This window comes from Brachyhypopomus gauderio, chromosome 14, assembly GCF_052324685.1.
Source record: "Brachyhypopomus gauderio isolate BG-103 chromosome 14, BGAUD_0.2, whole genome shotgun sequence".
Classification (NCBI taxonomy): domain Eukaryota; kingdom Metazoa; phylum Chordata; class Actinopteri; order Gymnotiformes; family Hypopomidae; genus Brachyhypopomus; species Brachyhypopomus gauderio.
Window position 1 is genome coordinate 12,819,431 of NC_135224.1, and position 143,244 is coordinate 12,962,674.

General features: G+C 45.4%; 3 protein-coding genes and 1 long non-coding RNA gene across 7 annotated transcripts in view; 2 read left to right on the forward strand and 2 right to left on the reverse strand.

Moving 5' to 3' along the window:
* Window positions 1-3,856: 3,856 nt before the first annotated feature.
* LOC143475699 (protein phosphatase 3 catalytic subunit alpha) lies at window positions 3,857-58,703 on the reverse strand. Of its 4 annotated transcripts, XM_076973614.1 has the most exons (15): window positions 58,428-58,703; window positions 28,956-29,156; window positions 20,442-20,566; window positions 19,871-19,982; window positions 19,299-19,444; window positions 17,744-17,883; window positions 15,411-15,488; window positions 14,633-14,727; window positions 11,475-11,600; window positions 11,267-11,338; window positions 10,164-10,190; window positions 8,865-8,949; window positions 8,511-8,608; window positions 6,093-6,122; window positions 3,857-4,371 (listed from the first exon to the last, which is right to left on the reverse strand). In XM_076973614.1, exons 1-15 carry the CDS (start codon window positions 58,486-58,488, stop codon window positions 4,172-4,174), a joined length of 1,596 nt encoding a protein of 531 aa, XP_076829729.1. In that variant the 5' UTR covers window positions 58,489-58,703; the 3' UTR covers window positions 3,857-4,171. The 4 variants fall into 4 exon arrangements, with proteins under 4 accessions (XP_076829729.1, XP_076829730.1, XP_076829731.1 ...); XM_076973615.1 differs by lacking the exon at window positions 10,164-10,190; XM_076973616.1 differs by lacking the exon at window positions 6,093-6,122.
* An 11,081-nt stretch (window positions 58,704-69,784) lies between these two features.
* Window positions 69,785-96,039, forward strand: LOC143475698 (B-cell scaffold protein with ankyrin repeats-like). The gene is made up of 16 exons (XM_076973613.1): window positions 69,785-69,871; window positions 70,511-70,915; window positions 74,059-74,183; window positions 74,923-75,061; window positions 76,223-76,365; window positions 78,006-78,120; window positions 81,151-81,347; window positions 90,012-90,075; window positions 90,199-90,441; window positions 93,656-93,718; window positions 94,049-94,230; window positions 94,443-94,506; window positions 95,077-95,106; window positions 95,350-95,429; window positions 95,612-95,649; window positions 95,795-96,039. Exons 1-15 carry the CDS (start codon window positions 69,859-69,861, stop codon window positions 95,642-95,644), a joined length of 1,896 nt encoding a protein of 631 aa, XP_076829728.1. The 5' UTR covers window positions 69,785-69,858; the 3' UTR covers window positions 95,645-95,649; window positions 95,795-96,039.
* Window positions 96,040-122,841: 26,802 nt separating this feature from the next.
* Window positions 122,842-135,577, forward strand: LOC143475604 (uncharacterized). The gene is made up of 2 exons (XR_013121059.1): window positions 122,842-123,624; window positions 134,143-135,577. It is a non-coding gene; the product is annotated as an uncharacterized LOC143475604 (long non-coding RNA).
* Window positions 135,578-135,912: 335 nt separating this feature from the next.
* LOC143475603 (nuclear factor 1 B-type-like) overlaps window positions 135,913-143,244 on the reverse strand; it is a 22,153-nt gene continuing 14,821 nt past the window's right edge. Inside the window, 1 exon segment of the mRNA XM_076973483.1 lies at window positions 135,913-142,573. Coding sequence (XP_076829598.1) covers window positions 142,444-142,573 — 130 coding nt within the window. The 3' untranslated portion in view covers window positions 135,913-142,443.

Consider the following 143,244-nt stretch of genomic DNA (forward strand, 5'->3'; position numbering starts at 1 on the left):
ATCTGTGCCTTGCCACAATTCTGTGTCTGAGCTCCTTGGGCAGTTCTCATTGTCATTTGCTCCGACATGCACTGTGAGCTGTGAGGTCTTATATAGACAGGTATGTGCCTTTCCTAATCAAGTCCAGTCACTTTAATTAAACACAGCTGGACTCCAATGAAGGAACAGAACCATCTCAAGGAGGATCAGAAGAAATGGAGCTGAGTCTGAATACTTATGACCAGTGTTGCGAATAACACCGTTAAAAATAACGGCGTTAGGTAACGACGTCATTTTGTCAGTAATGGGATAATATAATTCATTACTTTTCCTGTCGTTACAACGCCGTTGACGTTACTGGTCATTAAAAGCGGTGCGTTACTACATATTGATATACTAACAGTAATGTGAGCGGACCCCTGCCCAGGCTAGTGAGGAGTAACAGATCTCGATAGGTCACAGTTCTCGGTGTAACACCTGTTTGACTGTCTAACAAGTCAGTAAGCGATTGGCTAAGGCAGCGTTGTGGTAGCCAATCATAGCCAGTGTTGTTACACGCGCGCCGAAGCGCACCAGTGACACAAAGACACAAACGGAGAAGAGGCAGAAATGGCGAGTCAGGAGCAAGCCGAGGAAAAATTAGCATTTTCAAGGTGGCGATATAAACATTATTTAAGAAAATACTTGAAGTTCCTGAATGTCTACCAGACTGGATATTTGATTTATTTAATTAAGAATAGAGGTTTTATTGTTAAATTTACTGTTGTGAACAAACCAGTTGTTGCAGGTTGAGAGAATTTAATTTGATAGATGTAAATGCACTTTATATAGTGTAACTGTTTACTTTTATTTTGCTTTTTTTTGTTTGTTTTTTTTTTGTTTTTTTTTTACAAAGATTTGGGATTTTAAAGGATTTTATCCTGCAGTGGTCTGTTGATGTGCAATAAATATCAAAAGGTAAACACCTTTCTGATCTACTCATGTCAACTGACTGTGAAAACGGCTTTTTCAAAAAATCCTTATTCATTGGCATATAACTTTTTTTTTTTTACTGTAATGCAAATAGTTACTTTCCCTGGTAACGAGTTACTTTTATTTAATTACTTTTTTAAAGTAACATTCCCAACACTGCTTATGACCATGTGATAAATTGGAAAAATTTCTACATATGTAGTTTTTCTGTCAAGATGGGGTGCTGAGTGTACATTAATGAAAAATAAAATGAACTTTTTGATTTTAGCAAATGGCTGCAATGAAACAGAGTGAAAAATGTAAAGGGGTCTGAATACTTTCCATACCCACTGTACATTGAATGGGACTGAGTAAGATAATTGGACATGTCTGCTAGACTTTCTTTTTTTGACAGTTGGTAAGGTGATATAATCAACATAGTCTTTCCCTATTGCTTTACACACTATACATAATAGCCCTTCAATTAAAATGAAGATTAGGCTAAATGTATTTCTGAAAAACCAGCTAACAAGCTCAGACTCCAGTGATCATTTTCAAAACCGGCCTCGGTAGGTTCATACATGCAGGGATAATTAGTTCTGATTCTCTCTGCTTGTGCCGTGAGGTTTAGTCATAGTTGTGTGCTATTTTTTTTAGAGTTTGAGAGTCTTGCACAGAGAGGGGTCATGCGATGGTCCTGTAATAAGTCGGTTAAGCACAATCATATTTTCTTTGGAAGGCAAATATTTAAAAACATAATTCACGCTATGTTCTCTCAGACAGTGTTGAAATAGGAACTGCTGCAGAGGAAATGTTGTCTTCACTGTGGGGAAGCGGTGAAATGCAGCAGGGATGCAGATTTCAGAGATTTGGCTTGCATTTCAAAATCGCAGCAAATGCAAATATTCCTGGAAATGGCATTTGCATATTTCAGGAAATGAAACCTCATTGCATTACACTGTGTATGAAGATCATAAAACCAGTTTTATATATTTAACTAATGTGAAAACACATAATTTGTTGTGCTGTCTCGTTGGTGCCTTTACAGGATGAGGGCCTACAGGGAGGGCCAACTGAAACAAACACTATTTCCACACATTGACCAGAAGTGCTTTCATAATACATTTAGAACAGATCCACAAGCCCCTGCTTTTTTTCTATAATCAATTTCCTCATGTGTTGCAAAGGAAACACCTTTTTGTCTGGGGACTGCCAAATGGCTTGTTCCTTTATTTCCAGTGGTATAACCCTCTTCAACACCGAGATGATCCAGAGCCAAATTCTCAAGACATCAGCACATGTTTAAATAATTCACAAGTGAAAACAACTAGTCCGTGTGCTACGTGATCGATGTGGGTGTGGCGTTAAATTCGATTGCTTTTTGCGCCACACTAGGACGTGTTTCATTCTACATGATCTGTGCTAGCAGAGTTGAAGCAAAGGCTGAGAAGACCAGAGCTTAGTCTGGGTTATCTCCAGCCTTTAAGATAAGCAGTAACCAAAGAAACAAGCTCACCATGCAAAATGTTCTCATGGCGACAGAGTTCCACCTTCGCTTGCTTTCTCAGTACTATTGTACAGGACCCATTCCAACACACACAAACAGGAGGCTTATTGTCATGCACATTTTTATTGAACGGTAATATAAAATACTCTTTGATAGTTGTGAGTGCATGCTTCATCTGCCAACAGTTTGGAAGGTAAATTACAAAAGCAAGGCTTAACGTTGTGTAGTGAATTACTAGGGCACTTAAGCAGTTGTTAAAAAAATTGATGGAGTACTTTGTTTCCTTAAAGTATTGAGCAGTAACAAACTGATATACAAAGCAATATTCCTAATAATAGTAATAATAATAATAATAATCAAATTACTTTTTTTCTGTGGCACGTTTACAAAACAGAACAAAAAGGTCTAAATGTCTTGTATGACATTAACAGCTATCATGCATTTTGAGTTCCACATGTAACCACAGACTTGTGTCACGAGAACAGCTCAACATGCTAAATTGGACTACATGTGTACTTACAAGCATAAAAACCATGACTCCTCATCCAATATTCAATAGTTTGATGCTTTCATTACAAAAGTTGAAGGCCTGAAGCTTTGTCTCCGGGCGTATACATTTCCAGTATATATCGACTAAGCACACTACAGATCAAAACTGGCCTCAGTGGCCAAGGTAATTCATTCATATTTCATTTGATAAATCTTATAAAACATGCATAGGCAGATGCTTGTAGTTTTTTTGTCTTTTTTGTACAGAATATAGGTGCTTTATATATATATTTTTTGTTTGTTCGCAATACTTAAAAAGAAAAATGAACACTCACAGAAATTCCAGCAAGCCACAATAAATCTACCCCTCCCCCCATCTTTAATAAAACAAAATGTATTTCGCAAATGACAGGTGTAATTTCCAGTTTTAAACTCCAAGAAAATGGGTACTTGCCATCAAGCAAATTAGCCATTATACAGAAAATAGAATCAAAGCACACACACCAAAGAAACCTGAGGTAAGCGTAATCTGTACAAAACACCATAAAACGTTTCATTTTTGGCATTTCAACAATGTTGCAACATTCTTTTAAGACTGCCTAATTTACTTTAGAGCTAGTTTATAAGAGTAGCAAAAAAGGTATCAATAAATAGTCCTTATTTAGTTTGTACACCCTTTTTATGTTAAAAACATTTTATGTTCTGTCCATTTTTAGTGCTGTATTTTTGTAAACGTACAATAATTAGTAAGAAGTTACACACACACACAAAAAAAAAAAAAAAAACAAAAACAAACAAAACAAACAAAAAAAAACTTTTCTCCAGTAATGAGTAAAGGCGTTTTCACATAAGATATCTCAGTCTGCTTGCTGCAATCTCTAGACCACACCCACAGGCGATCTCCAGACCACACCCACAGGCACCTACCACTTATTCATTCAGAAAAAGAGTGAATTAGCAAGCACTTTTCATGGTTTCTACAAGCAAAATATTTCTTTTTTTTTTTTTTTAAAGGCATATCCAAAGACAAGAGAGTGTCGTTCTGAATCACGTTTGCAAACTCTGCTCTCCCCTTCACATCCCCTCTCTCCTCACCCTCTTCCCTCCGCTCCTTCCCTCTGACGCGCAGGGCCTCGCATGACGCACTCCTTCGCCTGCCATCCGGAGCGTGGAGAAAGAGAGGGGGAGGAGCCTCGTCGCCACGGCGATACGGCGGGGCGGGGCAGGGGGTTTGGCGCCGCCACGTCACTGGATGTTGCCGCTGCCGCTGCCGGCCTTGCCCTCGGTGCCGTTGGCCTCGGAGCACAGCGCCTTGTTGAGCGAGTTGAGGCTAGCGTCGCAGGGCAGGGTGTCGCGGCGCGGAGGCATGCGCTCGTTGATGCGGTCCAGGCCCTTCGCCTCCTCGAAGCTAGTGATCTTGTGCTGGGGCGAGAAGCCTTTGATGGCTGGGGTGGGGATCAGGGAGGAGGATCAATGTTAGAACAGGAACATCCTGACAACCCGTCCCCGCCCATGATTATTTGTTTTACCTTGCTGGTCATTTGCTAGCATGTATGCTAATTTCATGTTCTTATTATTGAAAACCATGAAAAAAGGAACTTTAGTTTAACATTCAAAACATATATTAATATCTTGAAAAAAAATACTGGAAAAACCAAACTTCATATTTCAGTTTTATGAAATACACAATACCTCATGATACTCCAAATGGAAACCAAAACCTTTAAGAGAATTCAAAGTCTTCCTGGGAATTATGATATGTTAAAGGAAACACCACAATATCCATACTCGTCATAATTTTTGTGTTGTGAAATGTCACTGGAGTGTTTCCGGGCAGGCTCAGTTCTGGAAGGCCGTGAGGTGGTTTCCACAGGACTCCCTCCCTTTCTCCCAGTCAGAGGCTTACCATTTTTCACACTGCCCAGTGGAAACCAGCAAACCAAGCCACCAAGAACGGAGTCTCCCACCACACTCAGAAACAAACACTACGGAGGCTTGGGGTGGGGAAGATGGGGATTAGGTGGTGTAATAACACGGGGAAGCGGAAAGGTAGCCTAAAAAACTTCCACCAACAGGATAGAAGTAGAGCCAAAAAATAAACGTATGCATAAAAAAGGTGGTCTCACACGAGGAACTTTGGCCAATTAAAACAAACAACAACAGCAACAATGACAACAACTACAAAAAAACCAAAACAAAAAAAAAAAAAAAAAAACGGAGGAAGTTGCTTGCTAACCACGTTATGCCTGTTTGAAGCATGCAGCAAACTGGGGAGGAAAGGATAGGACTGTTCAGACTACGTGACCGCAGGGTCCCTAGCTTGCTAGACCCGCCATTTTGGTCTTGGGTGGGGCGGGGAAGGGGGGGCCGTGTTGACGGATACGTTTTGCATTGCTGCATAGCACAGGTCAGACACAGGTTATTAGCAGCGGAGGAGGAAAACGAGGCGACGTTGCACACTCACAGATGACCCACATAGAAGAAGAAGCAAAATGATCAAAGGAAATTGGAGGGGGAACATGGAACAGTAGTAATAAAAAGAGAAAACCACTACTGACACAGTGCGCGCCTCTTTGTCTGAGAAAAACGCTTAACAGTTACATCGTAAATAGCAGCCAAAGCTGCTATTTAAAGTGCAGTTGAGGTCGTTCTTGCAATGGTGACTTTGCGATGGCTAACACGGGACGTTTAGCCAAAACCAAAGCCCAACTGCATCAGCGCCTTTGTTTTAAAGGGGACTGTCTTGCAGAACCGCTGCCTTCTAACGACTTACTGTACAATCGGCATCAAAGGCAATCGAGAAAATCATACTCCGAAATCGGGATATCCTGGCAGCTCAGTTTTGTTAGTTCTGTAACTCCTCTAAACAGAGGCATGTTACGTACAATTTGTGCCTGTGAGTTACACAAGCTCTCCAAGTCTGCCTTTGTGTTGACTAAGCTGCTGTTCCCCTTTAAAGCAAGCGGGGCCTGTTTGAGTATTTGCTTCTCATGTCTGCTTTTGCTGAACACTACGGCACAATCGGTTCGCCCGAACAACCGGCACACTCTACACAAGCTACAGTGAAATGGATGAGGCCATTGGAAACCCTTTGCCTGTTGCAAGAAGCAACAGAAAGGGGAAGGCGTGGTGGAGGGGGGGGAGGGAGGGGCATTGGCCTATTTACCTTCATCGGCCTCTATAGCCTCAATAGTAGCTGAAGAGAAAAGGGGGGAGGGGTTGCAGAACGAGTGAGAGAGGTGAGCAGAGCAGGTTATATTTGTCCAGGAACAAGTCAAGAGCAGCAATACGAGCCCAAAATGGACACACAACCGCACCAGAGCCCGGCAGCACCCCGCTCCAGGGGCCGGGCGGACGCAGCGGTTAGAGAGAGGGGGGAAAGGGAGGGGGGCGATACAGGAATACATGGAGTGATGGGAGTCTGGGGGGCAGCTTATGAGGATGCACACACACGTGCGCATACGCACATGCACGCACACTCACACACGCACAAAGTGATGGAGGTTTAGGGTGGGGTGGTCAGGTAGGGTGGGGTGGTCAGGCGTGACTCACAGAAAGATAGAGCTGCTTTAGAACACCACACAGAAAGAAGGAAAGACTAGCTCATGCTGCCATTGCTCTGACGTTTAGGCTTTCTAGGCTATGAAGAGACAATATGTTCAGAAAAACATTAATTTTGATGGTTCAGCATGAACTGGAGTTTTTCAAGAAAAGGGTGAGTTAGTCTGTGATATTCAGATAATACCTGAATAATATTTTAAATGAATATATATATATAGAGAGAGAATTGGTTTTAATTGGAATTGGTTGTTTGCCACATTTTGTGAAAATCTATAGAGGCCTGTCAGCAAGGGAACATCAATCCTTGGTGTGACACGCTGGGATTTCCACTTACCGTACATTGTTTCAGTTAACTCCAGTTAAGTTTCTCATTGATAAGAACGAATCCCCAACCAACAAAGATCGAACAGTTCTATACATCACAGAAATTCCAGAAAAGACACAGAGGAATGTGTGTCACAGAAAAAGTTGGAGAACAATGCCAACTGAAAGGATTTTGGAAGAGAGAACAAAGGAAAGACTTTGCTGCTAAGCCTGAGGAAAGTTAGCAGGCGCTAATTTAGCGGGCGGAAAGTGCCATACAGCACACTCATGTAATTCAATGCAGTCCTATGCTGAGGGGAGGAGCACACGTATGACGCTGCTGGAGGAGGCGGAGCCTGTACATGGGTGTGCGAATGTGTGTACGAGACGCTGCGGTCATCTTTGTGTCGAAGCAGAAATTCATCCCGACTTCCCTCTCTTTCAAGTGGCTTGAGTCACAGGCCCCAACTTAACCAGCTGGCAGAGGCCTGCTGCCCATCGATTGTGTGTGTATGTGTGTGGCTGAGTTTTAAATGTACACCAGCCTCTATTTTAAGTAAGAACATTAGGCCACACTTATCAGAGAGTGAAGCTGTTTCAATTTCTGCCGTTGGTTTATGAATGATAAAGTAGATATCAGTAATCCCTTTTAAATACAGCATGTGACAATTCCAAGCCCTATTAAGGTGGGTTGATATGTTAGTGGAACCACTTGGAAATTTGACTCATGTATCTTGTTGATACCAAAATGTCTTCTAAAAGTGCTTTCAGGGCATTTAAATAATAAGGGGAAAAAAAAAACAACTCTTCAACATTATGATGTCAGCGTTATGATGTCAGCAAATGTGTGGAAGCATCAGAAGCACAAAAGCCTCGTCCTGTGCTTCCTACCGCCTGTTCACACGAAACACAGACTTGCAGCACCCACAGAACAAATGCAGCACCCTGACACCGATAATGCAACTGTGATGCTGAAAACCCAAGCGCTGATTCTTTAACGCTGCATCTAGCACCGGTCATACTATCGGTGATGATATAGGTGATGATATAGGTCATGGGGGTAACGTGTGGAGTTTGGCAACGTAGAGTGAATTCTGTTTCCCGCACATAAATATGTTCAACAGACACACCTGTGCTAGAGATTATACCTGCAGTTTCTAGGAAGAGAAAGAGAAAAGAAAAGACAATGTTTGAGGTACCAAAATATTACAGAGTGAGAGAGTGAGTGAAGTGTGTGTGTGTGAGAGAGAGAGAGAGAGAGAGAGAGAACATGTTTGTTTATTCTACACAGGATCAGTAGAGGGTGTATATTACAAATCTAAATGCTTAAAACAAAACAATAAAATGTGACTTTAAACTCCACGTTTCTTTAATTACTGGTCCACTTCCTGACATTGATGTGTGTCACTTTGTGTTTGCGTGTTTTTTTTATTTTTCTTTTTTTAACATTTTTATATTATACAATTGTAAAAAAAATGTATCAACTGAAAAGCAAAACTACCTGCAGGGAAAGTTCCCTCGCACTAGTACTGACCTGCACTAGTACTGACCTGCACTAGTACTGACCCCCTCTTCCACTGAACCCTTTCCTGCTCTCCCTGCACTTCTGCTCCCACTTAAAAACCGTCTCGAGAGTCCACGGATCAGCACACACGCGGCAGCCGAGCGTGAAGCAGACGCCCGTGATGCAGGTTTGTGTGAAGGGGTCCGTGAGCCGTACCGTTCTGGAGTTTTTCTCTGCCTCCCGACAGCACACCGCTGGGCAGCATGCCGGTGGGGGTGAGGCCCTTCAGAGTGAGCACGCTCTCACTCTCCTCTCTGGAACACACAGATGCAGGTTCACTCACACAGAAAGTCACACACACACACACACACACACACACACACACACACACACACACACACACACACACACACACACACACACACACACACACACGTCCACCCACCCACAACATATAGAACTCTCAATACAGAACACACTCATGCACACGCACTATGAAACACACTCATGCGAACACTCTCGTACCACACAACACTCTGCACACGCAGGCACTGCTCAGTGCCGTCCTACCGTAGGACCGAGAACACTCTGGCCATCTTCCCGATGGCGCGGATCTTGTTCCGGATCACCTCCTTGCGGGCGGAGGCCGTGGCACCTACACCCCAAAACAAGAACGCAGTAGGTCAGCACGAGGCCTCAGCGAGTCCAAACCCTCCTACACCCGGACACCACCCTCCCCAACCCAAAAACCGCCCGTTCGACTGCACCCGGGACACGGCTTCGAGTATTTAACACGCTCAAAAAACGAGACAAACAGCTGCATTAACCACAAAAAAATGCCCTGACAAACAATTACCGAACAGAACAGACGAGGCTTAGTTCGGGGAGGGGTGGGGTGGGGTGTGGAGGTGGTGGTGGTGCTGTAGAGGGGAGCGCTTATTTGCAGCCTCAGCAAAGTCAAGTCAGATCGATAAAGTAGTCCCCTACAGCAGATTACGCCTCCGGCCTTCAAAAGTGAAATGCATGCTAAGCATTCAGTTAGCCCGCTATCGATTCCTGCAGCCAGGGTTACAGCGAGGCTCAGCACAGCACGCCGCTCCACCCACCCGCAAATGACCAATGCCGCGCGCTCTAATTAAGACGCCTGCTCCAGGGAGACTCCCGAGGGGACGGGTGGAGGGACCGCCCTGCAAACACGCCACGCCCTCGACCGTTTCATCGACGCGGCAGGACTCGAGTAGCGCACCTGTTGTGCGACAGGGTTGTTGCATAGTCAGGCCTAGGCTCAGAAGACTCTTAAGTCAACAGATCCAGTTCTGGAGCAGGCTTGACCTTTAACAGACCATTCCTGGAGGACTCAGAACGTTTGCAGTACGGTTCAGGAGAAACAGGCTGTGATGATACAACAAACATTCGGTATGTATTCGGGAGAGACACACTTCAGTATAAAGACATCTTGCTTCCGTTGAAGCAAAGAATACTAGATTTGAACATACATTGATGTGGATTTATTCGAGCTTCTATCGATGAAAATCCTGGAGTCAATATCGACCCCACCAGGTCATGTTTTCACCTGAAAATACGCCACCTCATACATTTCAATCCATGCCACAATCTCGATATCATTCCAGTCATAGAACTGCCGACTGTGTTGGCAACCAATGCAGGCACTCCACACACACACCTTATACACGTTTACCTTGAGATTACTCCGAAGTGCTAAAAAGCTAACTACTTTTAGTGGACAGTAAGTGAGCAGCATTAGTACCGACCCTTATGGGTGTGAGGGCCGGTGGTGTTAAGAGGAGGCAGCGGGAGGAGGTGAGGGGGTGGTGCACACACAGGACATAGGCATGTGGGAGGAGGTACCTTTCTTGGGGGCATATATTAGCTGTCCTTCTCAAGTACACCCCCAGAAGAGAACAAAAAAGAGTAGAGTGATCAGTGGATGGCTGAGGAATGGGAGTGGGAGGAGAGAGATAGAGAGAGAGAGAGACAGAGAAAGAGAGAGAATATGAGAGGGACACACAAAAGAGAGAGTGTGGAGAGAAAGCACCACCCATGAAGCAAAAAGAAAGGAAATGCCTGACACAACAACTGTGGGGGAAAAAAGAGATTGATTAGATAAAGCAAGGACAAAGAAGTGACAGAATGAAGAGAGGGAACAGGAGAGGACTGGAAAGAACGAGAGGACAAAAAACTAAGTTTGAAATAGAAATGTTAAAATCAGAACAATGGCTATGAAACCAATTCTGTCAGAGAGGAGGTTGAAACGTGAGAGCCCATGAAATGCTAGTGTTAGGAGCAGGAATTAGCCTTCAGTTTAGCTTGCTAGCCTGGAAGCTAAGCAGGTATGTGGTGTTAAGATTCCACTGTTCCTCTGGTTTTCATATAAAATGTGACACGGGGGGGTGGCGTCGTCATCCCACAATACCCAGGAAGCACATGTGTATGTCATTTCCTGTTAACACATAATCGAGGGGCAGTGTGTACTGTGGGCAGCTAGGAGAGTTCCACCTTTCCTGTCAATGGGCCTCCCACCACATAACACAAACATGGAAAACAGTGTAAAACAGATGAGCACATAGGGGTCTAGACAGGGCTGGATATGTGTAAGGAGTAGATTGGGGGGGGGGGGGGTGTCTCGTCAACATACCAGGTCTAGACAATAAACTAAAGTCCAATAATTATTAACTGTTAGTTCCTTTGTTGTATAATCAATGTGATGATTTTGGTAGGGAGACTGTGATACAGATGGACTGCTGGTAAGATCAAACTCACGCCTGAAGTGCTTGTTCAGAGGATGTGTGGAGATGTCGTGACAGAAGGTGGGGCTTATGGCCATCTGAGAAGGGCCTTAATTCAAACTCATTTTGAGTACAGCTGCATTCAGATGAAGAAAGTGTGCATGTGTGTGTGTGTGTGTGTGTGTGCGCACGCAAGCACTCACACTCGCACTTCCACCCTCTTACCATCAATCTCCTCGTCTGTGGTCAATTCATCATTGGAGCAGATGCTCAATACATTTACCAGCATCTCAGTGACTGTGGACAAGATGACAGAGGCAGAGACAGTTTTCAAGAAATACAGTGGACTGTACAATGAAAAGCCCTGAAGTGGTGTTGTGTGTGTGTGTGTGTGTGTGTGTGTGTGTGTAAACCAGCCGATGTCTAGACTGACCTTTCTCACCAACGAATGGCAGCGACCAGGTAAAGACGTCCATGAAGTTGGGCAGCCAGTAGGGGTGTGGGGAGCAGTTGAACTGCCGAATGTTCATCACATTATTCTCGTATTTGAGCACAGCAGCTGTAATCACAGAGAGGACGTGGGGTGACACAATTGCTACCTGTGCACCTGCTTCCAAAAGGCCCACATTAACCAGCCTCGCCCTCTCTCTCTCTCTCTCTCTCTCTCGCTCACACACACCTCAGTCAAAAACAGTGTGGCACTGACTATCAGGGGACGGGGGTTGTGGGAGAGTCCTGCCAGACTCTTTCTGCAAAGCATCCTTCTGCTTCCTCAGAGAGAGCTGAGAGCATCAGTAATACCCAGAGCTGGCCCCTGGCCAAATACCTCCGTCTACTTTGGGAAATTAAGTTTTCAAGAAACCGCTAAACTCACAAATCACAGGCATCTTTTCAAAACCCTATCTGGAGGGGTTAAGGTCACCGCTGTCCTGTTCCTGCGCGAGCTGTCCTGTCCCTCCGTAACCTGCCCTGTGTCTTAGTGGCCTGTCCTGTGTCTCCTGCTGCGGCCTGGCGCTCTGAAAGTGGACACTGCTCTCTCGGGATGACCCAGAGGGACTTTCCCCACCGGTAAGGCTCACTCTCCATTCAGAATAGCAGCTCGTCATGTGGTGCGGAACCGGGCCAGCTGTCATGCACCAGCCAGACAGAAAGACCCAAGGGCACGCACTCGCCAAACCTCAAACTTTAGCCGCGTAACACTGCCAAATGTAACGCTATAAATATTACAGCATCTAAAAAGTGGGATATTGATTGTAAACAGTGAGGATTTGCTCATGTGTGATACAATGTCCCAGGTTTGTAAAGACCTACTAAAAAAATGTTTGTGGTGAAAATAATGCAGTTCAGAATATAACCACAAGGTGGTTCCAGTGGCCACTGGTACAGCTGAAGTGAAAAAAAGAACAGCTTAATCCCACTGACAATACATTAGGTATCATTTGAATTTGCATAAATATTAATATACTTATTTACACATGGACAGAACATCACACTTATCCCCTGCTATTAAATTAATGACATTTTACTCCACATTAATTAAACATATTACGAAATCATGTTAAAAAAAAATTATTAATAGCTAAATGAATAGGTAGATAGATAAATAAATAAATAAACAATCACCATACAATTAGACAATTAAAATGGTTTCCTGACTTCCAGGAAACAGGCACTCAGAGTGAAATCTAATGTACGCATTTATGTTCGCTTGATAAATTATTACTGATGTACTTCTAACTAAATTCAAAAGTCACAATGCAAACACAGTTACCCATCAAATAAAGATTTAGGTGAGCATGTGTGTGAGATTCCTAGAAGAGGGTTTGTCTATCCCAGCAAGCTCCAGCTCACTATTCTGGAGCCGTCTTCCTGACTAACCTGGCCAATCCAATTCAAATACCAGTGTGAGGAGGTAATGCAGGCTGACCTTATGACCTCCAGCCTGCAGTCAGAGCACACCCCCATCACCCCGGGTCACTGTGTGAACATGCCTTGCGTCGACCAATGAGCCGGCATTTCGTCAGCCTCGCGAAAGACCGGCTCCCTGCTTTTGCCCCACCGAACGCCTGCTCGGACTGACTGTTCGTGAATCAGCCGGTCCTCGGCGGGCGCTGGCGCGGCCTTCCTGGCGTCGGAGGAAGAAGCTGATCCTGAGTCAGCGCGCGAGGCGAGTCTTCTCAGGAATCCCCCACTGCTGCGCCGCTGACAGATGGAGGAGCCCTCCGCGCTTTAATCAGTGCCTGGCAGGGGCTCGGCGTGCTGGCAGAGCCGGCGGCCATTACCCCTGCTGATTCCTGCTACGCCGCTCTGCTCCGAGACCAAAACACGGGCGTCCGTTAGCTCCGGGCGGGCCGGGCCGCTGCCACGCCCCTCTCTGACTTCTCTGTCGCAGGATCCGCTCCCTGCTGTTTGTTGGTGGTGGGGGTGAAGGCGGAGGGGGTGGGGGCGGTCGCGGCGTCTCTAGGCGGAGGCTGACGGAGACGGACGGGTGGAAGCCCCAGAGGGTGATGGATGGTGTGGCTGTCTGCTGGATTTACAGCAGCGGTCGATGGGCCATCAATCTGAACTCATGTCACCGACTTCACTGGGAGCAGAGCAGATCGATGCCTGCCCCCTCCTCCCTGTCCCCGAGTGGCTGGCACAGCCTTTAATGTGTGCGTGGGTGCAGTGTTATATGCTGTGGTGGGGGACTGGGGGTGGGGGGGGTGTTTGCGGAGGCGGAGCCAGCGAGGCCACCGGGGGCATCTGGCCAATGGTGGATCGTGACACAGCAGGGCGGGGCTATGTTTGGCGCCTCCCGGTGACAGCGGCCTCGCGTAAACACTGCAGCAGAACGCAGGGACCAGTGCTGCGACGTGAAGGACCGGACAAAAACACGACACTAATACAACAGCGTCACCGCAGCACACTCAAGCCCACAATGACATTAATGTATTCTCATCCATCCACCAACACTCCGGCCAGTAATTGCTTTCTTTCTCCTCTGTAATGCAAGGCAAAGCTATTTTAAGCTCATTACCTTCGCCACAGCAAAAAAAAAAAAACTCAGATCAGAGTCTGGAGCTGGAGAAAGATTACACAACAGCAAAGCAAACAACTTCTAAAGAAGCACACAATAAGCAGACATGTTGAAACAAGAAAGGGACGTGTCCATGCCAGAAAGCCTCGCTGCTACCATGTGCTTTTTCGGATAGCTTAGAGTTTACACTTAGTTTAAGTGTGACATTTCTTAAAGTATGTTTATGTTTAGTGCTGCATTCTGTCATGACATGGAATTTTAACATCGGTCTCTCTGTGTCTATTTGTCTGAAAGTGCTGACTAACTAAGCATGGGTCTGTCCATCTTGCAACTCTGCGGGACCACCACATGCCAACCCTGGACTACCGCCCACACACACACACACACATACACACACATACACACACACACACACACACACACACACACACACACACACACACACACACACACACACACACACACACAACGCGTACGCATGCGTCAACGTGGGCGAGACTGTGCAAGCGTGGATGGGTGTGTGTGTGCAGGGTGTGTTGCGTGTGACGGTAACAGACGTGTGATCACCTTACCTTTATTATTGTAGACGTCTAAGTAGTTAGGGGCCGAGAAGATGGTGATGAGGGAGGGGAAGCCCGTGGTCTGGCTCTTCCTGTACATCCGATACCTGATGAAGACAACGGTCCTACGGTCAGCGCCACCATCCAGCCCTGTGCTCCTTCACCCACCCTCCTCTTCCTCCTGCATTATACCCTGTTCTACATGCCTAACGGGCTACACTCGTTTACCCGACGTGGTGTCTCCACTTAGGTCTCAGCCCCCCGACTGCAGTAATCTATCAGACCAGGAGACCCAGGGGGAGGCCGGGCAGTTTGAACAATGACTCGGCAATAATCGATGACGCTCTAGCTGGGCGAAGAGCTCAAATGAACTCAACAGGAGCAGGGCAATTCCAGTTAGGCCCGCAGGGAGAGAGCAAAGCCTCAAACACGAGATGACCTCTGCCTGCAAAATCTTGGTGGACTTAGATTGCCGTAATGTATTGCTGATACTAATTCAGGTGGGCGCTCGGCTCAGGAGTCACCATAAAACCCCTTCTGCACGAAAATCTATTTTTTCCAAATATGAGCATATTTGAGAAAGTTTGAGTTGTAGACGAAAAAGCCTTTCATCCAAATGGAATATCAATCTTTACTAGACGTCACTGCAATAACAATATTATCTACATTGTAGTGCTATATACACAGAGCGATAAACAAAAGACAACACAAAAAGGCAATTGAAGATGATGAATATTTCTTTAGTATGTGCTTCTTGAAGCAGATGAGGAGTTTTACAAGAGACAATTACCCAGCGTCCTGTGCTTCGTGGGCCCGGATGACAGATAATAAGTTGTTGTGTTGTAGGAAGTCACACACGGCAGGATAACTAGGGAAGGAAAGAGACAACACTTGGTCACCTGGGACTGGGACACATGATGCAAAATGATCCAACAGTGCCATATACTACATACTGACCTTCAGGGAAGACACCTATTGCTTGAAAAACATTTAGTGTGAGTGCTGACAGTGTGTGTGTGCTAACAGAATGTGCTTTGGGGAGGGGACTGGTGAGAGAAGCCAAAGCAAGCAATGTCAGCCATCCTGAAAGCCTAGAAGTAAGTTTCCGGAGTTTTCCGTGCCACAGCCCTCTCCCCTAACTGGCAGGGCGCGCAATGGAACGTTCCCGTGTTTACGGCGGGCTTGACTGACGAGTCTCCCCCACACCTCCTTCTGACGGTCAGATAAGTCGACAAGACCGAAACAACTTAAACAAGCACCTTCCTTTGGAGGCGGGGCCTGGACAAACACCCGCTGAAGAACAGCCTCCAGAGGAAGTACATCCTCAGACTGCCCATGCACACGGGCTGGACGCAGGAAACGCTGTCTATCTGAAGAAGGTCAGGTGAACTAAGAACTCGCCACAGTACGGTTGCTGGGAGATACAAATTCAAACATTGGAAAGGCCACAATGCATAAATGTTCTGTGCTGCAGAAATATATACCTTCCTTTGAAAATTCTGTGAATAAACGCTTCAGGGGACATGTGCGATTTAGTGTGATTTGCTGTAAAGTAGCTCCTAGTTTTGTGCAAAAGACCAAACTCAAATAACTTCTGGGGAACAGTGATGATTACAGTGTCTCCTTCCATGTAGCAATCAAATTGCTTAAATTACTTTAATCTGGAATTTCATTCATAGTACAAAAAGAAAAAAACATCTTAGAAAAATCCTAAATAAGTCACAGCATGGATCATTTTTCAGCAGGCACTAATCTGAAGTGCTGTGTGGTCCTTAGACCAGCAGGTTAGGGTGAGGAAACAAGGGTCCAAAATTGCCTAAAGATCAACAGCACCTTCCCAGACCTGCTAATCCACCCCTTCTGTCTCTGTGGGCGGCACTCGCTAACTGCTCGTTCTGTCCGTGCATCTCATCGCGAGCTGAAGTGCCCCTCCCCCGAGAGAGGGGGGCCAAGCCCTGAGAACATGTTGGGTGCAAATTTGAATCGTGTGCAATTACATGGCCGGCTACGTGTGTAAAAGGGTTACGAGGGCTCTCGGGGAGATGAGACGAAGCGTCTGGGAGAAGAGGCACGAACCGGTCTGCTGTGTGGCGTCTGCATCACTCGGACAGACTCATAAAACCAGCTAGACGGTGTGTTTTCAATTACGTCCTACTTACTGAGAGGGAGGGAGAAACTGAGAAATAGAGACAAAGGTTGATACAGAAGAACATTACTGCCTACAACTACAGATATTAAACACAGGGCCTCAAGTCTCTTGTCCCTGGTTTCCTCCATTCTGTTCATTCTGTTCAGGATGGAGATATATTGACAAGAGCTCTGGAAGCATCCGGAAGCATTCTCTTGATGCCCTTTTGGGATCTCCGAGAGACCTGAAGCAACTACAGAGCTTTGCTTCCTTCAGCATGGGCTCGATGTTATCAATTAATTATTATAGTAGGATCAGATTAGGGGAGTGTCTCTACTGTCATCCTAGATCCAGTAGGATAGATCAACCAGCATACTTAGTTCATATTGATTTTGCAGTGCTGGATATGATTCTGTTCTTCAGCAGTACTTCTGTACACCATTATTATGCTACTGTGCTACTGATACGTGTAATCGGACTATCATATCGTACTGGAACAAAATAAGAATCACGTCATATTAATTTGTTATTTATTTATTTATGCAAAGAATGCACCAGTGGTAACCATCAAACATGAGTGCCGGTCTGATAGATTCACTTCATGAGTACGGTGCCATGCACCATCCAACATTAACAAGTGAAAGAAACGTATTTTAGATAAACTAGTTCAGAGCTTGCCTTGTTCTTTTCGTTCTGCGGTTTCAGTTCTGGACTGGTATTTCTGTGGAGATTCAACGCTAGCAGCACAGGACATGTGGCGTGTAAAACCTCCCACTCTTCACAATTTTCGTTGCTGTTATAAGCTCCCAGAGTTCTAAAGAAATCTGGAGGCAGTTTGGGGGTATTAAACTAGAACGCTGCCTCATGGTGCGAATCGCGGAAGCGTCTGGCAGCGCGGGGATTTGCAGGTCGCGCAATTTCAAAAGAAGGGGGAGCGTGAAAGCGAGCCTGTGTGTGCCGGGCGTTTGCGGTTTTTTGCACAGACGGCGAGGTACCTGTAGAAGTAGGAGCAGCCCCGCACCGTGTTGTGCGAAAAGTGTTCCTGACTCTTCTCATTGCCGAAGTCCTCCAGCGGGTCCGACCACAGCAGGTCACACATCGGTCCGTAGGCGGGGGGCTCCTTGAATCTGTCTAACTGAAGGTGGTGGACACAAACGCTCAGCTCGCGGTGTTATATCACGCCGCCGGGCATCATGACATCCTCAGACCGTTGAAGGACAGCCGTTACCAAACCCGGACGCCGAGGTCAGGCGAGTCAGTTCACGTTAGCACTGCCTCAGGCGAGTTGGGCTGGAGGAGTCCCGGCTATCGTGACATCTTCAACAAGCTCTAGATTCTGCACTGAGCTACGGGGCAGACTAAATCTGATGGCACATGGCAGAGAAGGCAGCGCACGGCCGTGTTTCGTCTCTATCATTATGTGATTCACTAGCAGAAAATGTATTTGAAACTCACCCTTCTGAAATTTCATTTTCACTAACTGCTTTTGAGCAAAAGCATGATTATTTCACGGAATATCAATATACACCATGACTCAGTAAAGAGCTCGGAATCCTCAATCGCCTTGATTGCGGTCACGGCTGCATTTTGTCTAAACCTCATCTTTTCAGAATTCTCCGTTAATGAGTTTCTGCAGAAGGGTGTGTGTGTGTGTGTGTGTGTGTGTGTGTGTGTGTGTGTGTGTGTGTGTGTGTGATGGGAGGGGCAGCAGAGAGGTGAAAAACAGTTCAACTCCTCAGCCCTGACATAAGCCTTTTAAAGTAAAGCACATAGTTTGCCAAAAGATGTGTATATAATATACTTTATATGTAATACATTGAAATTGTAAAAGATGGCCCCTTTTATTAATAGGGGTAATAATTGCAAATGGTGATTTGTACATTTTAATAATTCAGGTCACTGGCCCGGGGTCATGTCCTCAGACTGTCGGAGAGGAGGAGACAGGAGCTGTCCCCAGCAGTATTAACAGGGTGAGGCACAAACAAAAGGGCACTAATATGGGAAGCACCTTGGACAAAGCCACGGACACTCTCACGTGTGTGTTCGAGTTCTCCGTTTCATTTGGGCATCTTTTGCCATGGGACTAAACATGGGAGTGGTGACCCTTCTGAGTATTGCTATGCTTGGACTGTCCATAAACAGTAAAGTCCATTTTCAAGTGAGAGTGCTTCTGCTCACACAAATGAAGCAATACAAGAGCTTCATACTAAAAGCACCATGTGATTTTGGTTTAAATGGCTATATCTGAATGGGCCCATGCAAAGTCTTCCTTGCATATTCATTAATTATATTAAACACAATCAAAATTAGCACAAATTAATATTAACATCACAAAGCAAGACAGCATTATGTATTTATTATCATACTACTACCTGAACCAGGTGTTACTTTATTATTACATTTACTGTAATAATAAATGATACTGTAATAATAAATAATAATACTGTACTGTTACTAGTTATTACCCTAACTACTAAACTGAACTGCATTAATGAGCTTCAAAGCATCTGGATGAGACTGAGGGCGTTCACGTCGATGCGGATCACATACTTTCCTGATGTCGTCGAGGTTCGTGATTTCAGGGGAGAGTCCTCCATGCACACACAGGAACTGCTGGTTCATGAGCGCGGCCAGGGGCAGGCAGTCGAACGCATCCATGCATGCGTCGTACACTCGCTCCGAGTACTTAATCCGACCTGGAGGGGTCAGAAGCAAGGACCGAGCTACTGCGGGGAGCAAAGGGGGCGTGGGCTGGCACAACAGACGTCAACACACACGGACACGCCGCCCTGCTGTGTCAGATGGAGCGGACAGGGCTTTAAAGGCCAAACGCTTCCGTCAGACGTAGAAAAGGAGCAGCTTCAACCTGGCGGGTCCTTTGTTGGACCAATGGGTCTGGTCTAAGTGCAAACATCAAAGTGAACGGCTAAAGAACGTGACCTCATACCCTGAAGAGGAAGTGTTTTAGGGTTTCTCTGGAGACTTCAAGGAAGGAGGTGGCGGTGTGAGAAGAGAACTGTCACTAGTATAAACACTGCCTGTTTTAGTTTTCCAAATGTTGTGTGGTGCAACATTGTAAGGCTGAACTCCAGTTTTGTGCCATAGGCGGATGCTGTACTTACATTCCTGCTTAAAGGTGAAATATTCTGTTAAATGTCTACATTCATGGTTCCCACGCAGCAAGAACAGTGTTTTGGGGTAAAGGATTTTTAAGGCCCATAAGTACAGCACACACTGAAAGAAGAGAGAGAGTACAGAGAAATGACATGATACTGCTCACAAGTCCTCTAATACACTGAAAACATTTTCAATTTAGTCTGGAAAAAATCTTATAAGCAAAGAAGACAGTTTAGACTTTGTAAAGCTGACTTAATATTACCAAAATTAAAAATAAACACAAAACTTTGGCAATGTTGAGCTCACCAATAAGTTTTTGAGGCAAGTAATTAAAACTGATCTCAAAACAGCCATTTTCTAATGTTTGGCTTGAAACAGAGAGCAATTTGTTGGCAACATTGTGAATCTGCAGTGTTTGACTGCAACTGCATATATTACATTACAAGCAATTTATTAGTTCTTTTCAATCTAACCCATGACAGAAATGCAGAAGATTTTGTGATTATTCTGTCGCTTGTGAAAATCAAGACACTGATGATGCATTAAATGAAACGTTAAATGCAGCCAGGAACATACCTCAATACTGAAATATCCTCTGTCTACATAGTCGCCCAGGAAAAGGTAGCGTGTGTTGGCTGGCGAACCTCCCACCTCAAACAGCTTCATCAAATCGAAGAATTGCCCATGGATATCCCCACAAACTGCAAAAGAACAAACACAGATATATGACAAGGTGCCCCAGCCTCTGAAACGAGGGCGTTTCATTAAAGACATTTTTTCCCATCAAAGACCCCGCAACAACAGCGACCACCATCGCGATGGCCTTCATACCCCGCCTCCGTGTTCATGGCCGGGCCGGGCGTTTCAAGCGTCGTGGTCACGTAGCGCTTTCCTTCCACCTCGTCGCCAGGCGACGGCGCTTAAGGCCTTTCCAAATAAAGGGTGTCACCTGGCCTCTTGTTTAATGAATAATAAATGCGTCGGTGCTGCGGGATGAAACGCGCCTTTGTGCTATAAACAATGCTCTCTGGCAAAGGCTAGTTTTCATGGAGTGCGGAGCAGAGGCCCAGAGTTGTGGGCATGATGGCAAGTAGTCCTGGTGTTCAACGGCCGCCTCGGAGAGTCTGGTGCCGTAATAAACGGAATGAGCGCACTGTCAGGGTCTGCCTCGACTTCTGCTTCTGCCTACCGCCCTAACCTCCCTCCCTAACCAGGCCGTGCGGTGAGCCTCGAGCGCAATAAATAAACAAACAGAACCATTCAGCAGCGTTATGGCCTCCACTCGTAATCTGGTGGTATTGCGTAACGGTGCGGGTCAAAAACGGCCCGTCTGTATTTGAGGTTAATTAGGCTTCTGAGGCTTGCGTGCTTATGTCGGTCGGTATTTTGCTGGAGAGCAGAGCCGAGTGGAACACGACTGGATGTGGTGCAGGCCAATCGCAAGACAAAATCTGAATGACAAGCATGCAAAAGATTTAAATCACTTCAGTTAAAGTACTTACACATTTAAGGAGCATGTAACCCTCCAGCTAACAAGCACTGAACCCATTTTCTTGGGTGGAAGTTGGGGGTCAGAAGTTGTGATTTTGTTATCCGGTCTCCATGGTTTACATAGCTGTAATGCATTGGAGACTAGGCCATTATAATTTGTTTTGCCCATAATTCTAAACACCTGAGCACAACGCAGATGATAGTCAGAGGGCCGCGTGCTTCAATATCCGAAATATTCCTGTTTGAAACTCGTACATTATACTTTAAATGTCTCTAACGGAGAAAGCAGTTAGGCTAGAGAAACTGCAATACAATGACATTTAACACAGTCGCAGCCCACTCCTATGTAATCATCTTTCCTTTACTCCTTTTAAAAGGTTACAATTTCGAGCCCGTCCGGACCGCTCTTTGACCTTCTGTCCCGTCACACCTGTCCCGAGGCATAACGTCACATAAATCTCCGGAAATTACGTTAACGAAGCGCTGCCATAATAACGAAGGATGCAAACACTGCATTCAAATGGTGCGCCAACTACCGGGGGTTAAACGGTAGGTAGGTCAAATCCTAAAGTGCTTTTGTCGGATGAACTATTTAGAAATGGCAAGTCGAAGCCTGTGTTTGGCTACCAGAAGCGTGCAGCCGAAGGGTATGTTGGGGAGACTTCATGTGTAACTTGCCAGTCTTACATAAGAGAGCAGCTCGTAATTTAGACCGCTCCAGATCTCGGCGGCAGCTGCGGACGTCTGGCGGTGTGTTCACGTAATGAATAAATAAATAAAAGAACAAATCTGAGAAACAGCCAAAATATTAGGCGCTTAGACTGTCTCTGGCTACAAAGAATAGAGGAGGATGCCACTGGTTAGCTAAACAATTCTCATCACCTAACATGCTTTTAACGCACGAGCTTAGATATGCTGAATTAAGAACGACTTCTTTCGAAGAATGCGAATGCTGTTTTGCATGTTTTGTATTGCAAATGTTCAATACACTTCGTCTGCGACGTTGCACAGTGCAGGCGGACACGAGATTACAGACTCTGACCACGTTCTCCCTAACGGAGCATGTCCGACCCTGGAGGGAAGCGAGCATTGCAGGATAAGACTGTCTGCCTTCTCCTAGGTGCACGCGGAGTCATACATTTCCATGGTTACGGCGAATTGCGGGCTCAGTTACAGCGTCAATTTGAAATGCAAATGCTAGCTGGAGCCCATCAATATTTTCAGCGTTCCTGTCATGAGCGTGTGAAATAAATCACCCGGTCTCCACTCGGTGGTGCAGGGCTCTGTAACGCGGCGCCCCGTCTCTCCTCCTTTCGCCCGTGTCCGTGTTTACGGCCTTTTGTTTGTCTGTCAATCTGACGACAGCAGTCAGCCACATTAGTCATTTCCCCTTTATTTCTTATTCATGGGATTAGAATGAATTCTATAAAGAGAGCTTCCCCCATTACGCGTAGAGTGCGGTTTGCTCAGACTTATTAAGTCATAATTCATCCTCGGGGTTTCTCGCATTTAAACTGTGTGACACCAGCCGAACACTGTAGTCTTCGCAATTCATAATAATTAGAAGACCATTTCACATGCCAGAATCATTATAAATGAGCAACCTTTTTCTAACTCCTTTATTGTTAATATTTTCTGTTTCCCCCTTTTCTTAGGCACTAGGTTAAGGAACCTATCGGTCTCCAAGTCGTAGGAGAGTCATTCAATCTTAAATTTCTTTGATAGTCCCCCCCCTTGGGTCCATGACTGAGATATTCAGGCCCAGGACTGTCAGAATCCTAGCCAGTTCAGCTTTGCCCCCACCCAAGGCCAGCTGAATCAACCCATTAGCTAATTATCAGGTACTTGATGGGTAAGATTAGGTGTGTTAGAAAAGGACAAAGGACTTATCTTGCCTGGAAACAGACACTCAATACTGTAGCACACTAGCAATTAGAGAGTCATCATACCTTGCAGGCTTTCCAGTATCATATTATTCTTTTACTTATCAAAGTGACGTTGTGCCAGGATTGCTAAAAGCAGCAAAATTCACAATCAGTGTCAGTGAATCAGTGAATCCACTGACAGAATTCTGTACTAATTAGCAGGAAAATATCTTGAAAATCCTGTTTCTCCATTTCTCTAACAAAAATGACAAATCTCCATATGCTGTCTTCCATACTTTTATGCACAAAAAGAGAGAAAGGAGAGAGTGAAAGAAAGAAAAGAAGTGAGAGAATGAGAGAGAGAGAAGGAGGGAGTCAGCATGACTTATGTTGTCATTTGGACAAAAATCAGTATCTTGGCCATGATTTACAAACACTGATCTGCAGCTGCATTTATCTGTGTGTGTTTTTGTGTGTGTGTGTGTGTGTGTGTGTGTGTGTGAGAGAGAGTGTGTGTGTGTGCGTGCATGCGTGCGCCAAAGAGCTATGCTGTCACAATGTCCTTTAAAATCACCCAATTAGAACTGGAGGGACTGTAACGGGAAGCAATTAGGTCGAGATTTGACTCTTGTGACGACAAGCACACACACGCACACGTGCACTCACACACGTACACGCATATACGCACGCGTGCGCACACACACACACAGAGCGGCAAACGGATTTCTGCCAACAAGCTTTGTTGCATAGTTTCACTTCACAAAAATGTTCTATGGAGAGCATGGGTGTTTGTAAACAGCAGACTTGCACGCATGCCTGGACGTGTGCATGGCCTGGTTTGCTAACCCAGACGTGCTTCGTTGCAGTGCCCTGTTGTTTCTGATACAGCCTGGGGACATGTGAACTAACACGCTTCTCACATCTCCCCTCTTGTTAATGGTGCAATCATTCTGAAATTGATGCAGGACTGCAGGAAACCCCAAATATATCCGTCTTACATGTTAACAGAAAACTGCTCTGTCTTCCCAAATAAAGGCCTGACTGTCTAGTTGCCCTTAGGCAACAAATTAGAAGTCTTCAGTCCGATTGGGCCGGTGGTATAAATATGGCCCCAGAATGCTCTATCCAAATATATCAAATTAAAGAGGTTAGAATACATTTCATGTGTTTAAATGCATCAGAGAAACACTTAACTACATAAGCACAATCATGGTCACCTGCCTCATTTCTTAGCCCTCAGTGGTCAAACCATTGTATAACATCACTATGGAAACCTCCCTTATTGGCATGGAAACAACTCAGTGATGGCAAGTCCCCCCCCCCATCCACAGTAGCATAACTCCACTAAGTTCTTTCTATCTTCACTAAGTTGTACATTAAGGGACTTGAAGGCTTTTTGGTAGAGGGCTACAGGACTGACCGTTGGGCACGTGTCAATTATTCCCGACTGGCATGTGTACACATATATGTATGCCCTATGGAGTGTAAGCTGCCTCCATCTAAAGTGCGGGGTGAATGGGTCTGAAAGGGGAGGACTGGTGGCAGGGTGGAACAGTGAGGGGTCTGGTGGGAGGACTGGTGGCAGGGTGGAACAGTGAGGGGTCAGGTGGGAGGACTGGTGGCAGGGTGGAACAGTGAGGGGTCAGGTGGGAGGACTGGTGGCAGGGTGGAACAGCGAAGGGTCAGGTGGGAGGACTGGTGGCAGGGTGGAACAGCGAGGGGTCAGGTGGGAGGACTGGTGGCAGGGTGGAACAGCGAGGGGTCAGGTGGGAGGACTGGTGGCAGGGTGGAACAGCGATGGGTCAGGTGGGAGGACTGGTGGCAGGGTGGAACAGCGAGGGGTCAGGTGGGAGGACTGGTGGCAGGGTGGAACAGCGAGGGGTCAGGTGGGAGGACTGGTGGCAGGGTGGAACAGCGAGGGGTCAGGTGGGAGGACTGGTGGCAGGGTGGAACAGCGAGGGGTCAGGTGGGAGGACTGGTGGCAGGGTGGAACAGCGAGGGGTCAGGTGGGAGGACTGGTGGCAGGGTGGAACAGCGATGGGTCAGGTGGGAGGACTGGTGGCAGGGTGGAACAGCGAGGGGTCAGGTGGGAGGACTGGTGGCAGGGTGGAACAGCGAGGGGTCAGGTGGGAGGACTGGTGGCAGGGTGGAACAGCGAGGGGTCAGGTGGGAGGACTGGTGGCAGGGTGGAACAGTGAGGGGTCAGGTGGGAGGACTGGTGGCAGGGTGGAACAGCGAGGGGTCAGGTGGGAGGACTGGTGGCAGGGTGGAACAGCGAGAGGGCAGGTGGGAGGACTGGTGGCAGGGTGGAACAGCGAGAGGGCAGGTGGGCACGGCCCGGGACTGTCTGTGCCATCTCTGCAGACTCAGGGTGTGTGTGTGCATTAAAGTGCTCCATTCAGGCGACGGCAACAAGTGAGCTGATGCCCATGTCAGCAGTCTGCACAGTAACACTGTCTGATCACGCCAGCTTTCAAATGATGATCGCATGAGTGTTGTTTTGCCTGCAGTAAAACTACAATGTTTCATCTGAGAAGCACAATTAAAAATAAACTAAACTGAAACGAGACACACTGTGACTTTATGCCATTATGAAATAACCCCAAATTTCCCCTAGTGTCAATAATTATTGGAATTATTATGCATAAAGCCATTATGGTTCAGATAATGGAAAAGACACATTACATGTACAGGCCACATTCAAGTATAGACAAACAGAAAAGCAAGTGTCAAGTACAATGCATTTGCTCTCATTCTCCCTCCCTGTGTCTCTCACACACACAGGCGGTGAGGGAGTCACGACGTTGGGAGGTGTGGGAGGACGGTGTGTGGAGTGTTAGGGGGGCGGCAGGCTGGACGCCGCTGTGCTGCAGTGGAGTGATCTTCACCGGCGCGCAGCCATCAGCAGCTGCAGCGTGGGTGAAGCACGTTACACAACTCCCCTCGCAGGGCCTACGCGGCGCAGCGGGAGGGGCTTCGCTCGCACGGGGGCAAAATATGCATGAGACGCGTAGAAACGTTACGCCTAGACAACTCTCTCTTTCTCTCTCTCTCCCTTTCTGCCTCGCACACCCACGCACGCCCACACGCTGCCCGTTTAACGCCAGAGCGTGCGGTGCTGGAGAAGGTAGGAGGGTAGGAAGGTAGGAGGTACCCCCCCCCCCCCCCCCCACGCTGCAGACGGGCGAGGCCTTTCCGCTTAACGGGATTACGGGGCGAACGGGGCTTTTTCCGGATAAAACATTTGTGGCAAACGAGCCTTCCGGCTCTTCCGTCGAGGAAATTTGTAGAGACAGCAAGAGGGTCTGGATGCAGCTGAGGGTGTTGGTGCAGGGTGGGAAGGCGGGCGGTGCGGGCCGCTGGCCCACCGTGTGGGGATGTGATGGGGGTTGGTGCGGGCTGGGAGGTGGGGGTGTTGGGTGGAGGCGTTACATGCTGTCTATGAGTGCTGGCTGGGCTGTATGGTAGTCAGGGGATAGGATGACACACAAATGGTCGAAATGCATACGCACACGCACATACAATCCATAATGTACTGTTAGGGAGTTTCATAATGACTGAAGTCATTTACTGCTAATGGAGGCATGGAATTGAGATTGCGTGTGTATGTGTATTTGTGTGTTTGTGTCTGTCTAACACTGCTTTCTGCTAGGGTTCGATTATGCATGCAGAAAGGAAGAGAGAAAGAAAGACAGAGAGATGAAAGTGTGTGTGGAGTATGAGTGGGAGTGATGAACAGCCCTGTTCCAACAAATATGTGTGCCTCCCAACCCCTTGATGTATGAGAGTGTGTGTGTGAGAGTGTGTGAGTGTGTGTGTGTGTGTATGAGGTGCAGTCCCACGTCCTGCCTCTACAGACCCCTCGGGCCAACATGCTGGTGAGCAAATAAACCATGCCAAACTCATACAAACGCAGAGTGCAGGGTGTAAACACTCCCTGGCGTGAAGCACGCCTCCCCCACGGGGCCGTGCCAGGCTCATGTGTCGCCCGCCGGGTCCCGCTACGCTCTCGCAGCCGAGAGCTGTCCGAGCTGCTACAGTCGGCCAAGAGGAGAGTCTCCCAGACTCGTGGTCCGATGACGGTCCGTAGGGCCGCGTGATAAAGGCCACGCGGAGAAAGCTGTAAACAGCTGTGAATGACTTGTGGGTTTGAACGTTCACAGGTGCAGAAGGCTCGTGGTGTGGGGTCAGGGGTCGCACCGTGGGCATGAGCAGTATGCCTTCGCTGGGAAGTGTCAATGTGAAGGGAGTCAACTGTGGATGGGGTGTTATTAAAGTCACACACACGCACAAACATACACGCCTCCCCCATATACACACAGAACCAACCGCACGTACCTATCCACATTAGAAAATGGTATTGCTTTGGATCTGATTTTATTATCATGTGGGCATGTCTCATGTAACAGATACGATGACAAACCCAAATTGTTTCCTACACACATGAGCAAATAAGCAAACAATCCCTGTGTTGCCAAGGATGATTGTGTGTGTGTGTGTGTGTGTGTGTGTGTGTGTGTGGGGGGGGGGGGGGGGGGGGGGGGGGGGGGTGTTTGCGCACACACACTCATCCCCTTCAACCAGAACAGCATTCCACTCCCACATGCTGTTCAGTAGAGCTCTTTGTAACCACCAAACCCTTAAACTTGTCAGTTTGGGGCATTTATAGATGAAATCCCAAGAAGTACAGCAAAGGACAAAGGTTTTTCGTTAATGCTTGAAATGGCATTTAATTGGCTCTTGAATGGCGAGTGGGTGGGACTATGGGCCAGCAGGATTCACCAGAGGACAAAGTGAGGGGGAAACATGAGAGGCTCAAGAGGACAGATATTTCTCACAGCCAATCCAATCCAGTGCTCGAGCTGGCCAAACTCCCTCTATAACAACAGCTGTGTAAAAAAAGGCTGCCAGCCAATAGGAACGGGTTGAGGGAGTGGATTAAAACCCAAACGTAGAGGATGTGCCATAAAGAAAGGCAGGCAGAATGTTTGTACCCCCCCACCCTCCAACGAATCATCTTTTTATGGGTGGAAGTTGCTTTTGCTGCCTGACGTTCCCATTTATGAACATAACTGTGACGGAGGGGTCGTCCACCTGCTCCATGTTAATGGAGTCATCACAAAGCCTCATCAGACAGCGTAATGTAGCTGCGCCAAAGTAGAGCCGGAGGCGGTCTGGGTGGGGGTGGGGTGTGTGGAGGTGGAGAGAGGAAGTCAGTGTGTGGGCTCATGGTGTTTCACCCCCTGAACGAATAGTACAAAAGAAATAAATAAATAAGTAAAACCCCACACATGATGAGTCTCAGGTTACTAGGTAATTGGATGAGGGCCAGAATGCGGGCAGCGATGTCGAGACTGCAGGCAGCGGCGTGTGTGACACAATCAAAAGCCTGAGGCCGTGCTTGCCCTTTTTGTTTCCCAGGAGGGAATTTCTGTCTGTTCGAAGCACCCACACACACTTATCCACTAAAGCGGGCAGCGCGGCGTGGGGGAGGTGGCGGAGGGAGGGGCAGTCGATGGCAACACGAAGGCTCGAATAACGGGAGAGAACAGCAGAAGAGAGAGCGGAGGTGTCATGACCCGGCCTTTTCCCCGTCGAGGCCCCGCCCCTCCCACTGTCGCGCTCGGGGGGGGGGGGGGGGGCTGCTTGTCAGAAAGGGGGCGGAGGTGTGCTGGTGAGTCACCAGGCACTGCGAGGGAAAGACCATCGGGGAGGGGGAGGTGGGGGTTCTGACCTGTGACGGGAGCCTCGATGTCCAAGAGGTTCTTCTCAGCGCGGAGGATGGCGGCGCCCTCACTGATGAGCCTCAGGGCCACGCTCTCCTCCACACGGCCCTCCTTGGTGAGGTGGCCCTTCAGCACGTCCACTTTGGGTTTGCCATCGCTGTCGAACACCTCCTTTACAGTCAGCCGGTGGCTGGGGGGAAAGGGTACAGCTAGAGAGAGAGAGAGAGAGAAAGTGAGTCTTACTGTTACTAATGTACACATATTAATGTGTTATACTTCAAGAGCTAAACACAGAACACATGCCCAGTTACTAACTGAACAGCTTCTTATGACGTTCAATTGGACAAATGATCAAAGCCAAACAGTAAATTGCCTCTCTGTCCCTCACAGGACTTCAATAGCTTGTCTAATGGCTCCAAGATTACAGGAGCCACTCAAAGCTCCCTGCCCTGCAGTAAAGAGTCATATTGGTCAAATCTATTCAAATAATATAATAAAAGCGTAATATCAGACAGAACATCTTAAGTTTGGGCTTAATTAGCTAAGGCAGTCATCACAGCACCATCCCAAAGGTGATTACAAAATGTGTAATGAGACGAGTCCGACTTCCATAAGCTTGAGAGCGAGGGCGACCACCTGCAAAATCGTGAGAGGTGAGGAACTCCGCCTGTCTTACTCACACGCTGGCACCACGCCCATAGCGGACAGTCATGGCTACTGCGGCTTTAAAACCGCCAGTGAGGAGGGTGTCTGGAGTCGTGCCGCCTCCGAGACGAGGGAGAGCGCGTCTGCAGAGACCCGGCGTTAAGGCTCGACTGGTGCACGCGGACGACGCCATTCCAGCCCGATGAACGTGCGTACATCAGAGTGGTGCAGAGGCTGGCAATAGCGCCCGACCTTCCGCTAGACTACAGAGTGCAGCCAAGCGGTGATTTACAGCTGCTGTTCAGAATACAGCATACTATGAAAAAAGACAGAGCTGCACTGTGAAAGAACATCAGAGCCGGGTTTTAATTCAAGCTTTTTGCCAGTGCAGCAAGACTGTTACAATGCTTAAAGTCTTCTTCCTTAAAATTATCCAAGATCTGCTTTTTTTCTGGAATGTTACACTCCTGCTATTCTGAGAGGGATCACACCTGCCTAACACTACCACACTATCACACTGACACTAGCACTACCACAACTTCCCCAGCATCAACGTGACTTGCCACTTCTTCCTCAAACGCCAATACTACGAACCACACCTTCTTCTGTTGTCATTACCACTAGCTACACCTTTCTCTAACACCCACGACCACTAGCGACACTAGGGTTAGCTACACCCCATCACTGATGCAACTACCATTAGCCAAAGCCGTCAAGAAGAAGAACGCTCGTTCTCCGTGTCCTGAAGCAGTGGTGTCCATTACGCCGATGTGCGGCTGATGGTATGGTCTCATTAGGAGGGTGGATCACGAGAGCGCAAGCAGAAGGAGAACTCTTGCGTGATCGCTGACTGTATGGGGGACCATCCGCCAGTGTATGTGAAAGGGACCCTGGAGACTGAGACGTTACACTTGCTGACCAAGTGTTTACAAAGATGCCAAAAAGAAATTAAAGCAAAACAAAATAGTGCAGTGTCCCTGTAGGGTTTACAGTGTTTTTACTTTGCAGTATCAAGCATAGGTATATGCAGTATTCTGCATAGGTAGTCCAATAATGAAGACACACACATGCGCACACACACAGCACACACATGGACAAGAGTGTGACCCGTCCACCTCGTTCACCAGGTCAAACGCAGCCCTACCTCCCAGCACTGATGAACGGCAAAAAAGGGAATGTGGGAAATGCACATTAAGAATTTAAAGAATAATATAGAAGGGCAAAGATTTTTTTAAACAGTAATGCACATTTTATTAGAGCATTTTAAATACATGTTCAGAAGTCTGTAGCAATGGGCTAAAATGATTTTTAAAGAGCATTTGCACCAATGTTCTATAAAGGTACTACTGAGCGAAAACTAATAAAGATACAGAATGCCATAAAAAAGCTTTTCAGTATATTCCAGCATATCCAGGCTGTGGCTGTCCTTATCCCTGTGCCTTAATCAGTTTGGAGTATTTAGCCAAGATGGTGGCGCTAGGCTACAACAGAAGCCAACGGGAGCAACTGTCCACATGCAAACACGTATGATGTCAAACGTGCATTTCAGAGCCACACTTAAAATGGCACAGTTATAAAATAATGGTTTACTTGAGGATATTTCACAATAGCACACTCCAAGACACTGGTCTTGAGTATAACTAAGAATTGAGTCTCTTGAGCACTTTCCTTCTTTTCCGACACAAGTGTGCCATCTTAAACCATTTCCAAAGTGAACCAAGCTTCGAACGTCTGAAGACCAACTAGTTTCTCAAATATCAGTAAAATCTGAACATGGAAAATCGCTTGGAATCACGCGCTTCAAAGGGTGTGAGAAATCTTTTAAAGCCGCTCGTAAATTTAGACATTTGTAGCTATGTCAAATAACTGCCACGGGACACGGCTCTAGTTATGTCAAATAAATGCCACGGGCAAGTTGGAGTGTATTGTGACATACATTTACCACCCAGCGCAGTGGAGGGAGAGAGGTCCTTCCACCGTGTGTATAGCTCAAGGTAACGGCAAAAAGAAAGGAAAAAAATCTCGATATGATTAATATCTTCATATCGTATAGACCACAGCAGAGTCACTAACAATACAGTGACGGTCAGACAATAGACACAGTAAAACCATGTGTGCTAAGAAGCAGTATGAACCAATAATAATACGAGTAAGGTTTTGGTGTGTCTGTAAGCTTCCTGGTGTCTGTAGGATCAGTGAAAGTAGCTTTGGATCCTGCTGCAGTATTACTATAGCATCACCAGTCTCTTACTCTCTGATTCCATCACTGCTGGGGGAGTACTGGACATGCCTGTGGTGGAGCTGACCCTTTGGACCTAAACTGGGTTTCGATTTTCTTGGGTTTGTGGTATTAATGCATTATACATTTTTATATTAGCTGGTCTCGATGGCATGATGATGTAAACTGAATTACTGTCATGATTTATTCTGGCTGAATTATTGAGAAACCTTTTTTATCTATAAAATGACCAACAGATTTCAACATTACAGAATTACAGGACACAAGCATCTCCATTATTACCACTCTTTTCTTATGGGCTGGGCTGATCAAAACGCTTCAGATAGTGCGAGGCATTCGCCCAGATGACCTCTGTAGCCCAACCACCGGACGCAATGGGAACACGCCTTCTAGAGGCGAACAAACCGCAGCTCCGAAGCACTTAGGCGCGGGGGCGTTTACTGTCGCTGGTAGACGGGATTTCCCAACAGCTGCTGGTGCTGGAGAGGCAAGCGGCTCCTCCGCTTATAGGCGGCAGTTGTCTGTGCAAAAGCGCAACGCGAGCCTGTGCGACGAACATGTTAAGTGTTTTACACCTGAAAAGATGAACGCTAACGAGTTAAAACATCAAAGCTAAACCACATAACAGGGGCGCCGGTTTCCCTAACGGTTTCCCCATGCTGTTATCTCATTTTTTTCCTTTAAAAGTAAACTTAGAATACAATTTAAGGAATATTAGCCAGCAGTAAAAACCTCTATATCTCAGTGCTAATCGTGGGAAGCACCAACCTCGCACCTCCACAACAAACTCAGAGGCCCCCATCAAGCGCGCGTTTGTGGACTTCTAGCGTTAATTGCGCCTGCATGTTTGCAGCACTGAAATATAGAGGGAGTTTTAGACACACGTGTGAGGTATTTGGCACAAGGCCTTGTGTTTTCCCATGGGTAAGGGGGGCACCCATGAGATGAAACGTAATGACCTCTCTGGCTGATGAAGGGGAGGGGGGATGTTTGTGAACATATTCTACTACAGTGACAGAAGAGCTTTCGATGTGGGCTTGAGGTAGGCGTTCTCCCAGCACTTTTAGTCAAAACGTGATGCAAGTTGAGCAGACCCCCCCCCCCCCCCCAATCCCCTCAAAAAATAATTCAGCAGTAAAACGGACAGATTTAAATTGAGAAAACACTGTCCCGCCTTTCCTCCAGATCAGCCAATTATCATGCATAATGCAAACGGATCATCTTGCTCTTAGCATGGCAGCGCAATCAGAGCCTCATGCATAATTCCAGGTCCCCCTGGGAGCGGGACTCATTTCTACCACAGATAAGGAATCTGACACAATGCCCTGATTATGCCCAACAACACTGGCCATGGCTCAGGTCAGCACTTCCAATAGAGATGTTAGATAATCATTCTAGCAATTTCTGTCGGGCAAAAAAAAAAAAAGTATCGCCATGGTGACTGTTGCTGAGCCACTTTACTAAAGCTAAAAACAGTGTCCAGCGGCCATTTTAAATAAATAAAGGTAGAAATTCTGCTGATTTCAGTGTTCCCAAAACATTCCAAATGACTCATTTGCTCTCTAAACCAAATGTCTTTTGTGTATTATACTTCCTGACCACACAACAACAGAATGAACTCTTGGCAGAAGTAGCATTACCACAATGGCCAAATGCATTTTTACGATCAGTGATAGAATTAAACTCAGATCTCTTCTACTTCCTTATAATTGAAGAGGGGGGGAGGGGGGGGGGGCACTGTTTTACAAGCACTTCTTGAAGCTCGATTGCTGAATTACTTGCAGAGATACAAAACATCAAAACATTCCCTTTTAAGTTCTGTGGAGAGGCAGCAGCTCTCCTGAGACCTTTAGCTCGTCTGGAGGGTCCATTAGCTTCAGTGCGAGACTGCTGCGCCCCTTCAGACAGCTCGGAGTGCCGCAGGTGTCGATCTCTTGAAAGTGTTCACGGCGGCGAAGCGCACACGCTGAACTTTACAGGTACACGATCGCAACGCGGCAGGTGAAGATATCGAGAAGTAGGCCCCATAAAAAAGGCTTTTAGCCAAAGGCCTTTAAAATTCACCCGAGTCACTGATTTTCATTATGGCATGGATGCTGAATGTGAGGGGCTTCCAGATTTGTTAAAATACCTCAAAAAGGAAATAGCTTACATTTTTTAAATACAAAAGACAAATCTAATAGTACCAGTTCGTTCAATTCAGCATTTCTACACAGCTTGATACTAATAGTAAGAAAAAGAACAGAAAGCCTCTTTTTTTCTGACTTCAGGTCAGTTCCATTAGCTCAACGTCACCTCATGTTGTTCTGACCACAAATGTGCCACAGAGCTCAGATCAGAGGCCGGGAGCAGAGGCCCGCCTGCCCTGAGCCACCCGTCAGGCAGATAGACGGCCGGGCCTACACACCCCGCTGGCACTGCTGTGTTTTAGTCAGCATCTGTCTTACAAACCAGCACACCTGCTCTCTGGAGACTTGGCAGAAGCTTGCTTGAATCAGAGCCCAAGAGAAGCTCTCGGCCCCAACTCCCCTAACCCCCTAACCCCCTACCTGAGTCAACTCATTTCTCAAAACCACTGGAGGGAGAGGTTTCTGTGCTCTGCATCCAGCCTTAAGCCAACATTTATTTTGGGAAGACAGTAATTTATGCACAGTGTCTTTGCTGTATTTGCTTTATGTTTAAATAGAATGTCACCGCAGCTGTGACACACTACCGATGCTGGCTGATTATACCCAAGCTTATACGTGAGAGTTTGCCATTAGCCTTCGTGTTAATCTAAGACAGTAGACTGAAAAGTACCGTCTTGTGACAGTGATTATATCACGCTTCAAGGTATGGCTTAACAATGTTTTAAACTGGCGTCATTTAGGACTTAAAGGTATGGGCAAAGGATAGTGACATAGAGTGTTATCCGACCTCAAACATGGGAATGAAAACTGTCATGTAAAACGAGCCGTTTGAAGCGTGCCAAGCTGTCAATTTAGAACGATTTTTTTTATTAGCAGAGACTGTGAACCAGTCGTTTAACCTTTGGGGTTTTTCCCTTGCAGTCTGTCTGCCAGCCATACACTCTAGAGTTAGTATTCCCCTGGCTCATTAGATGTGATGCTCCCAGTCATTTTAATGGCACAGAACATGACCACTCAGCATAGTTAGGGTCTTCACAGAAACAAATGTAGTGAGTACAATAACAGGGGGACCTGTGTCTTTGTGTGTGTATGTGTGTGTGTGTGTTTGTATGTGTGAGGGACTGGCTGTGGCCTAATGTATGCGAGCATGGCTCTGCGTGACAGCTTCTGGCACTGCTGAAAGTGCGGAGGTGGCACGAGCCGACCGGCGCCCCCCGGGGGGCGGGGTCTGAGTGGGCGAGGGGGGCCGACCTGGCCACACGCCGCCTCCTGCCAGAACTTCCACCCTGCCGCCCCCTCACTCGCAGCGGCAGCGGGGGGCAGGCAGCGGGGGGCAAGGGTGAAAGAGCATCAGAGACAGGGAGAGGAAAAACAGTGAGTGAGAGATGGAATGAGAAAGAGGGATAAAGACAGAGAAGGGAAGGGAGAGAGAGAGAGAGAGAGAGAGAGATAAAGAGAGAGGAAAATGCGGTTAGGCAAGAGTGTAAGAGACGCGCCGAAGCCTGATCCAGCCCGAGATTAGAAAGAGTGGTGCAGACACTTGTCTCCAGCTACCCGGCCACTCCTGCAGTTCGGGCAAACTTTAGTGAGCCTGCAGGGGGAGAGATGGAGCATCATGGGCAAGCGCACAGCTTCTGAACATAACACTACTGCAGCAGAGATGAGCGCCCCAACACAATGGGCATAATAGCACTGTGCAACTGTAAATTACTAACCAGTCAACAGGGGTCTAGGCAAAGGATTGCCTCTTTAAGAGCCCACCTCGCTTAAATGAACCACTACCCAGCATCTCAAGCACAATGGCAGACTAAGCAGTGGAGGTCACCGTATCCGAGTTTTAGATATAAATGACATCGGAGAAAATGGCAGCAGGATATGTTCCTTCTTCATAAATGTTTAACGGCTACCCGGAGGAGCTGAAACATCGGTATAACCCTCCGGTTATAACAGCCCCATTACCAGTGTAGAGGTCTCCTCAAACAAGACCCTGTTGGAGTGTTGTTGCTCATAAACACTGCAGATTTGACAAGGCCTCGATACTTTCGCCTTCGCTTCATACTCCGTCGCCGGCAGTCTGCGAATCTCCAAGAATGGCAGCTAAAGGTAATTTTGTGACTGTTGTCCTTAGTTTTGAATTGGTCCCTCAACGTTCAGTATTGCAGACTGAGGGATTTTGCTACTGTGTGGTGGCTAGCGTCTGCCTGAGAGGATCCCATTATTAACCTGTATTAGTGCCACAAGCAAATTAGACGCAAGTGTGCTGGGCACAACCCTCCCGTAGCCCGAGCCCTCAATCAGGCAAGGCCCACATGCCTTGTAAAACAGGTGTTTTGAAAGGGAAACACTGAATGATGTGTGCAAACATCTCTCACCAAACTGTTATTAAACTTTTGACTGGAAGCAACTGGCTTTCATTGAAAAAGGTGCCAGTATTTGTTTAACTGAATTGCTTGGTGTTGAAGACAATGAGACTCCAAGCAGAACGATCAAGTTGGGGAGGGGGGGGGTTGCATTTTGGGCATTTTCCATAAATAAGTACCGGTAAACAAAACAAATGGAACTTATACATGCAGTCCTAGTCATTAAAGTGCATTCCAGAGGCATGAACTGCTGCCCATATGGTCACCCATTAAAACTGTGACTGTGACCAATGTGACTTCAGAGCAAAATTAATGGTTTTAAGTGTTCTAACTCATAAGCATAAACCAAATGCAACCACACTAAACGATGAAATCCTGGGTAAAAGTAATCATGGCTACAAAATATGACATTTAGTTACAGCTGAAAACAGACTGTTTTGTTTACATTTTATTTTGGTGGAACTGCATTCCTTTTGGAACCAAGCAGCCAATGTGATTGGATTGGTCAGATATCTGAATCTGTCCCGCCTCATTTCACTCAGATATCCAATCGTTATTCCCCCTGAAGTTCAATCAGGGGCAGGCCTGGTTTCCTTATGCTCACCCCTCATTCCTCCTGAGAGGTCTCTGAAAGTGCATGTGACATGAATAATGTGTAGGGAGATTAGCGAAACACTTAAAGCCATGATTGCGGCTGCCAGTTTTCATTTAGCCACAGTTCAAAAGAAAGAAAAGCCAGAGCACAAATGAGCAGTAATCCTTTTAAATCCCAGTCTAGCAATAAACACTAGCTAGCTCCTCTTAACTTACCAGTTAAATTACTTCTCACTGAAATATCTGGGTTTACTTTGCTGTTTCTGCCCATCGCTCCGCAGGGCAGAAAACTAATGGCAAAGTACAGTATCTTGCACTAGCATACAGTCTCTTTTGAACTTAAATGTTTTTTTCTTCTTTTTATGATTCCAGAAGATGCCGGTTATCGACAGCATGCCTTCAAATACCTGTAGATTGTGATATTAGGTTTAATCCCTTCCAAATGGACAAAAATGGGGGAAACAGTGATTAAGTAAGCTGCAATCAGGAGATTGTGTGAGTAATGAAAGAAAAGCTCGAAAAGATATGGCCATTCAATGACCCTTCTGCATTCCGGGAAATGCTTAACGTTAATCTACATAAGTACAGATGAAAAATGCTCCACGCACATACCGAATCACGCACCCACGCGACTGTGTGCACACGCGCACAAACATTCAGGCACACTCACACATCAAAAATACATCCAGAGCCACAGAATCACAGTACACGGTCAACATGAAAAACGCCTGGTGCGATACAGATCACGCTGTACCTTGCTCATAGCGCCGTTCGGGTTTTTTGAAAGCGTGAACTGGAGACAGATTGCTAGCGCTACGCGGCCACCGAGCCTTAAAATGTAATAACCCCCGAAAGGAAGACATCACACCCTAAAAAGAAGGACTTCCGAGGAACAAGAACAAGCATCCAAACCATAACCTGTAGCTAGCTAACAGAGCGGACTAATTTGATTTAGAAATCTGTAAGGTAAATTAATGTTTTACTGACCAAACTTGGCATGTACTTGCATATTTAAGTCTGGCATAGTGAACAGAAGGCATGATATTAATCTTCCCTACTCTTCGAAAGGAGCTGCTGACTACTGAGAATTAAAGTCATTTTTCTTTTTGGTATTTTCACACCGTTGCAATTTAGAGTGCGGACCTTTCGCAGTTACGTACGAGGTGATCTGTTAAACAAACAAAATAAAGATATTTGCTTTGACATATATGCCATCCAGTGATATGCTAAGATAACACTGATCAGTAGAAAGAATACCAGTTCGCCCCCAGATGAGGACAAAAAGGTGTCAAGTCCACACCGAAAAACCAGGCTGTCCAGCTAAAGACCACCTTTACGAGACAGGCACTGTAGTTACATTTAGATGTCAGCCTGGGTCTTTTTAGCAAGCACTGATGATGGGGTAAGGGACTTTGGGGGGGGGGGGGGGGGGGGGGGGCAAACTGTATAGCTGATGAAAGGCCTTCGAGCTAAGCTAATGTTCAAACTGACCATGCTGCAAAAGAGGGGTGGAAACGAACTGGGGGCAAAGAGCGCGAGAGGTAGAGAGATCGGGCGAGAGGTAGAAAAAAAAAGTTGGGGGGGGGGTAGAGAGAGAGAAAGGAGAGCGAGGACACGGGGCTGTGTGCAAGCTGGCAGATTTGGAGGCACAGGGACGGAAGCTGAAGCAGAGCCAGGCGACACCCACACGCATGGCGGTTGGTGCCCCTGGCACACGCGGGTTAGAAGGAAGTGGAGGATTCGAACGGAAGGAGAGAGAAAGCAAGAGAATGGAAAGTGTCCAGCTGGACTGCAGCTCAAAACCCTGCTATATGGGTAAACATCCCACACTCAGGGCGTCTACACAACACCTATCCCCGACGAGGCTTCACAGTAGCGTTGCACTACTGCCAATCACATTACCAAAATAATTAGTGTCCGCATAAACACCCCTTCTTTTGGGGCTTCTCGTCTATGCAGATCAAATGAAAGGCCTAACCCTGAAGTTTCTAAGCTACTTTCAAACTACATTCTGTCATGCCGTGAGAACCCAGACCAGTTTCTAATTTCTTCGCAGTCATTTCTTTTCACATTCGCTGCACACATATGCCTTTGGAGTTGTTGGCCATGGTAACAGGAACATTACATATAAACAAGTGTCGTGTTTCACTTGATGCGCACTAGGCCAGTGAGGAATTCAGGAACCTTGCGCAACGTTCTTGCCTGCGCGCCTGTCGCGCCGTCCTCACCCAGAACCTGAGGACGAGCAGCCTTTCGGCCCGGGTGCAGTGTGTCCCGCTTCGGAACCAGCTCTCGTGAAGGTGCGGGGTCAAACATCACACACAAACGGTGAATTACGAAGGCCAATATGCGCCCGACACGTTGCCGAGATCCAGCTGGTGTCTGCAGGGCTCTCGCACCAGCTGTTCCCAGCGCGCTCGGAGGGTGCCGGTTGTCCTCTCCTCGCATGCACGACTACGTTACGTTACTACTGGTCTTTCATTTTCAAACGCCATTTCCCACTCTCCCCGCCCATTTTACAAATCGTGATAGGCTTTTTTAAATTGCAAGTCACGCCATTAAATATATGATTAGATTCCAAACGCCATTTACACGTGCGACAGTGGAGTATATGATGAGGAATCAAACAAACAAATAAAAAAACTCATGCGAACTCTTGCCTCGCTGCACCCGTGACATCTTACAATAAATGAATGAGTAAACAAACAACAGAAATATTTGCCCCGTAACGGCCGTACTGTAGCGTACAGGGAATGTAACAGAGATGGTTGCCAGGGAAACTGAATGGTGTCAAACCATACTGATAAAATCTGATAAAAACAATGGTTATACTAATAAATAAATAACATAACATAACATGGAGCAAAGGTTTCAGCGGTATCGTGGTATCACGGTGGAACAGCGAATTCTTTGGGAGATGAGTGAGTGTTTTTGTGTCGTCTGGACTTCAGTTGTGAAAGGAATGGATGACAGAAAGCGAGAGGGCATTTGCTGTCAACACTGAGGACAGGAACGTGAGCTTCACCAAGCAGTCACCGTAACACGTCTGCTCTGTATATGCCAGAGTAAACAAATGAATGTGAATTATTGAAAAGTAATATCTGAGTAAACAGACTAATGGATAAATGAACCTTTTGGTATGCAGTATTTCTTCTCACGACACTGGTTTGACCACCCTTGTATGTTATAACTAGTGGTGAGCTTGACATTCGTAGTTATATTTGATTTTGATTGAAAGGTTGTATTTGACTGACTTCCTCTGGTAGGTTAGACTCACAAAGCAAGGTCTACATGCCAGTTGTAAAGTGTGAAAGATGTAGCCAAGGCGCGCACGCACACACACTTGGAAGTGTAGAACATCCTCAGTAACAAGCACTGAAACAACCTGACAACCCACTCCTCACTTTTCTCAGACGCCATGGGTTCCGGGTCATACAAGACGCTAACAAGCACCACCATGTCTCCTGCTGGGTGTCTGTGCGTGTGTCTCGACTGCAGTAAAACGACACGTTTGCCCAGCTAGCAGTGTTTCAGCAAAGAAATTGAGTGTGCTTTTGAACTTTCATCCCAGAAAATCTGGAAGATAAAATAAAAGCCCACAGAACTTTTGCATGTGTGTGTGTGTGTGTGTGTGCGCGCTGCACTGTGCTGAAAGATGGGTGATGAGTGTGACTTCGTGACAAGTCCAAAGACCTTCCAGCCTCTTTACCTGCCCCCTGCAGATATGTGACACAGGACTGGGAGGGGTGAGGAGATATAGCTGTAATATGCTTTACTGTAGAAACAGCCTCGGTGGGGTGAATCTGGGGACAGTTTGAGTTTGAGAAGGAGGGCGAAAGCAAATTGAAATCTGAATAGAAGTGAAATTAGACAAAGTGAGCATTTAGCCAACTGCTAACGGAAGTAGTGCATAATAGCCATATTACAGTGACACATTACCAGGACACAGCTGCCCAGCTGGGAGCTTGTGTTTAGTCCTGACTTACAGCCTGTTACTATGCATTTAGCTACATTAGTCTTTGTGTGCAACAGCAACAGGACATGCTGTGAACAGCAGAGATGTTCCAGTTCCACATCCAGGTAACGTGTGCACGCCAAAACGCCCTTGATAACCACCATCACATCAAGGTGCGGTGGTGATACAGCAGAGCCCAATCACTCTTTTCTGTCAGGGAGCACAGTGGCACCTCCAATGAAACAGTCATGCCTAATAACATGCACGACTGCAGCCACTGGCCTGTGCTTAAACTTTTAGTGATTTGAAAGAAGGAGCAGTAATGATTCTGGAAGTGTCTGAATGGTTCTGCATCAGTGTTTCCTAAAATGTTTTCTAATCTTCATTCATGTCTCAATCAGTAGAATTGCATTTAACAAGTGACATTTTAATGACATTAAAATGCTGAGAAATACAGATATTCCCCTTAGTGTATGCAGCTAAACATTTCTATGTAATTAAATCTGAACTTTCCAACTATATATACAAACACATTACATTTGCCAGCAGTAGAAGTGTGTGTGTGTGTGTGTGTGTGTGTGTGTGTGTGTGTGTACATGGCACTTTCACTTTTCTCACAATCCAGACAGACCTCTTGACTTTCAACAAGGTCGTCTAGGAAGGAATCAGGTGAGAATGTTTGGCTGTCTGATGGAAAGAGCTGTATCTGGCCCATGTGCTCACACACACACACACACACACACACACACACACACACACACACTGATTCTCACTCATGTGTATACACACACACATGTGCACACAGCCTTTGTGGAAGCCAGACCAATCAATCTCACCATCAGCCTAAGTCATTACCACAGGAAAGCCTGGCATCAGCCTCCCCATGGCCACACACAGACCAAACAATCAGGCCACACCCCCTTCAAGGACACACCTTTGAAGTGGGCAGGCCTTGAGCCTGCCAACATCCGAATTGTTGAGCAGGTGGCCATCGCAAGAGGCCCCTCTTCTCTGCCTTCTGGGCCTGCTGGTGGCTGGAACTTCAAATCAAATCAAAATGTGAAGCTGTGATACTGTCGTGCTCTCGGGGATGCCCCACCGAGTGTGCACTCCCAACGCCAGGGGCCCTCGCGGCCACGGGCCGGCAACACCTAAAACAGCCGCTGCCCCTCACGCTCGCAGCTGGCTTGGGCAGGGCTGCTGGCAGAACTGGGTCTCGGCAGGTGGGTTCAACTCTATACCTCAGCTCAGGGACAGAATGACTGCTGTTTCACAGGCTGTAGCACTAGCAACATGCTAAGGAGACACAACGTTAAACAGTCGAGGGGCTTGACAGACAAGGAGCACATACTAAACAAGCATGAGCAAAAAACCCAGCCAAAAGCAGAGCCTAGTCAGAGCCTAGTGACATAAATACCACATGTGTAGCATTCTCACACTAGTTTTCCCTGTCAGTGACAGCTTGGTGCTGAGCGGATCCTACTGAGGGAGTTCAGGGAAAGGAAGGGATACAGAGAGAGAGAGAGAGAGAGAGAGAGAGAGAGGCACAGAAGAAAGCTCCTAAGGAGCGGGGGAGGGGGGAGGGGGAGGCTCTCTCCTGCCTGCAGTCTCCTGTGGCATGTGTGAAATGCAATGACTCGGCGGATAGCACGAGGATGAGGCCACTCTATTTTAGCCTCGCCCACTTAGCGCCCGCCACGGAGCCCGCCGAGCGCCTGACCCACATTAGGCGGAGGCTGGGGCGGGCGTGCGTCCGCGGCGGCAGCTGGAGTAATTACAGCTCACGCTGCCCCCACCATAGCGGGCTCCCGGAGGGGCAGGCATGCAGAGCGAGGCCTCTAACTGCTGCGAAAATGCTCCGTGCTTGGGTTGCCCAGGTGTGAGGTGTGTGTGCGTGCGTACACGTCGACGTGTGTTTGTGTGCGCAAGACAGGATGTTGGTCTCTGAAAGTCTGAGCTCTGGTGTGAAGCATTATGAGGACACCTCTTATACTCAGGGGAGGTGGAAGATAGACAGAGACAAGAGACCGCTGACTACGAGGAGGAGATGTCCCATGTCCTGGGCCTTTGGTGGGATGTGGCAGACGGGCTTGTTGGTAGATTCCTGACAGGCCTCAGGAGGCAACAGCCATCATTGTATAGCCTCTCAGCTAAAACACAGCACTACAAATGCTGTGTTTACGATGTCTCACAGCCTTGACGCATATTAATAGACATTACCCAAGCACCCATGAATGTTCTCAAGATCAACAGGCATGGGACACAACACAGAGGGAGAGAGAGAAAGAGAGAGGGAGAGAGAGAGAGAGAGAGAGGGAAAATGAGACAAGGCTTATTCCTTTGGGTCACATGTATTTCACTCACTTGATGACTCTATGACTGCTGGCACACATTACGTCAGGACAGTTACCAAGGATTTATGGCAACATTTATGGAGTTCCCATTTAAGGACCAGGCAGGCAGTGACTGGCTCACATAAAAAAACAACAACAACGTAGGAAGGCTGGGAAAATTTGATTGGTTGAAACTGAGAGCTGGTTTCCCAGACCAAGATTAGTTCTTGTCCTAGACCAAGAAGAATTTTCAGTGTTTAAATTGCAACTAACAATAACATTTAGTCCACAAATGTAGGCTCATTTAATGCCCCTGAAACCAGCCCCTCTGTGTTACTGTGACATGACAGCACAGGGAAGCAGATTTGGATTTGGAAAGACAAGATGGCTGACCAGGGACTGAAGCTGAGACGGCTAAAGACGAGGCAGGGAGTTCATAGAAGCAGGTCTTCAGTCAAAACTCTCGCTTGCGGGAAGAGCAGTTCACCTTTGTGTTTACTTTCCCCCCGCCCCTGCCCGTGTCACTTGGGTGGGGTTCCTTCAGCGCAACTCTAGTGTGACTTGTGGAGGCAGTCACAAGGGCCCAAGAACTTCACCGCTGATGCAGCATTCCAGTGGGTCCTTCCATGCGCCCTCCCCACCCACGGCTCCGTGCCCTATGAATACGCAGCCAGAGGGGGGTGTCCTCCGATCGGCTGTGTGTGTGTGTGTGTGTTTTGTCCAAGTGCAGTCTTACACGTACGCGAGCTCTTGTGCAGAGTGGGGACATTCAATCCGCCAGTGCAGAGGCCAGCGTGGAGCTGGATTTGGCTATCCCGTTTGCCCTACACATTCCAGCTTTAGCTCAGGTTACTGGCTATACCGGGCAGTATCAGAGCAGCTTAAGCTTTGGTCAACCCCAAACCTGACGGAACCGCCACGAGATCATTTAGCACAGGAAGCAGCAGTGTCGACTGCAAGGTTTCTATCTTCATCAGGAAACCAGACTACTGGCCTGAATGACAACAGCTGAAACGAGAAAAGTGAAAATAGATCTGATATTGCTAGCAACTGGTCGCAGGCCTTTAGAGACTTTCTTTCAGTGAAGGAAAGCCACTGTACTGCTTCTTATTGTGTATAATCCAAGTAAAGGAGCGAGAACCGTGGATTGTCTTCTGCTTACAACGGGTCCTACCGCGGTTGTACATGAAGGGTAATCGGAATGGCGTGTCGGAATGACATGGATTGGGATTAGCTCATGCCTAAATACAAGCTCCCAGCTAGCCAACGTAGGTCCCATGGTGCCTTCGGTCTCTGATGTATCATGCAGTGTGGCAAACAAGGGGTGGGGGGGTGGGGTGGGGGTGCGATCCCGTGACTCCTGTGCTAAAGGTGTGCTCATGCCCATGGGTGGTGCAGCAGGGTGGGGCCATGCAGGGCACGTCACTCCGTTCCATCTTCCCACAAATCCTGCCACGGCAGCTGCAATGGCTCAAGAGTATCCTGGGAGGAATCTTGGAAGGACGCTAGGAATGAACTGAAGTCACTAATGTATGCTAACACAAGGCTACCCACTCACACACAGCAGATAGGACAGAAGGAAATGTAAGTACTTTAGAGAAAGAACAGGAGAACTGGCATGAGCCCTCGGTGATAGATTAATAGATAACCAGTGATAGATTGGGGAAATTTGCTAATGCAAAGTACTGGCCCCAACTTTTATAACACACTTTGCAGTTCTGTCACTAGCGTTTGTCTCTCCCTCTTCTCTCAGTCCTCTAGAGGGTAGAGCCATTGCCAATACTAAATGCCTTAAAACCCCCAGCCTTTTTTCTTAATGATTCTTTATAGAGAGCCTTATAGTTTACGGCCCAATGCAGATTGCTTGTTCGTTATGTATTACTCCCAATTGGACCACACACGGGGGTGGGGTTAGGGGTTCAATCATGGCGATTGGACAAGCTGACTCTGATTTCCATACTGATATAGCTGCAGGCATTTGTGTACTGAAACTGCATAAACTAGGTCTAAGGTTCCAAAGTCTCTTGATTTTCTGGTCACTTTCAGACGGTGTCCTGGCTGGAGATGCCTGAAGTGTGCTGCTGCGTTGAAGCGTCCGTCCCAGACTTCACCGACTGCCCTCACATCACTGGGCCACGGGGACAGATTTGGTTATTTGGTTATTTTCTCCTCACTTGGGCCATGTTCAAATATGTCCTCCCATGTGTTTAACCCCATTGTAGCCTTATTCCCTCATTCAAAATCTGTTCCCAAAGATCAACAATTAATTCACTGTAGGAACTCAAACGGAGGAGGGATTAATGTTTGGGAAATGGTTTGTATTCTTCGGAGGGTTTGTTTTGAGGATTCTGGGAAACCATGCTTTCTGGAAAACACTTCTTGTGTTTTTGGAAAACAAGTACTTCACACAAGTTTGTAATGCTAAACAGTGAGATAAGTTGCTCCTGAAGTGTGCCACCATGTTACCACATATTTCCCAAAAGGCTCCCACCTCGCTCACCACGTTGCACTCTATAAAGTCCCAACGGTTTTAAAAAAGAGCACTAGAAAGGTCTTGATGGATGTTGTACACACGGGGCCGGGGCTTTCCCCCCTGGAGCCACATGGGAGCCGAAAACCTCTACTAGCAGCAATGCAAATTCCCTAGAAGAAACGCTGAGAGAGGCGAGAACTGTCAGGTGAAATCATTCAACAGGATGCCACTGGTCTTGGATTTCACATACTTGTACATGTCTGAAAGGAGACACCACCACAGTAAACCTACACAGCAAACTCCTTCCTAACAGAACTGTCCCGCCAGTGCAAAGCTCCCGCCCACACAATGCGGGTGCCTAGTCGCTTTGACAAGTTTTACTATTGAATTGTGGTGGTTGCAGCGCTGTGTGAGGGATTCTTCTGTGTCCCCTGCAATAAACTGGCCTTTCGATTAAATATTCTGAACTGATTTACAATGCATGTGGTCTGCACAGTTCTTCTGGATTTAGGTGTCACAAATCTAAATGCCGGGTAATCAGTTAGGGGTCAGCCCAGGTCATAGACAGGTTGTTGCGTGCCTCAGCTATGGAGGCCTTGGCATCCCTGTATGGTTAGCACTGCCACCACAGAAGTCTGAAATAGTGAAGAACAGTGAAGTAGTTCCTGGCCTTTGAGCTGCAAAACTTTAGAGAAACCAAAAAAGCTATCACATGACCACTACTGTTACTGTTCGGCAGTAATTTCATTGACCCTGACCTTAACATTCTAATTGGATTTGCTCAGCATTCACCCATATGCTGGCACAGAACTGAGCATGCACACAAATTGAGCTTTATTGACGTTGCCAAATAAAACTGCACGTTAAAGTAACCGAAGCGTCCCATTAAAAATGAAAGGCATAAGATAGCATGGAGTCACAATTAAACATGTAAGCTCTGGCAGACGTGTGTGGTGAATGCAAAAAGCACTCATGCAGGAGAGTAAAGCCCGCTTGGGCTGTCTGGAGCGATCTACACAAGACCAGTTAATTCACCACGCTATGCCTGTTCCAGTCAGGTGAATCCTTTCTTTCATTATTCACTGTCAGCTCAACTCAGACACATTTAAAGTCCCTGTGGGAGTGTTTTACTGCAGAATGAGAACACAAATGAAGGTTTGGAGCACCAAAACCAAATTCAAGGAAAGAAAAGTAGACGTGTAGTCACACAGCTGTGTGGTCAGGTCATCTTTTCCTTCTTTATCATTGCTTGTTAGGATCATTGGTGTTTTAATAGGTGGGGAAAGGCCGTGTGTACAGGACGTGAGGTAGAGCACAGCAGTTAAATAGTAAAGAAATAGGACGGATCTTCCTCCATTTGGGAAAAGGCTGAGAAACTGGCATCCAATTGTACCCGCTTAACTAATTAATTAATCGAGAGGTAGAAAAATGGATAGACAAACAGAAAGGAAGAAACTCTCATGGAGACATCAGCAGCTTGTGAGTCATGAAACATGTACGACGGCCAAGCTGAATCCTCCCGGGGACGGGACAAATGCTCGGCAGAGGTTGAGAGCGTTTTCACGGCACTGATAGTCATATTCTAATAGCTCGTTAAGGGACGTCTCAAAGGAATCAGGAGGCTGCAGCATGATATTCAAACAAAGGAAGAATGCAAGCCGTCAACGTCTACACTGCTACTACACATGTAGAAGTATATGCACATGCCCATACACACAGGTACCATGTATATGCATATGCAGGAGACGCTTTATATGCCTTAATGAATTCCAGCACATATTTAGAATGGTATTCTGTCTATAATAGTCAGAGTCACAGAAGATGAAAGATTCTAGACTCAGCAATGATAAGCTCTGGGTAAATCACCTACTTCAAGAGGGTAAAAAAAAATCTTGCACAATCCAACCAGGCCCACTATTAACCCAGGGTGAACCCCTGATATATTCAGTATGCAGTAACCATACCATGGACATTCCACACACACCCCCCCCCAGTCTCTCTCTCTCTTTCGCCCTCCCTCTCTCTCTCTCCCTCTCTTCGCATTCCAAAGATGTACTGTCATTGCTGTGCACCATAACAAGCAACCCCCTCAATCTCTACCCCCACCACCACTGACATGTTATCTACACCCCTCCCCTCAGGGCTTTCCCTCTGCCCACTAATCCAGGGTTCACTGCACACAGCTCGGCTTTTCACATCTAGCTCCCTTCTGAATAGAGCCGTTGCTCATGCCCAAGTTTGGGTTCCAGGGGAACAGAGGACAGGTCTGTGCCTGCCCTCACCCCACCCTATGCAGCCCTCACGGTGAACTCCTGCCAGCCACTGAAAAGCACTCATGACCCACTCGCACACAGAGAAATAAGCGTGGCGCGAGCCCTCGTAGGTGGAAACATTCACAATCCCGCAAACCTGGAACGGAACTCTGACATTAGGAATAACCCACTATGCCACCGAAGCTGACATCAAAGAGGCAGGCTGTGCTTGGAGATCTCAGAGCTTAGCAAAGAAATGATTTCCAGGGAAGCCCACAGGAGTGTGAGAAGGCGAGGTTGGCGTTTATGTGTTAGGCGCGAGGGGGCTCCTTTCGAGGGGCTTCAGCATCTTCTGCTTGCTAGGCGCGAATGAGAGCGCATATTCATTTCCACGCGCAACACAAGACGGAAACACAGTCCGCCAAGTGCACCGAAGACCAAGGCCCCACTGGTGTTCCTCGGAACGCTGGCATTCTGCGCTTTGCGCCACAGCAAAGTGAGAGGCCAAAGCATTGGAACGATCTCTTTTTACTTTCACTTTGAAGCCGCCAGTATTCTCGGGAGGCCAGCGACTCTGGGCTGAGCCTCTTTGCTCATTTGGCAGACAAAGACTTTCATTTTCAAGCGTTAAACACCCGCCCCACTTTAGGCGTTAAAAGCCATGATTCATTGTGCCGGGCCTCTTGTTTAGCCTCAACAACATCCAGGAGCATTTATGCTAGGCTGTACACAGAATGATGGGGCGCTATTGATGCTGCCAGGAGGTTCTTTCTTCTACTGGCTCACCCACGCTGCAAAAGGCTCTGGCTAGTCACTAAAAACACAAGCCCTGAACACCGTTCCGTAAAATAAAACAAAAAAGTAAACAAATAAATAACCTTAGTGACTTCCTCATAGGTAAAAATCAAAAGACTGCATCTTCAATCTTCCCATAACATGCTCTTTCATAGCTTACTGCTGCGTGTGATTCATGCTCATATTTTGAATTACAGAGCTGAGCTGTGAACGTGATTCAAGGATTCTAAGTTCCATGAACAGTGACCTGTTCAAGCCCATTTCTGTTATTTCTGTCTTTCTCTTTAAAATCGCGCCCCTTAGCTTCAAGTACGAAAGCTCCCGGGTAAACAGCCCTACCTGCATGGTTTTGTTTATGCTGGTGCCTGCCCCTATCAACTGTGATTTGTTGAAAACATCTTAGGCTTATATTAAAACTAAAAGAAAGGAAAGGGTCAGATATGCATAGGTGTTGTCACACTGAGTATGTGACATGAATAAGTTTTAGATTAATGAAGTCAGAATAAGAAAATGTCTACAAATTGCAATTCGTTGAGTTCTCTTGATGTAGCTCAGATATTCCTAAAAAACAAAAAAAATTAATAAACAGTTCACGCCCTTTAAAAAAATAATTCATAAAACCGCACTGATCTCCCTTAAGTTGGCATCTGGGGCGAGCTACATCACTTACGAACAGGAAAACGCCATGAAGGCATGCCAGCCAGAAAGCAGGAGAGCCCCGGTAGCTGCTAGCTGCTGGCGAGCCGAGTTCCTGAGCGTAGGGGAACGTGGGTGCTGTCTGGCTGAGCACACGAGGGGGATTCCCTCTGCTCCTCCTGACCAACAACAACGATGCAGACAGCCGCTGGCTTAATAAACAACACCGGCGGAAGGCAGACGAGCGGACGGACGTATCATCTCCATCCCTCCCGAGTTGCTTTGATGGGGAGCTGCGCAGAGGGGGATGGACACCATTTCCCTCCTGCTTCTAACCCCGTACGCCTATTTCCAGCGGTGAGCGCTCAAGGGACACGTTTGACATCAGCATCCCAGGCTGTCTGATGGATACATGAAACCTGTGAATACGAGCAAGTCAGGTCTTTGAGGCCCGAGTACGGCACGACCAAATCCAGTCAGTAATGTGTAATAAAAAGGTCTCGCCTCTCCTGCATCGTCTGTAATACGGCCAATAAAAAAGGGACTACATGAAATGGCAGCTGCAAAACAGACATGTCAACAAACCTCTGTGAAAGAGAGACTTTTTAAAATTACTTGTCCAATATGAGCTTACAGCATTGAAGCTATGATGGGTATACACAAGAGAATTACCACTGAACGTAAAAATGTAATATTTAACTAAAAAAGGGCTACGGTTCTCTGCCTCTAGAACTACTAAATACACAAACACAGAGGAAAACAGTCTGTTTCTAAAAGTAGCACAGCTTTTTATCTACAAATCATATTGCTGGCTTGTGTCTGTAGCCTTTTTTTTGCTCCGTATGAAGTCTGGATAAGGACTGCCAATGAAAGCAGTTGGTATGCAATCCGAGCAAGGTAAGAAAGCAGTTGTGCTCATGTGCGTTCTTCTTTCTCAACGTCTTGCAGATGCCAAGGTGCAAGGTGCAACAGCAATTTGCACCAGCAGTAATGGCTCGGTAAATCTGGATGCAAGTGTAACTTGAACAAACAGTGGTAATGCAGTCCACTGGTGGCATGGCAACGAAAAGAGGGGAGGGGGGAGCAAAGGGGGCCTCGGATGGGGGAGGGGGTGACGAAAGCACCTCTGATAGGAGCCTGAACTGCACAAAGGCAAGAGTCCATTTACCCGCACACGAAGGCGTATTTGACCCAATCGGTATTGAGCCGGGCTTCCTCCTGAATCATTTGCATGAGGCCGAGCTCATGTGCGGCCTAGCGCGCACTTTTAAAAGGGGCTGGTCTCTCGCCAGCCGACCACACAGGGGCCGGCTTCCTCTCGAGACATTTGCATGTGGCGCTGTTCCGCCCGATATTAGCATGCAGCGCTGCAGGCAAGCGTGCCGGCGTAGGGCTGCGAAGCAGATTCCATTACTCTCCCTGAAGCCGAGCTCTCCTGATCTGTTTATATGGGGCATACGCTGAGCAGGATAGCCACTTTCCTTTGGCCCGAATCTGCAACCTGTGCTAAGCTAATGCGGCAGTAATCTAATAAGAGTTCATGGAGTCTGCGGCTTCTCCCGCTAATGCACTAATATAGTATTAGCGAGCGGGTGTGCGTAACGTGTACAAGTGTTAGCATGTGTCTGTGTGTGTGTGTGTCTGTGGGTTATGAGCTTTGCAATACAAAGGCAACTGATCCCAAGGCAGAGGTGATATCACATGCACTACAGCCCAGTCCAAGCTGCAACACATACACTGGTGCTCAGTGTACAAACACCCACAGTGAAAACCCCACACTCTGCTCCTGCACACATCCTTGCCCCTACAAGGCTAACCACACTAATGTTATGACACCAGCTAAGGTATGCATGTGAGTAAACCTGCAGTAAATCTACTGCAGTCCCACGCCTATGAAATTAGTTGACGGATATATATTAAAAAAGCCCCTATGTAGCCTGGGAACTGGATTATAGGCATGTTGACTTACACTGGTCCTTAGCATCACATGACTGTATGTTTAGTGAGCAGCTGTCCTTGTAGCATCCCAACCATTGTTTATGCCATGCTGTCATACACACGCACACTCTCTCTCTCTCTCTCTCTCAAGGCTAAGGCTGGACAGAAATGGTTGTACATGAAATGTTAACCCTTCACCTCATGTAACTCAATGCCAGGCCTTCTTCAATGCTCTCTGGTTGTGGCCATCAATTAGTGGGCCCTCGGGGCCCTCAGGGGTCTCCAGGGCTCATTCATATTTTGGAAAACTACCTGTTACATAATGACTGACAACTGAATGTGAAGGATGGCTAATGGAGTCTACATCTAACGCTGCACGCTAGCAGGTCGGATTACATTTAAACGGGCAAAATCAGCAAGTGCATTTCTTAATGCAGTTATGTAATGAGTCACTGGGAATTAAGAGGGATCCACAGGTATTCATAAGCACATCACTAATAGCCTGCAGCAATGGAGGTAGCCTATACATCAGCACAGGAAGGCAGTTCATCACGATCAATGTCAGGCTACAGACGTTGTTAAAAGCCTCGTGAAGCCTGCAGCCTGCTAGTAAGTGGCTCGTGGTCTCTTACATGTTATCAAACTGAAGTCACATTCAATTTTAAAGCCAACGTTATTCTCCACATCTCCCATCAGTACTGCAGTGATAGATTCCATCAAAATGTTTATCAGTCCAAAACACATGTGCGAGCACATGTCCAGAGGTGTCAATTCCAGGTTCAGAAAGTAAAAGTCCTCACCAGGATTTTGCTCAAGCTTGCTAGATTTTCTAATTAGTGCAATCCAGGTAAAATTAGTTGAATCAACACAATCCAGGAAGCCTGAGCAAAATCCTGGTGAGGACTTTTACTTTCTGAACCTGGAATTGACACCTCTGCACACGTCACTAGTCCTGTCCGATAAATCGTAACTATTTATCATCATTGTGATATGAACATGCATAATAAAAATCGCAAAATGTGCGATGAATTTTTTAAAAATCACGTTCATGACGAGTGTAAATAAAATTTTTATACTTATTATCTATAAATATCATCATTTGGCCAATCAAATACCGAGGGTAGCATGATGGCTGAGGAAGGAGAGAAAATTGAGGGGAATGGTTAACGAAGGCCTTCCTGGTGAAAAAGAAGTGATTGTGCGGAGATGGTGGCCTGTAATTATTAAAAACTGCTATTTATATTCATTATACAAACTAAGTTGTTTCCCGTCCTAGATATTTTTCCAATATTTATTTTATGTTACCAGTGGGTGGTTCTACTCTTTAGAAGCGCTTTTTCTATGACCGTTATTGACCACTGAACGTTAAGTTGCCGTTCTTTTGTTCTCGTTAGTGAACGTTTATGTCGTTTTCATGACATTATGTTAATTGGAGTCTCGCCTTTGCGTCATTTTTCCTGTACATTCTACAATTCCCCTCTGTGACCGGTGGAATCCCTTGCAGGTCGTTTCTATCCTCCACGTCTTTCCTGAGTTCCACGTGCTCCTCGTTAGCCTGTGTACATATACCCAGTGAGTGTACTCAAGTTTGTTCGTTTTGCCTTCTCTCGTTGTATCGCGTTTGTAGCCTGTTCCGTATGGGTTTTCTCGGATAGCCTGTTCGTTTAGTGTTCTTTTAATTGTCGTGTTTGCTTTCTGTTTGTAGTAATGTGTTCTGGTTATGTCTCTTTGTTGTATATGGCATATACCGTGGACTACATTCCTGACTGTGATTATGGGTGTGCCCCTAATAAATTTCGCTCTACTCAGCTTTTGCTTCCGCCCCATTTTCTTCATGCATGTAGTTAACCTGCCTTATTAAACAAATTTTTCATTGATTTGATATTCATGTGCATTTGGCTCAATAAGTGTTTGAAATATTTATTTATTCAGTGAGCACGTTAGCAAAATCCCCTAAAATGACATTTCAAGAATATATATGCATGCATGTGCAGGAAACTTCGTAAGGCCAGCAAAAAACTTTATTTTTTGCATTTTGGTCTTTGACTCTCACACTCAAAACACAGACACAGACACACCCAGCACTCGTTTACATTTGACTGGCTCTCTTGGTAGCAACCTTGAAACAGAAGGTTGTGCTTGGAGTGGGGGTGGGGGTGTTGTTAAAAAACCAGCAACACTGGGAGGGTTTTCTCCCTTTCTGGCAGCCTGCATGCTCTTTGACTGTGTGCTGCTCGAATGTGTACACGTGTATTTCTGCCACACCCTGACCCTCCCTAGCGTTAGCTCGAACAGATGGACTCTACCTCCTCACACTGAGCCACCCCCCACCCCCCATCCCCCATCCCCTCCCCCCCCGAACGGGCGAGGCAGCGCCTCCGGGAAAGTCCTCCCAAATTCCATTCGAGGTCAAGAACGGGATGAAAGCTGGTCCGGTGGAGTGCTTGTGAGGGAAACGTCGGCTGGAGCACGAGAAGACAAAGAAATACTGTGTGTGCATGCGTGCGCGTGTTCGCGCGTGTTCCACTTGGTGTCCTGTGGTTGAGCTGACAGAATGCTGTTGGGGTGGGGACTGCTACTATGTAGATAGAGTCAGTAGGAGTGCAGCTTGGAAGTAAGCGAGAAGGCCGTATTGAGGCGGAGATGCTGCCTTCTCCCTCTCCTGCCCTCTACCTCTTCTGAGCCTTCATTTCATTCTGCTCCTCTCCCCTGGATTCCCAGACGCGGCTCAGCTCTGAGCCTCTGGCGGGGAGGCAGCCTCGCTCGTCTCGTGTTCGCCCTCGGCTTTTGACAGACGTGTCGGTGTTACAAACCTGCGCCGGCTCCGCTCCCGCCTGCTCTCCACACCCAAAATGTGCCGTGACGCGTCGTGTTTGAGAGATGGGGCCTGACACTGAGCGCAAAGCGGCTGGCGGCGTCGGCCCGGATGCCTGGCCGCCGCGTGCGTGAGTCAGCCCCGCCACACACACACACACACACACACACGGCAGCCCTGTCACTCGCAAGCTGCGGATGCCGCAGGGGAAAAAAAAAAAACATTCTTGCAAGGACCACCATAAGGATTATGAAACATCTACTGTGTCGCTTTGGGGAATGAAGCCACTTTCATTCATCTGTCTCTAGTGTATAGTTACGCTAATTGCACACTGCAAAAATGCCTTAACTAAAACCCTGGAATACAAAAATTGTTTAGAACTAGGGAATGAAAAATAGCCTTAATTTCATCAAAAAACTGTTTTAAATATCCCAATTGAAAGCTGAATGAAAATATTTTTATCTAAACTGTAATCACAGAGCCATAAAAGAGATTGCAGTTTTGGCCGTCGAGCCCCTGTTAAGCCCACTGTAAATGCAATTTCTCCTGTGAGCTCTCAGGGTGCCTTATGCACACATCATAAACAGGAAGGGCCTCCATCAACAGGTGCTTGAGGGATGCTAAGGTCAAAGTAGCATTACTTAAAAGTTATTTCTAAAAATAATTTTTCAGGGATCGGATGCCAACGTGTCCACCGCCCCTGGACACAGCGTTGCGGGGGTCTCCTCATCAAGTCAAATATCACAGTCTGTAGTTGCAGAATGATATATAAAGGCAATGGCTCTCTGGGGCCTTCCAGCATAGCTCATGATGAGGTCAAGAAAAGTAGGCCACCTGGTCCATTTGAGGTTAGCTATAAAGTAACTGGGCAGTATAATTATGTAGAATTATTTGGGCTGTGGTACCAGGATGAGAGGGTGACCCAGTCCTACTGAGAGCTTGGCTCAGGAGACATGCGATTAAGACGTTTGTGTCTTTTGTTAAGTAATTTAATTATTTCTTTATCCAATTTACATCTTCATTTAATGGCTTCCCAAGAGTCAGGCACTCCCCTATTCAATGGCAACAGCACCAGTGTGGGAGGGCAAAGGTTGAGCAAATACCTGCTGGTACACTCTGATCAGGCAGCATATGGCACAGCTGGGATTCAGATCTCTAGAGGTCAGATGGTGCTATTACTGCACCTCTCGTGAGCTCATAAATGCAAGAAGGGAGCGACATGCCAGAGAGACATGGCAGCTCTTGGTAAAATGGCTTCAATGAGTTAAAACACCTATTGGGCTGAGCACAGACTGTGCTCATATCAGTGATATCTCTGACATCATAAGCAAAATCAACATGTTTATTGTCTAGTTGTAGTATGTTTGCACTTATTGGCTTTGCAATGTACAGGAAACTTGAGATTACCCTAGTCACACAGTGTTTATTGACTTTGATCATGTTCAGCAGAGCAACGTTGCATTCAGCAGAAATGAAACCACATTAATAAAAAAAAATGCCCTTTTCCTATGCTGCGCTTTCTACAGCAGACATCTCAGTCCTTCTGCAGCCCAGTCAGTCTGAACCCTAATCCGTTTGCATTGCCACTCAATGATAAATCAAACCCACCGTATCCAGTGGGACCTGGCTGGCCCGTGAGAACCTCCACCCTTCCACAGAGTGCAAACACGTTACATCTGAGTGAGCGGCAGGCTCGTTGAATGCAATTCAGATGTTAGTTGGCCACACCTGAAAACTGAGCCGAAGTGCTCATTCACAGCCTGCGTGTCTGTCTGCCCCTCCATCCATGTCTGGGTCCGGTTCTTTTTTTTTTTGTCCCCCCCCCCCCCCCCCCCCCCATCTGATTGTCCCACCCACACCAACCAGAAGCATACATTGCATGTTTTTTTTTTTCTTCGAAAGGAAGACTGGAAAAACTCACCGAGCGTGCCATTACGCAACGTTACTGCCCTGCTAGGATCACCGCAAAACAAAGAACGGCCTGCTGACGACTACAGCCCTACGCTGTGCTGCCAGATCGACAGATAATCGAGTGGCGGGAGTCACCCGTACACCAGGACGACACCAGGACCAGAGGAAAGCGCACAGGCACTCGTGCAGGGCAGTGCAGCCCAAACGTGGACTCCTGCACAGAAGAGCGAAGCTTCCTCTACAGCCCTGCTGTAACGGAGCACCTTACTGCATATGCAATGAAAGAAAGGGCGAAAAGGTTCACCGGCTGCTACATTCACCTGCATATATTGGCTGGGGTCTGTGCACGGCATGCGGGTGGACAAGTCAGACATCAGACCACCATCAGGAGAGAGAGAGAGAGAGAGAGAGAGAGAGAGAGAGAGAGAGACAGAGAGACAGAGAGAGAGGGACAGGGGGAGAGAGAGAGAGTGGGAGAGTGAGAGAGATAGTGTTGTAGGTACAGGAGACGAGGCGGGTAAACAAGTGAGAGGCTTCTCTGGCAGCTGAATAAACCATGCATTACAATGTACCCACAGTGACGCAGCATTTTAGGAAATGAATCTGCATTTTCCTGATTAACCCCACATACTGGGCCCAGATCAGTAAAATAATGCCATCTTTGCATGGGAAGATCAGGCAAGGTGTGTTATGCATAGTATACACTATGCGTCATGTAATATGCATGTATCGCATGGGTCTCCCCAAGACTGGAAAGACCAGTGGTGGTATGCATGTGCATGCACCACCAACATACAACATACAAGTGATTTTTTTTTTTCACCAAGCAGCACTTTTCCTAAAAGCAAAATGGCTTCCACATATGCTTCACGGCAGCAGATCATTACACCAATGCTGGCTAATGAGGTGAGAAAGAAAACACGGCATTTCTCATCCTCCTCCCCCTCTGCGAACCGGCGAGCACGGCTAAGCACCCGGGGCCAGTGGAGCCCCGCGCCCATTATGCCGATTTCCCCCCATCGAGATGATACATCGCACCACGATCTCGTGAAATATTTAAGCTCAGACTCCTTCCGATGGCATGCCTCGCCTTCTCGTCCCCTGATCAGCTGGAGGAAATTGCTCTTCACAGTGCTCTGCTAAGAGATGTCACTAATGGGATGAGTGATGGTGGGTAACTTGTTAAAGCTCAGAGAGCTTCTGTATGGCAGGAGGGCACACTTATAGAACATGTTGCAAAGCTGTTTGATGAGCTCGTCTGTGAAGAAGACTGTGATTTAGGATGTCCTGAGGGGGAGGGTGGGTTGAAATGGGTCTTGTGGAAAACGGTCACTGCTGTGAAACCTATAAGCTTTATGTGTCCTGAACAGACAAGTTCATTAAATCTCGTGCTGCCCCTACAAGGGACAACCACAAAATCAACCTTTTTTTTACAGGTCTAAGTGGAATTGAAGGCAGTAAAGGGACTAGAAGTCGAATAATAAGTACAGGCCGCCGAACTACAGCTTTGTGTTAGCGCTGTGACAGCTCGGGCATAGCTCGGCTTCAGCATGGCAACAATCCCGTCGGCCGGCACCAATATGCATTTGTGTACCAAAAAACCCCAAACCTTCGAGTGAAGTACATTCCAAATGATGTTACTGCCTCAATTCTCGACTATTTGGTAATCCCGAAAAGGTTATTGCTCAATTCGGGCTCACAGGAAAGAACAAAGAATTGGCACGGCTAGGCCACTTAATTCCAGCGTAAATTCGCCCAAAAGTGTGTGCAGGCGGAGGGAGTGTCTCCACGACTAGGGACCCTCTCCAAACAATAAGGGACACTACCTGTCATACGCTGCAAGATGTCCAAAGTGTCGAAATCTACAACGACGCGAAATGCTGCTAAAATGAACGTAATTAGTTTATATTAATCACCGGTTCACCAAACCAGGATACGTGCAGTAACGTGTTGTGCAAGAACTGCATACATTTACTTAATAGTTTTTTTTTTGCTACGCTCCGCGTTGTGTTAAATAACGGCGAATAGCGCAAACTAAACAGACATATGACAACTGGAAGGTTACATTCCGACATCAAATTCACAGTACTGAGATGCAGGGCTACATTATGTACTGAGAACACAGAAATATATGGAATTATACGTCGTAATTGTGGATAAATTGGGCATGCAGCTAACTCGGTAATAACTACATTTACTTCCTACTTGTACCACTACACCCGGCTAACACCCTTTTTTCTCAATAGACAGACACTCGTAGTAGCAGACCATTACCAAACGAGCCAACGACTTTCTACTGAAGACTGCAACGTGAAGACACGATTACTTGAACATTTACGTGTTTCTGCACTTTAGAACAGCGCAGAAGCCCGTCCTGTTTGGAATGACGCGCGCCTTATACTTACATTTAATAACTCTATCCGTCGTAGATAACTTCGGGTCATCATTCGGTTTGTTTTCAGACATTTCCAGTCAAATATGTTCGAATCTCTTTTAACTGTGCCTGAAAACGATCCGGTGTAGTCCTCGCTTAACAACTCAACTCTTCCCCAAACGGGAGACTGCAATGATATCACTTGCTCCTATCACTCGCCAAAAATACTTGCAACAGGGTAACAAATTTCAACGCTGTTACTGTAGGTCCGTCTGATTTACAGCTACACTGTATCGAGTCTCTCATCTCCCCCCTACCCCCGCCCCCCCACGACGGGCGCAACCAAACACACGGTTCAAACAGACACGCCCTCTGTCAGAATAACGCTCCCCATTGGAGGAGAACAGCATCGCGCTCTAAATGTCAAGCTCCGCTATGGTCCTGCGCCGTGTCAATCTCCCACTTTGTGTACAATTTAGGGTTAGTCTTTAACGGCGCTCAACGAGGAGGGAGTATGATTATAGTTCAGTGCTGTGCTGTACATTTCTGCAGATCCCCGACCACCAAAACACACCGTGAAGATGAGCTACATCGCACAATTTGGCAGCTTTTGACGAAGACACAGACAAGTGTTTGTATACAGGCGTTATTCCGCTCTATTCTTGCCTCTGCGTAATTTTAACAATGAAAATAGAGACTTAAAAATAAAGCAACAGCAAATTAACACCACCGTGATTTCTTCCCATGACGCACTAAGACTGGGTAAAACACTTTGAATTTGTCAGCTGTGAATAACGAGAATGTGCATAGTGGGTCAATATTCATTCCAGTTTAAAAGAGTCACGTAAAATAACTATTTTGTTCAAATGATGAGCCCAAACGCACCATTAATCAGCAGATAATGTGTTGAAATAGTCTGTTATGATTCTCTCAAGAGGACCGATATAGTACACTTCTCCTGCTGCCTGTGAGAACAAATTGCATTTTATCACTCCTTGTTCATAAAGGTACACAATAGCACATCTATTAGTCCTCATCATCTGTGTTGTCAGTGTTGTATAAGGGTGGAGGAAATATCAGATACAGAAATTAAGAGTCTAACTCCCTCCCCCACAGTATTGGAGGACTGTGATTCATACTTGATTGGTAGCACTGATACAATTTTTTTTAATAACACATGGGTTCACACTTTTTGGTACAGCAGACTAAGTGTAATATGAATGGTGGTCCAAAAGGCATGCCATGTTCCACGAGTAGTGTCTACAAAATGCAGCATGATGTTTAAGATTTGGTGACAGAAGGAAGGCAATAATGTTTGCGTCCAAAGGCCCGTGGTCATCCGTGTTCCTGTCACCAATGTAACGCCGTCATGCTCAGAGCCTTTCCGTACTGCCTACAAAGGGATTTACAGTAGGCGTGTGTGTCAAATGCAAGACATTTATTTGCTTCTAGCCCACCCAGCCATTCTAAAGCTCAGCAGAGGCAGGGCACGCGCCTTTCTCTATCTTGTGTGCGCTTCATGCAACTACTCAGACTAACTCTGCTCAGTTTGTGCTGAATACAGAATAAAACTTAGAAACGTATGTACGTTCTACGATACATGTGCAGACTGAACGCTCAAGTGATCAGTTTTCCCATGCTCTCAATGGCTGAATTTTAAATGTTTCTGAAATACACAACAGCCTGTAAGAATTACATTACACAATATATTTTGAGCTATGTGCGCTTGTCTCTGCAAGGCAAGGTGCATCTTGGGTAATTTCAAAAGAGCTCGTGGCCCTTTAAGCTCGGCAAGATGAAGTACATCCACAACAAACCCCTTATGATCATGTCCCATTTTATTTTCTATTAATACCCAGATCAGGAACCTTAAGTACATTTCATTAAGCTAGGCCTATAGAATTTCCCAGACTGATGGGGACAAAGAGATGAACTCTGAGTTATTGCGGCCTTCTAGTTGAGCTTTCATCAAACAATACTTTGAAGTCGCAGCGGACCAATTACTCACCTGACATTTGAGCGGGGATAAATATTTGCAAGCGAACAGCGGGGGTGCATTATCGGTTCTGCTTTTGGCTTGGCGCGAGACTTGTCTGCAGCGGCTGTACACGGCGCGAGCCTCGCGTGCTGTCAAGATATGCAGATGTTGCTCACGCGGCGGCGAGAGCTCGGGCCGTTACCGTGGCACCGTGAATCGACAAGCAGGACCTCCTTGTCATTAGGGCCCCTAATGTAATCGGGATGCGAGTTTCCGACGTGTTCTTGGTAAACAAAGATGTCAAAAGGAAATATCTAGGCTTGCGCCAGACTTGGAATAAGAATGAGCAAGAGTTTCTAGTGTTTAACTAAACGTTTAGATGTAGCCTTTAAATGTATTTATATACTAGGTTTTTGGATACCATTTGATGTAAGAAGGTTGAAGGGCTGGCCCAAGCTTTGCAACCTTATTATGTATATGATTAAGTAGCCTATATCTTACAGTAATCACCTGATGTATCTTTGTGAGTACTACGGGAATGCAATATTTGACTCAAGCAGCACATATATAAATAATGTAATTTTAATAGTAAAATATAATAGTTCATATCACGAACTGCAAGATCAACCAACTGTAAATAAATCCTTGTATGAACCCCACCTTCATTGTTTCAAATGCTGATTAACTAATCAATTAATTAATTTTGCTGCCATGCTTTAGTTCCTTTATGACCGTACATCTCCTTCCCCACAGTGGCATAAACGTCTTGGCTGTGTTTGAGTGGCCCTGAGATTGATCTCCTGTTGAGTCAGCGCTCCACGGCAACAGTAAATATTTCAGCTTGGTATATTGAGTGAACCTGTTGATGGAGGAGCTGATGAGATTCAGAGGTGGGGTAAAGGAGGGGGGTGCAGCACCGAAAGGCAGGCACTGTATTTACTGTGCAGAAAATCTGCTGCATATTACAGTACACACACACACACACACAATTTTATTGTATTAGCTTGCATTCCAACTTCAGTGACCTTGCCCTGGTTAAACTCATTGTCAAAGGTGCATAGTAAACTCAATTTTCTCTCTTACTGCCATCTTGCTGATCTTAAGATGTGACTAAAGGATTTCAGCTCGCCTTGCATATGGAACTCCCGTCACGTAAGAGACTGATTTAAAAGCCATGTGTCCTATTACTCAGCATATTCGGAGTGCCTGATGGAGATCCTCACCTGCAGGCAAGGTAGTAAACCATACCAAGTGCTCCCTTCTTTGCTATATATGACTTTGGGAGGCCAGGCCAGCAAAGTGGAAGATGTGAGAATCTATGGCTTATGTATTCCAAAGCTATTTTCTCATATGCTGATGGAGAGCATAACGAGAACACAAATTGCTGCCATGCTGAAGAAGCAAAAAATGAAGATTAAATAAAGATTCACTTATGTGCATGGTATTCTTTATGCCACCGATAGAGCTGAGATATTAGTGGTCAAGGGAAATTGAGAGGAAAGACGATGCTAACCAAAACTGATCTAGGCCCATGAGGTTTTAAATTCCTATTGTTCCTTTATTGTTTTATGTGTGCTGAAGGAAGCCTTTCATACATATTTCATAAATCTATTTGTTTCTATTCCAGAATAGAACTTATTCACACACAGAGGAAATTGAATTGTACACAGACTGTACTCTTTCTTTCTCAGAGTCACGGACGTAATTTGGGGGGGGGGACGGGGGGGACATGTCCCCCCCACTTTTTCAAAAGCCGGCTTTGGTCCCCACCAGTTTTTACGGTTAAAACCAAATATTTAAATAGCGACGAATCCATGTCCCCCCCACTTTTGAAATCAAAATTACGTCCATGCTCAGAGTCGATTGAGTTCTATTGCTGTGCTGCTACAACTGTCACATAGCTTGAGGCAGAGCTTTGAGGCCTTGGCAACAGTATCTTTCTAGTGGTGAGGACTCCCAGGGGATTCTGGGTAAACTTGTTGTTTTTTTTGTTTTTTTTTTTTAAGACCATGTCTTTTAGGGTCTCCAGAAGTTATTTTGCAACAACTCCCACAAACCAGGGCACCATGATACCTCTAGAGGTTCCAATTAGTAACACATACACAGAAATGGTTTCATGTGCTGAAATAGGCTTCTATGTTTTAAGAGCTACCGAGCACAAGCGACCACAACCACACTTCAAACAAGGAGTCACACAAAAATGGCCTTCAGCCATAATGTGAGGATGAAAGGAGTGCAGTTTATTTTTATGCTAACTCTTCTACAAGTGTCAAGAAGCACTTTGGCTGCTGTCAAGGTTCCTCGGTTGATCACTTCTTCAACGTTAAGCTATTCAGTGGTTCTTTATAAAAAGAAGGTGAACGCAAAGCATTTTTCGGTGTTGTTACACTTCAGTTTGTCACTTCATGATGTTTCATTCCAGCTGAGAGGATAGGCCGTGATCTAAGCCAGTCTACAGGGAGCCACAACAATAGTTATAGAATTTTTCAGGCTAATTTATGTACTAGGCTACAAACAACATTTCTCTACACATTTCTGTGACATTTGTGAGTGCACTGATTATGATTTGCAAGACTAACGCTGTTTTTTTCCCTTTGTTTTACTGTCAGTCCTATAGATCTGTTAATGAAAAGTATACTTATGGATCTTAATATATCGATACAGATAAATATCACCACTACAATATTTTTATTTACAAAGATCTTGTTTTTCATTTTTAATTTCCATTTTATAGCCAATTGTATTATTGATAATAAGTGGCTGTACCAACACATATCAGACTCGAACCAGATTTGCACTAAAGCTGAGGCTGAACTGAGATCAGTAAAGGAATGCTTTCTAAACATTGCAGAAAACTCATTTCACAATGGACTATTTGTGTCACTTCAGTTTCAGTAAATGTTGCTGTGCAGATTTACACAGTAATGAATGAAATGGTCCCTCATAGCAGTTTCACACATTTGACAGTCTTACAGTGCTCTTGTACATGAAAGCTGTCATAAATTTCAGGCGATAAGTAGTATGCAGAAGTGAAACTATTAGCCTGTTACAGTCAACAGAAAGTATAACCATTTCCATAACACGCCTATGATGAAGTCGCTCCAGACAGAATCATTAAACAGGCTCGACAAAGTCAATTTACTCATCTCTCTTTTATCTTTCTTCTTATTGTTCCTCCTCCCATAGAAAGCTATTGATTAAATTACTTCTTGTATTTTCCAGCTACAAGCACCAAATCCTGGTTTAGGTCTTGATGCGAAGCACAAGATCGCATTTCAAACTAATAGTGCACGTCTATTTAAGCCCTTTCAATTTCCTTCACACCCCACCCCATATCTTTTCCTTTATCCCCCCATAGAAGCCAATTGATTTTCCTACTCTGTCAGTTTTCGACTGTAGCCAGCCCAGACCTTACAGAACACCACAACTCATGATTCAAAGAAGGCGACTCCAGTTCATCCGGATTGCACTCACGTAACTAAGCTCCTTTTTGTTAATCTCTCATTCAGCTCTTAGAAGCATGCTGATTTTCAAGTTAAATTATCAAGCTGCAGCCAAACAGAATGATTCAACTTTTAATGCAAAACACATGTTTGCGTTCTGAACTGATAGCACAACAGACAAACTCCTAGAATCGTCATGCCAGACATCTCCTGTGTTCTCACGCACCATACTCATGCAATTGGTTTTCCGCAAGCTACCTTAAAGATTGTTAAGACTTTAATACTGCACTTGAATATATATATCGTGCATTCAAATAGATGAATGGAAGCCACAGTGTACATCTGTGCACATCTAAAATCTAAATACCCAGTCTTCAGCCCTGGATAATGAAGACATAAATTTCTGTACTTCAAGTTAGTTAGGTTCAGTATGATCTATACACAGTACTTCATGTACTGCAGACTTTTAACCGAGTGAGTTTTTCGATTGCTTATTTATCTGCTCGTCTGATTGCTCAGACAATTTAATTTTTTCTGGTTGTGTAGTTCTGATTGGATTGGGGGCATAACTTTTTTTTGCAAAGGATTTAGATGGTAGAATGTTTTTAGCCATTTGAACACTACTGGCACCTTTTTTTCCTGCTTGCAGATTCAGCTTCCTACACATTCTCTGAGGGACATTAAGATTTTATATAGAAACATGACTGCATTAGAGTACCCCACGAACCTGTACGGAACATCTCTATACCTTTAGTGCTCTCCAAATTGCTGGTAATCGTTTCATTTGTAATATTCTATCATTATTAATATGACCTACTAAACACACACACAAACACATATATACGTACTGTACATGACCACCATTAGATTTGTTTCAGCAGTGCTATAATGACTATATATAATTATTTCTCAGTCCTAGTCATTTATTACAACCAAAAATACAGGAAATTTGTATGAAGTATTTAGTGTGTACAAGCTGTTTTTAGGCACATATACTATATTGCCAAAAAGTATTCGATCACCTTCCTTGTGTTGCTGCTGCATGTAGAGAGGATCCAGTTGAGGTGGTTCAGGCATCTAATGCCCCCTGGGCACCTCCCTGGGCACCTCCTTGGTGAGGTGTTCCGGCTTGTCAAACTGGGAGGAGAACCTGGGGAAGACCAAGGACATGCTGGAGAGATTATATCTTTCGGCTGTCCTGAAAACACCTCAATATCCCCCCAGAAGAGCTGTAAGAGGTGGCTGAGGGAAACCTGGGCCTCTTTGCTTAGGTTACTGCCCCCGCAACCCAAATCTGGATAAGCAGATGTAAATTGTTGGAACATTGTTTCATTTTGTATTTTTTCTTTCATTTTATTTTTCAGTACTGGAGGTTTTACACACACACACGCACACTTTATTAGGTCCACCTGTCCAACTGCTCATTAACGCAAATGTTGAACCAGCCAATCACATGGCAGCAACTCAATGCATTTAGGCATGTAGACATGGCCAAGATGATCTGCTGCAGTTCACACTGATGATCAGAATGGGTAAGAAAGGTGATTTAAGTGATTTTGAACGTGGCATGGTTGTTGGTGTCAGAGGGGCTGGTCTGAGTATTTCAGAAACTGCTGATCTACTGGGATTTTCATGCATTTCTAGGGTTTACAGGGAACGGTTCGAAAAAGAGAAAATATCCAGTGAGCAGCAGTTCTGTGGCCGCAAATGCCTTGTTGACGCCAGATGTCGGACGAGAATGGCCAGACTGCTTCAAGTTGATAGAACGGCAACAGTAACTCAAATAACATTTACAACCAAGGCATGCAGAAGAGCATCTCTGAACGCACAACACATCAAACCTTGAGGCAGACACCTCACCAAAATTGCCTGGTCTGATGAGCCTCGATTTTTGCTACAACATTCATATGGTAGGGTTCTGCTTTGTATCAACAGTTCAGACTGGTGGTGGTGGGACAATGGAGTGGGGGATATTTTCCTGGCACGCTTTGGGTCCAGTACCAATTCAGAATCATGTCAACGCCACAGCCTACCTGAGTATTGTTTCTGACCCTGTCCATCCCTTTATGATCACAGTGTACGAATCATATCGGACTGGTTTCTTGAACACTACAATGAATTCACCGTACTCGCCTCCACAGTCATCAGATCTCCATCCAGGTGAGCATCTTTGGGATGTGGTGGAACGGGATTTTCACATCATGAATGTGCAGCCAAAAAATCGGCAATATGGACAAATATATATAAAATGAAATATACTGTATGAATAGATTTAAAGATTTTAAAATATGTATATTAATAATATTTGTACTTTGCAATTACCCTGCTTCACCTACTGATTTGCATATAGTGACTGCTAATGCTGCCATCTGTAGTTATATCCACTAATATATATACACACACGCTGATATCTACATAATCGTACTTGCACTGTTTGACATAATGTCAATCAAACCATCCACATACCAGCTATTTAGACTGTCCTTAAAACATTGCTAAAGATCTTCTTCCAAGGGCAGGCCATGCATTGTTACTCCCAAACCTCCCCTCCTTCCTGATTGGCTGCGGCGGTGAGCAGGGTCTGTAGTGACTGTGACTGGGCCTTGATGGCACATGACTGACAACTTGACGTGATGAGTCTGCCCTTCCCTGCAGTCTGACTCATCCACGTGACATCACTGGCAGGCCAGCCTTGTTACCACGGCAATCTCCTCTGTGTCCTAACATCTGGCCTCCCCATACTGTTTTTCATCGTTTGGCCCTGTGAACTGGGAAACACCAGATACAGTTTCTCCTCCAGTGCTGGGAAGCAGAGCATCGAGTTTTATTCGGTTGTTGTTTTTGTTTGTTTGTTTGTAGTATAGAGAGGAAGGCATATTGCTTGTTACTAAAAAAACGAGTGTCATAAATCAAATCAAAGAACTAAAAAATGAAGCCATCCATCCATTGTCCTCCGCTTATCAGAGTCCAGGTCGGGGGGGGGGGGCAGATAACACCACAGCTACAATAGCTATCTAACTGCCTTAAGAGCAGTCACACTGCTTCCTACTGGCAATGATATAAACATTTCTACAGACGCGTCTGGCAAAATTTGAAAATTAATCATCAATTTAAATAAGTAAAATGAGGAACGCATGTAATCACAAATGTGACTACACTTGGTGTCGCACGTTAACCGGTGAAACATATACGGAACATCGCTCCGTCACCTGATATCATCCAGCCTTTGTAAACAGTAACAAAATGGTGTCAGAATAATATCTGGTAAATAATTAATGAAACAATTCCAAACTACATTTTGACAGGGTTAGTATTCAGTATGTCGCAAGCAAATGAATACGCGGAGGACTGTTAAAAAGCTAATTAGCCACCTGCAGTAATTTTAATACCGACAGAACACAAGACAGATTTTGTTCTTGGATATTGTTCGGTGGCGTTAAAAACCGATATAACCCATTACGGTAATTAGCCATACAAGCTGAATTTGACGTTCATGACACGTTCGTCAAATTAAAAAGAACTAACCAGCATGCAAATAATAATGAAATACTACTTCAAGATGTTTCACATCTGCGGCCCAGAGAATCTCAGCTCTTCTCATCTCTATTTATAATGCTCTCAAACCTAGAGGCCCGAGTGCTGTAATGCTTTCAAGTGAAAAATTAATGCTCAGGTCTGACATCAAAGCCTGACTTCGTCAAAGCGGATTTGTCTTTGTTGTTCCCTTGCGTCACACGTTGCAGCCTGTGTTCCCACGTGCGTTCAACTTTTACGAGACCCCGTTTTGTAGGGCCGTAGGACGCGAGTTCCCACAGACGCGCTGATTTAAAGGAAGCGAACGTGAACGTGGCATCCCCAGACCCAACGGCACCTATGGAGCTCCGCTAGCTGCCAATCGAACTGGCGTGTCGTATATAGGACTGAAAATACCAGGGTTACAAAGCTCTTTCGCCTCTGTCCTACTAGAGGTTGGCCTTCTGACAAAAAGCTTCCTTAAAAAGAGTCGTGAAAGTGATTACATAAAAACAGACCCTGTTTAGACTAATGAGGCTAGAGGGTAGGCAGGTGTGTCTGTGAGACAAAGGAGGAGGTGTAGAACAGATCTCAGAACGCTCACTAATTACACTCGACGTGGAGCCATGGGAGGAGAGAATGTTTAAATATATGTTAGGCCTATACCAGTTGTTGGGTAAATTTGCAGATTTAAAATACGTCTGTTTTTGTACAACGTGAACATACAACTCTAAAATCTTGCCTCAGAAGCCCACATTTTTAGACATACTCAAATAATATAATGATATAGTGTTTATTGCAATGGGAAAAAATGTTACACACACATTCTGACTAAGTATAATATTACAGTTGATGTTAAGTCAAATATCCAATTCTGCACCATCATCACAATATCAAAATAATGTTTCTTATAATATCACACATCAATTATCACACAGAATATTTCCAATAAAAGAATTTTGTACTCAGATTAAATTTAAATGTGGTAATATGAATGGATGACCTATAGTGATCATAAAAATTTGTGTATAATGTTTTAAGGGCTGTCATTTTCCTTGCCTAGGAGATTCAATGGGATACCGATAACCTTTGCAAAGAACTCATTTATTTAAAAAGGCTCTTGACTTGGCATAAAACATCATGATAATTTAAGCAATCTTCTCACAGCCATTGTAAAAGTAGGGAAAAGAATCATATGGCAGTATTCATATCCATATAAGGCAAACCTTGCATTTCAAGAACCAAGGCCAGGCTAAAACCAGGCTGAAGTGGAAGATTCACTTTGAAGCATTCCCTTTTACCCTCGATGGAGAAAATGACAACGCTGCCTTCAAATGAGATGGTTACTTGAAAGGAAACAGTCTGTGAAATAGAAAAGGCATACCTAAGCTACAATCAAATGTACAAAAAAGAAAGAAAAAGAAAGAAAGAACGGTACTAAAGGCATATTGGGAGCTTTTAGAAGCAGGACAGGTATGCACTGTGTGTAGCTTAAGTGCTGCTTATTGGCCAGTGCAGACTGATGGGGCATGGTGAACTGATTGTTCCATCTGTCACCATAACATAGAAGAACTCAGTCAGTCTGCAGTGCAGCGCTGAGAAGGTTGCGTGCACACAGAAAGGAAACAAAAAGTAGCTGCACACTGTAACATCAGGACACAGCAAAGATACAACCAAGATTAATTTCAATGGATTTTAATGTACAGGTGAAACCTGTTTTGAATTGATTTTCATAGTGTCGGTAATTGCAAGGAAATGGTGACAGGGTTCTAATACTGCTGTGAGCAACCTCGGTCTCGATAAACAAATGTTTCACATTGGTTCACGTGTGTTCTGTTGATATATTTATTTATATACAATTTTAATTATGCTTTACATCACTGCATACAATTATAAAATGCTTTGTAAATTCACTTGTGTAATTAATTCAGTGCAAGTGCAATTTGGCTGAGTATCTGTGCATGAATGTGTGTGTGCTTGTATGTGGTGGATGGTGCTCTGTCACTAGGGTCTGTCTTCTCTCCCCTTCCTGCACCCAATTCAGTCCCCCAGGGGGCTGTGGATCCCGGTTGGCTGCCGCTTCTCGCCAGTGTTTGGTCGTGTAAGACTTGAACCTGTGTTCAAAGACATGTAAGACTTGAACCTGTGTTCAAAGACGTGTAAGACTTGAACCTGTGTTCAAAGACGTGTAAGACTTGAACCTCTGTGTAAAGCGACCTTGGGTATCTTAAAAGGTGCTATTTAAATCGAACATTAATTTAAATTCGAATTCAAATTGTTACGTGTGCGTGTGCACCGGCGTGTGTTTGTGTGCCAGAATCAAGATCACAACCGTAAAGGTGAAAGATTCCCTCACCTGTCACAGATCACATACCTGTCTGTCCCACCTCCGCATGAGGGCAACTCCCTCTGACTGGATATGAGCACAAAGAGACCTGTGTGTGTGTGTGTGTGTGTGTGTGTGTGTGTGTGTGTGTTCAAACTCACCTTGCACTCGTCTGTGCGCACCGCCACTTGCGTTTGGAAAGATGAGCAAAACGCGTGAGTTATGACTCTTTTATCCCTTTTCCATTCAGCAGATTTTATCATAACAACCCTTATGTTTGTACATTGGACAGGATTCCAAGCTCATTACACGTATTTAACATTAAATACATGTCATACAGATGTTATTGACCAGCACTGGATTAGCAAATTAACAAGTTAAGCAACAATTTGAGACTATTCAAACTGTTAAAATATATCAGTGTTGGCTGATGTATTTCACAGGAGTACTACCTATAATAAAGGATCAGGAAATTGATTTTCCATATGCCATAAGTGTTAAATTCTTTCAAAGGTTTGATACGATAGCAGCTAACTGTTCAACTTTAGAGTAGCACTCAATCTTGTTAATGGACATCCCGTGTTGATTTACTTCCCAATGGTGTGTTAATCATCACTTTCAGATAAATTGATGTTTTAGATTTAGTTTTAATGATGTATAATCAGTTTTATATTGATTTTTGTTATTCAGAAAGTTCATACTGTTCATACTTATCAAATTTTCATTACCTCTGGAACAAAAAATGTGCTCGCTAGGTGATTAAACCAAATCCAAAATAATTATGTACAAAACCAGGAGGGCGTTTCAAGAGTGAATCAATGCTCTTCTGCATCCCCACAACCCACAACCCTCAGCCCCTCCAGCTGAAGACCTTCTCATCATCTACGAGTCAGAGGCTGAGCAATGGGCATGGTACCTGCGCTCGCTCCTGGCTGGCTCCATCCCGGAGACGGGCGTGTGCTGCTATGACATTGCCACGGTGACCAGTCGGCAGGACGACATCCTGATTCTGAGCGGCTACAGGTGCAAGCTGCTGATCCTGTCCCGGGGCCTCTTGGAGGGCCTGTGCCATCTGCGTCGCACCTTCCTGGCCCGTGTTCTGCGGCCCGAGGCCCGGGTGGTGGTGCTCCTGTGTGGCGTGGAGAACATCAAGCCCCTGCTGGCGCTTGTGCCCCTGAGAGGCGAGGAGTGCTTGCAGATCTCCAGCGAGCAGGACGCCCAGGAATACTGCTCGGCTGTGGCCGAGATCGTCTGCAGAGGTGAGAGTTAGGCACGCTGCACGAGAGAACAGTGGGAAGGGAGAGAATAGGTGAGTTAATCTCTGAGGATTAGCTGGATGTCACAAAGGGCCAAAGTGCAAGTCACATTAGAAATACACATTAGACAGTTAAAAGGCCAAGGAGGGAAAGCTCTGCTTAATATATAAAAATCCCAGCTGAATTACTAAAGGCAGACATTAAATTACATTTCCAGCCAGTTGAAGAAAGTATAGGCCCCCTGATGCAGAAGTCTTACTGTGCTAAATAACTCAGCACAGCAGGTTAAGCGATGCTGGAGGAACTTAATCAGGTTTACATTCCGCCAGTGTGATTGGTGATCCCAAGGCCTGTAATTACAGAGCTGTAAGAGTGGAGAGAGGACCGGAGAGAGACCCATTTTCCACACGCTTGAATCTTCTTTATCTACCACCCCTCCTACCACCCCAAGGCTTGGCAAGCCAATTTACATCACTATCTAACATAATGTTTACCTGAATAAACAAACAAACAAACAAATCCAACCAAACAAAACACAGAGAAAGATTAGCAAATGTCATTTGTGTACTTGCACCACAGTTTATGATGCATGGTTCAAGCATTTTATATACTTACCAGCCCCCTAATATATCTTACCATAAAATATTAGTGTCATAAAAATGTGGCTTTTATTCTAAATAGAACCTTCGGTATGATCCAGGATCTACCTAGAAATCTCACAATAAAAAAAAAATGATTTATATATTTTTAATATCTAGTTTTGTGAAAACTATTTAAATAATTTGAATATGTCATTCTGATACCTTTCAGTTTTTACCTAGGCACATTACCTGCAACAACACCAGAGTGCTCTTAAAGTTTTAACTGTCATACCACTTCATAATCTGCATACCATGTTATTATTTTTGTAGCACAGTAGGAGAATATCAATTATTTGAAAATTACCCAGTCTAGAGAAGCAAATATTGCTTCACTGTCCCAGCACTTATTGTACATTTTCAAAAGAGAGTCAGATCTGTTTGACCACCTACCATTTGACTTTACGAGGGGCAGCATACAGCAAGATTTTATACAGCAAAATGTAAACACACCCTGACATGTTTTTCTTGTGGCATGGCTAATGAGGGCTGGTACATACTAAAATGTCATGTACTAATGACATTAATATGTGTTATTTCATACATATTAAAATGTAATACATTTCAAATGTGCTATTATTCACATTTTCAATGGCTTGGATGGCACAGAAGTCATTTCTTGTCAAATAACCCTTCTCCTAATTAACACACAGAATACCGTGACTAAGCTTTTGAGAAAGTAAATAAGATGTCCCTCATATGTTATATGCAGCCTACCATAATTAACAGCTGATTAGACTTAATGAGACTACAGAGTGTTATTTTGCCCTTTGAGGTGCAGTAATTGCTTAAGCATTATCACAACTCCCCCTGGCAGCTTTTGTGCACAGTGGGTCTGCCTCTCAGGAACAAGTTAGGACAGAGCCACTGTCTTTAACATTTCCATTCTCTCCCACACACACACACACATACACACACACACACACACACAAACATGTACATGCGCATGCACACACATGCACGCACACATATTTGGCGACATACGTGCAATACACATTTCTGTACTACACTTATACCACTCTCAGTCTTACATTCAGGTGCTGGGACATCAGAGTTGAGCTATTTTTTCTGCGGTATGGCCTGAAAATTCAGATACTTTCAAAGACTTTTTTGTATTTCTGGTAATAAATGCTTTCTCGTTTAATAATAGCAGATTTTTAAAATTCCCTGACCATAATCTGAGGGTTGGGACGTATGTATTTACAATGATCACAAGCAGAAAAGCTACCGTTGGTGGCATAGGGAGCTAGGAAATGAATGGTGAAAAGGCATGGCACTATAGCTCAAAGACGCCTGTGGGAGTACGGGGGTATCAGGACATCGGGGGCCTGTTGTGGCTCTTGAGTGCTGGGTTGAACTCATCCTCTCGGCACTTATCGTGCTCGTTTAAGAGTGAAAAGATCAACATGATTACTCCATAGCATTAAAACACATAAACCCAGAGAAATATTAAAGTGTTCTGTCCGACACTTCCTTGCCACAGTATTAAGTTCAACATATTAGTTTACCTTTAAATATATATTTTGTTTTGTGAAACTGGCAATTTCGCACAAAAAAAAGATGACGATGTAATTTTTCGCTATCGTTGTGTGGTACTTCTGTTGCACCTCAAGTCATGTTCGTGCAAGAGCTGTCTCGCGGTGTGGAAATCACATTTGTTTGGCAGTAGATATGTCCAAGTAGCCTGTATCCTGAACAATGAGACGGACTGCGTAGGCCGCCATTCTGTACGGGAGCTTTACAGCTCAGCCTCCCGGTAGCGAGACAGCTCTAATTCACCATGATAAAGCCTACTTAGTCTGTCACCTGTTTCCATGAGAACACCGCGTCCTACTTTGATGCCGGTGGAAGCGCCACTGACGGCTCACGCGGCGTATCTCCACCGAAACTCACATTTCCTTCAGAGGACAATTTGAACACTGTCGCAGTCCATTAAGTCGAACTTAAAGGACATAAGTGAATGCGGCTAAAAGTGCTAATCCTTGCTGTTTTGTTTGAAATTCTATGACCTGGTGATCAGTACTCCGATTATGATTATATGATTTGATACTCCTCAGGTACTTTTTTGTATTGACGCAATCGATGTCAAGATACGACTGACATTCTTTATTTATTACCCGAAAAAGCACTTTACTTTTGATCTACAATGTTGTTTAACATGGCCAAGAATGCCTTCAGGTTTATACTATTTCTTGGTTAATATTTTGCAGATGTGCTACCGACACCTGTGCCAGTATATTCAAAGCTGGTGCTGCCTGGGGGCGTGGCCTGTTGCATCCGTTCAGCCCGCAGCAGATCCCATGCAAATACACCGCAGTCCTCCCACGTCACAGCGGACTCTTATCACTCGCTATGCAAATCTCCCGATCTCCCTTAATGCAGGCCTTTACTAGCGACAAACGGACACTCTTTCAAGCACTCGGTGGCAATCTGTGTTTCTAGCGCAGACACTTATCGTTCAGTAGTCAGAACGAATGACCTGATGTAGTCTGGTTTGTTTGGCCACAGGTGCGCAGACATCAGCAGTGGATACCAGAGAAGCGCAGGACGTGGCGCTGGACAGGGAGCAGATGGACAGCGCCCCGCGTGCTAAATCCACTCTCCTGCTCCTGCCATGCCGCGTTTCTTGTGAGGTGAGAGCATAGCTCAGGTGCCATTGAAAAAATAACACTGAATAGAATCGTATTACACTGCTGTACAGCCAACGTTGCAGTTCCTCTCACTGGATTTGTGTGAGTTAAATGAGTCTGAAATATAAATGATTACACTGAAATAATAGGAGCCTAGGAAAAAGAACAGATACGGTGAATTCTGAGCTTTTATCTTTAAATGGCATCTGTCCTGTTGTGAGCAGAACTCGGGTCTCGCACCCAGAGCCTGGAGTTAGCTTTTTGTATCTCAGCTATCAGATCTTATCCTGTTCTGTGTCTTTACCAATGTGGTACCAAAGCATCAATATGAATGAGTAGGTGTGTGTGTGTGTGTGTGTCAGTGGGTGTGTGCATGCATGTGCAGATGCGTGCGTGTGTTTGGCAGGGGGTGGAGGTTATTAATCATTAAAGAGTAGTGCACATTATATGGCCAAAAATAACCAAACTTGCTTCTGCATACATAATATATTCCAAAGATGTCAAATAACTCAGGAGATGTTGCTGAATGATTGGAGGGGTGCTGCCACCGTTCTAATAGGAAATACCAAAGCCTTATTTCGGTTGCACTCAGACTATAAACAAACACAAAAGCACATTTTTTCAGGGCCTCTCTGCCATTACTTCCAAGCTGTTGATTGAAAAACACAAGACCTACTTCCTGTGATTCATCTGCTGTAAGCCTAGATGATACTGCTGCTACAGTGATCCATCCTCTCTGCAGAATCCAGGCCAGGTTTTCCTTCTCCTGAGGGAGGCAGTGACCAGTGAAGACCCAGAAGTGGACTTCAGTGGGACCAATCAGAGAGTGAGAGTGAAGGCGGCGAAGTGGAATGAGTGCACGCTCTGTGTCCCTGCACCAGGTGATGGACCTACACTAGGGATATATATCTTCACCACTAAGCTAGATTCGATACACATCTCAATACACTGCCACCGATGCGATATAACTGCGATACTCTGAAACCCCTTGTCAATACGATGCGATACAAATCACTCCTGTTCACGATATGATGCGATTAAAAAATGATTGGTAACGATATGACTTATTATATGAGGAGTCGGTTTGATAAGTGATCATTCGATACAGTTAGTTGAGGTTTGAGGATGTATTGGCCTAACCCATCAGTTTTCTTAACTCAATAGCACAATTCTACTTTACTCTCTATTAACATAGTGAATATTATGATCTGCAACACTACTGTGTGCTAGACTTACGAGGGGGTAGCGGCTGCAGAGATGTCCACACCGTGCCATCTTTTCATGTGTGTCGCCAGGTTCCTTGTGCTACTAACGTATTTGATAGCCCCACGGCATTGTTTGCAGATTGCGTGCGTCTTGTCAAGTTTACCACATCGCTTAAAAAACCCGAAATATTGCCAAACGTTTGATTTGTGTGTCTTTTTTGGTGCCTTAAATATCTTTGTTGTTGCTAATGCTCTCGTTTCCCTCCATCTTTGTTGTGTACGTCTGCGTGTTTGCGTCAGTACCTGAGGACACGATGGTGCATTCATGTTGCCTCGAAAAAAAAAAAAAAAGAAATCAATAAAAATAAAAAATATGTTGCCTCTGAAAATGTTAAAATAAGGAATAGATACTGGAAAACAAAACACCCGATTTAATCATGGTATTTGCCGATGCAAAAAGGCTAGAGGCGATGCATCGTGAATTCGCCCGCAAATTAAACCCGATGCACATTGAATCTACCGGTGCAGTCGAATCGCAGACATCTCTGCATCCGCGATGTGAATCGGTGAATCTCCACCGAGGCTTGTTGTATTTTAAGTCAAATTTAAAGGACATTGATAAAGCAAACAATTCATATGGAAATAATGCCCGCTGTTCAACTGAATAAATTCAGTGGATTTCACTTATTTATTATTTATTTATTTATGTTTGTGAATATTAAACCCTAGGAGGATTAGCACTATTGAACAAAGACCAAAAAAATAAAGCTGCTAAAACAGCTTTTAGAGGCATTACAATATTGTTTTGGCAATGATAATACTAATTGCATGTTGCAGGTTTTCCTACTGGCAGTGTGGGTGTGACCCTCTACTGTGGGGGCGTGGTCATGGGCAAGGCACGCCTACAGTACTATAGTACTATGGGAGAAATTTCCTGCCTCCTTCGGCAGGCTGCAGACCCTGTGAACTTCATGTGCCAGGTAAACAAACAGCTGGAAACCCATAGGCTGGCTAGATTAAGCCTCAGTGACATAATCAATGCCAGATCAAAACCAAATTACAAACACATCATAAGTAACATGACATCTTGATTCCATGTGTCATGTAGATGCAGATGTAGTTGAAGGAGTAGGTTGACCTGGTAAATCAAAAAATAATTTCAGACGGGTCTCTAAAGCCTTAGCAAAACGGTACTGTAGTTTACACTTACGGCAAAGACACTTGTTTTGTTTTGTTAGGTATAGTTAGGTATAGTTCACATGCCCTGTTCCACAGTTAAATACATTTTTAATATATATAATATATACCCCATATATAAAATGAAAGACTGCATAGTTTTAAATGATTCAGTAGGTCTTTCCATTCTCCAAAATATGTAAAATATATATTGATGGTGTCTTTTACTGTAGCTACCTAGTGTGAGCAACTCTTTGTCTTTGCCGGAAACAGATACCCAATCCAAGTTTTCATATGCCAAAAAGTAGTTGTTAAAAGCAATTCACTGAAACTTCACAAATCATACCAAGAACATTTGCTTCTGACTGCCTACACATGAGATATAGTGCACCTCCTATAGACACGAAGGCATTAAATATATAGATGAAAATAAGCATTGTCAGTTGTTGCATCATTCTTAGCAAAATTCAAATATTCAGTAAGAATTCCTTTGTGGTCGTTCTGCAATCATAAGGCGAAGCAACTTTTAGCTTTTTTTGGTGTGTCGGAGCTATTTTACTGCTTTTCGAGATTCAAATGGAAGTCGTCATGGAGCGAAGAGCTAAACGTCTCGCACATTCTCCCCCTGCTGAGCATGCATGCTTCTGCAGCGCTTCCGTCATAGTCCATTTGCCAAATGTGAGCCTTTAGGTAAAAGAAACAAAAATGAAACCCAGTGACAGCAGTTGGCTGATCCACTGCTAGATTTACGCACTAACTATCATAACACTATATGGCTTGGGAGATTGCGAAAGGCCGTTCAACAGAAGAATGTTCTTGTCAAATGAATTTCCATCTCCTGGAGATAGAGTCACATTTGAACAGTGACAAAGAAAATGATTCATGCTCAGGTAAGTCTGGATGATCGGAGTCTTCTGAGGGCTATGCAGCACGAACCCTACGGCCATGATCTAACTGAACAATGAAACCCATGACTGAAGAGTTGCTCTTACACTCATGCCAGAACTCCTCTTTATCCTTTAGCTGTCAGAGCTGTGAGGACATTACGAGCTCGGCCAGCCATGGACTGATTTGCTTCCATGCCGACTTAACCCACCTAATTGAATTTACATGCTTTTAGAGGCAGAACAAGCAACCTCAGTAGTGTTTTGGTCAGGACAATGACACAGTGGAAACGTATTCATGTAATCAGCTGCTTCAAAAGCATTCTTGATGTTGGTGAAGTGTGTTGGTCTCTTAGCGTTTTCAAATAAATTGCAGTCAAACATTAAAGCCGTAATTCCAGGCCACTTTCATCTGCAGAATTTGTAGGGTATGCTGCAGCGTTAACAGGTTTCATATGTATACATGTGTTTGTTGTTGTTGTTGTTGTTGTTGTTGTTGTTCATCATGGGTGTTTGACTCTGGATCCTGGTTTTAATGGCATTTTGCCCACTTTCTACAGGCTTTTCAGGTGTCCTCTACAGAGCAGGTGGACCACATACTGGCTTCAAGTCTGATGCAGAAAATGCCTACTGGAGGTTTTCAGGGGTTGCGGAGCGATCAGATTAATCCTGGAGGTAAGCAACTCTCAGCACCAGTGTTGCCCTTTTATAGCTGAAGCGTATACTGAACTTCGAAGCCTAGTAGTGCGTTTCACTGATCCCAGACCTGTTTGCTTAATTCTTGCACCTGTTAAGAATACATGATGAAGGAGAGGTGGTTACGCCCACGTGAGAGCGTCACTGCAGGCTTGTATTACCGATGTGCCTTCCTTCCCTCAGCAATACCAAACGATCCAGATCTGGATCACTTAAACACACACTAACACTAATGATAATGTTGCATATAAAAATATATATTAAAAAAAATACGTTTTGTGCATCATAATAGGGCTCGGTAAAGGAGTCTTTATCTCCTTATGTCCGTATCTCTGTAATAATTGAAATTAAATTGCATTATGACTCAGAAAACAGGCTGAGGCCCACTGTCAGAAGCCACACGTGGCTGTACTCATTGGTGTGCCAGACTGGCCTCAAATGGGATGAAGTAGGTTTGAGATTTAGTACTGTGGAGGGTAATATCCTATTTCTTGCAATGTGCTTCCACTATATAAGTGACAACCCACTGGAGGTGGTGAGGATGACAGTTAATCGTTTGGCATTTCTCCATTGCAGGAGAAAAAAAATCTAGATTAAAAGACTTTTTTTTGAGGCTTCTCTATACTACATCAGGTGCCTTCTGCCAAATCCATCCATCTTGAAGCAAACGCATAGGCAGCAGTGCATGAGGCCAGACCAGTGTCATTTTCAAAAATGACTCGAAACTCTCGCCAAGCCCTTGCTCACTTTGTTGAGAACTAATAATTGTGGCCATGTCTGGTGTGCGCTGCCATATATTAACGCTGATTGCTCCGACGTCATTCGTACTCTCGTGTCAGATCCGTTTCTAGTAGAGGGGCACCGGAGATAAATGAGTCCGTGCAGACCGGATCACTATCCTCTTCCTTCTTTACATTTTGCTTTCATCTTTTTTGCTAAGCACATTTACTCACTCTCCATCCGTATTTCTCCTGCCCAGCTCATTCTTTTTAACCGATCGTGTCCTGTCTGTATCTCGATCAATCGCACTGTCTTTCTCTCAGTCTCCATGAATATTCAGCATTCTCTAGATTTTCCTCACATGCTAGCGGCATCAGCCTGGTCTTTATGCCTGTTTTAATTTGACCTCATGCTCCACTTGACTCGTGTTTGCGTTGCGGCGGCTCACAGAATGCTGGCTAAGGTCCTCTGCATATTCAGATCTTCAGTGGGGCTACGGGTCTTTTGATGTATTGTTCCTGACCCCTGTGTCATGGTAACAAATGGAAATTTTTTATCAAAGGGTATGTTTAACAAAGAACACAGTCAAGGTTAGTTTATAACAATAATTGCGATGTGGGATAGTGTGCTGTATATTTCCAATCCTCTCCTGTTTGTCAGCGTTCTGCTCTTTGATTTGCTAAATTCAAAATATATGAGAAATGGCTTCTGTAGTATTTGGCTTTCAAAGCAAGAAGTTATTAAACTGGATAAAGTAGTAATAATTCTGATTGCCACTCAAGACACCTGTGACCAGGTGTCTAGCTAGCCTACCCAGTAGTGCTCAGTTTAATAATGCTGACTGGTCTGTGCTTCCGCAGCCTGTGAATTAAGCCTAATTCATGTAGCAACATTACTGTGCAGACCACAGTTTGGAATAAAGTCAGGGGACAGTTTGTACTAAAGTCATTCAAAGAGCATCATGGGAAACCTTTCCTTTCAAAGGTGTTTGTAGTCACAACAAAAGAGCCCCGGATGACCCAGCCTGAACCGCTGTGCCAATTCAAGGGTGGCTATTCTAAATAGGCGTGGGTGGGCGGGTCCGGGGGCGGGGGTAATGGCAGTTTCCACCTGATTGATGGTGTAATCAGTGCATCAGTACCTGCATATTGATCCTGTGTCTGACAAATGATTGGCGATACAAACCTCAGAGACATCCTTTGCAAGCACTGGCAGTCAACACTCATTTTACAGGCTGGCTGGAGGCCTGTACGGTGACTTTCATTGCTGTTCAGCATTTCACTTAGAAAGAATTTCAACACAGTCAGTATTGTTTTGCTCTAACCAGAGCTGCCATTCGGTACAATGGAGCCCACTCTAAGAGCTACATGAACTGAAGCACGGTGCCCACTCACGAGTGCTGCATTGTCTTTTTTTAACACCTACACATTCAGTTAGAGTTTGGACTCCGAAGCGAAGGCCACAGAGTAAGCTAACCCCCGCTGCTTCCTCCACAGCCCCCGGCGTCCGCCACTTTTGAGTGGGTCTGTTCGGTTCTGAGGGTCGCGTTTGGGTTTGCTTGAATGCGCTTGCTCCGAGAAGCAAACTACTACTTGAACACCATACGAGGAGAGCCAGCCGGTTTTATAAGGGCTGAAGGAAGGACCGTACTCGATACAACAGGCTATGGTCAAAAGAACAAACAGAAGGGGAGCTGTAAGTCATACCCAGGAATCCAGCCACAGACAGGAAAGAAAACAACAGAAATTGAAAAGCAACAAGAGGATAGGAAGTAAAGGGGAACTAGGAATCACAGAAACATTACAGGCATGGAGGAAATGACTCAGCAAATTGGGTCTTCTACGGCCACAAAGACAACAGATCCTTTTAGTTTACATATGGATATTTAAACCCAGGGGCCTAACACTGCAGGGATGAGGCATGGATGTGCATTATCATGTCACATGGTGTGATATGAAAATCAGGGTGAAGTTGAAAACCAAAACTCAACCAATGGCACATGGCATGGTCACCTTGGCAACCTCAAGGCAAATTTGCTAAGGGGAGGTGGTAATATTGGTTTTGAGATAAAACGGATGCAGTCAGATACTATCCAGTATAGAAAGACCTATATTCCTAAGGGTGAGAACCTTTTAAATTGCTCGAGTTCAGAGGTTTTTGAAACTAGTGTATCTTAGCCATGGTTCTACACACACATGCTTGATCAAGTCAAGGAAATACTTGAGGGGAAAAAAACAACACTTACTGGTAACGTTCCAGCATTGATCCCCCATCCGCTGTTGTCTGCAGACTCGTGTGCCGAGGACATCCCCACGCTCCTGCACTTTGCAGCTGAGCACGGGCTGAGAGACCTGGCCAGCGTCCTGCTGCAGTGTCCCGGAGCCCCGCAGGCCCTCCGGACCGCCAACCGCCTTGGGCACACCCCCCTGGTGCTGGCGCATGTGCGCGGACACGCCCGGCTACACACCCTCCTGCAAGAGTCCCTGGTGAGTGCGTCTGTCGCCGCTTCGCGGGGAGGCATGGGTCCAGCGGGTCAGCAGCCCGGAGGCGGAGCCACCGCCTTCGTGACCGTCTAGGTCGGAGCCGCGGGAAAGGGGTGGTCTCCCGAGAGCTCTCCTGAGCGGTCTCCCGAGAGGTCTCCCGGGCGGTTTCCAAAACAGTCTCCCGAGCCGTCTCCCGAGAGATTCAAGAGACACATAACAGCACATAACAGGGCGTCAGACAGTTTTAGCCGTGATCAGTTACCATGTTAATGACTTCCTGTGCCCTGTGCTCACAGCATCTCTTTTCATGGTTATGATCCTGGGGAAAAGGCTAGATCCTCATACCACAGACATGGACAAAGTTGAGCTAATAAGCGACCCAACCGTGGCTGCTGTAGCCAACAACAGTCCACACAAGTTGGGTCTTTACAATCACCAAGGGGCTTTGAGGTTGGGGTCACACAGCCCATAAATTAGGTCTGGAGACTTAGCAAGGCCAGCTTTAAGCTGGCAGGTGCAACACTCCCTGGACGTCAGGAAGGTTTTATAGTGTTTGCCTGTTGTTGGTCTCACGTCCTCTCTGCTGCTGGCTTTCACACTTGTCTTTGCTTTCAAAACACAAATACTAACAGATGTTTTTTTTTTTTTTTTTTTAAAGAAGAGATATAAAACGTGACTGTGCTGGCTTGTTCAGGCCTGGCTGCAGTGGTGTTGTGTGGTGAGATGTGGGAGGGCCTGAGATGGACTTGGTGGAAGTGGAGATCGGGCCTTTTTTGTTTGATCTCAAGGCCAATAAGGAGCGAACTTGGTTGTCAGTAAACCACCTCAAGCCAGATGAACATGCACAAGAGCACGCCCTCATGTCATAGCTCTGAACTCTGATGTATGCATCGGTGAGTGCATTAGCTGAGCCTGGAGGGGGATCCAGCATTCTGCTGGCTTTCTCAGTAATCTCATTAAAAACACCACATTTATAAATTACCTCACTGAAAATGATGGCCAATGCCCACATACCTTAAAGATTACAAATATAACTGCACCTCCCTCACATTGAATGATGTACTAACAAATGTGTAAGTTCAGGGCCAGAGGAGACAAAAGAGGAGAGACGAGGAGACAAAAGAGGAGACGAGGAGACAAAGTAAAAATATATGTGAGGGTTTTATGAGGATCCTTCTCATCCAAGAAAAAAAGTAGCGTTTTAGGCATGTAAATGAGGTCAGAAGAGTCTCCTCCCACATATCGTTCCCAACACAAGCATTCCCAACACAGCTATTATCTACAGGACACTCTAAAGTGAACAAAGTTACATATCACAGAGGTAATTATCTTTTGACCCAGTGACTCTTTGAAAGAGACTGAAATGGAACAAGCGTTTTTGAAACACTGAATACATCTGTCCCGCACGTGTCTGAAATCTCCCATAGCTGATTTTAACATTGTAAATCTGATAATGAAGGTATTTTTTTCCAACATTACTTTGGACTGCTGCAAATTTTAAGGCAATTTCTTGACTGGCCTTGACTGGGGTTTTACATGGTTATCTGACTATTTTACCATTTAAGTAATCCAGAGATAAACAAAAACAGATGTAGACAGCAGTCTAATGGTAAGTGCTGAAATCCTGTGTGCTCACAGAGAGCTGGTGCTGGAATCAAACTTCCACTGCCCAGCAAAATGTCAACATTAACTTGATGTTTTAGCAGTTACGTCAAGAATTACGGATTAAGCCTCATCTTGGACTGAACGTTTGGTTCAAGTTTTGCTCAAGTTTAACTTGGTTTCCCAGAAGCCCCTCTGAGGGCCGTTTGCTTTTGTACAACACCCCTGGCAGCTGCACCCCATGGGCTGAGTCCCTGGTACACACTGCTGTCTCTTGGAGGGACGTTACGCGATGATGTCTCTCTGCTTGGTCTTGGTTGCTTCACAGGAAAACTTCCTCAGTGAGCCCGCGACAGGCCAGCATCTGTGCTAGACTTACTCAACTGCAGACTTTGTTAATTATAAAAGACTGCAGATGGAGGGTGATTTGGTTGCCTTTCTCGGGTGATTTGAAATGCACCATCTGCCTTCCAGTCTTTGTGTGGAACAGTGTTTAAATCGAAATGACTGAACTTTCAGCAGAGAATCACTGGTTTGTTGAGACCAAACAGTATGTTGTGGCAAGGGAGAAAGCTAGCAGTTCACTTCACAGCTTTTTAATTAGGGAGTAGGGGATGAAAAAGGCAATTAGGACCTTGATAATCGCTCTAAATAAAAACAACTTTAATAACACTCTCTCATAACATTTCCATAGCCATTGTTGTCATTTGACACTTTGCGGCAACCATTTGGGAAAATGTATGAAAAAAGTTCAGTGTGACCATATCCAGAATATCCAAAAGAAGTATATGATGTGTGTTTTTATTTTATTAGCATATTAATGCAGTATATCCTCCCCCCACCCCATCTCTCCCACACACGTACAGTCTTCTGACCACCTATTACTCACTGTGTGATTATCACGTCAAAGGAGGGCGTGTCCAAATATCCCACGGCCAATGCCAGGTGCTACTGCGGCAGGGCATTCATTTTCAGAGCAACATTCCCCACCCAGGGAATACCCAACCCCAGGGGAATGAAAATGAGGTGACTTAATCTAATCCCCCCTCAGATGTGGTTGTTAGGGGATTGCTGTAATTATGACTGTGAAATTGGATTAAAATAGAATGACTGGCGTTGCATACTTCTGCATCTCGCTTTATAATGAGATGAGAGAAAAATGCAGCAAAGGATTTTGCATTATTGGATCAGATTTCTTTGGTGGGAGGAAAAATAAACTAAAAGCCATTGACTGATGTCTTCAAGAGCTTAATTTTGGAAGTTAGATATATGATCTAGATATAATATATTACCATGTGAGAAAATTCTAATCAGAGGTGATGAATGGCCATGCTAAAGCAGGTCAATGCCTATAAACCTCACATTGCCCTAAATAATTTGGCGTCATATTTTATTCAAACAATAACATGCTCAAAAATTGCAATGAATCTTTAATGAAAGTATCAATAAATGTTCACAGCAGGCCTGGCTGTTTCCAAGAGCGCCTTTTCCAAAGTCTTAAGGCGGAGATGGAGGTGAGGGACAGTGACCTCACCCCGCCCTTGTCTGCCGGCCTACCCACATCTAATTAAGCTTGATACGTTTCACAAAAACTAGGGGCCTAGCAGAGTTAATTAGGGAAGTTTTTTACTTTATTTGTCTTCTCTGGTTTCACTATTATATCATCAGCACCCCCCCCCCCCCCCCAAACCGTACTTTATCCCTTTCCTCATTATTCCATCACAGTTTCTGGTTTCAGGCAACATTATGAAACGCTTTATGTATTCCAGATACAGGGCCGTTATTTTTAAAGTTTGAGAGCCAGTGATTTTGCCTTTAATTGTTCGATGAGAGAAGAGAAAGTCAAAGGCTTTCAATCTGTTACTTTATGGTAACATGCAGTCACACTAAAAAAAAAACAAAACGATATGTATGGTAGTGTATTGTGAAGTTCTGGTTGAAGAACTCACATATACTTTTCACATCCACACATGCAGTTTTCACATCCACAAATGCTCTTAACTTCTATGCATATTAATGCGTACATGCTGTATCTCCAAACAATAGAGCATAAAACACAGTACATAGTAATCCGTAATGACTATGCAATCATTGCTCAGGCCATATTCTGAACACCCAAGTCAGACAACATGATCAAACTTGGTATGTGCTAACATCATGTGGGTCATATCTCTGCTGGACCATGGAAAGGCATGGAAGTTAGAGAGCACGCCCAGTTACGTGTAAATGATTAGATGAAAAGAAAAAGAAGCAAAACTACTAATAGTTTCATTACATGCCCATGGTTTATATTAAACTGCTTTGATTTTATCTAATGGTCTTAACAAAAGTCAGCCTATCATCACACTGCCCAACAGAAAACAATGAAACCCTGGCCCGTGTTAAGACGGTTCTGTCGGTGAGTGGAACTGCCTCTGTTCAAGTTTCCATCCGAGTTTGCTGTTCGACGATTCCGATGCTTCGTGTGAAAACACGGTTAAAGCACGGCCGTGCTGTCAGCATGATGCACAGTTCACTCATGGCCAGCCGAGAACTGTGTTTGGCCCAGAACCATACACACTGCTCCAGGGGTCCCACCTCTTTCACCCCGTTCCCTTCCTCTCAGGGCTTGTAACTGACAACATGTTCCGTGGTAAAATTAAGAACACCACACCTCCCTCCCCTGCCCAAATAAAAGCGGGGCCCATTCTCAAGATTTCAGTCCTGCTGAAAGGGATACCATTCTCAGTGCTGTTAACACACAAGGCAAATCAAAGACTCCCACTTGTAAAGGTCAGAGAGCCTTCATAAGGGGATTCTATTGTGAGCAGCCTACATCTGGTCCAGAGTCTTATTTCAGCTTACACTCATAAACATGTCATCTCTGTGCACTGGATGAGGCTGTCTGAGACACAACAACCTTCAGACACTATGAATTGGCTGGTGACAAAACAAGGGTTATGGTTATGCAAGGAAATACGAGGCCCTGACGTGCTTTTCTCGAAATTCAATCATTCGATTTGTTCAATCATGCTTGCTAATGACAGACTGGCAGCTCTGGTGAAGAGATGGCATGATCAATCACAGGGTTTATAAAAAGATCAACTCGGACATCAGGAGTTGTTTTGCCCAGCCAAATAGTAGACCAGAGGCACCCTCATGCCAGTGGAACAGCTCTAAACAGCTCCTAGGTGACAGCAGGTCAGCAGTTGCTGCCTATAAGAGTCTGATGAAACCAGGCGCAACAGCAACTAAGCATAGCGTCCATTCCGTGCCTCTGACAGAAGGTAGCCATGCCCTTTTTGTGGCCATGTCTGTGCTTTATTTTATGTAACAGTTTTCCTTTGATGTTTTTTTTAAATTGCTGCTCATCTGCGTCTCTCGTTAGAAGAGATTTAACAACCTACCCAAATTCATCTCGCTGCCACCTGTTCTGTCATAGAAAATCCAAACATTTGTTGCAAATGACTGAACGTTTGGCCAGTCATGCTTGCAGTATTGGAACACACCACAGCGAGGGGCTTCCTCTGCTGCACTGCACACTGCTGTCAGTCAGGATATGCCCACGCTTCCTAACGCGTCTCTCGCAAACCACATTTACCTTCGTAACACTCTTTCGGCTGTACCTTCGTCTCGGCCCGGCATCAATACCGGATGAAGACGGATTGGAAGCCAAAGCACCCGTGACCTGAGCTCTCCCGGAATGCTCCGCCCACAACCCTCCCCCCCCCCCCCCCCCGCCCATCCCCTCCTGGTGGGCCTTGTGGCCCGCCAAACATTGTAACCACAGCAACATCAACCCTCCCTGAATGTGCTGAGATTGCACTGAACCGGAGCGAGCCGGAACAAACCGGGGTTCTGGAGGAGTGCAGATCAGGTGCTGAGCTTGGGGATCCTTTTCTGGCATGCTCTCTCTCTCTCTCTCTCTCTCTTTCTCGTCCTAGCAAGGAGGTGTCCCTACATGATCTCGGCTCTGGATCTCGTGCCATTTCACTCTCCCGGACAGATGTTCGGCGTGCTTTTCCCTGTACATTCACATCCAATCTTCCTGTGCACCTGATCCTTCCCCTTTATTTACGTTAGAAGCTAATCAGACTACCATATGGGTCAAATGAGATTACAAATTTGTGCACGGCCTTCTGCTCCGTGGGATAGCCAAGCTTCAAGTACAGGCTGTACAGAAGTGATCTTCCATCACTTCTAGTTTCCGATTCCTCATGATGACATGCTTTGCAAGCCGTTGTAAAATGCACTGAAATACTTTTAAGAAACAGTTACCTGCCCCTTAATGAACTTCATACACAACCTTACTGATGTATTGAGGCAAACTCAAGAATGGAGTTTAGTCCTGAGTCAAAAGGAGATGAATTGCACAGTGATTGTATCGACTGGACTAATTAACGTATTGCTGAAGCGTTGGCTTTTAAAAGATAGACTCACCCTGCAGACTGTGGGGAGATGGCAAACAGAGCACTTAAGATCCCATTCAACATAGTGGCTTATTTCTGCCAATCAAAATGCTGAACAGGAGTCCTGCTTGAAATGTCAGGGAAGAGCACAGGAATGAGCATTTTCTGGGTATGGGAATGATCTGGGATTGAATGTGTTCCCTGTGATGCTTTCTGTTGTGCGTAGCCATAAAACAACAGTCCTGACAAAAAGACCTGAGCAAAACTGTTTCCTGCCTCTTTGACGGCAACCACCATGATTACGAAGCAGATGCGTGAAAACTGAACTGTGTCAAACTTCCAGCTTCAACACTGACGGAAACGTGAATCTCCATAAACCGCCTTGAATGATTATCCACTGACTGCAGGCACCAGCTCTCGGATTTGTTTGAGATTTGAATGCGAGCGTTCCTCGTCCAAGGTGATCGCTCGTGTCACAAGCTCTTTCCGTGCCTGCACGATAGGAAAATGCAGCCGGGGCCCTTCGCTAGTTTCCTCTGGGAGTGTTTGCATGCTAAAGCACTGTTGCTGCTATAGTCTGTACAAATGAAAGACTCACAGCAACATGGTGGAACGCCGTTTTGCTGCTGCGCAACTGGTGTCTTGTCCTGCTTTGCACATGTGAACGGTATTCTTTTTTACACGTGTGAATAGTATTCTTTTTTTACTTTTGCGAGTGGTAATCTTTTGTACACGCATGAGTGGTATTCTTGTGGGAAATGCATATTACAACCAACCAACCAACCAGCCAACCAGACGTATGGGTATAGAAAATCAAGAGTGTTTTCTGGCAATGCAAATGTAGTGGTAGGAAATGTGTTATTATGTGATTCACATGTTGGTTTAAAGATAGTGTCCCCACTGTTTTTGGTCACTCTGGCGGCAGACAGAAAGCACTTGGAAGGGGGGGGGGGGGGGGCGGGGGGGGGGGGGGGGTGGGGGGGGGGGGTAGTTGATTAATAACTAAAATTTAAAATATACAAAATTGAACCTTTGAATCAGACATGTGGAGATCTGCCTGCAGCACAATAAAGGTTATTCATGTAGCAGTCTGGAGGCACCAGCATGTCACCACTAAAATGAGTTCAACACCAGCCCAAAGGTGTCCCTCTCCAAGACATCGGCAGATGATGGCGAAGTCTGGCAGAAAAGTAATTTTTCTGCAAAAAAAAAAAAGGAATGTAAGCATATACGCATGCAATACATAATTGAAAACCATAACTTACATAGAAACCTGGTTGCTTTAATTCACGCTGAATCATCCCCACCCCCCCCCCCCCCCCCCCCCCCCCCCTTTCTGTCGCTGTCGACATGTCGGTGTTTCCCCCTGGGAGAAATATTTAAATTATTCATGACAACAGGAGGGCTCTCTTGGAGAACCTGATGCTACACACATGTCCGACTTCAAAGTCGCCATCTTTCACATCCCCCCTCGACTGGTGATGCCTAATTAGCTTGTCGTGTCTATCTGTTAATTCTCCCTTTCTACTCTAATGAATATATTCATAACAGTGAATGCTAATGTGTATTATCAATACTAAAGGGGAAGAGGCTATTATTCTATGTGAATGGCAGGAGGTTGCTAAGGAACAGTGCGCGGGGGGACGACCGACGTCGGGCGAAACGCGCTCCACGGCGAAGTGCGTGTGTGTGTTCCGCACTGCTCACTCTCATCTATTCACCAGGCCCTTTCTGCGTTAGAACGGAATAAAATTTGTGTAGCCGTGCACAGTGCATTCACGCGCGGTATGAATAAGCCCATTGTTAGCCGGCTCTGTGTTGAGAAACCGACGCATAATCTGTTCTGAGGCGAATTGAGTTGTCTACTGTTTCCACAGTGACTGGGGCCTTTGCTTGGCAGCCTGCTGGAGTGCTTCGCAAATCAATTCTGCAAACTTGGCAAAAGTGGCAGGACCTTCGGGGAGGGAGGGGTGGGGATGGGGGGTGTCGCAAGAAAGTCTCATCCCATTTGAAACATGTCTCTTTTGGTTGCCATAGTGGCAGTCACAACAGTTTGCGAGTGTAAAATCAAATCCTTGGCTCTGAATCGTGGCCTCGATTTACATGTTTGAGGAGAGTGAATTACATGTCGGAATTGCTGAATTACATGTTTAAATCGTAGAATTGCATGTTGGAATAGGCTGAATTAGATGTTGGACTGGGCACGGCGTTCAAGCTGCAACCGGTGAATTGGACGGGATTTCTTTCTGTCCCAGACCATGTAATTGTCAGACCCAGATGTGTCAACATTATTATGTCTGCCCAGAGTCTGTGTTTAACAAATTTCCTTCTGTTCCTGACTCTGTTCTCTTACTCTATAACACACATTTCAGGAAATGGTTGCAAAAATAAACAAAATAATAGAAAGCCAGTTAGAGTGGTAATTTTTTCTAATGGTTAATTTTTTTTGACATTGAAAGAAAAAGGTTTTTGATCATGGTTATATCTTGGTTAAAATGATTCAGGGGGGTGTTCGTTCAAACCAGCTTGTCTAAGCAGTCTGCAGATGTTTTTTGACTTCTGATAAGTGATTTTTAGATGAGATTCTTAAAACCTAAAGGAACTCCCTAAGTCCCAGTCATATTAAAGTCTAAGTCCCAGTCTTATTAAAAGAACCTAACTGACTCTGCCATTGTAGGTGATGATCAGTGGAGATGGCCCCTCTGAAGACACGGGTGTGTATGAGCTGATGGGCAGGGCTGGTAAGTGCTCATCCATTGATCTTTTGCTTGAGTTGCAGTGCAGGTATAACGCGGACTGTGAGGCAACATATTTCCGCCAACCGAACCTGTTCCGTCATTTGTCTTCTCTGCTTGAACCCGCAGGAAACCCACAGGTTACCGACAGCTGCGATGAGGTTCAGACGGACTGGCTCAGGGACCACGACAAGCAGGGGGAAGACGACGCAAACGAAGACCCGTACGCCCACCTCGGAGAGCAGGGCTTCGAATACGACACCATGGTCACAGCCTGTAGCTCCATGGCAATCGCCAACCGCCCTCCGGCCCCTACCCCTCGACCTGAGACGTTCCCCACCAAGGAGAACAGCGTGCCGTTCATTGCGCAAGGTGAGGTCTCTAGATGCCTGTTGGTTGAACCCAACGTCCAGTCATTTTTAAAGGTCCACTACACCAGGCAGCGTCGTTTTCACAATCGTTAGTTGTTCTGAAGAAGAATGCATGGAGTACTACCTCAGCAAATACACTTTATTATTATGATCCAGGAAATGCACACAGGGTCGGCCATCTTGTTGGTCCTGGAGAAAGAACCGCACCACTGCTGCCCCTTGCTCATTAAAACAGATCCTTCTGTTTCCACAGCCCAGTCAACACGATAATCACTGTTTATAAATACTTAATACTTAATTTTTTAGGCTGTACTCGTTGGACGGGAGAATGGAAGACCAAAAATCTGCTCCGTTTATCACTGGCAGCCAGTTCTTAAATGTTCAATTTCAGTCACATTAATTATTCAGCAAGCTGAAGGTGCCAAGTGACTTATATTGTTAGGGCACCATAAATCATTTAGATTCTCCTGATCTCTAGTCTGTAAGCCAAAAAGAAAGAGAGATGGGCCATGCCTTAGCGATGAAGAAAAAAAACGTTTAGAGATGGCGAGACTCGGGCAGCTGCCCTTTCCTCTGAATCACTCCCTTGGAAGTTTGAAAAATGCAAAGCCATCATAATTTTACAGCTGTTTGACTCCTACTGGTGCAAGAAGCCACCCAAGACGGCTTTGGCCTATTACTCCTGCCATGAATGTAAACCGTGAGGTAACAGAAGAGGCAGCAGTAATGAAAGGTTGAGTGGTTTTACCAGTTAACTGGCCCTAGTTTGTGTCTGCGGTTACGAGCCAGATGACGTGGTGTTTGGATTCTTCTGGGAGATATATTGCAGCACCATCAGATGCTGATTTTCACAAAACAGATGGGAATTAGCTTGTGTTGCTATGGCTGTCTGGTGAAAACCTCATTTTTCATATATTAATACTGGGGAATGAAAACACGAGCAATGCCAAAACTGTTGGTTGTTCAGAAAATTCTGCACTCTCTCACACACACATACACACACACACAAACACGAGCACACACACACTCACATAAAACACACAGATATGCACATACACTCTTCTTTCTGTCATTTTCTCCCTCTTCTCTAAAACTTCTTGTCATCGTACCTTTTTGGTCTATGGTGAGGAGACGGTATCTTCTGTCTCCCTTCCTCTGTGAGTGGCCAGGGGTTGAGGGGGAAGTTTGTCTTCACTTCAGCGATCACCGTCTTGGCCCTGCTGATGTCTGGGCCACCCCCATGGTGTTCACAGGGAGGCAGGAGAAGATGGCAGAGCAGCAGTCGAAAATGAAATACTCACTAGATGATACTGACGGACAGAGACGGTCTGGGCTGTTCACGCTGTAGCTTCACCATCAGCTTGTCTTTCCAGTCCTTTCCCTCAAGTGAAAAGCTTTAAAATAAGAAACTGACAAACAGCTCTGAAAAGCGATCAGTCACACCGAGCAGATTTCTCGCCATGAGCCAGCGTTGTTCGATGAACACATTTATGGACAAAATGCTTAAGGGGGGGAAAAGTGTTTGTGTGGTGGTGGTGTTGGAGTTTGGGGTGGGGGAGGTGGTGGAGGAGGAGAGTTGCTGCTGTTTCAGACTCTTTCTGTGTGTGTGTGTGTGTGTGTGTGTGTGTGTGTGTGTGTGTGTGTGTGTGTGTGTGTGTGTGTGTGTGGGTGGGTGGGTGGGTGGGGGGGGGGGGGGGGTTACAGAGACAGATAAGAATGGATAGAGAATAGATAGAGAAAGTAAATGAGGAAGACAGGGCATGTGCGTAAGTGTCTCTGCAGGCTACTGTCCGAGTTCTGATGAATGACTCTTTGAGGAGACAGTGCAGTGGCAGTTTTAAATGATGCGTTGTTCTGTGCCCTTCTCACCTGGGCCGTGGACGTGTAGGAGTTGGCAATCTCTACAACATGGTGTCTGAGCGCACTCATCAGCGAGCCCTGCACGGGCTCAAAGGGCCGTTCCAATAAACAAAATATGTGTGTTATTTGTCCTATGAGAGCAATGCAATGGAGCATAAATGGGGATGAGGTTCAGTGTGAGGAGGGTTTGGCCACAAATCAGTATAACACGTATACACACAAAGAAAGATCCAAACAAACAACAAACAAACACACACACACAAGTAAATGCACATGCAAACACACACACACACACACACACACACACACACACACACACACACACATACACATACAGAAGCCAGGCTGCCACTCCGTGCATCTGCAACCAATCTGAGTGTCTCTCCGAGGCCAAGAGGCACCAGCATCATGCATTACACATGTTTTCCACCTCTCCCATCTTACAAATGAAACTACGGAGAGCCGGAGGAGGGTGGAGAGGCAGAAGCAGGCAGGATTTTCCGTTCACTTTAACATGGGGATCTTTCGCCCGTGCACCGATCAGATTTCTCCACCCACTCAGTGTGTTTTGGGGGAGCTGAGACTTGCAGCACGCCGAAATTATTTTCTTCCGTCGAATTGCCATCTGCTGTCAAGGCAGCCAAGTTGCTCCGTTGCGCTCTTGTGGGAGCTCTGCTTGTATGGGGCCATGCCCCAGGACGGGATGCCCAAACACAGACCTGTCTTCACCGGTCCTCACATCGTAGGTGCAATATCAGATTGATGATGTCACACTTGCATATCAGCGTGGGAACGTCAGTGTTTCGTATGAGCGGGTAGTCAGGTTTTTGGCCTGTGGAAAATGCTCTTGCATTGTGGGGGTTGGTGCGGGGAAGTCACAAAATGGTACAAAGAGGACAAATGGCACGGGGGGAGTCCATGGCTGCAAGATGGCACTGTGTGGCATGGGACCAATGGAGGGCTGGGCAGAAAAGCCTCCAGACCTTCAGCTGAGGCACTTATGAGCCAATCAATAATATCTCCAAGTGGATCCCTCATGTTGATTCAATTTTCTTCATCGATCTCAAAGAGCCTCATCTCTCTTTATCTTTTACCTCAGTCTGTTGGACATAAAACTTGAATCTCCTTCCAGTCCATTTATATTATTTATGCTTGTGTTTGCTATCGACTTATTATTATCTTTTGCTACTGCTACTGCTGAGGGGGTTTTACTTTATGGCAATTATGTTTTCCGAAGACATACAGCCCTTCTCAATCTGTGTTTTTTATGACATGGCACCACCTAGTGGTGGATTTGGGTTAGATTACTTTTGGGCAAATGAATGATTCATGCCGCTTGTATGTTTTTATTCTAGTCTTCCAGAAGAAAATGTCCCAGACAGATTCTGAAATTCTGTATTCCTTGCCTTCTAAACAAAGTAAGGTGTACTACATTACACAAAATAACATTGGCACAGAATTTAGCAAATATCAATGTTAAAAATTCAAAGGTTTTAGCCTTGCTGAAAAATACACAACAATTGAAGAAACAAAGAAGAATAATTGTCATACATTAATTCACAATACATTATTAGCCGTATGTTTTGTATTTTTAACATGATGTAACGAAAGAGATCAAACACACAAGTCAGACTTGTCTCAAAGGTGCTGGCCCTTGTTTGTTACTTTTCTGCCCTGCCTTATGTTTCATGCTTGAACGAGCCCTCGAACTCTTTATAACTCCAAGCCTCTGGGTCCACACAAAACAGCTAGGGGACGGGACAGCGTCTCCTCCACCTATGACACGTTCGTGCCGAGCGAGCCTCCGGGTCTGGACGAGCTGATCCGGCTCCAGGAGCAGGTGAAGGGCGGCTCGCTGAGCATGGACGAGGCCCTGGAGCGGTTCAGCGATTGGCAGAGGGTCCAGAGAGGCATGGATGCTGTACAGCAGGTAAGCGCTCAAACCGGGCCCTACCCGCCGGCCTGCAAATACCATGATAACATAGAGGTTAACGTTAAGAATTAACGTAAGATGAGTTAAAGTAGAACGGATTTAAACGGAAGTAGAGCGGTGTGTAAGAGAAGTGGCCAGAGTAAATGGCCAAAGAAATTTGCAAAGAGATGATTGTAATGAAAGTCCAAATAGAATCCCTCTCTTTCTAGGTCAAACTGCGGCAGCTGCGTGCGGATATCATCAGTAGCAAAGTGGACGACGACAGTGTCTATGGTGGGTTTAGTTCACCACAGCTCACAACCGTAGCTCACAATCACGTACTGCTACAAAAAAGTTTTAGAAAATAGCCCAACAAAGCATATCATCTTGCAATAATATAGGCAGTAGTATTATCTCCACTTTTTTAGTAGCCATTGATGATGCTTGCAATCTGGTACAAGATCATCCACGTTTGGTGTATGGTGGAGTCATTAACAAGAAGTGTCATGAATGTTGTTTTTAAAGTTTAAATTGGAGTACCATCAAAGAGATTTTCCCTCCAGAAACACTGCTTGCGTTGTTTATGCTGTACAGTGATCAAGCAGCCCTAAAATAGAACTTTATTATCTGGGGAAACATTCATTGTGTCCAGATGATAGATCCCCTATCACAAGGATTACAGAGAGAATATGAGTATGTGTGTATGTTGTGTGTGTGTGTGTGTATGTTGTGTGTGTGTGTGTGTGTGTGTGTGTGTGTGTGTGTGTGTGTTTGGGTGGCAGGAGATGTTGGGGTAACCTTGGGTTAAAAAAAAGGACAGAACGTAGTGCTGGCAAATTAACTGACCTCTTTTCTCCTCCGCAGATAAAATCAACATCGTTCATCACACGCCACGTAAGTGACTTCAATCCACTCTCCAAGCTTCTAGAACTGGGAACATCTCTGTGGTCGGTTCTTTGTTCTCAGTAGGGAGTCTCCTCCTCGTCTACACCAATGTAACTTTTGGGTCTCGCGGGACCCCCCATAAGGGCTCCGTCTGCGGGGCGTCTTGCACATGCGCACATGTGCATCGCAATGGGTCTAGGGCTGTATCCTGTGTTTTAATGGGAGACTAATTATAATCTTCACTCTGGTCAGCAATACCCACAAAAGACTGCAAGACAGGCATCCAGCCAGCAGAGAGTGATTTCTACAGTAAACCCATCAAAGGGCAGAATGTGAGTTTTGGAATTCAATTTGTGAGCTGCTTATCTACCATTCAAAGCACAAAACATTGATCTTTTCACAAATGGAAGCTGTCTGGCGTGCTTCCATGTTATGACTGGGGTATATATCACCAGATAATATTCATAAGAATGACATGACTGATGTCCATATTCAAATTTATTTCATTTTGCAGTCAAATTTCTTTAGGAAGGCACACAAACAGTGAAGGAGGTGAGTGGGATATTCATCTTTGCAACACGCACCATAACTCTTTTGTGACCTTTAAGTTTTGACAGAGGAAAGAAAGATCACAAAATGTGAGTGGACTCCTGTGTCTTCTCTTTGGTCTTGTTCGGTTCAAATCTGGCTCTTGCAGGATGGACATCAGGAGAAGTCTAGAGACATCTTTCACCTAGGAATAATGAACTGATGCCCAGTCCTTCACTGGAATTTTGTAACCCAGGCAATCGACGGAGGTCAATGGAAATCAATTCTAAAATAAATTACATGCACATTCTGAATGTATGAATATCATTCTTCTCAGGAATCAAGAAAACAAAGTTTAAGACTCTTCTTTAAATTTTTCATTGCATGTTGACTACTTTGTCTTCTAATTTAATAAATATTGCAAAAATGACATATAAAAAAAAATTATTATTATTATTATTATTATTATTATATAAAATGCTTTCCGTTCAGTGTAGAAGTATGTCATCCTGAGGCTTTCTTACTCCTGTTTACTTGATCTATTTAGTTTTAGAGCATTTGAATGTTTTTACAATTTTTCAGAATAAACAGCAACTGTGTGCAACCTGTATCCACCAGAGGGCGCTTTCCCACCAGACTTGTCAACTTCAAAAACACAGGTCTGAGTTGATAAATTCACAATAGATGAACGCGCTGTTTTCCCTAACAGACTCCCTGAGCACCACAAAGATCGCGTCGTGTACGTGTTGAAGCATCTCCGAGAAACCAAACGTCTGCCGGGCGAACCACATCCCAGTGTCGGGGGACCCAGGAGCTGATGCATTTGATCGCCACAAAGCCGAACCCCCGCGGCAACCCGGCGCGTACTGCCGGTCGGCTCGCCGTGCCAAACCCAGCAGCTGGACACGTTTGCATGATCAGTCATGCTCTTTGTGAATAGCGCACATTAAAGGCCCTGCGCACCCCACCACGTTGGGGAGCTGGGCCGCGTCCAGCCTACCCGACGGCGTGACGCCCCACGGGCTCGCACGACACCCGCTGCTCTGAGAGCGGGCCGAACCCGTCTTTCCCAGTCCGGCGGTACTGCGCTCGCCTCTCTCGGCACCGCCAGACGAAACGACCCGCCCTGTCCGGTTGCGCTTGGCGAGGCTCGGATCTGAATGGGGCTACTTCATCGGCTGCCGCCGCGTCTCGCCACATTCCGATCACCTGTCGTTTGTTTGTCGCCACCACAAACGGAATAAACATCGCCGCTCGTCCATAACCCCTTCGTGGAAAAATGCCACAGGAATTCCCACTTTTCTGAAGCTATGAGTGGCTTGATAAAGCCCACATAAAGGAAGAAGTCTCCCCTGAAGTACACAGCTTTATCTGCAGGAGCAGAGGGCAGGATTAGGATACAGATGCATCCACAATGCCCCCATAAACCCTCCAACTGATAAAGATCCAGAGCAGCTGAGCTCGCACCCAGCAGCAGGGAGAGACAGGGTCCCAGCAGGCCCACCCCTTACCCCAGCAACCTCTGCCAATTCCCAGAATGCTCTCTTCCATTTATGTTAATGGGACCTGCCTAAGGCGTGCTGTAAATGAACATTGCTGGGAGAATGGGAGAAGGAATACCAAAAATACAGGTATTCAGGCCGGTAAACACCACGGACACGTGCGCACAGCCACCCGGGCACGTGCACGCGCGTGTGCTGGCACGCGCCCACACACCCACGCGCATACACCTCTAGATCGGTCTCCGTCCTCCGGATTAAGACCCGGAATTATGCACAGCTGCTCCCCTTTCTGCACCCTGATAAAAATCGGGCAATTTCACAGTCAGTGGCATTCTTTCATCCCCTAATCCCCCCGGCATGTGTACAGTATACGTGACCCTCCCCAGGAAAGGACTGAGGGCACAGTTGGGGCACCTCCGGTCGGGGAGAGAGACTAAATCGGGGATCCTTGCTCAGGGAGACCCGGTCCTTGGAACACGTTGGCTTTATATGGTCTTTTCTCCTGACTAGCTATCATATTCCACAGTAGATTCAGGCAGCGGTGATGTGAGTGGGGGAAGCAGGAAGACATTCCTGTTTGGATGTGATAAGAGCATAACTTAAACATATTTGCTTGTAAGACTAGTACCGGCTTCCTCATCCCAGCTTACATGAAACAAATGATAACAGCAAACAACCACAATTTTTTGAATTATTGGGATGTTTGCAACCCACAACTGACAGTAAATCTCTCAGAGGGTCATAAAAGGACAAAAAAGAAAACCCAGTAATGCTACTTCAGGTCACTAGAGAAGCTTGTTTCAACCAAACTTACCCTAGAAATTGGCGCAAATGAACCAGAAGAGCATAGATGCAATACATCCAGGGTTTCTGAAAGCATCTTCATTAGGAAGTCGCTAATGGCTCCGGATATCAGGTGGGAGACTAGAGCCGGGAACAAGGGCTCCAGTGATCGTCAATCAGTGGCGTGTGAGAGCCAGGTGTTGGGTTGGACTTTGCCTGTATAGACCTTTCCTAGGAATTATCTTCGAAGGCTTTCTCGAGCCCACTGATGTTGTTTAAACACTGGCTGATTGTAACGCTTTGGCTTTAGTTTGGATTCAAGGTTGGGCTCATCTGTGTTCATACTGACGTAGCAGTCAGTGACTGCACGTTCATTTTATCTTCTGGATTTGGAAAATTATATTGTGACATGATATATTTTACTATAATAGATAAACTTAATGTTTGTCCACACCCATAAATTCACATTATATTGCAAACCTGCAATATAGATAAATCAGCATTAAAGGAAAAGGAGCAGACTTCCCAGGCTTAAACCTGGCCCGAAGCCTACACTGGCCTAAGAAGTAGCCTCTTCTACAGTACGCAGTGTTTGTCCAAAATCCCTTGCTGATAGGACAAAACACTTGGGTAAAACAACCAAGTGCGAAGCTGAGATGAGCTTCCCCTGCTAGTATGTGATGCTGGAACCAAACGCGAAGTCTTTTGCCTTGAGAGCAGCAGGGTGACAGACAGCGACACAGGAGTATGACTCCAGCGAGTTTATCCTCCATCCCCTCCGAGAGCTCCTGCCGGGCTTCTGACACTGCCTGTGCTCCGAGCTAAGCTCGCCGTTGGCAGGGGAAGGCTGGGGACTACCCCTCCGTCTGCACTTCAGAAGGGTTCACCAGCACCCAGCCATCCTGCTCTGGTGCAGCTATTAAAGCTTCCCTGGCCCATCTCTGTCTGGCTATGCCATGCCGGAGCCCCCCCTCCCTGTCCCCACATGCCAGGCGCAGCTCGCTCCCCAATGGGTGAAGTAGCATCTGCCAAGAGGGCAAGGGCACACGGGACACCGTGGCCCCTGCCGACCCATCATCCATCTGATCAGGGTCCAAATGAAGCCCCCGGGGTTCGACTGTGCCCCTCCGTCCGCGGCCCCGAGCCCCAGGGATGAAGCTTTCGGGGGCGGATTAGCTTGGCGGTTCGGCGCGGGGGCTTTTGTGCTGCGGGCGAGGTGGAGCTGCCGCGCGGCCGCGGGGATGCGCTAATGCCGCCGCAGGTCAGCGGCTCTGCATTTTCAAGCAGCTCCCGAAAGGTCACGTCTGCCGCAGAGGAGCCGGACGACCAGCATTAGCGTCCCCCTGCGCCGCCGCCAACCTGGGTCCCCGCGCCCTCAACACCCCCCCCCCCCCCCCCCCCTCCCCGCGAAGACGGCACTCGGGTGGAATCAAAGGCCCGGCTGATATACAGGGAAGGCTTAAGACTTTATCTTTTATCACCACTTCCACTCTTCCAAGAGGGAGTTCGGCCTTTGAAGCTGACAGTTCTGTTTTTGTAAGGATGTTTTGACTGCTTGGTGTGTCTTTGCAAAGGGCCGTTACGTATCTTGTGTACTGTTTGATTCACTGTGTTTTTGGAAAGGTCTTTGTGGTTGAACAAACACCGCAAAGCACGGAGGGGTCGATGGCTGCACATATTCGTTATTAAACGGCTGGCCAGCTCTCAAAACTCTTGTATGCTCCTGTCCTTAAGGTACTTTTTTGCACTAAAAGAAAGGCCAGAATTTCAGAATAGATGATAAGTGTACAATGCTCTGTCTTTATAATCCTGCCAAAAGTGGCTTTCCAGGTTAAATGTCCTGATCTTTAGACCAAATGTAATTTCTTTACTTTTATGTACAACATATGTGGAAATGAGGGCACACGAGGACAAAGATTAAAATATACATTAACAAAACAATGTGGAAAGTGGGACATCAGAAGGGCTGCTGTTTCTTGTGAGTGTCTGATTGAGCGTAGCTAATGTCTGTGCCTGGATAATCACCCTTTCCCCATTTCATCCTGTCTGCCAGGGCTTTTCGAAATCGCAAGCACAACACCCCCCACTTTTTGTATTCACAACCAGGCCAGAACCTTTTCAGAACCTAACCTCACCTGGTGGAACAGGCAAAGTAGTGTTGAAGTCATGGATTTGACTTCCAGGAACCACACCGGAGGTCAATTTGTAAGCTGCTCTCTATGCCTGAAATTCTAAAAATTGTTGGTTTACACTGACCCATCTTTAATGATGTTTATCTAATGTTTCCTTCATTTATATGAATCTCTTATAAGGATAAAATATTTAATAAAAATATGTTTTTCAGTTTGACAGAACAAAGGGATGGAATCAACATCACTGCTCCCGTGCTCATGCCAATCGCATCATTTCCTGACCAGCACAATCCCTCAAAAGGCAAAGCAAAGATGGCGGAAAAGCACGCACAGTATGGGGTGCTCCTGCAAAGCTCCTCTCACCAGAGCTAGCCTAGCTAGCTCTTCACGGCAACAAAGGAGATTAATCGTTCCAACACATGTGCAATAATAGCTTGACTCCATGCCCAACCAATGGAGTGCACAATGCGGTCCGCAGAGTAATCACGGTGATTTGGCAAGCGCCACCTTGCATACGTCGCCGCCACAAAGACATCACCCTACGCTGCACGAGAGCCTTGCACGTTACTTGCCTCGAGGGGCTTCCCGTGCCAGGGAGGCGGTGTAAATAGGAACCGGAACATGGAATCATCCGACTGCAGCGTGCCTGAGTGGCCGCTACTAGCATCCGGACTGGGCTGGACTGTTATAGTAAGGAGTGCAAGGCCCACTTGTCTTGATTCTGAGGGCAGGGCGTTTGGGTGCGTGTATGTGAGGTGACCGCTTTGTACTGTCGAGGTGTCGTCCGACACCACCACCCCCTTCCTCCCCACCAGCCTTTACCCTTACACACCCCATATGTACGCTGCTAAAGATGAACGAAAACTGCGTTCCACCCATCTGGTGCCGTCAGTGCAGTGGGATCAAAGCAAAAATACTGAATTCCAAACATTAATTTGCAAAAACTAATTTTCATGGCGTGAAGAATAAATAAATAAATAAATAAAACCCATTGGGATAAAAAAAGAGGAAGAATAAAGCGTCTGGGACGTTTTCCCAGTTCCTCTCAGCCTGAGGCAGCTTTAATGGTTTTTCTCCACTCGGATGCAGGTGAGGGGAGTCTGATTCCAGCTGAATCACGTTAGGTCCCCCCTCCCGTCCCCCTCGGTCAGGTGCTCAGCCAATCGCAGAGCTCGCTGCTGCTGGATGACGGCCATATTGTTATTAAAACCTGCAGGCGTGCTGAACCCAGCCTCGACACATCGCCCTCCAGTGCCGCAAGGAATTAGAAAAACCACGGAATATTCGAAAAAGGAGCGGAATCATAAAAGGCAAGCCAGGGGGAGAAAAGAGGCTGACAGGTTTAGTATGAAGATGGAGAATACGGAGCGTGGGGTGTTGCTTCTTGACATAATCATGACCACTAATGTAATCAATCATTAAAAGTAAGAGAAACGCCTGGAAAACTGATGGGCGAAGTTAGCGCCTGAAATGCACTCGCCTGTTCCCAAACCGGCGTTGAAAACTTCGGTTTCTTTGATCGACTCCTTTTTAGTGCGGTCGATTCGAGGCCCTCTGCTGGTTTCTGTAGCTCTTTGGTGAACTTTTTTCCTCTCAGATCCCCTTATTTGTCTCCGTGTTTTTCACTAATGACAGAATGCTAATGTTCCCATGGTGCCAGGCACACTGCATTAGCTGTGATAGGCTGAGCTTTTCTCACCTGCAGCCAACAGTACGGTGCGCTTTCACCAGGCACCATATGCAAATTATTATTAATGGTGATTCATTTACTTAGCATCCTGTGCCAATCTTGACTATAAAAAAAAATGGCGAGAAGAGCGAAAAACACCCCCATGTCGGGGTTCTAAACCCCCTCCCTCCCCGTATCGTCCAGCTTCACGGTTGCCGCGGCAACACCCAATCGGCAGCCGCGGTGCCGCCATGGTTGGCGCCGGCTTCGTTGGCGCAGGTGGGACGCATATGGAACAATGGCCCATCTGGGTATGCCAGCGGCGGGCGTTTTAATGGCGCCATCGCCATGGCGTTGCCTAATGGAGACGTGGAGTGGGCTGCTGGGACGTGGCCAGGCATCGTCTATGCCAGTCGCGCGGGGACGCGAGAGACGCTAACGTCCGCAACGAGGGGCTGGTGACACGGAGCCTCTCACAATCAAATCCACCTCTGACATTCTTTCAGTACCCAGCGCACGGTCACCCCCACAGACACACAAAATGACCTTTGGTGCAATCATTACCTTTCTCTGGGTTTTTTTTTTACCCTCCCGTTTTGTTCATTTGGGTTTTGTTTTTATGCTCTAGGAGGTCAAGCTATGTTGCGGGCTATTTAAACGGAACACGTGCAACACTGCTGCACTCCAGTGTCATGTCGGGCGTGAATGCTGGGGCATGCACTGAAACCACACCAATGTTCTTCCATTCACTTCTGCACTAACTGCTGTCCTATGCTATTGCTAACTCCAGCACTCGCGCTATGGAAATTGGAAGCACGTGTGCCTAATGAATCAATCATCCAGGGCACCTTATCAACTGAAGCACATTTAGTGAGAACAGGCCTAGCGCAGGTTAATTAAAACACAAAAGCCAAAGGGGAGGGGTGGGGGTTGTTGGCACACATCCCTGCCCTGGCTAAGCCTGATTCTACCATAGAGGTGGGGGGATCTTGGGGGTAAGGGTGTAAATCCCCCCCTCCACCCAAAACCACCAACCCACTACTATGCTCTCACACATGCATAAATAAATCAACTCTATGCACCCAGTCTGTTTAAATAGATGTTTGTCAACTGCTAGTGAGACTTCAAAGTAGACGTTCATTTCCAGGAGGCTTGATATGTGCTTTTAGTCAAAAGACAGGTTTGCATCTGGTTTTAAAGATGCAATGCAGGATGAAAATGGTTTTGCGTGCTAAAAATGATTACTTCCTTAATTTTATATTAAGTATAGCAAGAACTGGCAAAGAAACTCAGTCCGCCACAGCTACACTTTCACAGGTGGTCCCCAAATGTTCGTAAGCTATTTAATGGTTGTTGAGTACTTTGTATGTAGGGCAAAGGCAATAAAATGTATACTATTTATGTATGGACGAAGCAGTGTTATGGGTTGGACCCATGCCAACACTTTCCAAAATATAAATGTTCCTTCTATGTTCAAGTGATTTAAGAGTTAAATACACAAAGCTATTCAGTGCAAAGTACACTTTAATTTAGATGAGCTCACCACATATATGGCATTTTGTCCTAATCAGCAGTCATTACAGAGATATCTGCAAATCACTTCCAGAACTTTCTATCCATAATGAGAGGCTTCAGTTAAGCATAAAGTCCCAATCATTAGCTTTACTGCAAATCACCCACTTTCTGTAGATGATAAAGTAATTGTTCAAACTATTAAAGTTACATCAGATAATTTAGGGGTTCAGGACACTGATCAAAAGAAGAAGTAAACTCTCACATGAACAGACCCGCATGCAAGCATTCAAACACACACACACACACACAGTCATAAAACTAGCTGTGCACATGTCCCTTGGGAGACACTTGTGTGAGTTTATACGCAGGGGGTCATGAACCACACAAGTTTTTTTAATAAAGCCATCACTCTGGCCACAGCAGAGCTGCCCTACCGCTGGGCTCTGTTAGACCAGTCCTCCCAGTAATCCCAGTGCTCAGCCCCGCAACACCACAGTCCGCTGCGGCATGTGCTGTCAACCGCCGCCCCAGTGTCACAGCATACACAGGAAGTCGTTCATTTGCAGAGGTCGCTGGAGGGAACGAGACCCGAATGCGACGTTCAGGCATGGTCTAGTCATCATTGGGAGTAACAGGCTGCCCAGGGAGGTTCATCGTGGACGTGACAGCTGCCCTTGAGAGGTGCATCATAATGATGGATGCTGCTACGTCGCTACCTTCTCCTGCTCCCGTAACCTCAGAATGCGTATCCTTCAAGTCCTTACACCATCTGCGGCCGGAGTCGGGGTGGCAGAGGGAGCAAGCAATACAGTGGAGGCATTGTGTGCCCTGACATGGGTGGGGGGGTGGGGCAGAAGAGGTTGGTGGGCTTTGTGGGGGGTGCAGGGGGGCTGAGTGTGTTTCTCTGAAGGTGGAGAGGAGGAACGAGACATGGGATCGAGCCAAGTGCACTGGAACTGGAGTGTCAGGGAGATGTACGGCTTTTAGAAAACTATGTGAAACGAGTTAAAGTTGATGATGAGGGGACCCATTTTAGTGTAAGGGGAACTTGGACTGGTTCTGATATATCAGCTTACAGCAGCAGATCCCAGCCAAGGGCAGAGTTTCTGGCAACCAGTCAGCTGTGACCCACATATAGCACCAGACTAAGTGAAAATCTGAATTCCTTAGTTCTATCAACACAAAATGGCTTGTAAACATACAATCAACCACACCACTGAATTTTTCCTCCCGCCTTCTTTCTTTGGGTTTTTTTTATTTTTTTTGTATATCAAGCCAGCAAAACTCATTTGTTTCAAATCTGGCAGTGAATGCACACACAGTTTAGCTGTCAGACCCAGGAGAACATTCCAGAAATACAAGCAAAATTAGTAATGTAGATGTCAAAGGTCTGGAATTAATATTAGACCCTATAAGAACCTTTCACATTTCCGACACTGAGACATCTCTATGGAAGTCAAACATTTCTCAGGGATGGTAATTATTAAAAAAGCCTTAATCACCACTCATCTTCAAAGAAGTACAGCAATCTATGTACTTTCCTCATAGCTATAGTTGACCCTCACGTTTACGATCGTATTACGTTCTTGTAAATATATATTCAGCATAAACTTAAGTGTTGACTAATAAATGGAATTTATAGCTGTATATCAATTTTCACACTTAATAGACTAAAATACGAGGACCTGGTCCTCAGATAACTCCGGTCCATTTCAGGTCTACAATAAATATACAACATATGACTATTTTGCTTTAAATAAGCTCCTGACGGAATGGTGCGAAGAGGCCAGTGTTGGCTGGGAATGGGCTTTTAAGGCCATTTCCTGTGAGCAGTGTCCGTCGTTGCTCTCCACCGCACGCCGTTCTCTGTCGCCCGTTATTCATGGTCTAATGTTGTGCTGGGCAGCGCCCCAAAACCCAAAGCAGCCACAGAGAGAGAAACAGGGAGAGTGTGAATACCCGCCGTATACTTCCTGCTTTCCATGCTCGCCGATGGGATGGAGATACCATGTGCTTGGTCACGTCTCACATTTTAGACGCTTCTCGTAAGTAGGATTGGCTGATTAAACAGGCCAAACTATTCCTGAGGATACTGAACTAGATCTGAGGCAGTACCACGGACATAAAACTGTTTTTAAACATCTCTGGAAGCACATGGGTGAAAAAGTGTATCTTATATCAAGAACAGCTCACAACTGGCCATGTAAGCCAACTATCCCCACAGCAATAACCTCAAAAAGACATTCACAACTATTTATGTAGTGTCCTTCATCCAGTTCTAACATGGCTCCAGCAGCTGAGATCAGTACCACTGGTAATCCACACCTGCTGGCGCACTCCAGGCTCCACGATCCACTCCTGCTTTTCTCTGCAGCCGAGCGCCGGTTCCGCCTGGGCCTCTGGGGCTCCGCTGGGGAGAGATCCGCCCGGGGCCGGGTGAGCGGGGATGGATGGTGATTGCTTTAGCATGTGGGACCGTGGGGGAGGACAGGCACGGCTTCAGACGGCCTGCCCGCGCCGAGGTGAGCTGAGGTGAGGGGCGCGGGAGCAGGACGGCCCCACCCACCCGGATCTCGGGCCTGGACCGGGTTACGGCTCTGCCTGGACTCCTGCTGTACATCTCGGAGCACTTTGGAGAAGAGCTTGAATCACATTTAGAAAGGTGGGCCTTCCCCCCGTTGTGTCTATGCAGCTGTTTGCTTGACAGATGAATCCGTGTTTGAGTGCAGCATGGACTGTTTTGTTGGTTTTTTATTCGTTAATACAAAAGTAATATCATCAACGCTCTCATGATTACTAGTTTTTTCATGTAGCCTTTTTGGACTACATTCAGTATAGATCTATAGTCGCTTCACATCTTTGAAAATAACAGCAACACACAAGCCATTAGACTCTATTATATACAACTGAACCAATGCCAGTGACTCCATTCATGTAATTGACAAACACCTCGAGCCTGTCCAAATGATTTCTCCCACAATGCACTGTTCTTGATTATTCATAATTAGGCTCATATTCTGCAGAAGCTGTAGATGGTGATAATGACAATTATAAATGGAGCTTTGTCTTGCGTTGGAAAGGACTGCGAGAATTTACAAAGCAAAATCCTTCCATTAGTTCAGACCGAGACACCTTTGCTTCGCATCATCTTGCAGTTTCACATACCTCAAGTTTGATGGGCTTTCTCAATCAAAGCTAATATTAAAAACAAACGCTAATTGTGGCAAATAAAACTTCTTCCTCACAGCAGATTTTGAGAAAGCAACACAGCTCCGGCTCAGACGGTACACGGTACCACAGATCCAACATATCAATCATCTAGAGGCCTGGGTGCTATGGTTTCAAACTGCCTAGATGTTTGATTCCGAACATGCACTCCACATTCGTCCAATGGCTCACCTTGGCATGGCGAAACCCAGACGTTTGATGTTTCTGGCGAGAGGAATCTCCTCGCCACCGCAATTGTAATTGCACAGGACGCTCTGCGGTGCACTTAGCCAACCTCGTAAAACAACGAGACCACAGGTCATTCGGTTCGGCTTCACCTGAAAACCAACACAATTGCCATTACGCGCTTCAGACTGCGTCCCAGGAGTTTAGTTTTGGTTCACAGCAATCTGTGATCCCATGACACTCAGTGTTCACCGAGCACCCCCAAGCCAAAAATTAATTAAACCTGTGAAATTGGAGTTGAAAGGTTTGCAAAATATAAAGCAAATTCAAATGCACAGAACATAAAACATCTCTTTCCTTTTGCTAAGAGGTACTATAAAACACAGTTCTAACACGAATCAGTCTGTTGCAAGCAATGTTCCTACTCTGGATTCAAAGTATTTTGCTAAATGTAGAGCTGAAGTGCTAGTAGCAGACAAAATCACGCTGATACTCATAAAAAGTCCCCGCAACAGAAATGTCCCAACAGGCATCCCTTACTAACCCAACATCGCCTTGGCATTGACATGCCTCTGCTAACATTAATCAGGGTTATGAAATAAACATGATGAAATTAATCCCTGTATTCCTCTACAGCTTTAACACCACATGCTACTCCATTATATTCTACGACTGAAATCCCAAGTTCCCTGGTGACGTTCCACCTTCTGTGAGAAGAAAAAATATCTTTCTTCTCACTCACACACACACACACACACACACACACACACACACACACACAAACGCGCCTCACTCTCAGTTTATAATCCACCTGCCAGAACAAGGCTGACATTACAATGGAGAGCAGTGTGTGTGTGTGTGTGTGTGTGTGTGTGTGTATGTGTGTGTGTATGTGTGCGCGCGCGCGCGCGTGCGTGCGTGCGTACATGTGCGTGGTGTGTGTGAAGCAAACGGAAGATACCGCTCGGGGTTTGGCGCTAATCTGAATATGCAAGATGAGAGACAGAGAGTGGCAAGACTGCCAATTTGACAGATGGACAATTAATCTGAGCTAAGATGGCATCTTGGCCTGAATACGAATCGTAGGATCGAGAGCTGGACCAAACGAGAACGAGCAGCGCGCGTTCGTCAGCGAATCGCAGCCCAGCCCTCACAAAATGAGTCCGACGAATGGGAGGCCATGGCTGCTCGTCCATATGGGTAACCGCAATCGCTTCTTGGAGTGAGTAGAGTAATAATCACATTATTATCAAATGCGGGATGGCAACGACGCTGTGTTTATGCCGTTCATTTCCCACCGGCCAATATTGCTCGAATATTTAAGCGTGGCCAATTGGAACAATCAGAAGCTCGTGTCTATCAGGTGATGTACCACAGGACTGTGCTGCTTATAGAATTCTGTAAAATGCAAATAAATGTGTTTGTAACCACACTGACCTACAAAGTCTTTCTGAAGTCAAAAATGTTCTTGTAGACTTAATGTGTCTACACAGATAATGCGCTAAGGGACAGTCATAATACCCAGGTCATTTATGTGTGTGGGTCTTAGTAATTAATCAAACTACCAGGACCCATTTTCGCAGCTGTAAGTAGCAAAGATCATTGTAACAAGTATCACTTTCAACACTCTCCCTAACAGTTAAGATGATCTTGACACGGCAATGCTTTTGGGATAATGCATTCAGAACGACCAGTCTCAAATTAATTCAGTAGTGGAGGAGATGCCCCTCACCCCCCACAAAATTCTATTATTTGGAAGTCCGGAGGACATTTGAAAGGCCCATCTGAAATGAAGTGCTGTAAACTGTTGAGTATCTCTCATCTAGCACTCATGCAAAGCTGCTCTCTCTCTCTCTCGTGCCCCACAGGTGTTCTCTGAGTGCTGCTGCCAGTCGTGAAGGCCTCGGCTTAATTAGTCTGTTTACAATCACTCGCTTATCGTGGCTCAGGAAGCCCACTGTGTTCTTCACATCAGCATCACGAGCGCGACAAATGCCGCCCTGAGAATAAGGCTGCCACTTCCTTCATGTTACCAAATATGATAACACGCACGCGCGCGCTCACGCGCAAACGCAGGCGCCGACACACACACACACACACACACACACACACACACACACGGTGTAGAAAATAAATAAATCTTTTTTTTGTCTCATTTGCAAATTTGTACATCTGGAGAAGAAAGACACCTGTGTAATACATTTCACTATGTTACGTGAGAGAGGATATAGCCACAAGGGGGCAGTAGTCTGATTGCTGTCAAACATGTCTGACAGAAGTAATCTATTTTGATCATTCCATTTATTAGATTTATTTTACTAAACGTATGACTTCCTGGGAGAATAAAAATACTGTATGTTTCACTACAATTGTAATTATTTATTAATTGTAAAACTGTACACGTTATTTGTGCATGGATGATGCATTACAGAATTATTATATATTTAGATTCTTCCATCATTCCAAAAGAGAAAGTATAATTACTTCAACATATGATGAATTAATGTGCAAGCATTCAAAACAGCATCTTTATCATAGTATCTGAAATACATTTCACAAAAAGCAATGTTTATTAATTCCAGATTAAAAATGACTGAAGTGTAAATTACAATGACTGAAGTGTAAAGTCATGAAATCATTATGAAACTCCAAACTCAGGTGTTGAATTCCACCTGTACCAGTCACAATTCTTGTTCCTAATTAGTGATTTGTTCTTTGGATTTGATGAAAGAATTATTCTCACTTGCTTTGCTGTTAATCAGAACTTTCAAAGCATATTTTTACTCCAAATTCTAGTTATTTTTCAAAACCTTAATCTCGCTATCCAGATGGTCTAAGTCTCTTTCTGATATAATTGGCTATAAATCTGGTGTGAGTTACAGCCTAACACATTGCAAAGACAGGTGCACATCCCCCCCCCCCCCCCCCCCCCACCCTTTCAGAGAGTCCTACGCTTTCTGAGAAGCTACCATCACTCCACATGTCCATCCTGGAAAAAGAGGGGGAGGGTGGGTTGAAAGAAGAGAAAAATCAATTGCCACCCCCCCCACAGACCCTCGCTTCAGTGAAGCCGCGACCTTGAGCGCAGAAGCTCGCTGGCTGGCGATGTGCGGTGGATGCGAGTGTCCTTGTCTGGTTCACGCCGGCGCGGTGCCGCACGAGCGTTTTCATCACGTCCGATAGCATATGTCAGGAATCCGGGAGGGGAGGGGAGAGGCGAGGTGCGTCGGGGCTTTTTGATGTGACTGCCATGTTTGGAGGGAAGAACCTGGGGAGGACAAGATGAAAAACGGGCGAGGCGAGGCAGACGAGGCGAGGCAGACTCGTGGACGGGGCTGTTCAAAGGGGGTAAGGGGGTGGGCTCCTGGGGTAGGAGAACATCAAGCCCGACCCCAGGCCTTGCTCCTACCCTGTGCTCCCACAACTCACTCCGCTCTGCGTGTGATTCCCTGTTGGTGCCATCTGGCTCCCTCTCTCTCTCATTCCCACTCACCATATTGTCATCCCCCCCAACCAATACCACTCACACACACACACTCACTGTCGCCAATCTGTCCCCCACCCTATGCCAGCCGGGCGAGAGTGCCCGTGCGGAAGCCCGGGCGAGTGCGACGTGAGGGTGGGGGGGCGGGGCTCTGCGGCACGTCGGCCGTCCTTTAAACGCTCCCGCTTGTCCTTTCATCTTCGTAATGGCGGCGAGGGCAGGATGTGCTCCCGAAGCTCCGTCATGCGCACGGACACCCGTAAAGAAACCGTGCCGAGGTGCGGGGAAGGTCTGCGAAATTCTCAATAGCGCCCCCCCCCTTTCTCCCACCAGGGGAAAGCCCCTCTCCTGTCTGTACATGAAAGAGTGTGTGAAATGTGTGTGAAGTGCTCGGAGACGTCTTCGCACACTCCAAGGTATGTGCGCGTCTGTGCAGGGGAGGGGTGGGGGGAGGGGTTCAGTCCTGCTCCTCCCTGTCAGTCAGCGTGACCTTTGCCTGCGTGAATGGTCCCTTCAATTCTCTAATGCTCATTACCGCACAGATTTTTAAAAACTGATTGGATTTGGAGATGAATGCTTGCGCTGAAAGATGGTATTGACCTTTATAGCAGGTTTTGGATATGAGAAAACAATGTTCAAAACTTTAAGCAGATTTGATTTGGGTTCTTATTTTTTTTCTTTTTAGCCCAAAGAGCAGACAGAACACAACAGGTCAAACATATTCAGTCTGAAAGCTCTCACAAGGATTAAATACATTCAAAGCCAGTCAGAGATTGACCACAGCAGTGGCAGGATGTGTGAAAGAGGCTCTGTGGTGGGACGTCACCAGAGAGCAAAGGTGCACTGCTCAGCTATTCATGTCTCTCCGTGGCCCCTCCCACAACCCCCACCCCCCCACGTCTCACTCAACAGGAATCAGCCCGTAATGAATGGCCAATCAAAACAGACAGGGACAGTGGCAGAGTGGAAAATAGCCAATCAAGTGTAAGTGTTTCATCTGGCCCCCTGCGCCAGGTCAGCCATATGGGCACACCATGCCACCTTCTGCCCATGTGTGTGTTTGTGTGTTTGTGTGTCTGTGTAAGTGAGCGAGTGAGAGAGAGAGAGAGAGAGAGAGAGAGAGAGAGAGAGCCCATCCAGCAGCTGTGGATAGATGAAAGCAGCACATGGTGGGAAAAAATGAAAACATGTATACCAACGAAAAAACCTCCTATACACAGTCATCTCTCAGACCTACAATAGGGAAGAAATCAGACCTAAAAACGTATTCGTATCATAGGAAAAAACGGCTAACTGAATATGACATCATCTTTTGTTTTGTAGACTTTGCCCAGTTTGAGAGACTAACACAGCTTGTTGTATTTGTATTACTCTAGGCAATCAAGGTATGAAGGTATGAGCCTTGGCAATGATAGAACTCCTCCAAATTATACAAAATGATAGGAATGCAATTTAAAATGTGTGTGTGTGTGTGTGTGTGTGTGTGTGTGTGTGTGTGTGTGTGTGTGTGTGTGTGTGTGTGTGTGTGTGTTTGGGCCAGCAACGCTAGCAGAGCTCCCTTTTCTCCTCGCTGGCGTTTTTCATTTTCCACTTGTCTGACCCCATTCCTGCGCTCCCTGCAGACTCTGGTGCCTAATCGCTTTGTGCCAGCTCCTCTCTCAATGTCACCGGCCGCTGAGCTGGGACCGGGCGGCCGCCCCGCCCACACCGCCTGCCCCGCCCACCCTCCCACTCCGCCCACCACGCCCGCACCGCACGCCCCAGCAGCCCCGCCCACCCCACCCGAACCGCATCCCCTGCACCAGCGCCATATCCCGGTTTATACGAGGAGCGCCGGTGAGGTGGGCTGCAGGTCGGCCCTCCCACACACCAGGCACGAGCCTCCTTGTAACACATGACCACGTGATCAGTGGTTCTGTGTAATCATCAGCTAAGAGACGTGAACTGGGACGAGGATGCCAACGCTTTTTCCAGTTCTGCAAGGCAATAAATATTTTGTGTGTTTTGCTCTTTTCGAATGATCTTGGTTTGGCGAACATGCTTGCCAACACTGCGGTAGGACATAGCCATTGGAGATTAGCTTCAGACCAGGGAGTCCTGCACTGCTGCTATTTGTAGATACTGTGCTTAACTGTGCTGTGCTGGGCACACCAGGTAGCATAGGACGTCACAATGGTTTAACAGTGATGTCACAGTTATGTCACAGTGCAAATGAAGCAGGTAATGATGACAAAATACAGATGAAGCAGAGAACATCTTTTTAAAGTCTATAACCAAAGCAACTCTTAGATGTTGACCAGAAAATACTTATTTATATCACTCCCTTTTATGTAAAACTCACGATTCCAAGATTCCCATAGCCACAAGAGCCCCCCCCCCCGCCCCCCCCCCCCGTCCCCCGTCCCCCGTCCCCTGTCTCCCTCCATGATTCACACACACAGACACACACCCACCCGTCTGCCCTCCCCTCTGTGCGAACGCACTCTCGTCTTAATGAGTGTAGAATTGAAAATCAGGCCCGATTGTTTTTGGAGCGCTTGCCTGGAGGCACATTTGCGTCGTGCAGGGGAGACGGCCCCTGAGAAGTCACGCCGTTTTCTCTCCGTCCATTGTGAGGAGATCAGGCTTCCACAAAGGCCTCGTTAGCCGGTGTGCAACCCCCCCCCCCCCCACCCAACAAACCACCACCCCCTCAACCACCCCCCCCCCCCTCCACCCGCCACCTCCCTCTTACCTCTTCACCAAAGCGGTGGTTGATTATGAATGGGGGGGCCGGGGCAGTAATTCAAGAGCTCTTTGGAGTCTAAACGTGGTACGGGAGGCTTTTGGAGATGTGGTGAGTTGATGTTTTGGTAAGTCGCAGCACTGAGCCCATCTGCCGTGGTCTGGGAACACATGCTATAGAACACCATGTTAAAAAGTGCTACAAAGCACAGTGACAGTGTGCAGCAAAAGTGTTAAGCGTAATGGTCCAGAAATGGGTTGTGTTAGCGTGATCTGTTCGAGGGCGACCATCTGCGTCCTATCACAGAAGACGCTCGGAAGTGGCAGCGCTGGAGACGTGGAAGTGCCCCGGCTCTGTGTCTCTGTGTAAAGGGATTATTGAAGGAGCCACGGAGGGTGGAGAGGCAGAGGAGGGAGAAGGAGGAAGGAGAAGGAGGAAGGAGACAAAAGGAGAGAGACGGGACAGACAGGGAAATTAGAGGGACAGTGTGAGAGAGAAAGAGACAGCGAGGGAGAGAGGGAGGGAGAGATGGAAAGAGAGAGAGAGAGGGAGGGAGGGAGAGACGGTCCGATTTATGCCCATGGCAGCTTTTGTCCTTGCTGCCCTTGAGAAGAGCCCAGCTACACTGTCAGCATCTTGCCCGGTGCTGCCCAGAATGTGAGCTCCGTATCCGCCATGTCAACACGGGGCTGGGGCTGGATGGAGAGAGCGAGAGGCGGAAAGGCCCCGAGAGTCAGACAGGAAGGGGAACCTGAAGGGGTCACGTGAGGGGGGGGGGGGGGGGGGGGCATATAGGCTAATATCTCATAAGTAGTGGACAAACACTTCAGCATTTACAGCTGCTAGTGCAAGAGACGAGAACAGTGGGGAGAAGTTTAGTCTAGCAAATATAATCCAGTGATCGTTAAGCCACAGTAAAATCTGTTTGTGCTGTAATTACTAACAAAAGAGGATTGTAACGTGGAACAGATACGATGGGGTTGTCACTGAGTATCTGGGTGAGCAGAATTTAGCAAACCTGAATGAAAAGGGAATGAACAGGGAATCTGAGTAATACACTTTCCTTACCATATATAACAAGACAAACACTGCCATGATGTTTCCAAAGCTGTTCTTCAGCTATTTTGCTTCTATCACGATTTTTTTTTCTTTCAATCAGACTCGCTAATCTCTTAACTCCATCCGCTCTGTTATGAGGCAGAGCGTTGCATGAGAACGGGATATATCCGGATCTGTCCAGTAGAGGGCAGTGCCCATCTCCGCAATCTCACCCGCGTGGCAGGTCTTGTCCTTTCTCTAGCCGGCGTGCTGCCCACTGTAGTGAGACGGCAGAGAATCGGAGTTGGGGGGGGGGGGGGGGTGCAGAGAAGAGAACTGCAAACAAATAAAACCCAGAGCCAGATCTCAGATCTCAGGCCTGCTGCCTCGACCCCGCGCCGCCACCATCGCTTACGCACGGATCATGGCTCATCGTTTCGGGCTCTTGCTTTATTTGGTGTTAACGTTATAGGGCTGCCATGTGCTTTGTCTTTGGAGAAAGACATTTATTGAAACCAGCGACGGCTCGAGCACACAGGGAGCTTTTCCACGGCGAACATGCGGCAGGGTGTTCTGAGTTCTTCTCAGTGTAACTATGAACCAATGGGTTTTCTGTTTAATGGCGCAGATAAATAAAGAAATATAGAAATGTAGAAATATATATATATATATATATATATATATATATATATATATATATATATATATATATATATATATATATATATATATAATATATTATTTTGTGGTTCAGGAATGGGATCAGTATGTGGAATATGTACTAATGATGACTAATGATTAACTAAAACACACAACCTATTTAAAATGTTTTTTTTTATTTTATGGGACCTAGTTAATATTTTCCTAACTCTGAGTCCAGAGGTGCTGGGTCCAAGAATAGTCTGATTTTGACAACATCATTTAAGGACTGACCTCACAGACCTATATTAAATGTCATTAAAGGTCATATCTACTGACCAATAGATCTGGTAGATTTATTTGAATCATTTTATTTCAAATAAGATTCAATACCAATAGTGTCAGATCTAGCACATACTACCAGTATAGATTAAAAAGTTTTGCTTGTGCTAATGTTTTTGATCATTTATTGTGGCAAGTCCAAGCAAAAACCTCCTCTTGTCATCCTCAGGGTATAAATAACTATTCTCAAATCATTCATATATGCTTTCGGTCCTAACCCTGACATGGGTCCAGGGACTCACATATTTAGGATTTTCTTAAAAGAAGTGTTTAGCCCAATACATTTTTTCAAAGCTGATTGAACATACCTATGGAAAATTCATAAGTAAACGTTAATGATTAGACTGTCACCTTCATTCCTCTTCTGTAGCAAAAAACAACCCTCCACCCCATAAATTGTCTCCAGTGTTAGATTAGCTCAGATCAATTGGTTCTCTCTGAGTAAGGCACACAGATGAGCTATGTTAGCTGTTGTTTTATTAATTCATGATGTTTATTAACACGTGAGGCTGGCCCAGTAGAAGCTCTGTTGAGCATTACGTTTGGAGGACTTTCATCCTATGGCTGAATGAGAGTGCTTGAATTAAATATGTCCTTGATCACAGGCCACCCCGGTGTGACCGCTGGAGTTGAATCATCCCAACACACATGTACTTACAGCTGCAGTCGGTTAAGTGTAACCGATGCACACGGTGCACCAGATTCCACTCTTGCAGGCCGGAATCAAAAATTCTGCTCTGTCACTCTGGCTTATAACATTTCTTAGCACATGTAGCTAAAGCGTCACGGCAGCCAAAACAATTGGATTTTAATGCGGTACTTTTACACGGCAACATTTTGGATTAGGAGTCCAGGATCGTTGACTAGCCAGTCAAAACTCTCAGATGCTTCCCACAGAAGGCAACAAAAGGACTTGTAATGTGAAAAATGTCCCCTGTTAGAAGATATAAATTCTTACATTGGGAGTGAGGCACTAATTTAGTAGCTCATTTGGTACGAGGCAGCGTTTCATGGTACCCTGGTTTGAGACACACCCGCCAGCATCCTCCTTCCTGGAGGACGGGTCAGTCAGACCAACTGCTGACTCCTGCTTCCTGGTATGAATTCCCCAGGTCAGGATCCTGGGTTTCCCTGTTAGGCTAAGCAATGATTACACCTTGAGGGTATGGTGAGAGTGCGTGTGTGTGTGTGTGTGTGTTAGAGAGAGAGAGAGAGAGAGAGAGAGAGAGTGTGTGTGTGTGCTGAAATCAGTGGCAGGTGCGGCAGCAGATCAGGCCTCATTAGCAGAACCTTCTGCCACTACAGGCCTTCAGCAGATGGGGGTTCCGCCCTCATACGCTACCTCACCTCATATGGCATAGTTTGTGTACATGTGTGTGTGTGTGTGTGTGTGTGTGTGTGTGCAAGAGAGAGAGAGACCAAGCAGGGTGGGGGCAATAAAACGATCCCGCTTTTAAGCTTATGAGAACGCATCTGTGTTGTTGATCTTCTTATGGTGTGTGTTTGTGTGTGTGTGTGTGTGTGTGTGTGGTTGATCTTACATTTGTCAGGACTATGGCATTCGAGCACAGAGACGTGATTAGAACAGGCAGAAAAGACATAAAGGAGTGTGGAATGAGGGCAGGGAATTCATGGTCTGTTCTCACCGCGCTTGTACAATGACCAAAGCATCCGAACCAAACATGGCAGAGATTACAACTCCCAGTTCCCAGGACATTCAGTGCTGCTCACAGTTAGTATTTACCACTGGTCTTTGTTATATACAGTTAATATTGATTTCCTAAACTATAATAACATAGTAGAGTATTCGTGACTGATATGGGACATTTACCACTCAAACTATTTTTTAAGGTGACAGTATCACAGTGCTGTCAGTCATCACACACCTGTCTTGGTGATGGAAGACCTAGCTGTGTGTGTACTGGACATTCCTCTGGGAGCACAGCTTTCACTTGATTAATGATGGACATGTATGACTGAAGGCACAGGAACAATGGACACTTTGTGTGATGTTCATTGGCCCCTCAAGGGGAGGTGTGTGTGTGTGTGTGTGTGTGTGTGTGTGTGTGTGCACAAGTATGTATGCCTAGATATAATGGGCTGCTGACTGGCATCGCGTTCCAACCACCCCCACATGCTAACACACACCACGGCCTCTTCATGCCCACGCATGTGGCGTTTCGAAGCTACAGACTTCATCAACCTATGTTAGATTTAACACCTATTCTCTATGCTCTTCTCTGCCAAGTTGGACCCAATCTCTGGACTTCTAACTTCAAGTGAGAAACTAATAGTGCCTTTCCCCAAAATACAAATATCTTTAGTTTTCTTCACTTTACAAATTTATGGAAAAGAAATCTGAAATACGGTCCACTTTTGGCTGCATCATGTAACACATCAACTTAAGAAACTTGTGAATCTTTTCAAGGAAAAGTTAATTAGCAGGAAGACAGGTTGCATGCAAGTCGAGCACTCAAAGGGAAAGAAATTTAGGATATGCAAAGCAATGGGGTGAAATGGCTTTGCAATCCCATCTGAGACACGGGCTGTGCTGCATATTTAATCCTCAAACTCCTTTCCCCATTTCCGATGTGAGGTTGATGGGCGTGGCGTGCTATTTAAGAGCCATTTCAACTGCGATCACTCATCAAAGCTTGGAAAAATTCTTGACCATGTACATTATTTGTTCGTCTAACCTTGATACCGAGATGTGTGTGGCAAACCCAACATGTGTGCATTCCCCTTTTCTTTAATCTGTCATGGCCAGTGTGGTCTGTTCGGCTTATATCGCAGACAGTGGCCCACAATTCCAAACGTCGCCGCAGCCAGGCCCAATCAGGGCTGGTCACGGCGTACGCCGTACGCCTTCCAAGTTAATCTGTTGTTAATCACACGCACGCAGCTGCGGCTGTAGTCCCGCTTCCAGCACGGCCCGCTCGGAGCTCAGCTGCGTCTGCGTGGGACTCGGCGGCAGCGGTACGGAATCACTCGGTAATGGATTAGCTCTCCCTGGCTCCGGTCATTTACTTTGGCACTGGTTCTCCTCTGATTCTTGGCTTGTGGGGGGTGGGGTGTTGGTGGCTGAGCGTGGGCCTCAGCCAGACTGAAATGGGAGGATGTTAGTGCGAGAGGGTGTCTCTTGTGTATATGTGTGTGTGTGTGTGTGTGTGTGTGTGTGTGTGTGTGTGTGTGTGTGTGTGTGTGTGTGTAAGTGACGAGGCTGGGAGGGGAGGTTTGGTCCCTTTAATCAAAATGAAACTGACGGTTCCAGAATCAGCCCTGCCCCGCCACACGCAGACTGAGCTGAGTGTGTGAGCTGGCAGAGCATTGTACAACATTAGCACGCCGCTACGCGTGCCCTCGACAATCACAACGAAATGATGACGCAAGTTAGACTCAATTAGACCCATGTGGACAGCTTCTTGGACGAAGCTCCTGCCTTGTCCTTGGCTAAAAGGCCATTTATACTGAGATTTTCTGTGGTGAAGTTCCCTTAACCCTAAATCATGTGTAATGCGGCGGAGAAATTGGCCCAGAGTGGTCAGGGGATGCATGTCTGTTGGACCATCGCCCCCCCTCGGGTTCCGTCTTGACTGCTGCCCCAGTGTCACTCACACATGCTTGTCCTGCTCTGCAACCTGAAGATCAGGGGCCACTACAGGAGCCTCTACAGGAGCCCCTACAGGAGCCCCTACACTCTTACACGGCACGGAGCTTCATGTCCAGGCTACTTCCACATTGAGGTGGGGGGGACGAAACTGTCTGATCCACCTGCTGGTCTACTTTGCCGTCGCGGTATTCGGCACCCGTTGGTGTGATGGCCTGGTGTTCTTCTTTCAGGGGAAGGGGTGTGTGAGTGTGTGTGTGTGTGTGTGGGGTGGGGGCTGGGGGGAGGGGTATCAGGCTGCCGGCCGCCGTGCTCTTCAAAGTCTCCAGTGTTCCTCCCCATGTATAACGACAAGCTCTCCCTCCGAGGCAGAGATTAGTTATATACAACGTGCAGGGGCAGACAGGCCCCGGGTGGTTTAGAGGTTCCACTTTAGTTTTGGCTCCCTGTGAGCAGATTTATGAGTCACCCAACCACAGAGCTCTTTCCCTAAGTGGGCGGTGACAGATTGAGCAGCTTTGGTCCTTAGCCTCTGCTGTGTGGCTTCAGGAGGGGCCCTATAGAAATCTCCAAATGTGGTTTCTGGAGATCTTGTCACACACTCCAGATCATTTCATCAGTTATGGCCCACTAAAGGTTAGCATGGGTTTAGTTTAGGCTAGTTTCACCAACTGGGCAGGATTTGATTGGTTGTCTGTGAGTACTGGTGACCCAGAAGGCAGGATCCATTCTCCTCTCTTTTCCAGAGTCTGATTGGACATGGGACTTCTGTTCTCAGAAAGACCATGTAAATGAGATTAGTTCAAAGTTTGCTCTTAGTGAACCCAAAGATGTGTTATCTACACCAAGACAATTTCTTTCCCCAATGTCAATATGGCATTTGCTTGTAAATCTCACCAATGTCTCATGCTTGAAAGGATGAGCAAAGAAATAGGCTTAAGCTGAGTTCAACACATCAGCGAACACGTCCCCTGCTGCATCACCGAGACAAAACATGGCCGTCAGAACGGGATTTAGAGCCCCTCTACTTTTCTGAGAATTTTCAGCTGTTGCTATAGATACAGCAGGACATTCTAGAAACGGAATGGCGGGGCATCTGGCTGTGATCTAACGCTTAAACGAAGCTGGGTCAAACAGGAGACTCGAACAGGACGTCCCGTATTTCAGGACGGCCAAATCTGCGTCCCGACCTCCATCTCGCTGGAACGCCGAGGCCTGAGCTAAAGCAGGCCATGCAAGCAAGACATTCCAAAAGCCAAAATCCAAAAAATCCAAAAGCCAAAATCTATCCTAATTGCAGTGCAGGACTGACCAGCAGGTACAGGAAACATTTTTGGAGGCCATTGCCAACAACAATGTTCCATTAGTTAGTAAATGTTAGGATTCACATCCATTTTGCAGCAATGACCTTTATTTTTTAAACCACTTTTTCAATAAAAACAGGGCACTGTGAAATGTATTGTTTGATAAATATGACCACTGTTATTTATTATTACATGCCAGATGAAGATCAGATCACATTGATTCATGCGGAAATCTGGTTCGTTCTAAAAGGGTTCATGAACATTTTCCTCACTATTGGGTATATATACATCTGCAAGCAATAGATTTGCCTTCAGGTTTCGAAAGTGAATCCAGGCCTTTAGCCTAGCGACCTAGATGTAGCACTGTAAACTAGACTGTATCAACAACAGTCTCCGTGGTAATGTGGCACGGCCGTCACTTCAGTAACCCTGGAAACCGAGGCATTGTTGACTCTGAGCCTCTCTGCTATGACTCCATACAGGTGTGATGGAGGGAACTGCTCTACCACCTCACGTAGCTGATGAACTATGTTCAATGTGTCTTCCCTCTTTGTCTTTGGGTTTCTGTGTGTGTGTGTGTGTGTGTGTGTGTGTGTGTGTGTGTGTGTGTGTGTGTGGTGTGTGTGTGTGTGTGTGTGTGTGTGTGTGTGTGTGTGTGTGTGTGTGTGTGATTGTGCATGCAAAAACCTCAGTTCCTTCCATTTATCTTGAGCAGTGAACAAAAGGCTTTGGGTTCATCTAGTGTGGTGAATCCTTCAGTGCATCTGTATTGTTTGTAATTACGTAACATTAAAAGCACTTTAAATCTGCATACATTTGTAGTAGGGTGAAATTCAACATAGAACCATAACACATTTACTCAGCATAACAAAAACACAATCAACAAGACCATATATGAAGTTATTACAATTTCAGTGCAATTTATTACTTTCTTGTTTGTAATAGGTTCAGAATATCTATTTTTTTTTTTACTGTATGAATAATGTTTCATTATAAGTGTACAGATATGTGATATGCTTCATCAGACACAGTCTCTGTTATAGATGAGTCAGAAAGAGGCACAGTGTTCCATAGATAGGTTTGGAGTTCACTAGGATCGAGGTGATGATTTGTGAACGGAGTGCATCTGGCACTAAAACTGAGAAAATACTTTTTTTTTGTTTGTTGATGATTTGTTCACTATTGCAATCTAATGATTTTTACGATAAATAAAATAACAGGCAGTGTGTGCACCATTTCCCAAAATAAACAATTATTATAATAATTTTAATAAAATCATAAGAATTGTCAAACAACAATTAAACCAATTTGCAGATTGACACCAGTTATTTTTAAATAGAACATAACAGAAGTAAATGTGCAATGTTATTTATAACTGATGATGCAAATCACTTATACTGCCAAGACAACACTCAGTGTTCATGTTTAATGTGTCAGAGGCATAATGACAGACAAGAATGAGAGTCCCAGGTTCACGCAAGACAGACAAAGACAAAGAGTGAAGACGCTACACGCGCGTCTTGCTTCAACACGTCCTCGTGCAAACACGGCCTTTCTGGACATCGTGCGGGAGATGTAAATGTCATTAAATCCATCGAGGATGGGCTTCTGTTAAGTTTGGGAGCTAATGAAAAGAAACAAGCCCACATATGGGATGGTTTTAAGGCTCCCGGGCGTAAGCCGAGGCCAGATTCACACACCATATGGGAGTGGGTGAGAGTGTGGACACTCCTAATGCATGTTCCGCTCTGCTTCCAGGAGCCGTGCGAGTGAGCCAAGAACGAGCCGGTCCCCTCTCCGTCTCCGTCTCCGGTTCCGTCGCCAGCTCACGGCACCTTCGTCACACGTTCTGCTTGATTTTTTGGAAACCGGATCTCCGCAGAGAGCCGCTCGTGTTCACCTCGCTCCGTCGGAGGAGACGTGAGCCCGGAATGTTCTGTGAAGGCACGGTTTGGAATGCTTTTAATAGGTGGCGGTATTCGGCATGGCAAGCCTTGCGGCAACTGGAAAAATGCAGCGTGCTCGAGGGGTTTTCCGTAGCGCAAATCCCAAAGTGGGGATCTTCCTGTGAGCGGCTATGCAGTGAAGTGGACAGGGGTCGACACAGGTCGTCGCTCCCAACACCTTTTGCAAGGCATCCGTCTCGATGGGTGTTTCGCCCGAGGTTGCCCTCCCTCTACATTGTCCTGGCCCACAGAGGGCCGCACGCCCGCAGGAACCGTGCAGTAGAGGGGAGGAACCGTTCTCCTTCAATCATTATGATGCAGAGCAGCTATCTGGAGAGTGTGCCAGCATTCTGGAACCAATTACCCGCCGAGGGGGAGGGGTGGGGGGTGGATTAGGTTTAGCGGGAGAGAGTTGGTTTAAGGTAAACTGTAATGGATGGAAAGGGCTGGGGAGCAGAGAGGATGAGGGGAGTCATATTATGCCCCATTAGAGTTGAGGAGTCAACGCCTCTGTGCTCTGATTGGCTGAATGTGGAGAAAGGGTACAGATCATTTAGACATATGAGGAATGCTACAGGAAATGCAAGAATGCTTAATTCACTGTGGGCGGATGAGTTCACGTGAGCTTTAGAGTCCTTGGTGAAGTTTTGGAAAGCATGGAAACATTAGTGCACATATACATCTTGCATTTGCAGGTCTCTAAATGTGGTTGTGTGCCTTAGTATTAATAACACATGCAACCTCCACCATCCCTCTCACTCTTCTCACAACCCTGCTGTACCTGCTCTATTATTTTCATTCTCCCACTCTCTTACACCCTTCTTCTCTCACTTTCTCTTTCCCTCCACCACTATCTCACTCTCTCACCCCCCTTTCACTCCGTCTCCAGACCTCTCACTCTATCACACTCCCCTCCAGCACTTTCGCTCTCTTCCACTCCCCCCACTCCCCATCTCACCCCCCCTCTCCCCATCTCACTCCCTCCCTTTCTCTGCGGGATGGTGTGCAGCACCATCCTGTGAACCCCACAACCTGAGAGCCTCCAGGGTCCAATCCAACATGTGGCTGCATTTATAGCCACGCACCATTTTTCTCTCTCTTTCTCTCTCTCTCTCTCTCTCTCTCTCTCTCTCTCTCTCTCTCTCTCTCTCTCTCTCTCTCTCTCTCTCTCTGTCCTTCTCTCTCTCTCCCCCCTACCTTCTTCAGAACACTATAGCAGATTGACCTGAGTCATTTTGCCCAGGGAGGATATGATATCACCTACAATGGGCAGGGGGGATTTCACTACACGGGATTTGTTGGGATATCCTGAGGCAACATGGGGGGAATTGTGGAGGAATGTTGTATAACCCTAATAACTGGAATGAAGAGTAAATAGGTGAACACAGGAGGGTGGTCAGGCATTAAAGGCAATTACAGGGTTGGAGTCTTCATCACTGCAGTCATCACCTCAATTTTGACCAAGAATGGAGCACAGACTTCACCTAGGGGTCTGGAATGCAAATCCCTCTGGAGCTTTGTTCATAACGGGGTTTACTGCAGAGTATGGTGAATGTGGAGTTGTGTTTCACATGAACGCTAGCGCGTGCCACCTCTCACGCTGTTATGCAGTCCCCTCCATTAATCTGTATCCAATGGCATACGGTATTGGGGCCATGAAACTTTAAAAACCGGATACCATTCCAGCGCAAAGGGAGACTGGTTGGTGAAAGAGGCCATTCGACTGCCGTAGCCTCCCAACTTCGAGCCAGATGGGGGCCTGTGGTGCGGTGCGCAAATGATGCCACCTCTCCCCCCACCCAAACCTCCACCCTCCACGCCCAACATGTAAGCAAAGCTCTACTGCCATGCTGCCATTCTAGCTCCGCCCCTGTTGGCTGTCATGGAAAGGTTTCCATGGAAATAATGGATAGATTACAGGTAAGCTTTCACCCTTCACCCATATTACCACCACATAAGACTAAGTTCGGAATAAGACGGAATTTCCAGTAAAGGAAAATATAGAACTTGAACATAAACATCCTCATCTGTGAGCATGTTGACGCTGGAATACATATGGCTGCCACTGGAACTGGTTTACTTGTCTTTCTTGATAATGTAACTGCTGATGCATGAGCTGTGGAGAGAACAGAAGCGTCTTTGCTCAGATTCCAGTGACTGCTTGAGAGAACAGAGGACGGCACGTCACCTGGCAGCAGGACAAATGGCTCACGACACAGGCCACAAAACCTGCTCTTGGCATGTCTCCACGTTATTATACTGAATTGCCAAAGTACGCCAAAGTATTACAGTGCCATGACCATCCCATGCTGTAATCAAATCTATCTGCTAACTGGTGCTTTGGTCCAAAAGCCATGAAATAGAAAGTGTTGCTGGTTCTGTTTGCCTTGTTCTCAAGGCGGAATGTCTGACATATGGTCTTTTCAAGCAGGAAAATGCTTTTCACAGCCTAGCTGTGATGGAAAATGAGATCCCACATTATTATTTAGCCGCAACGTCCCCGCAAAAAGTTTATTTTTGTGTGCTATCGGACTGTGTGCTGAAGTAATGGCACGGTAATGGTGTCACACTGCCGGCCCTCAGCTGTATCATGTGAGAAAACCACGAAACCTGCGATGCGTCGCAAATTCCGCCAGCCCTGGCCAGTTTGGCGCAGGGGCTGTGTGCCGGCGTGGAGTTCTCGCGCGGTACGGGTGGGTGCGGTACGGTTTGGCTCGCGTTCGCGCAGCGCTCTCATCCGCGTTCTTCTTCTCACTGAGCACAGGACAGCTAATGTTCCGCTCCTGACAGTAACGCGGGGCTCGGTGATGGATGAGCCTGCCCAGCGGGCGGGCGGGCGTCCGCCGAGCGGGGCGTCACGCCCGTGACGTGATGCGAGCGGACAGCCAAGAGTGCGGGCGAGCGCACGAGGGCAGACTGCTGCGCCCGTACGTGTACGCCGCTGCCACAGCCTCTCCCAGCTCAGCTTGCTGCTCTGCTTCCAATTACCACACAGACGAAACAAGCGCAGAACAAATGTCACTCCTCGCAGTACGCCAGTGAACGTTATACTTGGCACCGGGCGCCTCGTTCCCGTTTGGTCATATGCTACTAGTTTGTTTGTTGGGTTTTTTGAGGAGATTTTTGCCATGTTTATTATTGAATGTCTTTATATGTTAATGATTATAGTGAAAAGTTCAACCACACGTCTGGTTATGGTTTCTAATTCATGGCTATGGTTAGGGGTTCAAACAATGTCTTTTCGAGGTCCCCAGCGAAGCACCAGAATAATATGAATAATATGAATAATAATAAGAAGAATAAGAAAACATACAACATACTTTAAATTCTGTTCAAATTGAAATACACTTGTCCAGCAAAGACTGACTTTCTTGGTTCAAGCATCATTAAGATGCTAGTGCAATACAAACAGGTCGTGACATGGGGTGGAGGATTTACAACCCCCCAAACTGGCCACCCCTATTATTAAACTATCCCAAGAAACACCCTAACACTCTTTTTTGATCTTTGTGGTATTTGCACATGGTTATTCTAACACTCTGAATCTCAAGTCACACCCACCCATATACAGCAGAGGCAAGTTAGTGCAGAGGCCTTTTATTGGGGTGGGAAGAGGATGCTCATCAGATCCCTCATTGATTAACTTGGTCCTGTAATGATGCATCAAACTGTTCAAAGGTTATAAATGAGTGGGACATGTGGTGAATTGTATTCGATCCACCCTGCACTGTTGTGCATAACGTCTGCACCCTTCTCGGTGGTGGATTGTATTGGTTCCATCCTGTGCCATGGGGCACAACTTCTACATATTTTATGGGGGTGGACAGTATTCGATCCATCCTGCGCGGATGTGCATAGCCTTTCACAGGTAACATTTAGGTGTTGTTTTCCAGACTATGCAATAGGTGCTCTTCTAAACTTAATTTGTAATTATAAAGTGTAAATAGTCAGATATATTGATTGATTTTTACATGAATTAAACATTTAGCCTATTTCTGAGGCTGGATATAGGCATGTAGAATGAGGGGAGATAGATACAACTTCAGAAAGCAAGTCACACTGGCCTTGTACAGTTCAGCAGGGATATCAGTGGCAGTACAGGTGATGCATGGCACAAAAGTTTTGTTTTGGCTCTGAGGCCCAGCATTGATGAAACAATGAAATATGTCAGTGAAGGTTTCATTTGTTATTTACATCTTTACTGGGTGGAGTACAGAAACATCGGCTGTTATAGTATTACTATTTCAGGTAACCATACATAAATGTCCAACTGTCTTCTCAGGTGATTCTTGGCTATGTACGTGTTATTGCATTGTTGAGAGAACAAAGAAGCTAATAATTCTCCTAGAGGTGATACTAGATGTGACATTTGGATCTGAAGTCTATTTGCATGTCTCTCAACATGACAACCAAAGAAATGGCAGTATCAGTAAAGTAGATAAAAAAAAGACTCGACCAATAAAGTGGACCAAAATGAGCAAAGCCATTACAGTAAAGACAATACCATCTTGACTTTAGAGAGCTAGTTTCCCAGAAAAAGAATAAGTCTAATCATAGGTTTAGTATAGAATTTCCAATTGTGACTCCATTGGCACTACAGTTTAAGCCAAGACTATGCTTAACCCATGACGATGGAGCCATGCTTGATGTTTGGTACATTAATTGAGTTTTAATTAATTGAGTACTATTGAGTTTAGCCACAGCAAACAACCTGGCGGATCACAGAAAGATCACAGTGAACACAGTAGCGGGTGATCACATAAGCATAAGTGTGTGAAAGAGCAGAATGTGGTAGGGTGGCCTCAGTGGCTTTACATAAGGTGCCAACCTCAACAACAACAAAAAACAACACATCGCCTGACCGTACACGACAAAAAGCCTGTAGAACTCTGGCACAGACACATGGGCAGATGAGATTAATATTAATCGAGATCAGATTGCTAGAATGAAGAAAAAGTGAGATAAAGAATCTCTGCTCTTCAAAATATGCATCCTCATCTGTAAGCATGCTGGCTCCGCAATATATATGGCTGCCAATGGATCTTGTTTACTTGTCTTTATTGATAATGGAACTGCTGATGCAGGAACTGCAGAAAGAACAGAGGTGTCTTTGCTCGGATTCCAACAGATGACGTCACCTGTCAGCGAGACAACGTCCCAAAACACACCACTGAAGAAAGTCAACTATAGATGCCCAAAAGGTCCAACATTTAAACAAGATGACTGCTTCATTTGACCTGTTGTTTGTGGTGGCCAGTGACCTAACTGTCATTTATTTCAAATTTTCTGTCAATGTACACCTACTGTGTACAGTGAAATAACACCTGGAATTATTATTGAGGCAGCCCTTTATTTTTTTTATCATCAGATGACATCTTTAACAACCCTGTCAACATTGTCATTTCGACCACATCAAATCAGTGACCAGATGTGTTCACTCATCAGTGTTGACCACACCATCAATTTTCTCCTTTCATTCTCTTATACAGAGGCATAGCCATGAGGACACACATTAAATAAAACACACACACACACACACACACACACACACACACACACACACACACACACACACACACACACACACACACACTATCAGTACCTCAGATCTGACCACAGATGTAATCTAGTATTTTGTAACCTGCCGTGAAATTGGCCTCTTATAAATGTGACACATTAATTTGTGTTAGCCTTTCTTTTGCATACAGAACCACATAAAGTCAGGATCTATATTTAATATTATATTTAAACTTGTAGCACTTTAAACTTTAACTAGTCAAAATATTGCACTGGGCACTTTGTTAGTGTTTATAAATATCAAACAACATACTGAAATGCTTTTAGGTACATATTTATATTATGAAAATTACTTAAAAGCATTTTGATACATTGTGCAAAGTACTATCAATGTGCCCAGTGCAGTCTTGGCCTTGACCACCCCTCTGAAAAAGACAGTATGGGTAATTAATCAGTTTATTAGCCAAATATGTGGCAAGACCAGCAGTTATCTCTCCCCATTATTTCAGACCCCACCGTGACAATGGTAGTTGACAGATAGAGATTGATTACAGGTGTGTGTTTAAGTGGTGTGTGTGTGTGTGTGTGTGTGTGCGCGCAAGCACATGTGCAAATCAATGTGTCTGACATCTGGCACCATGTTATACTATTAGAGCCAGAGGGGTCTGTGCATATGTCAGGGGTACAGGAACAGCCATCGTGTGCTGACTTCTCCACAGAAAGAATTTTATAGAATACTGAGTAAAATGACAAACGCTTCCACATGGGCTTCCGATTGGACCGAAACACTCCGAGTTTGAGTCCAAGGTCCTCCCTCCAGTTAATTTGAGTTTCCGCTTCATGTGCTCAAATATAAGAATGAGAAATGCGAGGTGTTTATCTTGTAACACGACATGGTTACAAGAGAGGGAAATCTTACCAAAGGTAAACGCAGAATAAATCAGGCCTTAAACATTTCTCCATCTGTATGTTATTTTTGTTACAAAAGTTAACACCTTTTGGGCAGTGCATATATTCAAATAATCGTTCTTTTTTGTTGTATGTTGTGGTTTTAATTGTATTAAGATAATCTGACTTTATAATATAGAGCCTAAAGACTCTTTAGAAAGGCTTTAGACAGTTGAGTTATTTAATAGGTAGACACAAATGTCGCTTCTCCTCATCAAACTGTCCAATTCAAATCGTCTACTCCTCTTCAAATTGTCTCGCTGAGTAATCACTGAAAATTCCGTTTCATTTCCTGTTCTCTCGGTTCCGAAACACCAATGGTGCAATTAAAACATTAAAATAATGAATAATAATTATCTTACTCGCCAAGGATGAAGCCCGGGACGGAACAAAAAGCATGATGATGTTTGTGAAGCAATTTGGTTGAGCATCATTTTGCGTTGTGAAACTTTGTTGCGAATTTCGACGAACAGTGACTAGAAAGAGAAACGCGTGAAGTGTTGCCAGCGCTCGTGCGTGCCAGGAGCGGTGGCAGCGCGCGCTGAGCGCGCTAAAACTGACGCCAACAAACAAACAGCAGGTGACCCGCGCCACTCAGCTTTGACCAGCGCGCACCTGCAGCTCATTACGCTGCCTGATGTACTTAATACAACGCAGGTGTAGAAGAGTCCAAACTCGGGAGATGCGCACAACAAATACAAACACAGACGCATCTACATGAACAGAAATGTGTATTAAGCGTGTGATTAAATAGAGAGAAGAACATACGTAGCCGACCGGAAACATTCGAAATATTCACTGTGAATCATTACGCTAGACATGACTTGTAGGTCTGGAGAAACAACAGCTCTAAAATCCTTTAAAAGATATGATGGATAAAACATACATATGATCACATATGATCACAAAAAACAAAAACAAAATAATATACCTATGTCCATTACACTGCAAAATCTTGTCTTCTCATTGTTCAGTTGGACAAGGGTTAGGCAGGTTAACAGGGACCACACTCAAACATTAGGGTAACAGCAGTTAGTGTTAACGACAGTACTATAACATAAAAAAGAAAAAAAAATGATGAAACTGATAAAGCTGTTGAAAATATGTGACAAAAGGTCATACACCAGGCCACGGGTCCACAGTGAACATCCAGTGTAATGTAAAACAGTGAATTCCACCTTTGAACTGTAAAATTAAGGCTGACTGACTTATTTATACTGTACTTTTGCTATACGTCCATATTAGGACACAAACACTTGGTCTGTAGGAGTCATATTAATACGGAGGCAATGCAAGCTCATGTTGCAGCTCAGGGCAGGACTGGGTGGGCAGAAAGCTCAAGACAGAGGAGTCAGGCGACACGGGTGCCCTGAATCCGCAAGCACAGCAGAAAAAGAGGAAACTCCGAGCCAGGAAGGGATTGGGAGGGGAAAACACAGAGAGGTGGAAGACGAGAGAGCGGGCAGCTCGTCACTGAGCTGCGCAAGCACTGAGGAGCACGCAAACCTCCTCCAGTAATTAGCGCAGTCAAAACCCGAGTTCAACTCGATCCTTATCTACACCGCTCAGCTCGTTTCTGGTCGGCGCTGCACATTTCCTCCAACACCATGTGGCACAAGCGAAAAAGAAGAGCTAGGGGACCTCCAAGGCCAGGACACACCCGCTAGAGACACCCTCCTCGTAAGCACTTTAACAACAGTCATTGTGGTGACATCTGCTTTGACTTAGCCCAAACACCCTGGCACTTAATAAAGCATGTAGTCAAACCGCTGCATATAAGAAGAGAGCAACTGTGGAAAAAGCACTGGGAGGAATTCCTGAAGACCAACACTTTAGTACTTTACTGAGTGAAAATTGCTTTATAGCAACTGTGTCAAATGACGAAGATGACAGCTCACTGTCATTCTGTCTGTCAATGGATGATGTTAAACATGCTAAAAAAAAATCTGAAATTCACCCCTCACAACACGTCACACTTAGGGAAATGCACTTCAGTGGCACTGCCAACGGCCACGGGGCTGCAAAGCACTTCGAGTTTCTCATATCCTAACACACACACACACACACACACACACACACACACACACACACACACACACACACACACACACACACACACACACACACACACACACACATACACACCTTGTGATACTATCAGCATGACACATTTTTGTAGTTGTTGGACTACACATACATTGTTTATGCAGTGTCTGCTGATACACCGTACATAAACATTGTTAATGCCCAGTGTCTGCTGATACACAGTACAAAAACATTGTTTATGCAGTGTCTGCTGATACACTGTACATAAACATCATTAATGCCCAGTGTCTGCTGATACACTGTGCATAAACATCATTAATGCCCAGTGTCTGCTGATACACTGTGCATAAACATCATTAATGCCCAGTGTCTGCTGATACACTGTATATAAACATTGCTAATGCCCAGTGTCTGCTGATACACTGTACATATACATTGTTAATGCCCAGTGTCTGTTGTGTCTACTGTACACTCATTTACTTGCCTTATATTGGAGTTTGAATGCATACCATTCCACTATTTGATATAGAAAAAAATTATTTACGTTGCACTTGCCATATGAGATGTTTATTTTTTCTGGAAATCCTTTCTAAAAAAAAAAACCAACAAACTATTCAGTAATTCAGTAGGATTGTTTTCTAACCTAGTAATACAGGTATTTTTCTTTCAATGAAAGTAGTTATTAACTCTTAAAAGTAAATTAACCTTTACAAATTCAGAAAATACAAATTCAAGAGTTATAAGATCACAGATACCAAAAGGTGAGTTTTGATCAGAGAAAAAAACAAAATGTAAGATAAAAAAATAAAAACAGAAATATTTGATTGAGGTTTCTTTCTATGGTCATTAAATTCCCTAAATGAATGGGTTCAACATAGCTTGATATGTTTGTCAGAATCAGAGCCTGTCAGAATCACAGCCTGTTTTCCCAGAACATCCCCAGCCAGTCCTCATGTGCCTCTCTATCTACACCTGCTGATAAACAAAAGACATGAAATTGTTACTTATGAATAACATTATCATGCCTCGTGTAAAAAAAAAAGAGCAGAGGAAAAAACAAGCTTTTACTTTTTATGGTAAATATCAGTTTGTCCGTTGAGGGACCTCCTCACAAAACGACAAAACGGAGAGGCTCATGTCAGCTTTGGCCCAACCCACTCTTCTGTTCTAGGCCAAAGTCCTTCAGTGGGTGGGCCCAAAGTCAGTGGTGATTGTATAAGTGCTGATTGCTGGTTTGTCCCTGTACCTGTCACTCCAGACTCCAGACTGGCGCCACTAGGGTTATCCCCTTCAGTTGGTTTGTTTCTGCCTGGAGGAGGGGCTCTTCAAAAAAACACATTTTTTATATGCAGTGTCTGGCGGTCCATTGTTCACAATCTCAGTGTTTATGCTCAGTGCATCCTCACTCATTCAGTTGTAGGATGCAAGTGAAAAATGTACCTGGCCTTCACTTCTAGAACATAAACAGGTCTATTATGTTTAGCTCCTAATGTCTGCCGGTTCCATGATGATTTCATCCATTTACTCGAGGCCCCCTTTTGTAGAAGTGCCCAGTTCTGTCCTGGAGGATCAGAGTCCAACTCAGTCTAGTAAATTCCCTGATCTAACATGCCTAATAAACATGGTTATTTGCTGATGAGTTGATTGAAGAGCAGGTAAAACATCCGAACTATGTTGGATGTTGGAGTTGGGAATCTATTTTTATCACCTGGCTGGATCGTTTGTTTCTAAGGAAGATCAAAAATCAGCTTGGGTAGTACTGTGAAATGAAATGAGATGATGTGGACCACGCTCCCTAGTAAGATTCACTCATTGGCCATTTTGCACAGACCCCTTCACATGTACACTGTTAGAAATATTTGTATGTCAGCACTTGCATTTCAGAACTTTTCTTTGTCTGCAACCATACCGTGGAAAGGGCATATCAATAGTTCATGTGGAATGAAGAACCACAGGCTGAAATATGAACATACAGTGAACATATATTCAGAGAGTACAATGATGGCTTTTTTTTAAACCTCAATATTTTTCAAACTGAGAGTCTTAATCCTGTCGTGCTGAAATGCTAAGCCTGTAAACGTCCCCCGGCTCGTATCTTAAGACATCATTTCTGACTTCTACCCCAGGAACATGATCCACAGTCACACACCCCCCCTCCACCATATCCCAGGTGCCTGCGTCCTCCATTTGTGCCAGAGTGCTGAACTCAATCAGGCTCCATTTGGAGAGTGATTTACAAGCCAAGATAGTCCTTGATTGCAGTCCAAGACTAGGCCCACAATCCTCCCAGTGTACAAGCCACTTGGAAGCAGGCAGTGATAATCTTATGGGTTTGATTTAGTCTGAAAGGTGTTACATAGGTAACACATATGGGCAAATGGGAGTTACCCAAGGTTTAGTACTGGGCCCTTGGTCTATATGAGTCAGCACATTAAGGAGACTTTTCTTCCATTCATTCCACCTGCAGGCAATCTTTCCGTATCTTTTCAGGAGAGGAGGAGAAAGCTGGGCTAACATTAAATCTTGGCGTAATTTTTACGGAGTAAAACCAGCATGCCGGTGGCAACAAAAGGGGCGTTGGAGGCCATTCGAGAGCGTTTTCTGACAGCTGGATTATAGTCTACTGGGTTTCTTGTGGTCATTATTTGACAGCTCATGCTGATGAGGTAGACAGCCCATGCATAGCTGAAATGCTTTCTCCTGTGCTCGATTGCCATCTGATAACACCCTCAGAATTGACTTAATTCACTCTTTTCCTTTAGTTCCCTTGGGATCTGAATGCTGACCATTCCACTCTTTCCGTATTAAGGGACTGGGACTTGGATATTTATTTGTTCGTTCCTACTGAAACATGTTTTCTCAGGGGCAAACATCAGACCCTTAGACGCTCTTGTCCCAGTGTATATTTATTGAGGTTACTGGCGAAACTTGCTGGTGTTAAGAGGACCTTTCTTGGCATCTCCTTGCTCCAGTTTAAATAGTCCCTATTGAAGCTGTGGAATGTATCAAGCATAAATCAGGGCTTTTTTTTCAGGGACCTTGGCAGCCAAAATGGCACAACAGGAACTATGTAATATTATGGTAAGGACTCTTTAAGGTGAACACGTCTGCTGTGAGGTAGCGGGAGGCTCTGTGAGATGCACAGGTCAGTAGAGGAAAGAGATTTGGATTTTGTAATGTCATCACATTCATTTCTTTTTCTGCAGTTTGGAATCAGCTTGCTCACATAAGGAACAGCCTTTAATTGCCCGTGTCTGTGACTTCCCAAGGCTGGCTTTCGCCCCTGCTTCACACCTCCACCAGCCGCGCACACCCCATCCCAGTCCTGGGAGAATCCTCACTCATGTCGGAGAGAAGCGGAGCCGTATGAGAACGAAACATGGCAGGGGAGTGTCTGCGAATCCCTTTGAATGGCCAGGCAGGGCTCAATATCAAGTTTGTTTGTTGCGTTCCTCCTTGTCTGTGGCATATGCAAATTGGCTGTGTGCGTGTATGTGGGGGGGCTGTGGGAAAGTGTGGGAGCTAATCCTGAGAGTTTCACAAGGGAGGAGAAGACCATTCAATCAGTAGCCCCCCTCCCAGCCTGCTCCGCCACTACAACTCACTGCACGCCACTTCTCCAGACAAGGACATGGTGTTTTCCCTTTGTGTTGAAGTCACCCCCCTGCGTACACACACAAACACTTTAATGCTGAACACCTGTTTCTGTACACACACACCCCACTGATGCACAGACATAATAAAATCCCACGCTCCCATCTACTGGAGGGCCACACAAAGAGCATATCCATGGATAGCCAATGAAACAGTAACATCACAAAAACCAATAAATCCTGACTGCAGGGCCATACCATTCAACTGAGTGCTACCAGCCTATATTATCATGCCAGTTTCTTCAATTACATGCAGTCTGTTTTCTCTTTCAAGGCGTAAAGAAATTGTTCTATTTTTAATCGGTTGGCCCATCACCTGACAAACGGCACATCCCTCGGGTTAATTGACGAGAAGAGGAGGCCCTGGGAATTGGTTTCTAACTGCCGCGTCTGTGAGAACACGGCCTGTTTTAGCCCGCGCACACCGAAGTCTCACGTTTCGTGCAGCGGGCCCACGTGAGGTAGCCTCCAGCGGTCCTTATCCAGAACAAAGACGATCAAGAAACAGCCTCGCCCTGCCTCCCAGAGCACAGGCGGCCTGAACCGCCAGCTACAGCTCTTCACTTCATCACACTCCTTGACAGCAGGCCTTGGTAAGAAAAAAAAAGAAGAAAAAAAAGAAGACCTTGGAAAATATGCGGGACTCATGAAGAGCCAAAACTTTACAGACTTTCTCTTCACTATTGAAGCCAGATGTTTACTTAACCGGCCAATTTTGATAAATAGCATAATGATAACCATTATGTATCAGGGTAATTTTATATCAGCACAGCACCACATTGTTTTGTTTTATGGCCAGGCAAAGTTCTTCCGTGGCAACAGCCAGGTGTTGGTTTCAGCCTAATTGATAAGGCTTCAGGACGACCTTGGTTTTCATGTTTGGCCAACGCAGCACCCATCGAGGACTGAACATAATCGACTTACCCTCAGTCCAGAACGGGCGGCAGGATTATAAAGGCAACGCTCTGGGCCAACGAGGCCAGGCTGTAGTACTGCTGCCTTATCTGACAGATGCAGTAGTGAGGATCTGCACCCACTCTAACCTGACCACTGAGTCCTACTTGGACATCGCGTGATTCATATTTCACAACCTGCATAAGATACGTACATGAGTGCTCCTATGGCTGAATCAGAAATGATCAAAGCACCTCCAAACGAGGAACTCTGTCACCGAATTCAAGTGCATACCTAATTGTGGTGTGTCATAAAGCTGTCTTTGGTTCTCCAAATTTGCATTAAAAAAAACATACATGTTTTCTGCATGTAACCATTTTCCAATTGATTGAATTTTGATATTTTGCAGTAGTAACTAATGTGTTAGCATTGCAAAAAATGTGCTTGAGGTCTGGCAGGCAATATCACGAGCTGTAAAAGTGACATGAAATCTTACATTTTCAGTACTTCTTCCTTCACTAGATAGTATACTATGCTGAAAAATTTTAGCTGAGAAATCGCGAGGCCAAAAGAAGAGACAAGATCACAGGCAGATTTGTAGCATAGCTCAATTTTATTGTTTAAACAGTTTTGCATAGGAAATATATCCACTTCCAGTAATTGACTGCAGTAAAAACAGCTGCTAGCAGTATAGGCTGGATATAACAGTAACAATCACAAAAAAGTCAAGCGTTATTTACACTCAATTTTTTATCTTGTGGCAATTTTAGCCCCCACACCAAAAGCAACCAGCTCAAAGGCACAGTGCCTACTGTTCAGCTGTAGAAAAACAAACAAACAAAACAACAACAACATCAAAACAACAGAAGGAAATTAAAACAGTTGAAAAACAAGGATTACGTTATACAGCTTCTTAAAGTATACCTGCATTTCCCCAGCTGTGAACGAAACACAAGAGTTCGGGAAAGACTTCTATGATGTACATTCAGAAACTTCCATTGCCTTTTGCATACATCTGCGGTGTTAATACAATCACTGGAGGCTGATACAACCTTAAAACATTTGTTGGTGTTGTTGTTGTCATGTAACAAATACATGTCTTAAAATCCCATTGTGTTTGCTGAGAGTATAAAAGTGCCACAAGACCCGATTTCAAATGAACCCTGCGGTGGAGCTGGCAAGCATTTTTTTTTTCTTTTTTCTTTTTTTTCTCAACTGACTTTTTTTTTGTCATCTACTGTAGTACTAAGTGTAGCATCGACAATCTAAAGAAACACACTGCCCGACTACCAATTTAATCTCCTCAAAAAAATATCGAGAGACCAGGGCACTCCATCCAATATGACTAAAATATTCAATAATAAAGAACGAAGCACAAAAACGCTTAAAAAGGACACGTCACATGAAGCTTGGGAGGAGGGAAGGAGGGGTAAAAATACAGCAAGAGGCATCCCACACATTCTGTTTTCAATGAACTTTTTTTGTGTGTTTGTTTTGTTTTATTGAAATTTTCCCCAAAGAAATCTCAACTAGTTATTATTTACAATGGGAAGTCCACTGAGACTCTGAGCTGAAACAGGCACTGCTTAACATATATATAGATATATATATATATACTGTATATATATATTTTTTGTCTTTTTACTTTTTTTTTTTTAGATTTTTTTTCTGGTTTTTAAATTTTTTTTTGGTAAACGTCTCATTATATGCTGGTTTTTCTTTTTAATACGTTCCTGTTTATGTCGACCTGATGTCTTTCGTGCCATTGAAAATGCCCTAATAATGGAAATGTTGAAGGAGAGGATAAGGCCCTGACCCACATCAAGGTGAGTGGCAGAGAGATATTGCATGAGTGCCACCAGTTCTCCTCGCGGCAGGAAAATACCTGTGGGCTTTCTCGATGTCCACGAGCATGGCTTTCACGATTGATCCGCAGTGTAATACTTAGCCTTACCAGGCCTTTGTCTCGTGTAATCTAACACATATAGTCCTATGAAAATGCCACTTCTTGATGACAAACCGATTCTACAGTATGGATCAGCCCTTTGAAAAGGAAGAAATGTGTCTAAAAATTCACTACTAGAACAAAGAACAAACTGAAACTGACCATAACTCCTTGCACAAGCCTTATAACACTGTAAGCTGTGGCTTAGGCCCTCTGGAACAGGAGCCCCCCCCCCCCCACTCCCCTGCACCTCCCAACCCCCCACCCCCCTCCCCTACCCTGGGACAGAGCTGGTGACACACTTCAACCAAGCAACAAATTGGCACCCCGTGTGGGTGGGGTAGGAACTGCAGAAAGTGCAAATGCCCAGCTGTTTGCCCAGTTCACTTCTACAGTGACACAAAGGGATGACTATGTTGGAGTGCACCCCCGTCCACTTGCTAACTACCCAGCGATCATGCCCAGCACTGATCTGAACATGGCGATGGGTGCCCACACTGAAAGCAAAAGCTTCGAAATCTAAACGGCCAGGTGTCAATACTGGCAGGGCATGTCACAGAGGAGCTACCACTCTCACCAGAGCCTGCTTTGTGCAGTAGGAAAGCTTCCACTGACGGGGCAATTCATGTACTTTTGCACGACTTTCTTTTCGTGCGAGACAGCAGAACAGTATATGATGTCTTTAACAACATTACCCTGGTACTCACTCTTGACAGACTCCAATCGTGTGTCTTTTTTTAAAGTGACAAGGATACTCATACTTTCCAAAACTGCAAAACATGGCCCTTCCCAACAAGAATTTAAACGTCATTTCTTTTCCCGTTATCGATATCACATGATCACGTCACGCGCACTCTAGGTTCACACTGACAAAACAACACTCAGAGAGAATCTACATAAAACACAACAAAAGACCTTCATCATTATCATTTAAACATTTACAGTCCCACGTATTGGGGAGTATTTACCTCCACTTTAAAAGTATATCATAAGGAAAATGAACAAGCTAAAAGAAGTTTCAGATCTTATTTAATGGGCAGCTACATTTGTACCTCACATCCAGACTCTGTAGCCTAGTTTTACATAAAAAAAATGGGGCTAAAATTTATAACTAAGTTTTAAAGTTTGCTTTTTTACAAACTTGGGAAAAAAAGATAACATTTACAGTGTACAAACTTTTGTCTACAAGGCAGGCATTTCAATAGAACGACCCTCATTTCTCACCCCTTATAGTGTCAGAGTCACTTTTACACCCCCTACCACCCACCCAGCCCACACCTACACACACTCACACACATCCACACACTCGCACCAACAGAAACTAATTACACAAAGCTGCCAGAACAGAGTTTCAGCCCAAAGGACTAATACCAAAGACTATTGCTATTCCTAGAGCTGAGACTCATTGCAGGCCTGCTCGAATCGGGTACGTTTTCATGAGGACATCCGTGTTAATCCAAAAGAGCAAAAACATGGCCCTACCCAACACGGCTTTGTCTACTACTGTTTCTGATATCACATGATCACATCACACACACTCTAATGTTCACACTGAGAACAAAAACAAAACAACATCACTCAAAGTTAATCTACAAGAAACAACAAAAGACCTTCATCATTTTCATTAAATGTTTACAGTCCCACATAAGTATTCACCTGCACAGCAATTTAAGTGGAGGGACACTAGCATTGTAACTCGAGGTCGGACTCATGCAATTTTGCTGTAGCCTATTTTTACAATAGAAAACTGGGCATCAAATTCATAAAAATTATTTAAAAGTTTGATTTTTACAAAAAGAAAAAATGTAAAGAATTTTTTTACAGTGTTCAAACATTTGTCTACAACGCAGGTGTTTCAACAGAAAGACCCTCATTTCTCACACCGTCCCGCAGTCACACACTCGCACCAACACACACTAATTACATGGAGCTGCCAGAGCAGATTTTAAGCCCTAAGGACTACTACCAAAGACTATTGCTATTACCACAGCCATCATAATGGCCCTTATCTACAGCCGCCTTCAACATTTCGAGCACACCTAAAACCACGTGGACTACCCTATGACCCTGACACTCCCGTCACACTTAGGGAAATGCACTTCAGTGGCACTGCCAACGGCCACGGGGCTGCAAAGCACTTCGAGTTTCTCATATCCTAACACACACACACACACACACACACACACACACACACACACACACACACAAACAAACAAAAGGCATAGCAGTGCACATAAAATGGGGTGGCTTCTTTTTTTCTATCCCTTTTTAGACTTTTTTAATTCAAATGTAGATTTTTGTGAAAAAGGAGAGAATGAGCTTGACTTGAGTTGTTTTTCTCCTTTTATCATGTCACAACGCTTTTTGTATTTTATTTTGTTGTTGTTGTTATTTCTTTATTTATTTGCGAGAGGACATGGTGAATGGGGGTCGGATAATTAATGACTGTGTTTCTGCTACCAGAGAGCCCGACAATTTTCAGGCTCAGGTGCAAACAGAGCTGTGGGTGTAAACTGACCACTTCAAGGTCATGCCGAAGGTGTGATGATGACAGACAGTCAATGATATTGAATGATGTTAAAAATGCCCTGTAAAGCATTATGCCTGAGTTATTCCTGTTTAATGGAAAGGACACTGAAGGTGGATGATTGCCTATGTGCTGTATAAGTGCTAAACTGGGGGAACACACAAGGGGAAACACATAAGAGGAAACACACAAGAGGGAATGCACGAGGGGTAACACACTAGGGGTAACACACGAGGCCTTTCCTCTGAATTCCATAGTTTATCAAAAGTAGAATATAAAACGCAGAAAATGAGCTATGATGTCCCCGAACTGGACTGACATCTCAATAAGGCTAAAACCAGGAATACCTCCAATAAAACAATAAAGGATAGCAAATTCATTTTCTGATTGTAAGAGGTTTTACACGCATGAATGCGTGGTGATTGTAACGCATTTTATAATAGGTCACTTTTTTCATTTTTGTAAAAATTTAAGGCATCTATTTTGAAATTGCATATTGCTACTTATCATTTGCAGAACCAATGCTATACGTGTAAGTATTATTCATAACTTTATAGACATAGCTACACAATTCTAGTGTGCTGATAATGGGATAAGATGGGATGCATTTTAAATGGCCCAAGGTAAACATGAAGTGATTTAACAGAGAATGCGTTGCACACGGAATGAAAAATCCTTGTCCTCGCTGCAAGAAAATGCATCTGAGCAATATATTGTGGATAAAATTCAGACGTCACCACAGTCTAGATGTCAGTGCAGTCTAGACATCATTAGTATGTCTGTTTGCTTCAATGCTCCAAATTCCATTACTGATTGTCACTCTCAAGCCAAGCTTTCTCTCCTAAGGAAATTACTTAAGTTGTTTGTCTGTTTGTTTGTTTGAATGAGTCAAGATAGCACCCCAGGTGTGAACTTTCTTGAAGGACTTAGTCACAGTAGAAGGATCAGTGACTCTGCAGAAATAGGAGACCAAACTGGTGCATTCATCGCAGACATGCTACAAAGTTTAGGAAAAGAACTACTCCCCTCACAGAGAATACGACACAAGACGATCCTTACACACGCCTCTCTGTCTCAGTACTTACGAGGAAGGGGGGTGGGGGCGTGGGGGGAGACCTTGTCACATACTGCATGAAAGCAGTTCCCACTTTGGTCAATAAAAAAAAAAAAAAAATAACAACAACAACATCAACAACAACGTGAACAATGACAACATCAACAAAATAAATGTTTACACTAGTTGTATCTCCATACTAGCTTCTAATTAATGGACATAGCTAAAAGCACTACCTACATAGGCAAAACTTGGTATTGCATAATTCTTATCATTCTGGACCCCTCCCTCCCCAATAATGACTGGATGTTGAAGAAAACATAACACCAAAATACTGAAAAATAATGCTGGTTGATTATAAACTTTAGAACAGCAACTATACACAGCCTTGATATGCACTGTAAATGTGAGAAAGTAGTAAATGAAGTTAAAAATCAACAATGTCACAATTTTATCCAGAGTACAAAATATTTCTTATCATAAAAATGTTATTTTTTTCCCTAAAACGGTAATAAATGCAGCAAAAAACAAGTGTAGTGATGTCTTCTATATTCAAAGGCAAGGCACATAATGTGGACTATATATCTTCGTGCAAATTAAGATTATTGGAAAGATTAGTTATATAAATACATCTGATTGAAGAGGTGATGGCATTGGGCCTGCCGTGAACAATTAGGGATTTATGGGACTGCAACTCTTGGGATCACCAAATTGGGCATAACCGAAGCACCATAAGACCTAGCCTCACCCTGCAGGGTTAGTGTTTAACTGAGTGCAGATTTTACACATAACACACACGCACACATAGACACACACACATATGCGCACGCACACACGCAAACACACATGGGCGTGCGAGCACACACGCACCTTTTCTCTTAAATTACTTCACCAGCCTGTGTTCCTCGTGTTTCTTGTAATATCACATTGTAAACAGTAGCTTTATAAGCTAATGGCCCAAATGAATACGCACTCTTGACTGGTGGGTAATACATCAAAACAAGTCCGTTTATACACACTGTGTTTGTGTCTTCTCACCTTTTCTAAGTTTCGGTTTGTCATTTTCACAAAAAAATAAAAAAAAATAAAAAATAAAATAATAAAATAAAAATAATAAATTATCAAAAGCGACCCAAGAGCATGGGTATGGCTCAAGGTAAGTGCTGTTTTGTTCGTGTTCAGTTTTGCTCAGGTAAACGTTTGCTGTCAATCACTCGGTCTTCCTTAGCTCTTCCCCATTTTCATATTAGAGGATGCAATTTTAAATTGTTTTTTTACGGCTTACATGTTAACTTAAAACATTTCATCTCCCCACCTTTAGAGTCTTAGGGCAGACAGACTATGATAGCTTCCCTTCAGTAAAAAATCATTTAAATTGCACTTGCCTCGTGAGATATTTACTTTTTTTTCTTTTTTTCGTCTTTTTTGAAAATCCTTTCTTAAGGATACATCAAAAAAATTTCAATGGGGTTGTTTCCTAACCTAGTAATACAGGTCTTTTTCTTTCAATGAAAAAAAAAAGTTTTCAGAGTTCTTAACTCTTAAGAGTAAATGTTAACCTTTACCTTTAAAGGAAATACAAATGCAGGATTGACAAGATTACAGATACCAAAAGGTGACTTTTGATCACAGAAGAAATTCAATTTAGAGGGTAAAATAAAAAAATCTGAAGGTTCTGATTTACTGAAGTTTGTTCCTATGGTTATTTAATTCCCTAAATGAATGGGTTGAACATTGTTTGATGAGTAGTTTGTCAGAATTGGAGCCTGTTTTCCCAAAATGTATCCAGCCAGCCAGCCCTTGTGTGATTCTCTTTCTACACCTGCTCAAACAATAGACTAGAAATTGTGACTTACAAACGAGAGAAACACTACAAGAGACTAGCGTGTCATGCAAAAAAAACATTAAGGCATCTAAGCTTTTTCTTTTTATGGTAAATATCACAGTATGTCAGTTGAGGGACCTCCTCACACAACGACTGACTGGCATGGAGAGGCTCGTGCCAGCTTTGACCCAACCCACTCTTCCGTTCTAGGCCAAAGTCCTTCAGTGGGTGGGCCAAAAGTCAGTGGCGATTGTATAAGTGCTGCTTGCTGGTTTGTCCACGGACCTGTCACTCCAGAGTCTTGGCTCGGCCCCCCTCGGATTGCCCCCTTCAGTTGGTTGTTTCTGCCTGGAGGAGGGGCTCACCAATGATGCTTATGCTGTAATTCTGGACATTTGTTGGCAGAATCGGAGTCCCGTTCGACACTTGGAATGGAATTAAGCTCGCCCAGGTACCAGGACTGTGGAAACACAAGGAAAAGAGGTTCTGTTAAAACGGGGCTCAGTCTAAGAAAACTAGAAAGAACTGAAAGAAATCGATTTACACAAAACATATGATGTATACACTGTGACGTTCGAAAGATCCATTAAAAATCAATCTCAAGTATCCAAAATGCAAAAATTAAAAACCATTTAGCAGTAAAAACAATTATCTTGAAAATGTGGAAAAATGTTTGGAAATCTGCCAAAAAAGTATGAAATCATAGAAAAGCTACACTGCAGACTACCTATTAATGTCAACCATATATTTATTTAAATATTTCAGAATTGGGCACTAACATGAAAAATTATATTACAAGCCTGGCTATCATCACACTCGACAGAAGCCACCAAATATTTAGTGTAAAAAAATGAATCAACATTACATAAAAGTTATCAATTCCCCTCAGCGATGCAACAACACAGGGCTCCATTTTGTGAGCAGTGTCAGGTGCACAGGAAGCCCAATGAAACAAAGGCACACCTCCATGAATAAGGGAGGGGGTAGTCTTCACCCATCCCAGAGCGTCTTCACCCATCACCAACCTGCCTTGTTGGGAGGGGGGGGGATTGATACCCACTGTCTGATCAATGGGGTTAAGTCAGGAGCTGATTGTGTGGCGCACTTTCCCATCGGAGTCAGCCGTGTGCT

Coding starts and splice junctions, on each gene's coding strand:
- LOC143475699 (XM_076973614.1), bottom strand. CDS start 58,488: ATGTCTGAAAACAAACCGAATGATGACCCGAAGTTATCTACGACGGAT. Junction 14,728..15,410: donor CACGAAGCACAGGACGCTGG/GTAATTGTCTCT, acceptor TGTCTTCATCAG/GTATCGGATGTACAGGAAGA. Junction 11,339..11,474: donor GCCATTCGTTGGTGAGAAAG/GTCAGTCTAGAC, acceptor TCTTGTCCACAG/TCACTGAGATGCTGGTAAAT.
- LOC143475698 (XM_076973613.1), top strand. Junction 75,062..76,222: donor GCTCTGTGTCCCTGCACCAG/GTGATGGACCTA, acceptor TGCATGTTGCAG/GTTTTCCTACTGGCAGTGTG. Junction 93,719..94,048: donor TTCCTTGCCTTCTAAACAAA/GTAAGGTGTACT, acceptor CACACAAAACAG/CTAGGGGACGGGACAGCGTC.